This window comes from Dipodomys spectabilis, unplaced genomic scaffold (genome assembly GCF_019054845.1).
Source record: "Dipodomys spectabilis isolate Male_0828 unplaced genomic scaffold, ASM1905484v1 ptg000288l, whole genome shotgun sequence".
NCBI lineage: Eukaryota > Metazoa > Chordata > Mammalia > Rodentia > Heteromyidae > Dipodomys > Dipodomys spectabilis.
In genome coordinates, this window is record NW_024870965.1 from 7,869,735 (window position 1) to 8,007,408 (window position 137,674).

Consider the following 137,674-nt stretch of genomic DNA (forward strand, 5'->3'; position numbering starts at 1 on the left):
AAAGATTAATAGGCACTCTTATACAGTGGAGAAAAGAAAAGCAGGGACAGCAACACATCTTTCCCAGGGGCTTGCCAGCCTTTCCAGGAGGTAGGCCTCTTTGAAGCCCCATTCTCTGAGGTAGACTTCGGTGAAGCCCCATTCTCAGGTCTGAAAGCAGGTTTCCCACGCTAAGCAGACTCCACCGGAGTAGGCGTGGCAGGGGTTGAACTCCAGGCCTGGGCACCGTCCCTTAGCTTTTTGCTCAGTGTTGGTGCTCTACTGCTTAAGCCACACCTCCAGTTCCAGCTTTTTGGTGGTTAATTGGAGATGAACATCTCTCACAGACTTTCCTGCCTGGGCTGGCTTTGAACTGCCATCCTAAGACCTCAGCCTCCTAAGTGGTCAGGATTACAGGCGTGAGCCACCAGCACCCAGCCAGATTTCTAAAGAGAAGAGAGAAGCTGTAGAAAGTGGCTCTGGTTGTCATCCAAACGTGAGCCATCAGGCATGCTGAGAAAAGCAGGGCTGGGAGGGCATAGACTCCTTTGGGGAGTACATTTTCATCATCAATACCTAATGCTCCAAGAGTGGATGTTGTTATGACACACACAAAGTCTGTGAGGCAATGCATGTGGCCAAACAACTTTTATTTAGCCATTCCACCGTCTGTGTGCGTGTACATATGCACATCCACACACCACCACGCTGTGCATCATAAATATGGCAACTTTATCATTTAAGATGTAAAGTACTCCAGTCAGGATGTGAGGTTGCAGTGAGGAAGGAGGCTGTGGAGGGGGGCGGCCTGGGGGACCGCCGCACCCACTGCGCTCACACTGAGCTGGGTCTACGCACCGTCCACAAGGAGGACACGGGCCAGATCAGCCGTGTAGACCTGGAAACGCGGGGACAAGAGGGGGAGGCGGACAGGGCCCAGGGGGAAGAGGATGGCTGGTGACAAGAGGACAGCCACCGTGCAAGGGAACGAGCCACGAGCGCACCTGGACGGGCCGTGGGCGCACCTGGATGGGCCTTGTGTGCACCCGGATGGGCCGCGGGCACAGCGCGCGCAGCTGGACGGGCCGCGGGCGCACCCGGACGGGCCGCGGGCACAGCGTGCGCAGCCCGACGGGCCGCGGGCACACCTGGACAGGCCTTGTGCACAGCCGGACAGGCCACGGGCGCAGCCGGGCGGGCCGCGGGTATACCGTGCGGAGCCGGACAGGCCTTGTGCGCAGCAGCTGGACGGGCCTTGTGCGTAGCTAGACGGGCCGCGGGCGCAGCCGGACGGACACAGCCGGACGGGCCGCGGGCACAGCTGGATGGTCCGCGGGCGCACCTGGACGGGCCGCGGGCACACGCCGACACACCCGGCAGTCTCGGGTCCTCAGAAGCCAGCCAACGCCGGGAAGACGCGCTGCTCCCAGGTGCCGGGTCGCGCGCCGCGGTCCTCGGGCGGGCGCTGGGCCTCGGCGCTCGCGGGGGCCCCCGGAGCGAGGCGGCGGGGGGAAGAACCGCAGGAGGCCGGCCGGGCCCTCCCGCCCTGGCGCCGGGACTTGGCGCGCCGGTTCTGGAACCACACCTGGCAGGGGGAGACCGCGCGTGGGCCGGGGCGCAGGGCTCCAGCTCAGCACCCGACGCCCGCCCCGCCCGCCCCATCCCAGAAAGCGTGGAGCGCGGACCCCGGGCGCCCCCAGACCAGCGGGCGGAGCCTCACCCGGCCCCAGGCCCTGGCGAACGCCGCCGCCGGAGCGGGCGCCGGGCTCCCACGGCCGGGCTCGGCCCGCGGGCCGCGGTTGGTATTTACTGATTCTGGTCGTGGGGTTTGACCCCGGGCCTCGCCTCCACTTCCGGTTCCCCTGCGGTTCATTGGAGGCAAGAACACGCTGACATTCCTGCCGGGACTGGCTTCGAACCACGGTCCTCAGAGCTCAGCCTCCCGCAGAGCGAGGGTACATGCTGAGCCGCCGGCGCGGGGACGCACGGGAGCGCGGGGACGCCACGGGAGCGCGGGGACGCAGGGAGAGCGGGGACGGCACGGGAGCGCGGGGGCGCACGGGAGCGCGGGGACGGATGCCCGCAGGACCGGCGCGGGGGAGCGCGGGGGCGCACGGGAGCGCGGGGACGGCACGGGAGCGCGGGGGCGCACGGGAGCGCGGGGACGGATGCCCGCAGGACCGGCGCGGGGGAGCGCGGGGGCGCACGGGAGCGCGGGGACGCCACGGGAGCGCGGGGGCGCACGGGAGCGCGGGGACGGATGCCCGCAGGACCGGCGCGGGGGAGCGCGGGGGCGCACGGGAGCGCGGGGACGGCACGGGAGCGCGGGGGCGCACGGGAGCGCGGGGACGCAGGGAGCGCGGGGGCGCACGGGAGCGCGGGGGCGGACGGGAGCGCGGGGACGGACGGGAGCGCGGGGACGGACGGGAGCGCGGGGACGCAGGGAGCGCGGGGACGCAGGGAGCGCGGGGACGGCACGGGAGCGCGGGGACGGCACGGGAGCGCGGGGACGGCACGGGAGCGCGGGGACGCACGGGAGCGCGGGGACGCAGGGAGAGCGGGGGCGCACGGGAGCGCGGGGACGCACGGGAGCGCGGGGACGGACGCCCGCAGGACCGGCGCGGGGGAGCGCGGGGGCGCACGGGAGCGCGGGGGCGCACGGGAGCGCGGGGACGGCACGGGAGCGCGGGGGCGCGCGGGGGCGCACGGGAGCGCGGGGGCGCACGGGAGCGCGGGGGCGCACGGGAGCGCGGGGGCGCACGGGAGCGCGGGGGCGCACGGGAGCGCGGGGACGGATGCCCGCAGGACCGGCGCGGGGACGGAATGTGCAAAGCGCAGCGAGGGCAGAGAAGGGAGGAGAGGTGAGGGAGCTAGATGGACGGACGGACAGAGGGACGGACAGTAGGTGACCTGGGGAGCCGGCGCCGCCTCCCAGCTACGGTCCCCACACGGCGCCCACCTCCGGGGCTCAGAGGCGGCTGGGTGCCTCCCGTCCCTCCCCAGCCTCCCGTCCCTCCCCGTGCCTCCCCAGCCTCCCGTCCTCCCCGTCCCTCTCCGTCCCTCCCCAGCCTCCCGTCCTCCCCGTCCCTCCCCGTCCCTCCCCAGCCTCCCGTCCTCCCCGTCCCTCCCCAGCCTCCCGTCCTCCCCGTCCCTCCCCAGCCTCCCGTCCCTCCCCGTCCCTCCCCAGCCTCCCGTCCTCCCCGTCCCTCCCCAGCCTCCCGTCCTCCCCGTCCCTCCCCGTCCCTCCCCAGCCTCCCGTCCTCCCCGTCCCTCCCCAGCCTCCCGTCCTCCCCGTCCCTCCCCAGCCTCCCGTCCTCCCCGTCCCTCCCCAGCCTCCCGTCCTCCCCGTCCCTCCCCAGCCTCCCGTCCCCGCCCGCCCCTCACCTGGACGCGGGCCTCGGGCAGCGCGGTGAGCGCGGCCAGGCGCTCGCGCAGGCGCACGTCGGGGTACCGGGTCTGGCGGAACGCGAGCTCCAGCAGCCGCAGCTGCTCGGGCCGGAACGACGTGCGCTTGCGGCGCCGCGGGGCGGCCGCGCGCGCGGGGGCCGCCGGCGAGCGCGGGAGGCCGGCGCGGGGCGGCGCGGGGGCCCCGCCCGGGAAGCCGGCGGGCGCGGGCCGGGGCGCGGGGGGCCGGGGCGCGGGGACGGCGGCGCTCGGCGCGAGCCCGAGCTGCGGGGACGGGGCCGCGGCCATGGCTCCCGGCCCCCGCCGCGCCCGGCCCGGTTATACCCGGGCGGCGGGGCGGGGCGGGGCGCGGCGCCTCAAAGGCCCGGGTGCGAGCCGCCGGCCGCCGCGGGGGTCGCCGCTTCCGCCGGCCGCGGGGCGGAGGCGCGAACTCGGCCCGCCGCAATCCACATCCCGGCCCGGCCCGGCCCGGCCGGAGGGGACGCGACGCCTCTGTACATCACCGTTATAACGGTGCAGAAATGGAAACTACACTTAGGAACAAGACCAGTGTGCGCGCGCGCGCGTCTAGGAAATGGCCCGGGCCGCGTGCGCCCCGCCGTGCGTCCCGCGGGGGCCTGCGGAGGACCGCCCGCCCCAGGTGCACCGGTCAGGACGCCCCGCACTGGAACACCGGGCGCCTGGCCCGCGTGGCGGGGCTCCCCCTCTTCCCGGGACCGCGGCCCGCAGCTGCTGTCCTCCCAGTGCCCGCACAGCTGGGCCTCTGCGCCCGCGTGGGTGGCCGGTTCCTTCTGTCGCTGCGGGAGGGGACCCCAAAAAGCCGGCGACATTTGATGGTTTTTGTCGGTCGTGGGCCTGAACTCGGGCCTGGGCGCTGACCCTCAGCTCTTCAGCTCGAGGCTGGCGTTCTTACCCTGAGCCACTTCCTGCTGTTTCTGGTGGTTTATTAGAGATCAGGGTCTCATGGATTTTCCTGCCCAGGCTGGCTTTGAACCTTGATCCCCAGATCCACTGCCCAGCCAGCTGGCAGCTTTTTAAAAGTATCACTGTAAGTTAGTCTCCCGGTTTGACCTGTAAAATTTAAGGACTCCATAAAGAACTTTCTTCTATGGAAACATGACAATGGTCACTCTACTCGTTTCTCAGAAAGCTGAAGTTCGAGGTTGGTATGAGACAGCCAGCAAGAGCCCAGGGTCTGCGGGGCCTGGAGCACAGCAGCCATGACTGGTGGTCAGCCTGTCCTTCGTTGAACTGACCAAGAGGACATGGTGTGACGGTGGGGGGTGGGGGGAAGGTAGAGCTGGATGGGCCCTGCCCCTCTGCATCCACATCTCCCATGCAGCTCCTGTCCAACACTCCATGTCACAGAGGCCCGCTTTCCTCCCCAGGTGCTAAGTGCTCCCTTCCCCCCTCTTTGTTGTTGGAGTCAGGCTCTGCCTGGCAGAGGAGGGGGGGGGGGGTGTTTATTAAAGAGGAGCCAGGAAAAGGCAAAGGACATTCCCTTCTGCATCTCCGGGGCCCTTTGATCCTGGCTGGCTTTGATTTCATCTCTGCTACTTTTCTGAAGTTTCTTTCAGAGCTAGTGGTTGCAAGAGATTGAAAGTGAGCGACCTTCCAAAAGTCATCCACAGCGGAAAGAGAACCTGAGAAGCCTTCTGTTTAGGCAGCCCAATACACTCAAGAAGCAGCATAGGACGAGCACTGGTGCTCACGCCTGTAATCCTAGCTACTCAGGAGCCTGAGATTTGAGGATTATGGCTCAAAGCCAGCCCGGGCAGGAATGTCTATTGAGACTCTGATCTCCAATGATCCACTAAAAAGCTGGAAGTAGAGCTATCGCTCAAGTGGTAGAGTGCTAGCCTTGAGCAAAAGAAGCTCAGGGACAACACCCCGGCCCTGAATTCAAGCCCTGGGACTGGCACACACACACACACAAATATATACATACATACGTAGTACACACACATACATACATACATACATAGGCAGACACACATGAACCCAGCCTGTTGAGTTTTTAATAAACTGAGTGAGAGGGGCTGGGAAGGTGGCTCAGTGGTAGAGTGCTTGCCTTGCATGCATGAGGCCCTGGGTTTGATTCCTCAGCACCACATAAGCAAAAAGAAAAAAGCCAGAAGTGGCGCTGTGGCTCAAGTGGTAGAGCGCTAGCCTTGAGCTGAAGAGCTGAGGGACAGCGCCCAGGCCCATGACTGACAAAAAAAAAAAAAATAGACTGAGTGAATGCTTTCTACTTCCATTTATTTGGACCAAACAACTCTGGATAGGAAAAATGATCTTTTTTTCTAAGTCTTTCAGGAATGACTCCAACCAGTAAGGTGGAGAAAACATTTCCTCCTCAGAGGAAGTTCTGCAAGCTGAAGTTTACACATTGAAGATGAGAAATCCAAAGCTCTCAGACTCAGCTGTGTCTGACATCTCTTTCAGAAACATGCCTTCTGAGCACTCTCAGTCTTACTGTTTAAACAAAAACAATTTCTTTGTCCTGGATTTGTCCCTTCATTCTATGCCAGGCTGTCTTGTGTAGATTTGCTAAACAAGCGAGGCTCAGGAGAACACAGAGCCACCACCAATACTTGTCCTGTTCTCAAATAATTTATGAATGTGTCAGATGACAACAGAGCAGCCGAAGATCAGCTCAGATTCCCTCTGCCTGTAGGTATGCAGCGCGTACTTCCCAACACCGTTTGTTTGTAGACTGTCTATTCTTTGTTTGTTTTTGTTTTCTTGGGTCCAGTCATGGGCCTGAACTCTGGCCTGGGCGCTGTCCCTCAGCTCTTCAGCTCAAGGCTAGCTCTACCACTTGAGCCACAGCACCACTTCCGGCTTTTTTCTTTTTGCTTATGTGGTGCTGAGGAATCGAACCCAGGGCCTCAGGCATGCAAGGCAAACGCTCTACCACTGAGCCACCTTCCCAGCCCCTAGACTGTCTATTCTTATAACTGAAAAACAGCCGTGCAGACAAACTACTATCCTGAGTCAATTTATTATAATTTTTATTATTAACATATGTTAAGTGTACAAATGGGCTTCATTATGATATCTCCATATATTCCAAGCACAGATGACTGTGTGTGTGTGTGTATGTGTGTGTGTTTGGTGGGTGCCAATACTGGGGCTTTTTTACTCAATCTGCCATTCTATCACTTGAGCCACAGCTCCACTTATGACTTTTTATTGACTAACTGAAGATAGAGTCTCATGGATTTTCCTGTGGCTTTGAACCACCATCCTCAGATCTCAGCCTCCTGAGGATCTAAGATGACGGTATGAGCCTCCGGCGCCCGGCTTAGTCCTCGCTCATGATACTGTGGTGGGTTTGAAAGGCCGTGGAGATGGCATTGGGCCCGCTTGGGCCTCAGTTCTGCACAGCCTTCCCCGCTCCGGGGCTAGCCCTGCTTGGACCTGGGAGGGAGCAGAGACCTGGGCGTCTGTCTGGCGGGGCAGCTCTGCCTTGACTGCAGGTGTTTGGTGGTAGTTAGAGGCAGAGGCGGAAGCCACAGGTGCGCTGTGATCGCTGGAGAAGGGAGGCCAGAGCCGGGTCGGGTGTGAGCATGGCTTGCGGGCAGGCGAGCCTTGCTCCAGGGCTTCGTGAGGCCTCTGTGGATCCACCGGCTGGGCGGCCGGGCGGCCCGGGCAGGGCTGGGGGACTCATCGCCACACTTGCGGCCTTCCTGCTGCGGGTCACAGCCTCCCCAGCAGCACCACGCCTGCGCCCCGCCCCCGGCCCGCGCCCCGCCCCCGGCCCGCGCCCCGCCCCCGGCCCCCCGGCCCGCGCCCCGCCCCCGGCCCGCGCCCCGCCCCCGGCCCGCGCCCCGCCCCCGGCCCCCCGGCCCGCGCCCCGCCCCCGGCCCGCGCCCCGCCCCCGGCCCCCCCCGGCCCGCGCCCCGCCCCCCGGCCCGCGCCCCGCCCCCGGCCCCCCGGCCCGCGCCCCGCACCCCAGCCCGGCCCGCACCCCGCCCCGGCCCCCGGCCCGCGCCCCGCACCCCAGCCCGGCCCGCACCCCGCCCGGCCCGCGCCCCGCCCCCCCGCCCGCGTCCCGCCCCCAACCCCCCCCCCCGGCCCGCGCCCCGCCCCCCCGCCCGCGTCCCGCCCCCCAGCCCGGCCCGAGCCCCGCCCCCCGGCCCGAGCCCCGCCCCCCGGCCCGAGCCCCGCCCCCCGGCCCGAGCCCCGCCCCCCGGCCTCCGGCCCGCGCCCCGCCCCGGCCCCCGGCCCGCGCCCCGCCCTCCCCTGAGCTCCGTGGACGCCACAAGGTTCTGTGTGGTGTGTGGCTGTGCGTGGTGTGTGGCTGTGCGTGGTGTGTCACCCCTGGAATCCCAGCGGTCAGGACTGAGGCGGGAAGGCCAAGAATCCTGTGCCATCCTGAGTTACACACGGAGTTCCTGTCTTTAAAAAAAATGCAGTTAGGGCTGGGAAGGTGGCTCAGTGGTAGAGCGCTTGCCTTGCATGCCTGAGGCCCTGGGTTCGATTCCTCAGCACCACATAAGCAGAAAAAGCTGGAAGTGGCGCTGTGGCTCAAGTGGTAGAGCGCTAGCCTTGAGCTGAAGAGCTGAGGGACAGCGCCCAGACCCAGAGTTCAGGCCCCACAACTGACCAAAAACAAAAAGAAACAAAACCACAGTTAAGGAGGGAAGCTAAGAAGGAAGGGGCGTGTGAACCCTTGAGGGCAGGTTCCTGTCCCCAAGGCCAGCCGTAGCTCTGCGTGGGCTGCCAGCCGCTGGCGCTCGGCCTTGCAGGGCTGGAGCTGCGGGAGGATCAGGACCTTCACCAGAAGCTGAGAGAAGCCCGCCCCCCACACCCGGCTCCAGTCCAGAGTCCGCCCCCCAATATCGCCTTCAGGAAGAGGGCAGGAAGCCGGCCGGGCCTCCCGTCTCACCTGTGCAGGATCTCCCGCAGCTCCTGAGCCGGGCTCGCTCTGCTCGGAGAGCTCTGCGCGGGGCGGAGCTGGTGCCCGGGGGCTGTGTCAGCGGCGGGGCCCTCCTCAAGCGTGAGCACTACTGATGCACAAGGGGCAGTCCGACATGCTGTAGCGAGCACAGCACGAGCCGCCAGCTGGTGCCCGCGCCTGTAGTCCTAGCTCCTCAGGAGCCCGAGATCTGAGGATCCTGATCTGAAGCCAGCCTGGGCAGGAGAGTCCGTGAGACTGATCTCACTGCCTGCCCGCCTGCCCTCCCTCCCTCCCTCCTTCCTTCCTTTCTTCCCTCCCTCCCTCCCTCCCTCCCTCCCTCCTTCCTTCCTAAAAGCCAAAAGTGGAGCTGTGGTAGAGCACCAGCCTTCAGTAGAAAAAGCTTAACAATTGTACAAGGCCCTGAGTTCAAGCAGTACTAGTGCACCCTCGCACACACGTGCACACATGTGCACACACGCACACAAAACCATGGTAGTCCTTCAGATCTTAGCTCTGGTGCTGATGGGAACTCCCCCCCCACAGACACATTGGCTCACCCACCGCCCCTTGGGCTGCCCCTGCCCCTCTCCTGGCTGGGCCCGGCCTGGCACACCCACACATACTGTCTTTCTGTCTGTCTGGCTGGCTGGCAGGCATGCTTCACGTACTTTTTTGCTCCGTGTTTTCTCGGGGGTGTGGCCTGGGCTGCTGTCAGGTCTGTGTGCCCCGCGGGCACAGAAGCTCCAGTCCTGGGGCTGCACTTGGGGTCCCCAGGCTGGGCTGTCTGAGAGGGGCCTTGGTGTTTCAGGGTGCAGAGCAGGGGCCAGAGCACCCACACAGGGTGCCAGGTCCTCTGTCAGGCCCTCCTCTTTCTAGAAGGCTCGGTGGGGTTCCCCTCAAGCCCTGCAGGTTTCTGTCAAGGGTTTATCATCTGAGCCACCAGCAGCCCCAGCTTTTCCCACCTGCCTTCTGTGGCTCTTTGGTGGTGGAAAGTCTGTGCACTTTAAAAGGCTCAGATGAAAGGCTGAGAGGCAGAGGGGATGAAAGGCTCTGGGCTTGATGGTGGTAGTGGAAGAGGGGGGAAGGAGGAGGAGGAAGGGGGGAGGAGGAAGGGGGGAGGAGGAGGAAAGGGGGAGGAGGAGGAAAGGGGGAGGAGGGGGAGGAGGAGGAGGAAAGGGGGAGGAGGAGGAAAGGGGGAGGAGGAGGAAAAGGGGAGGAAGGGGGGAGGAGGAGGAGGAAAGGGGGAGGAGGAGGAAAGGGGGAGGAGGAGGAAAGGGGGAGGAGGGGGAGGAGGAGGAGGAAGGGGGGAGGAGGAAAGGGGGAGGAGGAGGAAAGGGGGAGGAGGGGGAGGAAGAGGAGGAAAGGGGGAGGAGGAGGAAAGGGGGAGGAGGAGGAAAGGGGGAGGAGGAGGAAAGGGGGAGGAGGAGGAAAAGGGGAGGAAGGGGGGAGGGGGAGGAGGAAAGGGGGGGGAGGAGGAAAGGGGGAGGAGGAGGAAAGGGGGAGGAGGAGGAAAGGGGGAGGAAGGGGGGAGGAGGAAAGGGGGAGGAGGAGGAAAGGGGGAGGAGGAGGAAAGGGGGAGGAGGGGGAGGAGGAGGAGGAAAGGGGGAGGAGGAGGAAAGGGGGAGGAGGAGGAAAAGGGGAGGAAGGGGGGAGGAGGAGGAGGAAAGGGGGAGGAGGAGGAAAGGGGGAGGAGGAGGAAAGGGGGAGGAGGAGGAAAGGGGGAGGAGGAGGAGGGAAGGGGGGAGGAGGAGGAAAGGGGGAGGAGGAGGAGGAGGAAGGGGGGAGGAGGAAGGGGGAGGAGGAGGAGGAGGAGGGGGGAGGAGGAGGAGGAAGGGGGGAGGAGGAGGAGGAGGGGGGAGGAGGAGGAGGAGCAGCCTCCCTGTGTTGTGAAGCAGTCTGGAGGGGGAGGAGTGAGTGGGTGGGAGGGGCTGCTGCCAGAGTGAAATCCTCCGTCACATGCACCCCAAGCCTTTGAGCATGGACTCTGCTACTGGACACTTAATGCCCCTCCGACGGACATTAAGAAAGCCTGATGCACCCCAGGCCTCACCCCACGTGGGTAAGTCTGAGTCTGGGAAGTGGCCGCCCATCCAGATTGAGTCCATGTTGCAGCCCGGGTTGAGGACTGGAAGAGTGGCTTTCTAGAATTCTGCCATTCCATAACCACCCCCATTTCCCACAGTAGGGGTGCTCTGGCCTGGTCATTGGGGAAGGGGGGCTCAAGGCCTCAGAGCCACCTAACCCCTCTCCCGCAGAGCTCCAGCCTGGGCCCAATCATCAGTTAATTCCCAACCCTTGCCCAGTTTTTCACTGAGGCAAAGTTTACTAGAACTTGAATCCACACAGATCATCTTTCCCCTACTTTTTTTTTTTTTTTTTGGCATACAGGGGATTGAACTGAGGGCTTGCTAGGCTGCTGCTCCCCCCCTGGGCTGCACCTCCAGCCCTTTCTTCTCGCCTCCTTGACTAGTTATTCTTTAAAAGTTCGGACTGCGGGTCAAGGTGCAGTGGCTGACATTTGTTCTCCACACTACTTAGGGTGACAACATCAAGAGAATCACATTTGAGACCAGCCCAGGCCAAGTTTGCAGGGCCCCACCTCAACTCAGAAGCCAGACATGATGACACATGACTGTAATCCCAGTTCCCAGGTATGTAGGACACATAGCTGGGAAGATTATGATCCCAATCTGGCCCAGATAAAAAATGAGACCCTATTTTTATTTATTTTTATTTTTTGTCAGTCATGGGGCTTGAACTCAGGGCCTGGGTGCCATCCCTGAGCTTTTTTTGTGTGTAAGGCTAGTTCTGTAACACTGAGTCACAGCTCCATGCCTAGTTTTTAGGTGGTTAATTGGAGCGGAGTCTCACAGTGGCACATGCCTGTGGTCCTAGCTACTCTGAGGCTGTGGCAGGAGGTTTGTTGAGCCCAAAAGTTTAAGGCCAGCCTTCACACCACAGTGAGACTTAGTCTTAAAAATAAAATTAGAGGCTGGGCCTTGGTGGCTCATACCTGTAATCCTAGCTACTCGTTAGGCTGAGATCTGAGATCGTGGTTCAAAGCCAGCCCTGGGTAGAAATGTCCATGAGACTCTTTATTTAACCACCAGAAAACAGAAGTTGCACTGTGGCACAAGTGGTAGAGCACTAGCCTTGAGCTGAAGAGCTGAGGCCCAGAGTTCAAGCCCCATGACCAACAACAAAAAAACAAAAATATTTTAAGCTGGACTTGGCAGTGCATGCCTGTACTCTCAGAACTGCAGATACTGCAGAGGAAGGACACCAGGCCAAGGTGGGCCTGGGCTACCTAGTGAGTCCCTGTTGATAGAACAAAATATAAGATAAAAAATAGGACTTATGGGCTGGGAAGGTGGCTCAGTGGTAGAGCGCTTGCCCTGCATGTATGAGGCAAAAAGAAAAAAGCCGGAAGTGGCGCTGTGGCTCAAGTGATAGAGCACTAGCCTTGAGCTGAAGAGCTGAGGGACAGCGCCCAGGCCCAGAGTTCAGGCCCCACGACTGGACCCCCAAAAAAAAAGGACTTATTTTGTCTATATGTGTTTATATTTGCACACACATAGAAAAGTCTCAGAGAGGGGCTGGGAAGGTGGCTTAGTGGTAGAGTGCTTGCCTTGCATGCCTGAGGCTCTGGGTTCGATTTGTCCCCACCACATAAACAAAAAAAAAAAAAAATTTCAGAGAAGATACATAAAGAGTCATCTTGGAAGCCAACATGAGTAGCTCACCCCACTCATGTTAGAGGAGGCTGAGATCTGAGGATTGTGGATCAGAAGTCAGCCCTGGCAGGAAAATCTATGAGACTGTTTTTTTTTTTTTTGTGGGTTGTGGGTCTTGGACTATGGGCTTGAACGCTGTCCCTCAGGTCTTCAGCTCAAGGTGAGTGTTCTACCACTTGAGCTACAGAGCCACTTCTGGTCTTGTAGTGGTTAATTGGAGATCAGAGTCTCACAGACTTTCCTGCCCGGGCTGGCTTTGAACCGTGATCCTCAGATCTCGGCCTCCTGAGTAGCTGGGATGACAGGCGTGAGCCGCCGGGCCGGCATGGGTGAGGCTCTTATTTTGCTGGCTTGAGCCACAATGCTCAGGAACAGTGCAGGCCATAAATTCAAGTCCCAGGACTGGCACAAAAACAAAACAAAACAAACCTCACCTCTGGAGGCCATGGAGGGCTGCTGTAGTCACTGATCCCCCTTAGACTTTCCTTTGGTGCTATGTGAATGCTGTTTGCCACAGAGAGGAGTTATGTTTAGTTAAAAAATGAAAGTCACACTTTTGCTCATGATTAACATTATTAGTTATTATCTGATCATATTAATTATGCTATTGTAGCTATTAAATGTATTTCTGTTTCTTAAAGTGCATAACATGTTGAAATGTGTTCATTGCAGTTAACACAGGGACTGGCGGCTTAGAAGAATAGTAACCAGCACTGAACAGCGAGCCCGGCTGTGCTGCTGCCCTCTGTGTACGCCCAGACTCTGCCTCCTCAGCACCTACTATACAGAGTCGGTCTTAGCAGCCAAGCGTGGGCCACGGCCTGGAGGGCAAAGGAAGGAGGAGGCTGGAGGCCAGAGCTGCAGCCGGCCTGGCCGTGCAGGGAGGCCCAGTCTCATTAAGAAATGCAAAAATGAATAGGAGCAGCCTGGCCCTGGTCTGCGCCCTGGAGATGGGCATGGTCTGCTCTCCTACCCCTCCCACCCTCGCCTTCCCCCTCCACCCCCTTGCTATCACATCGCTGTCGCCATCTGGTCCTGTAGAATTGAGCCTTTGTTTGATGGGCGCCTTGGTATCACCTCAGCTGGAAGTCTGTTGTCTGACACCTGGGGAAGGCCATCCTTGGCAGCCCAGGGCCTCATTTCCCTGAGCCTGATTCCTGCTGGCTGAAGATACACAGTGAGACTTCCACCCCAGCCTCCTCCGGGGCGGGGCAGGGCAGGGAGAGGCTGGGCAGGGCAGGGAGAGGCTGGGCAGGGCAGGGAGAGTCTGGGCAGGGAGAGGCTGGGCAGGGCAGGGAGAGGCTGGGCAGGGCAGGGAGAGGCTGGGCAGGGCAGGGAGAGTCTGGGCAGGGAGAGGCTGGGCAGGGCAGGGAGAGGCTGGGCAGGGCAGGGAGAGGCTGGGCAGGGCAGGGAGAGTCTGGGCAGGGAGAGGCTGGGCAGGGCAGGGAGAGGCTGGGCTGGGCAGGGAGAGGCAGGGCAGGGAGAGGCAGGGCAGGGAGAGGCAGGGCAGGGCAGGGAGAGGCAGGGCAGGGAGAGGCAGGGAGAGGCTAGGCAGGGCAGGGAGAGGCTGGGCAGGGCAGGGAGAGGCTGGGCTGGGCAGGGAGAGGTTGGGCAGGGCAGGGAGAGGCTGGGCAGGGCAGGGAGAGGCTGGGCAGGGCAGGGAGAGGCTGGGCTGGGCAGGGAGAGGCTGGGCAGGGCAGGGAGAGGCTGGGCAGGGCAGGGAGAGGCTGGGCAGGGCAGGGAGAGGCTGGGCTGGGCAGGGAGAGGCAGGGCAGGGAGAGGCAGGGCAGGGAGAGGCAGGGCAGGGCAGGGAGAGGCTGGGCAGGGAAGGGAGAGGCTGGGCAGGGCAGGGAGAGGCTGGGCTGGGCAGGGAGAGGCTGGGCTGGGCAGGGAGAGGCAGGGCAGGGCAGGGAGAGGCTGGGCAGGGCAGGGAGAGGCTGGGCAGGGCAGGGAGAGGCTAGGCAGGGCAGGGAGAGGCTAGGCAGGGCAGGGCAGGGAGAGGCGAGGCAGGGCAGGGAGAGGCAGGGCAGGGCAGGGAGAGGCTGGGCAGGGCAGGGAGAGGCAGGGAGAGGCTAGGCAGGGCAGGGAGAGGCAGGGCAGGGCAGGGAGAGGCTGGGCTGGGCAGGGAGAGGCAGGGCAGGGAGAGGCAGGGCAGGGAGAGGCAGGGAGAGGCTAGGCAGGGCAGGGAGAGGCAGGGCAGGGCAGGGAGAGGCTAGGCAGGGCAGGGAGAGGCTGGGCAGGGCAGGGAGAGGCAGGGCAGGGAGAGGCTGGGCAGGGCAGGGAGAGGCAGGGCAGGGAGAGGCAGGGCAGGGCAGGGAGAGGCTAGGCAGGGCAGGGAGAGGCTAGGCAGGGCAGGGAGAGGCTAGGCAGGGCAGGGCAGGGCAGGGAGAGGCTAGGCAGGGCAGGGAGAGGCTGGGCAGGGAGAGGCGAGGCAGGGCAGGGAGAGGCGAGGCAGGGAGAGGCTGGGCAGGGGCAGGGGCAGGGCAGGAAGAGGCTGGGCAGGGAGAGGCTGGGCCATGCTTTCTCAGGCCTGGCATTAATAAATGCCCAGTGCTGCACAGGTTGATGGAGCTTCCCTAACCACTGAGTATCAGAGAGACAAAGGTAATGAACGGGTCTTGATCAGAGCCTAGGACTTGTACTTTACAAATAAATATAGCAATCCGCATGTTTTTAATATGCATTAAAATTTCCAGGGAAGTGCCTATTATCTTTTTTTTTTGGGGGGGGGTCAGGTCGTGGGGCCTGAACTCTGGGCCTGGGCGCTGTCCCTCAGCTCTTCAGCTCAAGGCTAGCGCTCTACCACTTGAGCCACAGCACCACTTCCAGCTTTTTTCTTTTTGCTGATGTGGTGCTGAGGAATCGAACCCAGGGCCTCATGCATGCAAGGCAAGCGCTCTACCACTGAGCCACCTTCCCAGCCCGGAAGTGCCTATTATCTAAACTCAATTATTTCCCCAAGGATTGTTCAAAACTTTAAAAATCACCTAGCCGGACTCAAGTGGTAGAGCGCTAGCCTTGAGCTGAAGAGCTGAGGGACAGCACCCAGGCCCAGAGTTCAGGCCCTGTGACCAGACCCGCCCCCCCGCCCCCCAGTAATCACCTAGCCAAGTGAGCACCAGTGGCTCAGGCCTGTCATCCTAGCTACTCAGGGGGCTGAGATCTGAGGATCACGGTTCAAAGCCAGCCCAGGCAGGAAAATCCATGAGACTTTTATCTCCAGTAAACCACTCAGAAAGCCAGGAAGAGTGCTAGCCTTGAGCTGAAGAGCTGAGGGACAGCACCAGCACCCAGGCCCAGAGTTCAAGCAACAACAACAACAAAAATAAAATCGCTGAGGGACAGCACCAGCACCCAGGCCCAGAGTTCAAGCAACAACAACAACAAAAATAAAATCACCTAGCTGGGCCAAGCTCAGATACTCATACTCTTTCTTTTCTCCTGTGTGTCTCCTTCGTATTAGAACTAGGACATTTCCAAATTCACCATGTAGTTTTGTTGTTAGGTCTAGGAATTTCCTTCAGATAGGAAGAAACAGGAGGCTTTGAGGGGCTGAGGTCCCCAGCATGGCACCCGGGCTGGCCGGGCCACCTCCGTTTGCCCTACTGCGAGAGCATGTGTGTGTGCTCAGCCAGCGATGTGTAGAATGAGTGACTTCATGAAGAACAGCTTTGGGGTGAGGTGAACACCAGTCCCCTGCTCGGTGCTGTGGATGTAGGAAGTGACCAAGAATATTTCCTAAAGGCGTATGTGGAAGTAGTTGGCTTGGGCTGTGATGGTTGGGATGACTCTGGCATTTGACCTGCGTGTTGAGAATGGAGGGGCCTGGGAAGGGCAGACGCAGGACACAGTCTTTGAGGGAAGGTGAGGAAAGCCCTGCTCCTCCAAGCCGTGCGCTGCCTCTGTTCATCCAGACAAAGTTACTCAGCGTTCCACACACACATACATGGTAAGAACTACAGGACCCCACAGAGACTCTGTCCTGTACTGAGGGTCAGAACTACAGGACCCCACGGAGACTTTGTCCTGTGCTGAGGGTCACTTGACACTTGTCGGGTTTTGCGCCTCTGTCTGGGCACGCTTTGGGGAGTCGTTTGCACTCCTTGCTAAGAAGGATCTGTTCCCTGGCCTCACAGACCTTTCTGCCCAGGCTGCCTTTGAACTGTGATCCTCGGATCTCAGCCTCCTGAGTAGCTAGGATTTCAGGCATGAGCCACCTATGCCCTGCTTTTTTTTTTTTCTTTATTCCATGTTGGAAAAAAATTCACAAGTGTGTTCAGCAGGGATTTCAAAGAAATCTGAAATCTGCAACACAGGCTGGAAGGAGCCTTTTCCTTCTGGCACTGGGTCATCCGTGGCCTAACCTACCACAGCACAGGTATGGGGCAGGAGCAAGGCTTTCCGGCTGTTTTGGTGATTGGCTGACGGGATCTGGCTACTTTGTTGACCCAGGACTCCACAAAAGCAGTAATAATCAAGTAGTGACATCTAGGGAGTGTGTTCCATGTGCCGCCTAGCTAATCCCTGTCACAACACTCTGCTTAGGGCTGTTGCAGTTGTTATGTCCTGTGATATAGAGACACAGGCCTGGAGGCTCTTGTGTCCTGTTCAAGATCTAGCTGGGACGGTAATAGGACAGTCTGTTTCCAAAGCTGTACAAATAGCTGTGCAAGGTGGCACACTTCTATGAAGTAAAGCTCAGTCATCAAAGGTCTCCCTGACCCCCGGGATTCTCCTCCAAAGAACGACACGACACCTCCTTAGGAGATTTTTGAGAGGTGAGTGAGATCTCGTGTGTGTGAAGCACATAAATCAGTGGACCGCTGCTGAGATGCTGTCCACATGTGTTACCTGGTCCTGAGAGGATGCACCTTCTTCAAAGCTCTTGCTCAGCCTACAGCAGAGGGGGAAAGGCGGACATGTGGCTCACGCTCTACAGAAGCCATGCACAGAGCACAGAGATGCCACACCATGCACCCGCTGCCTCCATCACTGGCCAGGTCCTGCTGGGCCCAGGAGAACCACTGCCGATCCTACCCAGAAACACTGGGCTGCCAACTGAGTCCTGCTCAGGATGTAAAGCACTTCCTTCTCTGGCCAGCAGATGGAGCTGAGTCACAAGAAAGTTTAATAACCAGCCTTGGAGAAACATCCCTGGAATGAATCGCTTTCCCAAACATTCGAGCCTTTTTGGTGCTCTGTAATCAGAAAATACTATTTAATAGTGATACCCGCTATAGGATTTTATGAATATTTTAAGACAAATGGAAAAATGTTTCTGAGCTGTTAATATTAGATCTCAGGAAGGAGATTATAGGAAACTTTTAAGTGGTTTTTTATTAGTATACATTAGTTATACATTGTATCCTCTTGTGTATATAATTTATTGACTTGCATTTCTTTCTTCTATGGCTTCCCATTTCCCCTGCTCCTTCTTAAGACAATGTCACTTGTTTTTTCTTTTGTCAGTCCTGGGGCTTGAATTCAGGGCCTGAGCTTTTTTGTTCAAGGCTAGCACTCTACCATTTTCAGCCACAGCTCCACTTCCAGTTTTCAGGTCATTAGTTGGATATGAGTCTCATGGACTTTCCTGCTTGAGCTGGTTTGAATCTTGATTCTCAGATCTCAGGAGTGGGCCATCAGTGCCCAAACAGTTTTATTTCTTACCATGAAAAATACATACAATTTCATAATGGACTGTGAGCCTTAAGAATGGTTTAAGGGCTGGGAAGGTGGCTCAGTGGTAGAGCACTTGCCTTGCATGCATGAAGCCCTTGGGTTTGATTCCTCTGTACCACATACACAGAAAAAGCTGGAAGGGGCACTGTCCTTGAGCAAAAAGCAGCTCCGGGACAGCGCCCAGGCATAGCTGTGTGCACCTGTGGCTTGGCCACTTGGGCTGAGGTGGAAGGACACTTGAGGTTAGAGGTTCAAAGCCAGCCTGAGGGACGGCGAGCCCGCTCACAGAGAAAAGAGAATCGCATCTCATCTACGCAGCATGGAAGCCCTAAAGGTGTAGAGGGCCAAGAGGCCCCAGGAGCTGGGCGGCTTCCCTCCCTCCCTCCATGTCTCTGCGGGCCTTGCGGTCTGTGACACTTGGCCAACCATCTCTTCCTGTCGTCTCCCCTTCCTGTTTCTCCCCTAGGACTGCATGGTCTTCTCCTGGTCAGTGACCGCAGCCTTCCTTCTGAGGTCACAACTGCCAGCCTGACCACAGCAGCACTTCCTGACACAGCCCTGGAAGGAGCCTCTGCTTCCCCTCCCCAGGCTTCTCTGGCCCTCCCGCTAGGCCCTGCACCCTCTGTCCTGCCCGCCTCCCCAGCTCCCCTGCCTGGCCAGCCTCACTGAGCTCCCAGGGCTCTGTCAGCCTGGGAGTGACACAGACACCTTCTGCCCAGGGTGTTGCTTCCTCATCCTTCCAATGCCCAAGTGCACATTGGTGATCAGAGACAGGTGTTCCCTCTGAAGCATTTCCCAAACCTGCCTGAAGGTGAGGGGAGCTCTTTCTTCTAGGTAAATGCCTGTAGTGCTGAATGTTTAGGTACTCCTACGTTCATGTGCTGAACCCTGCCCGGCCAATGTGAGAGCGTCGGGAGCTGGGCTTGGGAACGTGGGCTGAACCCACGAGTCATCTTTATAAAAGTACCACAGAGCAGACATGCAGCCATGGCCGATGCCTGCAATCTTAGCTACTCAGGAGGCTGAGATCTGCCAGTTTTTGTTTGAAGTCAGCCAGAGCAAGAAAGTCTGTGAGATTCTTATCTCAAATTAACCAACAAAGCACCAGAAGCAGAGCTGTTGCTCAGAGAGTAGAGTGCCATCCTTGAGCAGACACACATAGGGAGAGTGCCCAGGCCCGGAGTTTAAGCCCCAGTATGTGTTGCTGCTGCTGCTGGTGGTGGTGGTGATGGTGTATACCTTTTTTTTCCCCCCTGCTTTTCAGGGAGGGCAAAGGGGTCGAGGACAGAATGGGAGGGAGGAAGGGTAAACAAATGTAATCAAGGTATCCACAGTATTCAGTATACACTGTGTAGAAAATGAACTAGGCAGGGACAGGAAGGGGAAACTGGAGGCAAACACAGGAAGGGTGACATTGTCCAAGAGAGAAATGTATACATTACCTGAATTGTGAAATGGTAATCCCTATATACAGCATCTTTGTTTTTATATATAATTTATTTTTATTTCTATTTAAAAGAAGGAAGAAAGGAAGGATAGAGGGAGGAAGTCAGGGAGGAAGGAAGGAAGGAAAGAAGGAAAGGAGAGAGGGAGGGAAAGAAGTGCACAGAATTTCCTGAAGTCTTCGTGGGTGCTCTAATGTTGGGCTAGGTACTCTTCTTGGATCCTCTGCAGACTCCGGGCAGTGGAACAGCTTTGGGAATATCTTTTTGTTGTTGTTGGTCATGAGGCTTAAACTCTGGGCCTGGGCACTGTCCTGTCCCTCAGCTCTTCAGCTCAAGGCTGGTGCTCTATCACTTGAACCACAGCACCACTTCTGGCTTTTTCTGTTTATGTGGTGCTGAGGAATTGAACCCAGGGCCTCAGGCATGCAAGGCAAACACTTTGCCACTGAGCTATCTTCCCAGCCCCATATACAACACCTTTTTTTTGGGGTCCGGTTGTGGGGCCTGAACTCTGGGCCTGGGCGCTGTCCCTCAGCTTTCAACTCAAGACTAGCGCTCTACCACTGAGCCACCTTCCCAGCCCCGTATACAGCATCTTAATGATAATAAAAGTATATTAAAAATACAAAACCCAAATCTTCCAAGGCCTCCCTTTTCCTCCCTCCTGGTAGACTGCAGCGAGATGCCCAGCCTTCAGAACTGTGAGAAATACATTGTGCTGCTACCCCTAAGCCACCCAGTCTAAGGTACCCCAGTGCAGCACAGAAACACAAGAAGAGGGCTGGGAAGGTGGCTCAGTGGTAGAGCGCTTGCCTTGCATGCATGAGGCCCTGGGTTCGATTCCTCAGCACCACATAAGCAAAAAGAAAAAAGCCGGAAGTGGCGCTGTGGCTCAAGTGGTAGAGCGCTAGCCTTGAGCTGAAGAGCTGAGGGACAGCGCCCAGGCCCAGAATTCAGGCCCACAACCGGACCCCAAAAAATAAAAGGAAACACAATAAGAGCAGCAGCCTGATGGATCTAACATAAATTGGCAGAGTGCAGATCTACCATCTGGTTACCATGCATGTTCGTGATCCAGGCCTCTCAACAGACTAAGATGTAGATACTGCTGTTATTCCACCCATCTCGTAGAGGTCACCTGCTCAAGGTCACTGAGTTGGCAATAGCTTCCAGCACTGGCAGCCTGGCCATCCTAGACATAATCTAAACTGTGCATGGTCTCACCTGCTAGACCATGATGCCTTGGGGTTGGACAACACATACCGCTCACCTCTGCATTTCCTACCATCCCAGATATACAAGCCCCCTGACCCCCATACTATATGTTCATTCAAATGATGTAAGACTATCTTCATTCATTCAAAAAACCATTCCTGTTGGGTGCTGGTAGCTCATGCCTGTAATCCTAGCTTCTCAGGAGGCTGATAGCACCCAAGCCTGAGTTCAAGCCCCAGGATAGGCACGCGCGCACACACACAAAACCAAAGCAAAACCAAAAGTGAAACCTTGATGCTGGGAGCTGGTTAACCTGCTCAGGAGCCTGGGATATGAGAACCGCGGGTCAAAAAGCAGAACTGTGCGACGCTCATCTATCACTAGTTACAAAAATAGGCAGAAGGGGTGCTGTGGCTCAAGTGGTAGGCTAGCCTGGAGCAGGCCCTGAGTTCGAGTCCTAGGCCCCCCACTGTGCGCGTGTGTGTGGCAGGCCCTGAGTTCGAGTCCTAGGCCCCCCACTGTGCGCGTGTGTGTGTGGCAGGCCCTGAGTTCGAGTCCTAGGCCCCCCACTGTGCGTGCGCGTGTGTGTGGCAGGCCCTGAGTTCGAGTCCTAGGCCCCCCACTGTGCGTGCGCGTGTGTGTGGCAGGCCCTGAGTTCGAGTCCTAGGCTCACCGTGCGCTCTTGTGAGGTGTTTTCCAACCCTGCGGCGCCGGGGCTGGCTGCCGTGCCTACCATCCATCCCCGGGAGGCGCGGGACCCGCCAGCCTCGGCCTCTGCTCAGGAGTAGGCCCGGGCGGGAGCCGGCTCCGCGGTGGGCGCCTGCCTGGCGGGCGGCGGAAGTGCGCGGTGGCTCACGGTAGAGCGCGGCCGGAGCGGAGGGGCCGAGGGCCGGGCCGGGCCGAGCGGCGCCGACCACCGACGGGGACGCGGCAGCCCGGGAGCAGCGCCGCAGTCCCAGCCATAGACGCTTCTGGAAACCTGGCCTTGGCCCCGGCGCCCGGGCCGGGGAGGCGGGGCGCGGCCGCGCCCTCCCGCGGCGACCCCGCGGCGACCCCGCGGCGCGGACGCAGAGGGCGCCCCGGACGCCGGAAGCTGGGGGCGGGGCGGAGCCGCGTGGGCGTGGCCCGGGGCTCGGGGGCGGAGCTCCAGGCTGGCGTCGCTCTCCGGCGGCGGAAGTTCCGGCGTTGGCAAATGTAGGTCAGAGGTCAGCAGGAAGTCGATACGTGGCCGCCGCCTGTCCCCGCGAAGGAGGCGCAGCAGCCGGAGATGGCGGCGGTGCTGAGCGCGGAGCGGCTCGAGGTGTCGGTAGACGGCCTCACGCTGAGCCCCGACCCCGAGGAGCGGCCCGGCGCGGAGGGCGCCCCGCTGCCGCCGCCCCCGCGGCCGCCGCCCTCGCCGCCCGGAGCCGGCCGGGGCCCGGGCGCCGCGGGGCCGCAGCCCGAGCCGGGGGAGGCGGCGGCCGGGGGCGCGGCGGCCGAGGCGCGGCGGCTGGAGCAACGCTGGGGCTTCGGCCTAGAGGAGCTGTACGGCCTGGCGCTGCGCTTCTTCAAAGGTGAGCCGCCGCCCCGCTCCGCCCGGCCCCGCTCCGCCCGGCCCCGACCCGCTCCGCCCGGCCCCGACCCGCTCCGCCCGGCCCCGCTCCGCCCGGCCCCGCTCCGCCCGGCCCCGACCCGCTCCGCCCGGCCCCGACCCGCTCCGCCCGGCCCCGCTCCGCCCGGCCCCGCTCCGCCCGGCCCCGCTCCGCCCGGCCCCGCTCCGCCCGGCCCCGGCCCCGCTCCGCCCGGCCCCGCTCCGGCCCCGGCCCCGCTCCGCCCGGCCCCGGCCCCGCTCCGCCCGGCCCCGCTCCGCCCGGCCCCGCTCCGCCCGGCCCCGCTCCGCCCGGCCCCGGCCCCGCTCCGCCCGGCCCCGCTCCGCCCGGCCCCGCTCCGCCCGGCCCCGCTCCGCCCGGCCCCGGCCCCGCTCCGGCCCCGCTCCGGCCCCGCTCCGCCCGGCCCCGGCCCCGCTCCGGCCCCGCTCCGGCCCTGCTCTCCCCCCCCCCCCCCCCCCCCGCTCCGCCCGCAGCCCGCGCTAGGCCGCGGCGGCCCGGCTGCCCCGGCCCCCGGTCCCCGCGCCCGCCCGCGCCCGCCGGCCTCTGGGCCACACCCCCTCGGGCCGCAGCGGCGCCCGGCCGCCTCCCTCGCCCGGCTCCTCCGAGTCCCCGAGCGGCCCCGGGGCCCGGCCCTCCACCGCCCGCTCTCCTCTCCACTCCCTTCCGGTTCTCCCGGCTGGCCTACGGCACACACCCCGCCGGGGTTTGCCCTTCCCTTTCCGTGGGTCCCACCCTTACCGGGGAGGGGAGCTGATCACCTGGCTGTGCAGGTGCGATGGGGAGGAAGGAAAGGTTCCAGCCATCCCCTCCCGCGTGTCAAACGGTTCTAGTAACTTCTAGATGGTTATAGAATTTTTCTTTGCCAGCAAAGTGCAAGAACAGGCCTCAGAGTAAGGCCTTCCATGTACCCCACTGTCCTGCGCGCACAGTTAATTCTAAGATGTCTGAGAACAAGATTGTGGTGTACTGTGCATCTAAAAAAACATTTCACTTGGACAAATGGAGGCAGTGCCAATCATGATTTTTTGTCAGTAGCAAAGATGGATGATTATTGCATTCCTAACTATGTTTAGGTCCTGAGCCGAAGAGCAAGGAGGTTGGCAAATGAAACTTTGAAAGTGGTTGCTAGGTTTCCCATGCATTCCAGAACAACATTTTATGACAACTTTGCTGAGACAGTACCTGACTGTCAGTACCGCCGAAATTGAGTATCAAGGTGTTGTAATACATGTTAAAATAGTTCTCTCAAAATAGTTAATTGTGCAAACTAGTGAGAGGCTCTTCATGTTTCCTAAAACACTTGGTCATTTCACTTTAGTTGCACTTTGTTTCTATTTAAGAAGTTTATCCTTGAAACCAGGCGCCAATGGCTCACGGCTGTAATCCTAGCTGTTCAGGAGGCTGAGATCTTAGCATGAGGGTTCAGAGCCAGCCCAAGCAGAAAAGTACCTCAGAGTCTCCCATAAACTCAGAAAAAAGCTGGAAGTGGTGCTGTGGCTCAAGTGGCAGAGTGCTAACCTTGAGCACAGAGGCTCAGACAGCACCCAGTCCCTGAGTTCAAGTTCAGGACTGGAAAAAAAAAAAAAGTTTACCCTTGAAATACTCCTTGTCACTGCACAGTGACTTCAGCCTTGCTGTATGCTGATACCTTTACTTGGGAAATTAGTAATGGTTAATGGCTTGCTTAGCCTTTAGGTCACTAGCTTGAATTTAGAGTTTGCTATAGTGATATGTTACCATTTATACACAGGTTTGCTTGTGTCTGTACAGTTCATATAATCATATTCTTTAAAAGTTTATTCTCAACTTTCCAATAATTAAATTGCACTAGAGATAGTAAAAAATAGACCAACCTCACCGGGCGCCGGTGGCTCACGCCTGTAATCCTAGCTACGCAGGAGGCTGAGATCTGAGGATCACGGTTCAAAGCCAGCCTGGGCAGAAAAGTCCATGAGACTCTTATCTCCAATAAACCACTAAAAAACCGGAAGTAGTGCTGTGGCTCAAGCAGTAGAGCTCTCACCTTGAGCTTTAGAGCTGAGGGACAGCACCCAGGCCCAGAGTTCAAGCCCCAAGACCGACCTCAAAAAATAAAAAGAATAGACCAACTTCTTTTGCCACAAACTAGCAAAGTAAATGAGCAAATGAGTAATTTTATCCACTGAAACGATAAAAATATTGTATAATGTGCAGTAAGTTTAGCTTTGCTCTGCAAGTTGGGACCCTCTGGATTCTAGCTGCCATGTAAATTCCCAGACACCCTCTTGACTCAGTTTCTGTAGACAAAGGAAGCTATAAGGTATTTGTTGTCTCTGATTTAAAATTAAGTGTTACAAATTTAACAGATACTTTTAAATACTTTTTTGAATGCAAGAATCCTAAGGGAACCCCATCATTTGAGGGGGTGGGGGAGGGTGGCTAGTTATCAGAACTTGAGAGAAAACAATTTTCCATTGGTAGTTAAGGTTCCTTCAGTTCCTAAATTAATCTCTGAAAACACCCAGCTACATAATAGAAGAAATAGTTGTTCAGCAACTGGAAGTTACCTTTCTGCACAGACCATTGCAGTGGTGAAGAGACACTGACTGGAAGGGAGGGGAGGTTGGAAGAGTTATGGGAAGCGAGATGAGCCAAGTGCGTTTTTTAATGTACAAATTTTTCTAGTGGATCCTTAGATTTTTATCAGTATTACAAGGACTAACAGTAGTAGTAGATCACTGTTGTGGGGTTGTGCACTGGTGTGTCACAGGAATTAAAGATAGCCGGGCACCAGTGGCTCACACCTGTCATCCTGGCTACTCAGGAGGCTGGGATCTAAGGATCGCAGTTCAAAGCCAGCCTAGGCAGGAAAGGCCATGAGACTTATCTCCAGTTAGCCACCAGAAAACCGGAAATGGCACTGTGGCTCAAAGTGGTAGAGCATTAGCCTTAAGCAAAAGAGCTCAGGAATAGCACAAGTTCAAGCTCCATAACTGACAGGAAAAAAAAATTAAAAGAGTTAATAACACATTTTTATCTAAGTATGAATCTTGAAATGATTTATATCTAAATATGAATCTTGAAAACATGAATTTTTTTCCATCACAAAATAGCTTGGACTGGGAAAATCTGTTTTTTGTTTGTTTTTGTTTGTTTTTTGTTTTTTGCCAGTTCTGGGGCTTGAACTCAGGGCCTGAGTGCTCTTCCTGAGCTCTTTTGCTAAAGGCTAGCACTCTGCCACTTTGAGCAACAGTACCACTTCTGGTTTTCTGGTGGTTAATTGGAGATAAGAGTTGGATGAGCCGGGCGCTGGTGGCTCACACCTGTAATCCTAGCTACTCAGGAGGCTGAGATCTGAGGATCGGGGTTCAAAGCCAGCCCGGGCAGGAAAGACCTTGAGACTCCTATCTCCAATAAAACCACCGGAAAACCGGAAGTGGCGCTGTAGCTCAAGTGGTAGAGCGCTCGCCTTGAGCTGAAGAGCTGAGGGACAGCACCCCAGGCCCAGAGTTCAAGCCCCACTACCGACCAAAAAAAAAAAAAGAGTTGGATGGACTTTTCTGCCAGGATTGACATTGAACCATGATCCTCAGATCTCAGCCTCCTGAGTAGCTAGGATTGCAGGCATGAGCCACTGGCTCCCGGCTTGATTTTATTATTTATTTATTTTTGCTGTGCTGTGGATTGAACCAAGGGCCTTGGCCAGTGCTGTACCCCATTAAGTGGGGCGTGAACTCAGGGCTTGGGCTCTATCCCTCAGCTCTTCAGCTCAAGGCTAGTATACTACCGCTTGAGCCATAGCGCTACTTCTGGTTTTCTAGTGCTTTTTTGGAGATAAAAGTCTCACAGAGTTTCCTGCCTGGGCTGGTTTTGCACCGTGATCCTCAGATCTTAGCCTCCTGAGTAGCTAGGATTACAGGGGTGAGCCACCAGCGCGCTGTTGTTTTTTTGAGATAGTGTCTCACTATGAAGTTCAGGCTGGCCTTGAGTTCTGAGAGTCCTTTCTTAGTAAGTGGAACGTTGTGATTCCAAGTTGGCATCACCACCCTGGCTGTATTGTTTATGTTAATTATTTTAACAGCTTCCTGACACCTCCCTTTATCACTCAGACAGAAAAGTACATAAATCCTTAGTGTACTGCTTGATGAGCTTTCACTGCTTCCGTAGCCAACACCTAGGAGATGTTTACTAGCAGAAGAGCCCCAGTGACAGTATTTAGAAGGTGAGCTCTGGTGTCAATACTATATGGTGTTTTTCCTTCCTTTTAAACATTTAGACTATGCATTCCTTTTTCTTGTGAGAATTATATTGATTTAAACTCTTGGCAGAGTAGTACTTGATAGCTGTCTCTTTCTTTCTTCCTTTTCTTTCTTCCTTTCTTTCTTCCTTTCTTTCTTTCTTCCTTTCTTTCTTTCTTTCTTTCTTTCTTTTTTTCTTTCTTTCTTTCTTTGTCAAGCAGTTTAAATTTTATTGGACCCCCCCACCCCAGTGTTTTTAAAAAAAGTTAATTTAAGGCTATACGTCCAAGTTTGATGTACTATAGACAGATCATGCAGAGTATGAGTATGAAGAGATACAAATTAGTCCCATGCCCAAAAATGTTTATTAGGGTACAGAATCATCTTTATAAGTATGTATATAAACTCTTACGAAGAATAGAGGGACTGTCCAAGTTTTCCAAGACACTTCCCAGAGTGATTCAAGGCACAAATGTATGTCATGGTGAATACACACATTCTAGACTTCGTTCCTCTGATACAGCCCATCAGAGATGTGACTTCTAAAACTAAATGTACTCAGTGAGATTATGTTTGAAAACCACAGACCTGTAAACATCATGGAGGGAACTGTTCCAAAATATGAAGTATACAGTTGCAGCACTTTTAAAAAGCACACACAAAAGAATGATAAATCCAAAAGTGGTTAAATACTTCCATTTAGGGTAATTAAGAACCTATACAGCCAGGTGCTGGTGACTAACACCTGTAATACTAGTTACTGAGGAGGCTGAGATCTGAGGATCATGGTTTAAAGCCAGCTGCAGCAGGAAAGTCCGTGAGACTCTTATGTCTAATTAATCACTGGAAAATTGGAAGTGGTGCTGTGGCTCCAGCAGTGGAGTGTTCAACTTGAGCTGAAGAGCACAGGGACAGTGGCCAAGCCCAGAGTTCAAGCCCCATGACTGGCTTAAAAAAAAAAAAAGATGTATACAGGTCTGTTTCCTGAAGCTAATTGATAGCTGGTAAAGAATTGGTTATGGACATGTTGAATTCACGGGGAACCTCCTGAACTTTATTATGTACTTAGTACATGGCAGTGACTTCCAAAGTGTGCTGTATTCATTGACTTAGGGATTTTATTCCTTCTCATTAATAATAAAAGAATTTGTTTCTTTTTCTTTTCTGTTCTTTTTTTTTTTTTTGGCCAGTCATGGGGCCAGAACTCTGGGCCTGAGCGTGGCCCTGAGCTCTTCAGCTCCAGGCTAGTCAGCGCTCTACCCCCTTGAGCCACAGCACCACTTCCGGTTTTTTTCTGTTAATGTGGTGCTGAGGAATCGAACCCAGGGCTTCTTGCATGCAAGGCAAGCACTTTGCCACTGAGCCACCTTCCCAGCCCCAAGAATTTCTTTTTTTTTTTTTTTGGTCCGGTCGTGGGGCCTGAACTCTGGGCCTGGGCGCTGTCCCTCAGTTCTTCAGCTCAAGGTGAGTGCTCTACCACTTGAGCTACAGTGCCACTTCCGGTTTTCTGGTGGTTTATTGGAGATAGGGGTCTCACGGTCTCTCCTGCGCAGGCTGGCTTTGAACCGCGATCCTCAGATCTCAGCCTCCTGAGTAGCTAGGATTACAGGCGTGAGCCACCAGTGCCCAGCTTCAAGCCTACAGTTTTTAATTGACTGAGTTTTTTTTTTTTTGTAAAGGGGGGGGCGGTCATGGGGTTTGAACGCTGGGCCTGGGCACTGTCCCTCAGCTCTTCAGCTCAAGGCTAGCACTCTACCACTTGAGCCACAGTGCCATTTTCAGTTCTCTGGTGATTTATTGGAAAGAAGAGTCTTATGGACTTTCCTGCCTAGGCTGGATTTGAATTGTGATCCTCAGATCTCAGCCTCCTTGGTAGCTAGGATGACAAATGTGGACCACTGGTGCTTGGATAAATATATTTTATAAATGTCCTTTTTGTTCTTAGTTTTCTACTCTTTAACTCTGTTGCCCACCTGTCATCCTGAAAATTACCTTTATATGTTTCTGCCGTTGAATTATTAAATCGTCTTCCTTTGCTGTTTATTCCTTTATGTTACAAATGCTTGACCCAAAGGTTATTTCATTGAAGTTAGAGCTAAAATATAAACATATCTGAACATATCTGAAAACGTACAGGAAGGGTCATATGCATGTAACTAATGTATACCCATGTATACACAGGGGTCAGTTTCCATGGAATAATTTTTTATTTTTTGGTTGTGGAGTTTGAACTCATGGCTTGGGCGCTATCCCTGGGCACTTTCACTCAAGGCTACAACTTAACCACTTTGAGCCAAAGCACTACTTCCAGTTTTCTGGTGGTTAATTGTGGAGTCTCATGGAAAAGCCAAAAAAAAAAAAAAAGTCTCATAGACTTTACTGCCCCCAGCTGGTTTCAAACCACAATCCTCAGATCTCAGCCTCCCGAGTAGCTAGGATTACAGGTGTGAGCCACCAGCACCTGGCTATGAGTATATATATATATTTTTGGTCCAGTCCTGGGGCCTGAACTCTGGGCCTGGGCGATGTCCCTCAGCTCTTCAGCTCAAGGCTAGCGCTCTACCACCTGAGCCACAGCACCACTTCCGGCTTTTTTCTTTCTGCTTATGTGGTGCTGAGGAATGGAACCCAGGGCCTCACGCATGCAAGGTGAGCGCTCTACCCCTGAGCCACCTTCCCAGTCCCCTATTTCTTTTTTTTCTTCACTCACTCTCAGTTTCTCGCTCCCCTCCTTACCAAGAAGCTGTATAGTTCATTTTCAACATGGTATCTAGTGAGTACCACTGCTGCATTTGTTTGCCCTTTGTCGCTCCATTTCTGTGTCCCTCTTACCTTCTCAAAGACGTAAACAAGACAAAAAGACAAAGCTCTTTTTCTCTTTTTCCAGGAATTCATGTCAATAAATACTGGTTTAAATGGTCAGAGGCACATAGGCCTTGCCCCTTGTGCTCCTCCTCTAGAGTGTCCCCCTCTGGCCTCACTGTGTGAGTGCCCAGAGTCCTGTATCATTGATCATGTCTTGGTATATTTTAAATCTAGTGGCTACATATGAGAGAAAACATGCACCATTTGTCCCTCTGAGCTAGGTTTACCTCACTTAACACGATGTGTTCTAGGTCTATCCGTTTTCCCTTCACATGATTTTTGTTGTTGTTGTTGTTGTTTGAGGCTTGAACTCCTCAGATATCAGCCTCCTGAGTAGCTAAGATTACTGGCCACTAGTGCCCAACTGATGTCATTCTTTCTAATGGATGAGTAAAATTCCATTGTGTATAGGTTCCACATTTTTTTGGATCCCTTCACCTAATGTGGGGCATCTGGGCTGTTTCTATAACTTGGCTATTGTGAATAGAGCAGTAATGAACATGGGTGTGCAATTATCTTTATGGTATCCTGGCTTGTGATATTCTGCAGAGATGCCCAGGAGGGTAGTATGGCTGAATCATATAGAAGATGTATGCTTATGGAGCTCCAGTGGTGCAATCGGTTAGCATGCAGTACTTATAAGAAGATGTATGCTTAATTTTTTTTTATTTTTATTTTATTTTATTTTATTTTTGGGTCTGGTCTTGGGGCCTGAACTCTGGGCCTGGGCGCTGTCCCTCAGCTCTTCAGCTCAAGGCTAGCGCTCTACCACTTGAGCCACAGCGCCACTTCCGGCTTTTTTCTTTTTGCTTATGTGGTGCTGAGGAATCGAACCCAGAGCCTCAGGCATGCAAGGCAAGTGCTCTACCACTGAGCCACCTTCCCAGCCCTGTATGTTTAATTTTGAGGAACTTCCAGACTGCTGTTACATTCCCGCCCGCAGCACAGTTGGGTTCCTTTTCCCCCACATCCCCCCACATGAATATGGTGGATCTCAAGGGGAGTGGGGCAGACAGATGGAGAGAGGAATGGTAGGCAAATAGTCAAAATACTTGGTGTTTGTGTGTGAAAATGGAACTAGATACCTTGAGGGTGGATGGAGTTGGGAGAGGCAGAGGAGAGTGATGGGGGGGGGGGGGGGTGACACTGCTCAAGAGGCATCACACATATAAATTGGCATGGTGAATGAAACACCTTTATGTAGCTATACGAGATAATAAAGCCGGGCACCAGTGACTCACTTGTGCAATCGTAGCTACTCAGAAGGCCGAGAAGGCAGAGATTTGAGGATTATGGCTAAAACCAGCCAGGGAAGAAAACGTCTGTAAGGCTCTATCTCCAATTAACCACCAGAAAACTGAAAGTGGTGTGGTGGCTCAAAGTAGTAGAGTGCTGGTCTTGAGGGAAAGAGCTCAGGGACCGTGCCCAGGCCCTGAGTTCAAACCCCACTACCAAAAAAAAGTCGGACTGGTCGTGTGGCTTAGTGGTAGAGCGCTTGCCTAGCATGCACAAAGCCCTGGGTTTGACTCCTCAGTACCACATACACAGAAAAAGCCAGACGTGGTGCTGTGGCTCAAGTGGTAAGAGTGCTAGCCTTGAGCAGGCACAGTGCTCAAGCCCCAGGACTGGTCAAAAAAAAAGTCAGTAAATATGTTAAGCCTAGATAACCATATATGGTAGATGTTGTGTGTGGATTTTCAGTTTTGCTTTTTGTTGTACAACTATTTTACGGAGATATAAATCATACTTAGCCCACAGCCCTATGAAAAACAGCTGTGGGGATGGAGGCTGTATTTCAGGGCAGAGTACTTGCCTAGCTGTGTGGACTACCGCGTTCCATCCTGGGATAGGAGGGGCAAGCCAGGGTACGCCTGCTTCATCTCCGGTGTTTAACCTGCCTCTAAGCGAACTTCTTTGCGGTCACCGTTGGATACATGTCTGCGTGTGATCTCTTTGAGCTCAGTGCAGAAGGGTGGGCTTTATTGCTGTACCCTGACAGGAATGAGGATGTGCTTTTATACTTGCATTTGAAGAACAGTGTGCAGCCTCTTTTTGCAAACATGGTTTGTGTTTGGTTTGGTTGCCATTCCAAACTTGATGGAGTTAGATAGCTATGATAGAGAAGCCTCAGATGAAGCCCCGTGGTCCTTGCTGCAGGGCTGAAGTAGGACTTTCATCTGGGAGCATGGTCCTAGTAAAGTGCTTGAGTGCCAGCAGCTTTCTCTGCCCATTTAACAGTAGTTGCTACTTCTTTACTGCTTTGCTTTTTTTTTGTCCATTGTGGAGCTTGAACTTATGGCCTGGGCACTGTGCTGGAGAGCTTTTTCCTCAAGGCTAGCACTGTACCACTTTGAGCCACAGTGTCACTTTCCATTTTCTGGTGGTTAATTGGAGATAAGAGATTTCATGGATTTTCCTGCTGGCTTTGAACTGCGATCCTCAGATTGCAGCCTCCTGAGTATCTAGGATTATAGGCTTGAGCCTCTGGTACCCGACTGTTTTTTATTTATTTTTGGTCAGTTGTGGGCATGAACTCTGGGCCTGGGCACTGTCTCTCAGCTCTTCAGATCAAGACTAGTGCCCTACCACTTGAACTACAGTGCCACTTCTGGCTTTTTCTGCTTATGTGGTGCTAAGGAATCAAACCCAGGGCCTCACGCATGCAAGGCAAGCACTCTTCCACTGAGCCATCTTCCCAGGCCCTGTATTTTTATTTTTGTACTAAGGATCAAATCTAGGATGTTACGCTTGCTGGGCAAGCACTTTGCTACTTGAGCTATATCGTAGCCCTACTAACTAAGTTTAATACCCATGGAACCAAAATAATTTAGAGATTATTCTTATGTAATTAAAAAACCAAATGAACAAAACCTCTTTCTAATACTACAGTCTGCCTGGCAGTTTAGACTGTGAAAGGTTGTCTGAAGGAATGGACTATGCTCGCGAAAGGTGACTGGGGTTAGCACATTGTGTGCACAAGTGTATATGCTCCTCAGGGGAATAATTGCTCTGTCAACTTTTCCCAGAGGCTGCACATAAGTTGCTTTGATGTTTAGGGTTTGTTTTTGTTACTGTTGTTGTTTTTATTTTCTTTTTGGGTTCTGGGATGAGACTCAGGGTCTTGTATATGCTAAGTAGATGTTCTACCACTGAAATATACCTAACCATGCTTTGAGCTTTTTTTTTTTTTTTTGGTGGTCCTGGGATTAGAAGTGTTGCTTTAAAAAAAAGTATATACTTATTGAAGAAAATTTTGGAAAAGGAAAAATAAGATTACTCTGATCCAGTCTTTCTAATACAATCAGTATTATGATCATTAATATTTAAGGTTATGTTTTATTGATAATTGTTTTTTGTTTGTTTTTTGTGCCAGTCCTGGGGCTTGAATTCAGAGCCTGGGTGCTGTCCCTGAGCTTCTTTCGCTCAAGGCCAGTACTCTACCACTTGAGCCACGCACCATTTCCAGCTTAATTATTTATTTATTTATTTGATGGTTAATTGGAGATGAGAGAGAGTCTTATGGACTAGGACTATGGTGTCTGGGCTAACTTCGACCCTCAGATCTCACTAGGATTACAGCCTTCCACATGCTGTGATTATAGGGGTACATCACCGTGTCGTCCCGTTGCGCCCCCTCCCTTCCCCCCTTCCACCACTCTCTGGGTTGAATGCTCTGCCGTGAGCTCACTCACAGCTGCTGGTGCTCTGCCTCTGACTCACTTCCATCTTTTTCCTGGGCGTGTGTCTTTCCAATGAGCTGTCTTTATCCTTGTCCAGCGAGCCCTTGGCCGCCCACCTGAGCCTGTGCTGTGCTCCTTGGCGAGGGCCCCCTTCCGTACCCTGGGTGCCTGCCACCTGTGCATAGCGGAGGGTGGCACCGTCAACACAGCAGCGCCCGGGGGCATGTCTCCTCTGTGAGTTTCCTCCCGCTGGGAACTGGCTGGAGCATGGTCTTAGCAGCCTGGCAGCGGGTTTGCATCAGCTCTGGGCACTTCCCAGCAGTCCCAGCTGTGTGTGGACAGATGACCCTGATCAGGACCTTTGTGGAGGTGCTCAGCTCTGTGGTCTGACATGTCAGAGCAGCCGTTCCGAGCCTGCCGGCCCTCTTCATTTCAGAGTGAACAGGCAGCTGCTCCTCCACAGTCAGCCTTCTAAATGCTTGGTGGCCTGGCACCTCCAGCGGGTCCCTGGAATCCTGTGCAGTGGGTAGCTAAGCCCTTTCATTTCCTGTCCTGGTCTCTGGCCTCCCACCCATTACCGTAGCGTGTGGACACCTGCGTATAAAGATGAATTAGAGGGCTGGGAATAGGTGGCTCAGTGGTAGGGTGGTAGGCATGCGTGAAGCCCCAGGTTCAATTCTTCAATACCACATACGCAGAAAAGGCCGGAAGTGGTGTTGGGGCTCTCACGTGCTGGCCTTAAACAAAAGCAGCTCAGGGATAGCGCCCAAGCCCCAAGGACTGGCAAAAAAAAACCATCACTGGATGTTTATAAAAGATTTGACCTGTTCACAAGTCTGTGGACCATCCCTATAGTAACTTTGGTCAGCTATGTAGTAACTCGGTGGAGTGTTTCATTGTAAGTTCTCCTTCCTGAGGATGCTGGGGTGAAGCCCTTCTCCTTTTGGTTGGGGGCACAGTGCTAGTCACCTGGCATTGGTACCAAATTGTGTCTGATAAAATTCTTGGGTATTGGGGCTAGGAAGGTGGCTCAGTGGTAGAGTGCTTGCCTCACATGTATGAGGCCCTTGGTTTGATTCCTAGCACCACATCAAACAGAAAAAGCCAGAAGTGGCGCTGTGACTCAAGTGGTGAAGTACTCGCCTTGATCTGAAGCGCTGAGGGACAGCGCCCAGGCCCAGAGTTCAAGCCCCACGACCCACCAAAAAAAATAAAATTCTTGGTTATGAACAAAATGGCTATTGGATGTTGCTTTTTGTGTGTCAAAAGTGTTAGTGTTTGTGCTTGACAGCAGCTTGATAGATGGGTTTTTCTCTTGTAGCTTCAACTTAAATAATGGTAGTTTGTGTAATTAAAAAAAGTAAATAGGTCATGGTGGTGCAAGCCTAGACTTTTAGCATTCTGGAGACTGAAGGAGGAGGATAGTAAATTAGAGACCAGCTTGAGTGACATAGTGAGACCTCTTCACATGAACCCAAAAGGAAGCAGAATGGAATTCAGCACAATGGATGTCTGTTTCAGTCTCTTGACTATTAACATTAAACCTTGCTATGATGACGTCTGCAGTTACTTCTGCAGGTTGTGGCACAGTGTGCTGCACACTGTGTTTTGCCAATACTGATTTTGTTATTTCTTTTCTTACAGAGAAAGATGGCAAAGCCTTTCATCCGACTTACGAAGAAAAGCTGAAGCTTGTGGCACTGCATAAGCAGGTTCTTTTGGGTCCATACAATCCAGACACTTGTCCCGAGGTTGGATTCTTTGATGTGTTGGGAAATGACAGGAGGTAACTGTTCTGTGGCTTACTGAAAGTAATAAAATAATGTTGAGAAAGGGTGCAGTGTGGTTTTGTTGTGATATAAATGGCTTGCTCCTTGACTTAGGATAAGAACTGAAACAATTTTGCTTCCAGCTTCTGGAGTCTTCAGATGTTTGTTTTTGTCTTGGAGATGTTTATAGTTAAATATTGAAGGACTGTCTATTTAATTTGACTGAAACAGGACAATATATTTGTCTTATTCTATTTGACTCTTCCTAAGTGATGTTAAAAATGACTAAGCTATATGATATTTGATTCCTTTATTTAGACAGCTAGAGAATTGTACCAGAAAAGAATACATTGAATATGTTTTTCAGTTTAAGACTAAAATACAATGTAAGGAAATTAACATGTAGTTATTTTTTGCCACACACACATTATCAATAATATACTTGAGATTTTGAATTGTGTATAGCATAACTCAATCTAGTAAGTCAATATATACTTGTTGAAACTTGACTTTTGAGCTCTATCTTTCTGGTTCGTTTTAGTTATAATCAAGAGTTCTGTGTGTGGATTTAAATCAAGTTATCATTCTATAAAGAAGGGGAGGTCACTTTTCTTATTGTTCTTTACAGGAGAGAATGGGCAGCTCTGGGAAGCTTGTCCAAAGAGGATGCCATGGTAGAGTTTGTCAAGCTCTTAAATATGTGTTGCCATCTGTTTTCAACATATGTTACATCCCACAAAATAGAGAAGGAAGAGCAAGAAAAAAAAAGGTGACGTTTGAGGGTGTGGAGTGTTTTATCCCTGCACAACCAGCGTGCTGATGCTTTTGCTTTACTGTAGGTATTTTCTTTCCCCTCAGCTCCTCATTTCTTAGGGCAGTTTTCAAACTCCTGATTAGAACAGGTATTTATAGAATGAGTTTGGGGAGGGGAAGGGAGGAGACTACTTCCTTATGGCTTGTAAGGCACTTGTAGAAGAAACTACCTATCCATCTCAGTAGCATGACTTTTAGTAAACTAAGTTTCTGAACACAGTCCACCATTAACGCAACCATTGCTCCTCCCTGTCTATGTTTTGACACTGCTGCTGTCTGCCTTGAGCTTCCTGTATAGTCATTCTCCATTTCATAGTTTTCATGTTCTGCATGGTAGGTGCTGTATAGACAAACATTGGGTTTGGCTTCCAGGAGGCTTGTAACTAATTTTCAATGTTGGGGGAGGATCTGCTGAGTATGATGTTTATGTTAATGAGATTCCACTGTTGTTGTGAATAGGATTACCATGAACACATCTAGAAGTTACATTTGAAAGAACTTTGGCCATCTAAATTTTCTAGATACACAATAAGGCCAGTTTTTACAAATTACATTATATACTTTAAAAGCAGTTAGTTCTCTGTCTTTCTGCATTAAACTGGATGAAGAGTAACAGAAGAGAAACTGGAGGGAGATAATTTGTTAGTGCCAAGGAGGTGGGGTGGCTGGTCACGTTGGCATTCAAGGGTTCTTCCTGGCTGGCTCCTCCATATTGAAGGTTTCTTATGAGATCACACTGGCCTTGGACCCTCAGTTGCTATAGTCTGTTCCTACAAGTGCACTGCTTACACCAATCTTGAGGTGTGTGACAGAAAGCCTGGCAATGGGGGCTCTCACTTGTAGCCCTAGCACTCAGAAGGCTGAGATCTGAGGATTGTGGTTCATGAATTGTTATTTTATTTTTTGTCAGTTGTGGGGCTTGAACTCTGGGCTTGGGTGCTGTCCCTGAGCTCTTCAGCTCAAGGCTAGCACTCTGCCACTTGAGTCATAGCGCCATTTGGTTTTCTTTTTTTTTTTTTTGGTCGGTCATGGGGCTTGAACTCTGGGCCTGGGCTCTGTCCCTCAGCTCTTCAGCTCAAGGCGAGCGCTCTACCACTTGAGCTACAGCACCACTTCCGGTTTTCTGGTGGTTTATTGGAGATAGGAGTCTCACGGTCTCTCCTGCCCGGGCTGGCTTTGAACCGCGATCCTCAGATCTCAGCCTCCTGAGTAGCTAGGATTACAGGCATGAGCCACCAGCGCCCGGCCGCCATTTGGTTTTCTGTTGTTTAATTGGAGATAAGAATCTCACTGACTTTCCTGACTGGACTGGCTTTGAACCGTCATCCTCAGATCTCAGCCTCCTGAGTAGCTAGAATTACAGGAGTGAGCCACCAGTACCCAGCTACTTTTTAATTTCTTAAAAAATTTCAATTTATTATAAAAGTGATGAACATTCTTCTTTCTTCTTTCTTTCTTTCTTTTTTTTGTTGGTCATGGGGCCTGAACTCTGGGCCTGGATGAGCCCAAGGAGAATGTAGTGATGTGAGAACCGCAGACTTACTTCTTTACAGAGCATATACCATGTAGGAAGGGAGATGTAGGGTGTGTGTGTGTTTACATGTGCTAGGGATGGAACCTGGGGCCTTGTGTGTGCTAGGCAAGTGCTCTACCACTCAGCTACATCCCAAGTGCTGTGGAGCTTTTTCTCTAATGGGTAAGGCAGTTGGATTGCTAAATTTGTACATACATCTAACTATAACTGCAACAGGTATTATGAAGGCAAAGCTTTTTTTTTTGGCCAGTCCTGGGGCTTGAACTCAGGGCCTGGGCACTGTCCCTGAGCTTCTTTTGCTCAAGGCTAGTACTCTACTACTTGAGCCACAGCGCCACTTCTGACTCTTTCTGTGTATGTGGTAATAAGGAATCAAACCCAGGGCTTCATGCATGCTAGGCCAGCACTGCCACTGAGCCACATTCCAAGCTCAAGGCAAAGCTTCAATGCTGTCAATATTTATCTGTGAAGGTATAGGTATATCATAGTGATTTAAGGTAGTATCTTATTCATTGATACTTTTTTCTATTGCTATATAACAATAACTATTCTTCCTCATATAATCTTACGAGATTGACTCTGGTAAGCTTGTACTAATGGAGAGTATGTCTTTTACATTTTGATGGAGATCGCCATATTATTCTCTAGAGATTTTCACTAGGAAATGAAATTTAGGTTATTGAAAAAATAAGACTGACTGTGGAAGGGTCATTCGCTGTTCTTTACCACGTAGGAAGGAAGAGGAAGAGCGGAGGCGCCGTGAGGAGGAAGAAAAAGAGCGTCTTCAAAAGGAGGAAGAGCGACGGAGGCGGGAAGAAGAGGAGAGGCTGAGGCGGGAGGAAGAAGAGAGGCGGCGAACAGAAGAGGAGCGGCTTCGGTTGGAGCAGCAAAAGTAAGCTTGTGTGGCTGTAGAAGAAGAGGTAGGCAGGCCCAGTAGCCTGTGCTGGCCGTTCTAGCTCAGGAGATGGAGAACTGGAGGGGTGAGGGTTACATTCAGCCCAGGAAAACTCCATCTCCAAAATGACCAGCAAAACAAAAAGTCAGGCTCACCAGTAGAGTGCTTGCCTAGCATGAAGTCCTGGGTTCGATTCCTCAGTACCTCATACACAGAAAAAGCTGGATGTGGCACTGTGGCTCAAGTGGTAGAGTGCTAGCCTTGAGCACAGAGAGGCTCAGGGACAGAGACCAGGCCCTGCGTTCTAGCCCCAGGACTGGTCCAAAAAAAAGAAAGGTGGGGTTTGTGATTCAAGTACTAAGTGCCAGGGAAGCAGGCATGAGGCCCTGAGCCTTTTCCTTGTGTGTCTTAGAATTACTCTCTGATATCTCGTGTTAACCACGTTTCATCTTTACCAGCGACTTGATTGTCAAAGAGGAACACACTAGCAGGGTCTGCACTGGCTTGCAGAACCCAAGGACTAGAAGCAGAAACCCATGTTGCTCGGTTGCTGTGTCTGTCTCTGAGTCCATATGTCTGTATCTGGCTCCTCAGCCTATTTCTCTCCTTTATTCTTCCTGATATCTGCAGTGTCTCTGCTGTCACACACAACATAACTGGGAGTTTTATCATCTACTTTTCCACGTCTGACTGACAACACTTGTGTGGCCCAGATCAAGGCAGAGAACCTTGATGACTCAGTGTACATCAAGTGCTCATTCCTAGTCCCTGGTGAAGGACCCATAGGGGCTGGGAGAAGAGGAAACTAGCTGCCAGGATACACTGGTTAGCACCGTTCAATACTTTGAGAAGGATCCAGAAACTTAGGATCCATTGATTTCCTCTCATTGTTTCTGGTTAGTTTCTCAGGAGATGCTTCATTGCTAACTGCCTGAACTAGATCCAGGGCCTCATTCTGTTTTGAAGAAAGACCATGAATGCCTCTCTTTAAGTATGGTAAAATGCCCTATGTAGGTCTACTCTCATGCTCTGATGGGGGGTTTGTGAGATTTTATTCTTTTTTTTTTTTTTTTTGGTTCCAGTCATGGGGCCTGAACTCTGGGCCTGGGCGCTATCTTTCAGCTCTTCAGCTCAAGGCTAATGCTCTACCACTTGAGCCACAGTGCCACTTCTGGCTTTTTTCTTTTTGCTTATGTGGTGCTGAGGAATTGAACCCAGGGCCTCATGCATACAAGGCAAGCGCTCTACCACTGAGCCACCTTCTAAGGCCCCCCCCCCCCTTTTTTTTTTTTGGTCGCTTGTAGGGCTTGAACTCTGGGCCTGGGTGCTGTCCCTGAGCTCTTCAGCTCAAGACGAGCACTCTATCGCTTGAGCCACAGCGCCACTTCCGGTTTTCTAGTGGTTTATTGGAGATAAGAGTCTCATGGACTTTACTGCCCAGGCTGGCTTTGAACCGCGATCCTCAGATCTCAGCCTCCTGAGTAGCTAGGATTACAGGCGTGAGCCTCTGGTGCCCAGCTTCTCAGCCCCTTTTTTCTTTTCTTTTCTGTTTTTTTTTGTTTGTTTTTTTGGGTGCAGTGGTGGGGCCTGAACTCTGGGCCTGGGCGCTGTCCCTCAGTTCTTCAGCTCAAGGCTAGTGCTCTACCACTTGAGCCACAGCACCACTTCTGGCTTTTTTTCTTTTTGCTTATGTGGTGCTGAGGAATCGAACCCAGGACCTCAGGCATGCAAGGCAAGTGCTCTACCACTGAGCCACCTTCCCAGCCCTTTTCTTTTCTTTTTTTTTTTTGTCAGTTGTGGGGCTTGAACTCTGGGCTTGGGCACTGTTCCTGCGTTCTTCAGCTCAAGGCTAGCGTTCTATCGCTTGAGCCACAGTGACACTTCCGGTTTTCTAGTGGTTTATTGGAGATAAGAGTCTCTCGGACTTTCTTGCCCAGACTGGCTTTGAACCTCGATCCTCAGATCTCAGCCCTCTGAGTAGCTAGAATTACAGGCGTGAGCCACTGGTGCCCGGCTTCTTTTTTTTTTTTGGTTGATCATAGGGCTTGAACTTGGGGACTGGGCGCTGTCCCTTAACTCTTCAGCTCAAGGCTAGGGCTCTACCACTTGAGCCACATCACCACTTCTGGTTTTCTGTTGGTTTATTGGAGCTAAGAGTTTCACTGCCTTTCCTGCCTGGGCTGACTTTGAACCGTCATCCTCAGGTCTCAGCCTCCTGAGTAGCTAGGATTACAGGCGTGAGCCATCAACGACTGGCTCAGCTATTTATTTCTTAATAGATGGATTTGAGGTCTTCGTTAAAGGTCTCATAAATAAACAATCAAATATTGTTTCTCTGTGAAGGAACATAAAAGAATTGTAAGCAAAAAAAAAAAAAAAAGAATTGTAAGCAGTAGTATTCACTAGACACTATGTTAAAAGTTAAACTATACAACTTGTGGCTGGGGATGGGAAGGAAAAACCCGGAGAAAGCAAGAGAAGGGGTGACACTGTCAAAAAATAAATGTAGTCATTATCTGATACATGTAGCTGTAACCACTTTGTACATCACCTTTATAATAATAACAACATACCATTTATGATAACAGAATTAATAGTTTTCTAGAAGTTGTTCTCTGTAAGCCAGATGTGGTAGCATATGCTTATGCTTCTAGCCCTTGGGTGGCTAGGATATAGGATCACTAAAGCTCAAGAGTTGAGACCAGATGGGTACCAGTGGCTCACGCCAGACTGTCTACTACTGTAGTAGGTGCTTAGTTGTTACTAAGCAGCCTTGTGACTGGTTCTGAAAAGCTGTAGTATGGCCTGTAGTGAAGCACAGTGAATATTAGTAATTATAGTGGTATGCTTATTGTTTTCCATCCCAAATTCATGTTGAAAAACCTACATAAAAATAATCCACATTTTTTTCTTTCAGGAACACATACTGATTGGTACAGAGTACTAGCTAAGTCATTTTTATGAGTTTTAAATTGTAGGAGCAAATAAGGGCATCTTGCTGTGTTGTAAGAAGGCGCTTGCACTCAAACACCCCTGGAGTATGCGTTTGTTCCTGGTTTTAGGCAGCAGATAATGGCAGCCCTGAACTCGCAGACTGCCGTGCAGTTCCAGCAGTATGCAGCCCAGCAGTACCCAGGGAACTACGAACAGCAGCAAATTCTCATCCGCCAGCTTCAGGAGCAGCACTACCAGCAGTACATGCAGCAGCTGTACCAAGTCCAGCTTGCACAGCAGCAGGTACGACAGACAGCCCCGAAGTCCAGCCCCAGAGAAGGTGCTCAGTTCACTGGAACCCGAGTTCTTTTCTCACGGTTGCCAGTGAATTTTGCATTAGGGTGCCTCCACGGTGTAAACTTTTAGGTGAGGCACTAGGTAAATCTGTGCGTCTGGCAGTTGCAAGGAAAAACACTGTCAAAGCAACAGAAGATGTGTCTTAAAGGTGTGTGGGAGTTGTGTGGGCCAAATGTCATTACAGTGAGTCTGTTGTAGGCCCTGGTGGTCATCTTGGAACCCTGAGGACCTTTAGTTCAGGGACAGCCCTCAGGCAGGGCTTTGTCAGGCCCCACCGACTTTCCAGGGAGGCCCTTTCCCTAGCACCATTACCTAGCAATGACGCATTGCTGCATCATACCACACAGTGTTCCTGTTCTTCAGCTCCCGTGCATAAAATTTTGCTTCAATGTAGGAGAAACTGGTTTAGGTGGAAGAACATTGCAACTTTTAACTTAACTTTCCACTTACTGTTTGTCAAAACACCTGCATGGAGAAAAGTGTTACATTATCGATACTCCGCTAAGAGGACATGTTTTTGTCAAGCTCTTTGAATTCCTTGGAGATAGATACTTTCGTTTAAAAGACCTGTCCACTGGATGTGGTATGCTAGCCTGTAATACCTGCTAGTTAGAAGCTAATGCAGGAGTATCAAGAATTCAAGCTCAAGCTGGATTCTGGCAACACCCTGTCTCACAAGTCAGGTACTGGCAGACCACGCCTATAATCCTAGCTATTGAGAAGCAGGGTTCAGATCTGAGGATCACTGTTGAAAACCATCCTGGACAAATAGCAAAAAAAGCTAGAAGTAGAGCTTTAAAAAATAATTCTTTTCTCTCCAAATCTTTGGTGTCAATGAGAAGGGTTTTGTTTTTTTTTTTTTAAACAAAAAACCCTAGAGTTTACATAATCCACAAAAGGACCAAAAAAAGGGAAGCTAAACCGTAGTTCATTCAAAAAGTAATCAGAAGCCAGGCGTCAGTAGCACACGCTTGCATCCTGCCTCCTGAGGAGGCTGAGGTCTGAGGATCGTGGTTCAAAGCCAGCGGGGGCAGGAGAGTCTGTGAGACTCTTATCTCCTCAAATAAACGATCAGAAAACTGGAAGTGGCGCTGTGGCTCAAGCGGTAGAACGCTAGCCTTGAGCTGAAGAGCTGAGGGACAGCGCCCAGGCCCAGAGTTCAGGCCCCAGGACCTACAAAAAAAAGAGTAAGAGTATTTTTGAGGGATTCTTCTGTCTTCTTAACCTGAGATAACTTTTCATAGGATAGCTCATATACTTTATCTTGTTCTTGCATTGCTTTCACTTCATGAGGAGAAAACCAGTCTAGCACAACAAAGCCAGAATCTTTGAAATGAAGTTACTACATCACAGTTGAGGTTAGAATGGTGCAATTCGGTCTATCAGATTATCTAGTTGCCTCTGGAAATAGGTAAAATAGACAACTGAGGATTCAGCTTTAGAGAAGTGTTTAGTTGTATTCCAACCAAAGTTCTTTTTTTGACAGTTGACAGTGAATTTTACATGAAGAGAAATAACAAAGGGAACCTGTTGAATGATACCCAGACATTAAAAAAAATACAATGAATTTACTTACACACACACACACACACACACACACACACACCAAAAAAAAAACTGGAAGTGGAGCTGTGGCTCAAGGTAAAACACTAGCCTTGACCACAAAAGTTCAAGGATAGTGCCCAGGCCCTGACTTCAAGCCCCAGTACCAACACACACACACACACATACACATGCACATGTGTACAAAAACAGCCAGGCGTGATGGTACCGATCTGTAAGCTCAGCATCTGGGAGGCTTGGTTAGGGAGGTCTTGAGTTCAAGGCCAGTTGAGCTGCACAGTGAAACTCTGCCTTGAAAAAACAAGAGAAAGGTATTAGAAACAAGTCAGAAAACTTGTTACCAGGAATAGAGGTCCCAGGGCAATTACAGGTTGTAGGTTATTTCTTGATCTGCGAGGTAGTTACAGGGTTGTACTTGATTTGTAAAATTGATCAAGCTGTATAATTCACGTTTTGTATACTTTTTTTTTTTTTTTTTGTACTGGGGATTGAACCTAGGACACTGCACTTGCTAGGCAAGTGCTTTGCCACTGAGCTACATCTTAGCCTTGTGTTCATCATGACATTTATGTATGTATGTATGTATGTATGTATGTATGTATGTATGTATGTATGTATGTATATAGTCAGTCCTGGGGCTTGAACTCAGAGCCTGGACTCTGTCCTGAGCCTCTTTGTGCTCAAGGCTAGTGCTGTACCACTTGAGCCACAGTGCCACTTCCAGCTTTTTGTGTTTATATGGTACTGAGGAATTAAACCTAGGGCTTCATGCATGCTAGGCAAGCACTGTACCACTAAGCCACATTCCCAGCCCTGTTCATTATTTTTTTGAAGTTCCCAGAAGTTTTTTAAGTAGTAGGTATTTGAAGTAGCATTGATGCTGAGTGAAGGTACATACGCCTGTAATCCTAACTACTGAGGAAGGTAAGATTTGAGGATTGGGTTCCAGAACAGCCTGAGCAGAAAAGTCAGTGAGACTCTTACATCCAATTAACCAGCAAAATGACAGAAGTGGAGGTTTGGATCGAATGGTAGGGCACTAGCCTTGAGTAAAAAAGCCAAATGAGCATGTACAAGCCCCAATATCAGCCTTCTCCCCCCAGCTCCCCACCCCCCACACAAATCCAAAGGACTGGGAAGGTGGCTAGCATGCATGAAGCCCCAGGTTCAATTCCTTAGTACCACGTACACAGAAAAAGCCAGAAGTGGTGCTGTGGCTCAAGTGGTAGAGTGCTAGCCTTGAGCAAAAGCAGCTCAAGACAGGCCCCAGGTTTAAGCCCTAGGATTGGCAAAAAATAAAAACAAAACACATGTTATTGTGCTCAATTTTTCCTTTAATAGTTTTAATTGAGATTATTTTACTTTTAGCTGTCAGTTGAAATTTTACTAGTAATATTCATTATGGATAGGATAAAAACATTAAATGCTTTGTTAGTAATTTATTGGAGGAGAATGCTTTGGTGGGGCAGAAACATATGACTAATGTCCAAACGTTAGCCCTCCAGGTCAGTGTGTCTCACTTTCTCTTGATTTGTAGGCCGCATTACAGAAACAACAGGAAGTAGTAGTGGCTGGGTCCTCTTTACCTACATCCTCAAAAGTGAATGCAGCTGTAGCAAGTGATATGCTGTCAGTTAATGGACAGGCCAAAACCCACACTGACAACTCTGAGAAAGAACTTGAGCCAGAAACTGCAGAAGAAGCCCTGGAGAATGGACCAAAAGGTATGGTTTGGCCTACATCTTCCTATCTAGATGCCAGAGTGCTGACTGCACGAAAAGCCAGTCTGAAAAGGGGGAACTCGCCGTGAGAGCGTGAGATTCTGAGACCCTTAGACTTGTGTGGAAGACCAAGTCAGAGGTCTTGGGGGAACTCTGAAGATGTAAGATAGCCTTCTGTCTTTGCATAGGTAAACTTTCTAAAGCTGTGTTACACATTATACTCAAATTTAGAATCTTAAAACCACAACAAACATTTCATATTGCATAGTTTCTTAGGTCAGGAATTCAGGAGCAGTTCAGCCCAGTGGTTCTGGCTGAAGGTTTGTCCATGAGTTTTCAGTCAAGGTGTCGGCCAAGACTGTGGTTGTGAAAAGCATGCTGGACTGGAGGGTCTGTTCCCATGGTAGCTGTACTGGCTGTGCCGCTCAGCAGGAGCCTCCTAGGGTGGCTGGAGCCCAGAAGCACTCTACCATGGGTTTGCCACGGGGCACCGTCTCTGAAGGGGATGAGGCAGAATGGCAGTGCCACGTCTTTTGTTTTTGTTGGTCGTTATGTAGCCCAGGCTGGCCTGAGCATCTGTGTAGTCCAGGTTGACCTTGAACTCAGGATCTACCTACCTAAGCCTCCCAAGTGCTGGGATTACAGGTTTGTGCCTGCGTACCCAGCTTGGTAGTGTTTTGTTTTGTTTAGCTTTCATGCCCTGACTTTAGAAGTAGCACATCAGCATTTCAATCATACTCTACTGGTCATAAGCCACTGGAGGGAAGGCTCACTGACCATCTTAGAGGTGGGCTGGGAGGTATTAGGATATGTTTCTGAGGCTGAAGAACTCAACATTTTCCAAAGCTGCAGTGCTTTCTGTGGACAACTTGTTCATCCATCAACCTCTTCGTCAGTTCACTAGACATTTTCTGGGTGTGTTTATACAGCGATGACTAACTCTCGTTAAGTGTACATTGTGGCTCTGGTGGGAAAGGGATGCATTCTGTATGGGAATATGCAATGTGTGAGGGCGACCTCCCTGACACGGCCGAGAGGGCTGGACTAGAACAGGAGTTGAATAGAGAGGGTCGGGCTCAGTGGGGAGCGGGTTTCACAAATCTTCCTGGCCAGAAAAAGACCTGGCTCAAGGGATGCAGTACCTGCCTAGCAAGTGCAAGGCCCTCATCCAGACCCTGGCACAGCTCCACCCTCCACCCAAGACCCCATCCAGACCCCCAGCACCACCTCCACCCAAGACCTCATCCAGACCCCCAGCTCCACCTCTACCCAAGACCCCATCCAGACCCCCAGCACCACCTCCACCCAAGACCCCATCCAGACTCCCAGCTCCACCTCTACCCAAGACCCCATCCAGACCCCCAGCTCCACCTCCACCCAAGACCCCATCCAGACCCCCAGCTCCACCTCCACCCAAGACCTCATCCAGACCCCCAGCTCCACCTCCACCCAAGACCTCATCCAGACCCCCAGCTCCACCTCCACCCAAGACCCCATCCAGACCCCCAGCACCACCTCCACCCAAGACCCCATCCAGACTCCCAGCTCCACCTCCACCCAAGACCCCATCCAGACCCCCAGCTCCACCTCCACCCAAGACCTCATCCAGACCCCCAGCTCCACCTCCACCCAAGACCCCATCCAGACCCCCAGCACCACCTCCACCCAAGACCCCATCCAGACCCCCAGCACCACCTCCACCCAAGACCTCATCCAGACCCCCAGCTCCACCTCCACCCAAGACCCCATCCAGACCCTGGCACAGCTCCACCTCCACCCAAGACCCCATCCAGACCCCCAGCACCACCTCCACCCAAGACCTCATCCAGACCCCCAGCTCCACCTCCACCCAAGACCCCATCCAGACCCCCAGCTCCACCTCCACCCAAGACCCCATCCAAGACCCCCAGCACCACCTCCACCCAAGACCTCATCCAGACCCCCAGCTCCACCTCCACCCAAGACCCCATCCAGACCCTGGCACAGCTCCACCTCCACCCAAGACCCCATCCAGACCCCCAGCACCACCTCCACCCAAGACCTCATCCAGACCCCCAGCTCCACCTCCACCCAAGACCTCATCCAGACCCCCAGCTCCACCTCCACCCAAGACCTCATCCAGACCCTGGTACAGCTCCACCCTCCACCCAAGACCCCATCCAGACCCCCAGCTCCACCTCTACCCAAGACCCCATCCAGACCCCCAGCTCCACCTCTACCCAAGACCCCATCCAGACCCCCAGCTCCACCTCCACCCAAGACCTCATCCAGACCCCCAGCTCCACCTCCATCCAAGACCCCATCCAGACCCTGGCACAGCTCCACCTCCACCCAAGACCCCATCCAGACCCCCAGCACCACCTCCACCCAAGACCTCATCCAGACCCCCAGCTCCACCTCCACCCAAGACCTCATCCAGACCCCCAGCTCCACCTCCACCCAAGACCTCATCCAGACCCTGGCACAGCTCCACCCTCCACCCAAGACCCCATCCAGACCCCCAGCTCCACCTCTACCCAAGACCCCATCCAGACCACCCCCAGCTCCACCTCCACCCAAGACCTCATCCAGACCCCCAGCTCCACCTCCACCCAAGACCCCATCCAAGACCCCCAGCTCCACCTCCACCCAAGACCTCATCCAGACCCCCAGCTCCACCTCCACCCAAGACCCCATCCAAGACCCCCAGCACCACCTCCACCCAAGACCTCATCCAGACCCTGGCACAGCTCCACCCTCCACCCAAGACCCCATCCAGACCCCCAGCACCACCTCTACCCAAGACCCCATCCAAGACCCCCAGCTCCACCTCCACCCAAGACCCCATCCAGACCCCCAGCTCCACTCTCTGCCCTCCACCCTCCACCCACGGAAGGGTTTGTAGCAGTGAGCGGAGCACTCTGGAGGCCTGCCGCATGCCTCATTGCACACAGATGCTCTTGTAGAGAGACTGTACCCCTTTTCTAGTGTGAGTGCTTCTCACTTGTCTGGGTTTTTCTTTTTTAGCTCCTTCAGAAAAGCCCCTGAAACGTGGGGACCTTTAACCATGGTTCAAATCATGGTCAAGGCCTTTTTTTTTTTTCTTGGGTCCGGTCGTGGGGCCTGAACTCTGGGCCTGGGCGCTGTCCCTCAGCTCTTCAGCTCAAGGCTAGTGCTCTACCACTTGAGCCACAGTGCCACTTCCGGCTTTTTTCTTTTTGTTTATGTGGTGCTGAGGAATCGAACCCAGGGCCTCAGGCATGCAAGGCAAGCACTCTACCACTGAGCTCCCTTCCCAGCCCCTGGTCAAGGCTTTTTTGTTGGTTGTGGGGCTTGAATTCTGGGCCATGGTGCTGTCTCTCAGCTCTTCAGCTCAAGGTGAGCACTCTACCACTGGAGCCACAGCGCCACTTCCGGTTTTCTGGTGCTTTATTGGAGATAAGAGTCTCACGGATTTTCCTGCTGGGGCTGGCTTTGAACTGTGATTCTCAGATCTCAGCCTCCTGAATAGCTAGGATTATAGGTGTGAGCCACCAGCACCCAGCTGACTTTTTTTTTTTTTTCAAACAGTAATATATTCTCAGGTGGGGGCTGGGAAGGTGGCTCAGTGGTAGAGCGCTTGCCTTGCATGCCTGAGGCCCTGGGTTCAATTCCTCAGCACCACATAAGCAAAAAGAAAAAAGCCGGAAGTGGCGCTGTGGCTCAAGTGGTAGAGCGCTAGCCTTGAGCTGAAGAGCTGAGGAACAGCGCCCAGCCCAGAGTTCAGGCCCCGCGACCAGACCAAAAAAAAAAAAAAAAAAAATCTCAGGTGCAGGTCTCTTCCTTGCTAGGATGTTTTCCCTGCTTCCATTTAGGAGTTTCTAAGGTCCTTCTTAAATTGCCATGTGAATTAGACGGTTTAAAAAAAAAAAAAAGGGCTGGGAATGTGGCTTAGCGGTAGAGTGCTTGCCTAGCCTGCACACAGCCCTGGGTTCAGTTCCTCAGCACATAAACAGAAAATGTCAGAAGTGGCGCTGTGGCTGAAGTGGGAGAGTGCTAGCCTTGAGCAAAAAGAAGCATTATGGACAGTGCTCAGGCCCTGAGTTCAAGCCCCAGGACTGTCTCCCCCCCCCACCCCCACGCCGCACTGGAAAAAAAAAGCCCAAACCACTTGAAAGGTTAGGGATTCCACCTGTAGCCTGCTCAGTGCAGGAAGCTGGGGGGATTTCGGGAAGCTTTCTGTTGCCTTGACTGTGGAGTGCACGAGTTAGGGCCCCTGCGCCAGGGTGCTGCCTGCAGGACAAAGGATTTTCTTTTCAACTCTAATTCTTGTTGTCTTTAGAATCTTTTCCAGTGATTGCAGCCCCATCCATGTGGACACGACCACAAATCAAAGACTTTAAAGAGAAGATTCGGCAGGATGCGGACTCTGTGATCACCGTGGGCCGAGGGGAAGTGGTCACTGTCCGGGTCCCCACCCATGAGGAAGGATCCTATCTCTTCTGGGAATTTGCTACAGACAGTTATGACATTGGGTTTGGGGTGTATTTTGAATGGACAGACTCTCCAAACACTGCGGTCAGCGTGCACGTCAGTGAGTCCAGTGATGATGAGGAAGAGGAGGAAGGTAGGGCATGGTGGGCGGGTGATACCAGGCAGTGTGTTGGCAAGATGACACTTTACACACAAGGAGGAACTCGGCTGTAAAGGCTGTGGACAGGCTCAGGCCTGAGCATGATTGCTTCTGCGTGCAGGGAAGTACGTTTAGCAATTTGCTATGCTGCTTGCTGAATGCTGTTCAGTGTCCAGCCTTGTATATTCAAAAACCAAATGCAAGAGATCTGTATATTCAAAAACCAAATGCAAGAGATCTCTTTGAACAATGTTTTTATTTTGTGTAGATTTTTTTTTTTTAATGTCTCAGTCCTGGAGCTTGAACTCGGGGCCCTGGCGCCATCCGGAGCTTTTTTTTTTTTTTTTGTAGGTCGTGGGGCTTGAACTCTGGGCTTGAGTACTGTACTTGAGCTCTTCAGCTCAAGGCGAGTGCTCTACAGTTTGAGCCAGAGCGCCACTTCCGGTTTTCTAGTGGTTTATTGGAGATAAGAGTCTCACTGACTTTCCTTGCCTGGGCTGGCTTTGAACCGAGATCCTCAGATCTCAGCCTCCTGAGTAGCTAGGATGACAGGCGTGAGCCACCGGCGCCTGGCTCTCCCTAAGCTTGTTTGCCCAAGGCTAGCACTCTACTATTTGAACCACGGCTTCACTTCCAGCCTTTTTGATGGTTAGTTGGAGATTAGAGTCTCCCAAGTAGCTGGGACAACAACAACACCAGCGGCCCTTTCACTTTGAGAAGCTTTGTGGGGTTTTTGTTTCTGTTTTTGTTTTTGCTCATCCTAGGGCTTGAACTCTGAGCCTGGGCTCTGTCCCTTTGCTCAAAACTAGCACTCTGACCACTTGAGCGTCTTACCACTTGAGCCACAGTTCCACTTCTGGCTTTTTTTTTTTCTTTTTTTTTTTTTTGTAGTTTAATGTAGATAAGAGTCTCAAGAACTTTTCTGCCCAGGCTGGTTTCGATCTGCAGTTCTCAGATCTTAGCCTCTTGAGTAGCTAGGATTCTAGGTGTGAACACCAGCACCCAGCTTCACTTTGAAACTTTCAAAGGAGCAATAAGAACTTCTGTCAGCCCTTAAATGTATTTAAATTATGTTAGGAGAATAGCTTCATGGATTATTATTCTAAAATTTTTAATGTCAGGAAATTTACCAGGCCATCCCAGTGAAATGAATTTCATTTGTTCTCACTTTGGAAACCACTGTCTTGCTGGAGGAGGGGCTCTGTCTTCTGTGCTGCGTAGAGAAGGCAGGTGTGAGCTGCTCATCCAGGAAGTGTGCTGTGAGACACACTGCTCCTCGACACGATGTGCTTCCTCCTGTTGCCACTCTGCTCCCTGCCTGCTGAGCAAGCACTCGCTGCTGGCCGGCCGGGGTGACGGTGGTGTGGAAGCACCTCTCATTGGCTCAGCTCCTTGGGGTGTACTTGTATGCCAGGTGCCTCAGAAACAGTGCCCAGCTTCAGGCACGGAAGGGCGGTGTGTTTGCCAACCATGGTGTCAGAATAACGATTCACAGAGCTACTCTGGGAAGTCTCATCAGCTCTATGGGTGGTAGATAGATGTTCCCTTCTATTGGAAGCTCTCAGGCCCTCAGGTGTGTATGGGGACATATCCACAAGGTATGCCTTAAGCAGTTCTTGAAATTTAAGTCTTTTGTCCATCCTGGGTTTGAACTCTGGGCCTGGGCGCTGTCCCTCAGCTCTTCAGCTCAAGTCAAATGCTCTACCACTTGAGCCACAGCGCCACTTGGGTTTTCTAGTGGTTTATTGGAGATGAGAGTCTCACGGACTTTCCGAGATCCTCAGATCTCAGCCTCCTGAGTAGCTAGGATTATAGGCGTGAGCCACTGGTGCTTGGCTCATTAGTGTTTATATTTTATTGTTGTTAAGTCAGGTTGTAAGTACTATGCTTTTTGGTCATTGTCTCCCTTCCCATCTTTCTCCCGTTTGCCTCCTCCCATCCCTGCCCTGAAGTTACATAGACAATGTTCGTTGAGTATAATGACTGCATTTGCTCACCCTCCCTTCGTTCCTGCACAGCCCCCCTCATCCCCAAAACACGTTTCTTTTTTCTGGTATTCATTTTGTGAAACAGTTCGTCAGTTGTTCGGAGGAGTTACACTATTGGACTCTTCCCCTAAGTACACCGTCCTGCGGTCAGCTTGTGTGAATTAGATAAAGTTCCATGCATAAGAAAAAACACGCACTATATGTCTTTCTGAGCCTGGTCTGTCCATTTCCCTGCAAATGACATATAGATGAGTGAAGTTCCATTGTGTATATCTGCCACATTTTCTTGATCCGCTCGCTCATCCATTGTAGGGTACCTGGGCTGTGTCCATAACTAGGCTCTTGTGACTAGTGCAGCAAGGCACATGGGTGTGCAGGTGTCGCTGCTGTGTGCTGGCTTGTGATGCCATAGGTAGGCCACAAGGGTAATGGAGCTGGATCACAGGTTGGCCAGTGTGCCACCTGTCCTGCTTCCTTAAGAGCAATCTTCCCGCTTCCCCTTCTGTGGGTCGTGGGCCTGAACTCGGGCCTGGGCGCTGTCCCTCAGCTCTTCAGCTCAAGGCGAGCCCTCTACCACTTGAGCCACAGCACCACAGCGCCACTTCGGTTTTGTGGTGGTTAACTGGATAAGAGTCTCACAGACTTTTTGGCCCGGGCTGGCTTTGAACTCAGCCTCCTGAGTAGCTAGGATGATAGGCATGAGCCACTGGCGTCCAGCTCTCTTCTGAAATTTCTGCTGCTAACGATTTGGGGTTATTGATACTGGGAAGAATGCTGGTAAAAGTAGCAGGGACCATTTCTGTGTAGGTAGCAGGGACCATTTCTGTGTAGGTGAGTGTCCTTGACCTTAGCTCTAGTATATCTTGCTCAAAGATGGCAGAGTCTACTCTGTACCTGTACCACTCCTAATTATAAAATGATTTCCACTTAAGCCAAGCCTTTTTTTTAAAACATTTGTTTCTGTCTTTAGTTTTTTATTTTAATGAGCTTTTAATTGTATAAACATTATGTAACCAAAGATAACAAAAACTTTTAGGATACTTTTTTTTTCCTTTTTCTTTTTGTTGTTCATGGGGCTTGAACTTTGGGCCTGGGCACTGTCCCCGAGCTCTTCAGCTCAAGGCTAGCCCTCTACCACTTGAGCCACAGCGCCACTTCCACAAAAACTTTTAATATGTAGCATATGAGTAAGAACGAAAATACTTAGCTATGTTAAAAAACAACAGTGATGTTGGGAAGATGGCTCAGTGGTAGAGCACTTGACTTGCATGCCTGAGGCCCTGGGTTCGATTCCTCAGCACCACATAAGCAAAAAGAAAAAAGCCAGAACTGGCGCTGTGGCTCAAGTGGTAGAGCGCTAGCCTTGAGCTGAAGAGCTGAGGGACAGCGCCCAGGCCCAGAGTTCAGGCCCCACGACCAGACCAAAAAAAAAAACACCAAAAAAAACCCCAACAGTGTTTCAAATGCTTTCCATTTTCTTCCAGTATCACCATTATTTATGTCTAAGCAAAAATTGCTTATTACTAATGAAATTAAGTCCCAATAGTAGACAGAGTGGCAGAAAGAGCCCTTCCAAGATTCTTTTTTTTTTTTTTTTTTTTTGTCGGTCGTGGGGCTTGAACTCTGGGCCTGGGCACTGTCCCTCAGCTCTTCAGCTCAAGGCGAGCGCTCTACCACTTGAGCTACAGCGCCACTTCCGGTTTTCTGGTGGTTTATTGGAGATAGGAGTCTCACGGTCTTTCTTGCCCGGGCTGGCTTTGAACCGCGATCCTCAGATCTCAGCCTCCTGAGTAGCTAGGATTACAGGCGTGAGCCACCAGCGCCCCGGCCCTTCCAAGATTCTAAACCTATTCTTGAGTAGGGTATGGAGTTGCTCTGGACTGAGTGAGGGCTTCCTACTTGTTCACATTCCTCAGTGGCATTGACAAGACTCACCCGGAAGACATGTCACCAGAATTTACTCTGCCATGGTGGAGACCTGAAAACTTTTCATCTTCTCTGTTGAGATCCCTTTACCTGTTTTCCGTGAGACTGCTGAGTTAATATCTTAAACTGGGATTTTTTCCCCTGACACTAGAGTTTGAACTCGGGGCCTAGAGCTTGCTTGCATCACTTGCTCAGCTGGTGCTCTGCCAGCTGAGCTGTGCCTCCAGCTCAGTTTCTTGCTGTTGATGAAAGTGAGGATCTTTCTGCCTGGTCCTCCAGATCTCAAGCTTCGGAATAGTTACTGTTCCAAGTGTGAGCTGTTGGTGCCCAGTTACACAGACTTTGAAGCTGTGTGGTTTTCTCATTCCTGCCGGCTTCTAGAGATGTTTCTTTTCTGACTTCCTGTCATCTGTGCCCAGAAATTACTCCCTGGGAGAGTCTGTGTTAAGCTTACTCAGGATCTCCACTTAGGACACCACTGGATTAAACAAGCATGATGGAGATCACTGTACTATAGTACCTCTGAAGGCCTACCTCTCTACAGCAGTTTCCATTTGTTTACTTTGTTTTTATTTATTTGTTTGTTTTTGCAGTGCTGAGGGCTGTCTTGTACTTGCCAGGCAAGCACTTTTCCACCCAACGAAGTCCCTAACTCTTTATATTTAAGACATTCAGAAAATGGTAGCCCTGGGGCTGGGAAGGTGGCTCAGTGGTAGAGCACTTGCCTTGCATGCCTGAGGCCCTGGGTTTGATTCCTCAGCACCACATAAGCAAAAAGAAAAAAGCCAGAAGTGGCGCTGTGGCTCAAGTGGTAGAGCGCTAGCCTTGAGCTGAAGAGCTGAGGGACAGCACCCAGGCCCAGAGTTCAGGCCCCATGACCGGACACAAAAACAGAAAATGGTAGTCCTTACAAGCTATGGTCTGCTTCCTGAGACTGATAGCCACTCTTCTTGTCCTTACTCTGAAGTAGCCAGGCACTGGTGGCTTGAGCCTTTAAAGCCTAGCTAAGCTACCCAGAATACTGAGTGAGATCTGAGAATCACAGTTTGAAGCCAGCAAGAGCAGGGAAGTCTGTGAGATTCTTATCTCCAATTAACTACCCCCAAAAATGTGTCAGAAGTGGAGCTGTGGCTCAAGTGTTAGATGAGTAAAAAAAAGCCAGGCACTGGTGGCTCACTCCTGTAATCCTAGCTACTCAGGAGGCTGAGATCTGAGGATCGCAGTTCAAAGCCAGCCCGGGCAAGAAAGACCGTGAGACTCTTATCTCCAATAAACCACTCAGAAAACCAGAAGTGGTGCTGTGACTCAAGTGGTAGAGCACTTGCCTTGAGCTGAAGAGCTGAGGGACAGCGCCCAGCCCAGAAACCCCACGACTGACAAAACAAACTCAGGGACAGTGCCCAGACCGAGTTCAAGCCCCAGGACTAGCTCAAAAAAAGAAGTTGGTCTCAAAAATAGGACAAGAACAGGCGAGGCAGACCACCTTCACTGCCAACTGCCCACCCCTGGGCTCCCGGCCCCGCCAAGCACTGGCTCACGGCAGGCCCAGGGGCTCTGAGCCATACCTTGGCGGTGGTTTTTGTTTTTTGCCAGTCCTGGGGCTTGAACTCAGGGCCTGTAGCTTCCTTTGGCTCAAGGCTAGCACTCTAACACTTGAGCCAGAGCACCACGTATGGCTTTTTCTGCTCATGTGGTACTGAGGAACCCAGGGCCTCATCCATGCTAGGCAAGCACTTTGCCACTGAGTTACCTTCCCAGCCTCCTGGGGTGTGCGTGCGTGCGTGTCCACGTGTACATAAAATGGGGAATGGACTTAGAGAATTCGGAAAGGAAGGAGTTCAGTTGCTTGATGACAAAGGTGGTTTTCCTCTGTTGTTTGACTTGCATCTGCTTTTCCTCACAGAAAACATCACCTGTGAAGAGAAAGCCAAAAAGCATGGCAGCAAGCCCGTGTTGGACGAGATCGTGCCTGTGTACCGACGGGACTGTCACGAGGAGGTCTACGCTGGCAGCCACCAGTACCCAGGGAGAGGCGTCTACCTCCTCAAGTTTGACAACTCCTACTCCTTGTGGAGGTCCAAATCCGTCTACTACAGAGTCTATTATACTAGATAAAGATGGTGTTACAGAGTGGAGTCTAGGCTTGGGCGAAGATGGCATTTACTTTCTTTTGGCTTTGGTGGAACACTGGAGTTGTGTTTCTCCTATTCTTTTTGGTCTGATGGTATGAACTCTTGTTGAGAGTCAGGATTTTCTTGAGACTCTTTAAGCAGTAATGCTCAGGGGCTAGAGGGTCCCTCTGACTCATTAGTCCCTGGGTGCTGACCAGCATATGCACTAGTGGATGCTTAAGTTACAGGAGCCCCGTGTGAGATACTCAGTCACCAGAATACACTTGGCCAGCGCTGGCTGACTGGCTGGCGGTTTACGCGCTGCCTGCCCGTGTGTCCCCCAGGGCCCATAGCTGCAGCGCTGTCTAGGTTGACATGCTTGTTGGTAGTCAACACCCTGTGCAGGGGCGGGGATCAAACTCAAGACCTCACACAGTGTACTGGAGAGACAGACAGTGCCTCAGTCTTGTTCTGAACCACCCAGGTTATTTTTGCTTTGAGGCAGCTGTCGAGTTACATACATTACAGAGAATTACTTTCAGAGATTGTCTTAAACTTAGAATACCCAAACCCAGTAGATAATGGGAGTTTGTGGACACATAGAACACCTCAGACCTCTTCCTTGCAAGTCTCCACCAGCTCAGGCCTTTTCATTCATATCACACTGCAGTCAAAGCAAAACACGACAGCTCAGATGGAAAGTTTTCCTCACCAAGTGTACAGTTAGGGTTTTGTACACACAAAGTAGCACCTACTAAATTAAAAGCTGTAAAATCATTTCCGTGTGATTTGTCTTTGGGGAGTGCCAGAGCGGTGGCAGCGACCACATTGCCCTTGCTCCCGAGGTGGAGCTCCCCACCAGCCCAGCAGGAAGCATTAGCAATGGAAAAGCGTACACCTGTGCTCAGACTGTAGAGCTTTAATCTGTAGCATGTCTTCACTGACGGGAAGAGGTGCATCTTTTGTGTTTATATTTTTACTGAAAACAAACATGGATTAATTGCTTCAAATTTGTGTAAGTGGTAAGTTTAGAAAAGGAGGGTGATGTGGATGGAAAATGACAGACGGCTGTGTGCACTTAGCATTGTTATTTTGTGTTACTGAAAGACTTAAGAGTTTTACATTTTCAAATTGGAAGTAACTTCTTTAGGAACAAATTGACCGGCTACTTGTACACAGCTCACCACGTACTGGCTGTTTGACTTTTGTATGCTGCATTTATGTTTGTTTTTTTTTCTAATAACCTGGGTTTTTGTACGTATCTGTTTTCTTTGTTCAGAAACTGAATTATTTTCTCCCAAGTAGTGCTTAATTTGTGTTTTTGATTCTGATTTAGTCCTGGTCCTGGTGTCCACCCTGTTACATCTAACACCTTCGTTGAGCCGCCCACAGCTCTCTGCATACAGTGTAACAGAGTTAGGTACTTCCTGACTTCTCTTTTAAAAGAGAAAAACACTGTATTTAAAATGTAAAATAAACTTTTGAAAAGCAGGCACTAATACATATTTCTTGCAGCCTTTGATCATACTTTTCCTTGCGTGTGTGGGGAGCATCGCCTGTCACGTGTTCATGTCTGAACACGTTTGATTTTAAATTTCTCATTGCCTTTGGCTGTTGATTAGTACAGTACAAGTGCTATTTCGAAAAGATCTTGAAAGTAATATATTTAACCAATTAAAGTGTTCCTCTGTGACTTGTTGGTGTGTCATTGATGCCGACCCCTGCAGCGCTGTCGGGGTCTCCACGTGGAGAGGCGGCAGCAGGTGGAAGGTGAGCTGCTGCTTCTCGGTTGAACACAGGATGGCTTTTGTGGCTGGCAGAGCGCTGTTACTGATAGTCACGTTGCTGTTGATTTTGTGATGTAGCACATGGTACCCCAGTCCTGTGTGCCTGCCGACCACATGTGTAAGTCAGCTGGTCAGTCAGGATAGATACTACTGTGTGCCCTCTAACATGGCCACACTCAATCTCCATACCACCAGTGGAGTCTGAGAGTGCTGCTTTTTCCTGTTAGTACTCAAATTACCAAGACTTCTCTGAAGGTCAGCCTGATAGCTGAAAAATGAAATGAAATTGTACTTTCATGTGGTATGGTGTTTTTTTGGTGTGTGTGCGCCAGTACTGGTGCTGGGCACTGTCCCTCAGCTGCTCTTGCTCAAGGCTAGCACTCTACCACTTGAGCCACAGCGCCACTTCGGGCTCTTTCTGCGTATGTACTACTGAGGAATCAAACCCAGGGCTTCATGCATGCTAGACCAGCACTCTACCACTGAGCCACCTTCCCAGCCCAGATTGGGTATATTTTTGTGTGTGTGTGCCAGTCCTTGGGCTTGAACTTAGGACCTGGGCACTTTCCCTAAGCTTTTGTGCTCCAAGCTAGTGAGTACTCTACCACTTGAACCATGGCTCCACTTACGACTTTTTTTAAGCCGCTAATTGGAGTTATGAGTCTGATAGACATTCCTGCCCTGGCTGACTTTAATGCACACCTCAGACCTCAGCCTCCTAAGTAGCTAGGATTACAGCAGTGGCTGAGACACTGGCACCAGGCTTTTTTGGTTGATTTTTACTTCATATGATTTGAGTTATTAGGTGAATTCACTCTCGTGGTTGAAGAGTTACATGTTACCTATTCATCCCTAAGGTATACCCTACCTAGTTCTGATGTTCACGTCCTTTGGCATTAGTATGGCCACCATCGCTCCTGGGTTTTCCTTGCTTTGAGTCAAGTTTTCCCTGTGCACCCCATATTCGTCTAAAATACAGTCCTGTGCCTCTGCTACCCAAGTCCTGGGGCTGCAGGGCTATGTCGCCAGCCCCACTGAAGTTTACATGAATATCTGTAGGTGCTTTTTCTGCTAACCTATTATGCCTGTGTGTGCATGTGTTTGTGTGTGTGTGTGTGCGTGCGCGCGTGCTCGTGTGTGCACGTGTTCTAAGGATCAAATCAAAGGCTTTGCGCATCAGGCAAGCACTACTGATGAGCTACAGCTCCTACCCAGTTCTATTTAAATATTCACATGGATCTCATACTGGGTGTTTTCCTTTTATCTAGTCCTACCATTCCTTTCTCTTCATTACAATAACTGTAGTATCGGTTCCAGTGTGTGGCCAAGACGAGTTCTGTGGTTGCTCATTTTTCCTCGTTCCCTTGTTTTTTGGATTCCTGTCATCCTTCGCTGCCTTATTTGAGGTGAGTGTTCTGATTCCATTTACCTCTCCTGTTGACTTATTCTTTGGTTTTCAGGAGTTAGTACTTGTTTAGTGCTTCTGCTAGGATTCATGAACATAGCACAGAATTCTTTCAAATATTGATAATGCTGTATGTACTGTATAGAACATTACAAGAGTGTATTTTTTTTTTATTGTAAAGCTACAAGAGTGTATTTTTGTCTCACTGGTTTATAGATTTTTCTGGTGTTTAGAGACAAGTTTATGTTCTATCTCCACTCCACTCCCCCCCAAAAAAAGTTTGATGTTAAAATGCGTTGTGGGTAAGGGGTCTGCGCTGGCGCAAGGATTCCTGTCTGTGTTGGGGTGCAGGGCACTCCCCTAGCAAGCAGATGGCCAAGTGGTGTCCAAATCCGAGCTGCTGGACCCCCGACCCCATGTGCAACCCCGACCGCTGTCCCCGCACTGCTCTGCTCCTGTGCAGGTTGGCGGGGCGAGCCGGGGGGAACCGGCCTGGCTTTGTGAGACAGAGGGCTAGTAGGGACCCAAGCCTGCCCGCCCCAAAGAGAAGGTGAGGCCTAGTTCCTACTTCCTTGCTGCAGGCAAGTGCCTGACTCGCCGGGCCTCCGTGTGGTGCTGACCCAGAGCCAGGTCCTGAGAGGCCTGTGCCACACAGGCTGCCCTGCCCTGCCCTGCCCTGTCCTCTGTGAGGAGGACTCGGCCCTGAGAGGCTGGCTGGAAGCAGCTGCCACAGCCTGACAAGAGCCAGGGCTGGTAGGGCACCACGGAGACATGGGTCATAGCTGCAGAATTTCCCCAGATCACAATGGACGTGGAGGTGGATATCGTCAGAGCATGTGAGTGTATAATGTGTACAGTATTCAGAAGACAGAGTTGGGCGAGGCGTTCCCTGCCCGCCACCTGTGCCGGGGCTGCTGCGCTGGCATGTGTGGGGCACTTGGCGAGGCGCAGAAGCCCAGACGCAGGGGCGGGGAAGGGGCTCAGCGGTAGAGCGCTCGCCTAGCACTCGTGAGGCCCTGGGAATCAACCCCGTACCACATACACAGAAAAGGCTGGGTGTGGCACTGTGGCTCAAGTGGTAGAGTACTAGCCTTGAGCCCTGAATTCAAGCCCCAGGACTGGCCAAAACCAACAAAAACAGCCGCCCAGACATGGTGAGCTCCTGCCGGCGTGGGTGCTGCCTTGGCGGTGAGCCATGCCTGCTGTGGAAGAGCAGCGGCGGCTGCAGCTCAGCCCCCTCTGTGCCCAGGGCAGCCCCGACTGCCATCCTCTCAGGTTACACACGGGTTCCCTGGGAGCCCGGCCCTCTGCACCTCCTCCCGGTGGCCTCTTGGGGTTGGTCAGCATGTGGCTGTGTGCACTTGGGTCTTGTTGGGAACTAGCACCCCCTGTGAGGTAGTGACATGACAGTACTTTGCCAGGGACTGGGGTGGGGGGAAGGTCTCCACCTAGCCAGTGGCTCACATCTGTACTAGCTACTCAGGAGGCGGAGACCTGAGGACTGAAGCTCAAAACCAACCCCGGGCAGGAAGATCTGTGAGACTCTTATTAACCAGAAATAGCACTATGGCTGAAGTGGTAGAGCACTCGCCTTGAGCTGAAGAGCTCAAAGACAGCACCCCGGCCCAAAGTTCAAGCCCCAGGACTGGCAAAAAAAAAAGTTTTCGTGGAGGCAGATGGGGCACAGCTGGGTGTGGGCGCTGCGCCGTCCCTGCTCCGTCACAGGTCAGTCAGCTTGTTCACCTTGGCTGGACCTAGCACCCAGACAATCCTGCTGTGCAGCCTTACACCGAGGGCGAGACACGCCAAGACCTGGCTCCTGGGCCACTCAGCATGGGGGCTGGGGAGGGGTGCATGGGGGCTGGCGTCCATCTTGAGATGAGTGGTTTCCTTTGTAAACACCTTCGTGCCCAGAGGAGTCCTTTTCTCCAGTGTTTCCCACAAGAGAAGCGTCTTTCTTCAAGATACCCTTGTTCAGTTCCCACAGCACATTAGGTATGCAGGCAGGCCCCCAGAATGAGCTATCAAGCCACTCTCTTTCTCCCCCCCTTTTTGCTAAAAGTCACTGTTGGGGTGGGAGTATGGGGCTGCGTGCTTCGGGTCATTGGGCTCTGGGATCCTGGCTGTGGGTTCCCTCATGGTCTGATCTCTCAGGTGGAGTTCAGTGCCAGGGAAGCCTGGAGCCCCACAGGCTGGGGTCCCGCCGGGGCCTGAAGCTGAGCTCAGGTCCTGCACATAACAGAGGTCAGGCCTGGGCCCCCGCATACCCCTCAGAGCTCCGGGCTGCTGTCTCCTGACCACCCGCAGAGGGAGGGTAGAGCTTTCAAGCTAGAGGTGGCCTCAGTGAATGCCTGCCTCCCTTCCTGCCCTCCCCCATTCTCCCTTACAATCCTGAGGGCTGCCACCTTGCATGTGGTTCCTCTAAGCTAGAGCTGAGGCTCTAGGGGCTGGGACTGGTTAGCAGAGCCTGTGCCCTGCACACAGGGCAGCGGCAAGCAGCTACTCCCTGGACCGCCATCCTGTGCCAGCCCCAGCCGGGGGCTGGTAGACAGCCTCATGTCCCTCCTGGAGTGTATGTGTCACAATTGAAATTGCTGTAGCCCAAGTGGCCTGGACCTTGAGTTCCTCCCAACCCCAGCCCCCCAGCACTGGGATTATAGGTGAGCACCACTATGCCTGTGGTTGGAACCAAGGTCTCAACTGCCCTGACCTTGCTTGGCTTTCTCCACTGGGTAGTACTCTACCGCTTCAGCCTTGCCTCCAGCCTGGCTTTGTGCCAGCTATTTTGCACATGGAGTCTTAGGGGGTTTTCTAGCTGGGCAGACTTCCCCCCTCCATCCTCTGTCTCCTGAGTATGAGCAATTGGCGTCTTGCTGCCTTTAAGTTTTTGAGGCCCAGATACTCCCACGGGGCTCACTCAGCAGGCACATCCATCTGCCCTGCGCCTGGTCAACTACCTTCACCTTGCACCCATGGGCCCAGCCCTGTACTCCATGTGTGCAAGGTGGTTTGGTTGTGATGGAGTAGAGGGCGCGTGTGGGGGGGGGGGGGGGGCTGAGCACACATGGGGAGCTGTGTCTGGTGGGAAGGAGGTTCTTGGGGCTTGAACTCCAGGCCTGGGCGCTGTCCCTCAGCTCTTCAGCTCAAGGCAAGTGCTCTACCACTTGAGCCACAGCGTCACTTCCAGCTTTCTGGTGGTTTATTGGAGCTGAATCTCATGGACTCTCCTGTCCAGGCTGGCTTTGAACCGCGATCTTCAGATCTCAGCTTCCGGAGTAGTTAGGATTACAGGCGTGAGCCACCAGTGCCCCGCTTACATTTTTTTTTGTTTGGCCAATCCTGGAGCTTTAACTCACATCTTGTGCACTGTCCCTGAGCTTCTTGCTACTTGAGCCACAGCGCCGCTTCCGGCTTTTTCTGTGTATATGATTTTGAGGAATCGAACCCAGGGCTTCATGTATGCAAGGCAAGCGCTCTACCACTGAGCCAGCCCTTTCCTACATCTTTTATGTCTCAGGTATAAGGTGACAAATCAAAGCACTTATTAAATCCAGGGGCTGGTGGCTCATGCTTGTAATCCTAGCTACTCAGGAGGCTGAGATCTGAGGATCAGGGTTCAAAGCCAGTCCAGGCTGGAAAGTCCACGAGACTCTTATCTCCAATAAAAAACACCAGAAAACTGGAAGTGGTGCTGTGGGCTCAAGTGACTGAGACCAGCCGTGAGTTCAGGCCTGGAGGCTGGCCAAAAAAGAAAAAAATACCCCCACAGGGAAGCAGGCATGGTAAAGGTGATTATAATAAAGATCAAAGACAGGTACAGTTTAATGTATTTTAATAGCAAACTTACAGGAACAGCACAGAAGACAGACAACATTAAAAACATGAACTTGCATGTAGGACAACTCAGTTAGAAAAGTGGAGTGAACGGATGGAATCTACCAGTAGGATAAAAATGCTACAAACACCATTTAGTTGCCATCAATAAGAAATTTACTTATTTTTAAAAAAATCCAAATGCTGGCATTGTCCAGAAAAATTTAACAGATTTATAATTGTTATAAAGTTGAACTGCTGAAACATTTTGACTTGCATTAATGCTTTATATCCCCACAGTTATATTAAAAATTCACACACAAATGAAAATGGAAAAACTGCCAATACCTGATTTCTGTCCCCTATTTTTCCACTGGCAATCATATACTTAGGTACCTTTTGACCCCATGGGAAAAAAAATCTAACATTCAGAACTACTGATAACAAGAAAAGGGGGGGGGGGGGGATTGAGAATGAAATGCCTCCCATTTTAGTGGACTCTTAAGCACGTTCTCCACGTATGCGGCGTGCTAGCTGGATATCTTTTGGCATAATTGTCACACGTTTGGCATGGATAGCACACAGATTGGTATCTTCAAAAAGGCCAACGAGATAGGCCTCACTTGCCTCCTGCAACAAGAATAAAATTATTAATGATATTTTCAACAGTTAAGACTTTCTAAGTATGAGTTAAAATGGGACTTTGAACTCTGAGTTCAGCTGAGTACCAACACACATGCATTTAGACAAGTATGTGGGCACACAGCTAACGAGGATGCAGGTTGGAGGCCTTGAGCCAAAGGAATTCATAAGACCTTGTTTCAAACACCACCCCTCCCACAAACCACAAACAACCTGTCAAAACTTGTCTATAAATTTTTAAGGCAAACCGAATTTTATTAACCAAGGCACTTCCATTTCCCCAGTATACATAATATACGTAAATATAGATGTTTATGTAAAATACACACACGTATGCACAAGTATACGGAAACAAGCTAGGTGGTGGCAGCTCATGCCTATAATCCTAGCTACTTACGAGACTGAGATCTGAGGATCTTGGTTCAAAGCCAGCCTGGACAGGAAACCCCATTAAACTTCTATCTCCAGTAAACTACTCAGAAAAAGCAGGAAGTGGGCCACCATGGTTCAAGGAGTAGAGTGCTAGCCTTGATTACAGAGGCTCAGGGACAGCACCCGGGCCCTGAGGTCAAGCCCCAGGATTGGCAAAAAATAAAGACTAGAAATGTCCCAAAATTCAGTGAACAGTGCCATCCTGGGTTAAACCCCAGCCATATCCCGTATCTCCATAATCTTGCAGAGTTATAGCTAATCCCCTATTTTACCCAGCCCAGCTTTATTCAGAAGGCCATTCATTCTTATTCAATCTACATATTTACCACAGCAGTACTGGGGATCGAACCTATGACTTGAGCACATGCTCGCACATACTAAGAGCTCTAAACCACTGAGCTACACCTGCAGCCCTATCTTTTTTTTTTGTTTTTGGTCCTGGGGCCTGAACTCTGGGCCTGGGTGCTGTCCCTCAGCTCTTCAGCTCAAGGAGAACAACGCCCTGCCACTTGAGCCACAGCGCCACTTCCAGCTTTTTCTGCTTATGTGGTGCTGAGGAATCAAAATCAGGGCCTCAGATAGGAACTCTACCACTGAGCCAACTTCACAGCCCTATCATCTTTTACACCAGTTTTATCACACACATGCTTGTAAATCCTCACATTTACAAGCTGTGACACAAGGCTAAGAGATGTGCCCCTGCTACCCTCTAACAGAGATGGGCTTTCGGTCCTGCCCTAGACATCTAGCCACGCCCACTCCCGGCTGAACTGCTGAACCACCTGCACGTGACAGTTGGCAAATAATGCAGAACTCAAACCTATGTTAAAACACCTGCTTGCTCAAGTGGAAGCCATTTTCTGTAAGTTTAACCTGACCTGGAACAGTTAAGTGGGAAATCTGACCTTCCTAAGTTCTGTTTAAAACCTCTTTAGAGCCGGGCGCAGGTGGTTCACGCCTGTAATCCTAGCTACTCAGGAGGCTGAGATCTGAGGATTGCAGTTCAAAGCCAGCCCGGGCAGGAGAGACCGTGAGACTCCTATCTCCAATAAACCACCAGAAAACCGGAAGTGGCGCTGTAGCTCAAGTGGTAGAGCGCTAGCCTTGAGCTGAAAAGCTGAGGGACAGCGCCCAGGCCCAGAGTTCAAGCCCCACGACCGACAAAAAATAAATAATAAAACCTCTTTAGAGTAAGAGCTAGGATATGGCTTAGTGGTGGTATGCTTAGGGGTGCCTGAGTCTGTAGGGTTGAATCTCCTACATATCCCACCTTCATGATTTTGCAGTAAACTATTCCAATTCTTGGAAATATCAACGGGAACACAAAGGCGCAATGCTTGTGTCCTCAACAAAGTGAACTCCAGAAAATGTAAAAAGGTGGTTTTGTTTTCTGTTCTTTTATGTCTTCGGGAGGGCAGGGCCAAGGGCACAGCAATGGAGGGACAAAGTGTGAGTGAATGCAGCAATGGTGCTCCCTGGACACTGAAACCGCGAGTCAATGCACCGTGAGGGTGGAGACCAGAGGAAAAAACCGCGAGAGCCAAGCAACGGAAGGTCTGGGCATCCATAAAGGAATGTACTCACTACCTGATTTATGTAACTGTAAGCCCTCTGTCCATCGCCCTTATAATAATAAAAATAAACCTGGGTGCTGGTGGCTCATGCCTGTAATCCTATCTTCTCAGAAGGCTAAGTTCTGAAGATAGAGGTTCACAGCCTACCCAGGCAGAAAAGTCAGTGAGACACTTATCTCCACTAGAAAAAAAAATGAAGTGAAGCTGTGGCTCAAATGGGTAGAGCCCTAGCCTTGAGTGAAAAACTCAGGGACAGAGCCCAGGCCACAGTTCAAGCCCCAGAACCAGGAGGAAAACAACAAACACAAAAACAAGAAAAACGCACTCACACAAAAGGCTTACAGTGTTTGATGGGGAAGGGGCTTCAGGGCTGGGAACTGAACCCGAAACCAGGCCTTGGGCCTGAGAGGCCAAGCACTCTGCCACCAAGCAGGATCTGCGCCCCATCACTCAGCATTTCTCTCAGGTTAACTATTGGTCAAAAGGAAATTAATCTCTTCTCTACCATACCACTCCAATAAACTACATTTATATTCATTCCTCTCCATCCCACAGACCTTTGTTAATCATCATTCCATTTCCGTTCACCTATGGTCTGAAAATATTAAATGGCAAGTTCCAGAAATAAAACCTTTTTAATCCTAGCTGTTCAGAAGACTGAGTTCTAGGATCATGGTTCAAAGCTAGCCCAGGTAGTAAAGGCCATGTAGGAAAGGCCATGGGACTCTTATCTCCAAAAACCCACAGGAAACCAGAAGTGGCACTGTGGCTCAAGTGGTAGAGTGCTAGCCTTGAGCTGAAGAGCTGAGGGACAGCGCCCAGGCCCCAAGTTCAAGTCCCCATGACCAACTAAAAAACAACAAAAAACACATACAGAAAAACTTGTAAGTAGGGCTGTGAAGATGGCTCAGTGGTAGAGTGCTTGCCTCACCTGTATGAAGCCCTGGGTTCGATTCCTCAGCACCACATACATAGAAAAAGCCGGAAGTGGTGCTGTGGCTCAAGTGATAGAGCGCTAGCCTTGAGCTGAAGAGCTGAGGGACAACGCCCAGGCCCAGAGTTCAAGCCCCACAACCCAAAAAACACACACAAAAACAACAACAACAAAAAAAAACACCTGTAAGTTTAGTGCTGTTTTAAGCATATTCCTGCTAACATAGTATCCAAGAAAAAAAATTAGCAACTTTTTACCAATCCTGGAAATCTTGGTAATACTTGATTAAGCAATAAATGATTTAGGAATGGAAGATAATGAGTTATTAAAAAAAAAAAGCTTTAAGTAACAGCAAAGGAAGATTTTTGGTTGTTGAATTTTCAGTAATTTCAACCCACTGAAAATTTAATGGATGCCTGTTTTTGGAATTCACCAATCAAGAGAGTTTAAACTCGCCATAGAAACAGCTCGACCAATTAGACTTCATGATAGAATCCACCTATCAGCTCTTTCTCACATATAAAGCAAACGCCAAGCACAGCAACAGCAGCCCGGAAAACCCTCCAATGGAGTTTATGTGGATTCTGAGTTATGTCTGCATTGGTGCCAGCAATCTGCACTTTCATCTTGCTTCTGATGGAGGTGGTGGCTTTACCTCATTTTGAGATATAGAGGGTCCGAAGCATGCTAACCACAATTTAAAATAGATTAGGCAATTGGTATTAATCACCTTCTATGCCCTGCCAAATATTTTTTTTTATTTTTATTCATTTTTTATTGTGACACCTGCCAAATACCTTGTATTAGTTTCAAGTCTTTTTTTTTTTTTTTTTGGTCGGTTGTGGGGCTTGAACTCTGGGCCTGGGCGCTGTCCCCTCAGCTCTTCAGCTCAAGGCAAGCGCTCTACCACTTGAGCCACAGCGCCACTTCCAGTTTTCTGGTGGTTTATTGGAGATAAGAGTCTCACAGATTTTCCTGCCCAGGCTGGCTTTGAACTGCGATCCTCAGTTCTCAGCCTCCTGAGTAGCTAGGATTACGGGCATGAGCTACCAGCACCAGCTTTCATTTCAAATTTTAATCTTGGTATGTCATAAACACATCAAGTACACATAAAGATCTCTAGAACAGAATTTTCCCAATGTTGTAACTCTGGAGCCTAAGAGTCTCTGAAATCTGTTAGCAAACACCCTTCAGACACCTTTTCTCCATACATTAGAGACCCAATCACTTGTACCAGACTTCATATACACATATTTTGGCCAGTCCTGGGGCTTGAACTCAGGCCTGGACTCTGTTGTCCCTGAAGCTTCTTTTGCTCAAGGTGAGTACTCTACCATTTGAGCCACAGCACCACTTCCTGCTTTTTCTATGTAGTACTGAGGAATTGAACCCAGGGCTTCGTGCATGATAGGCAAGCACTCTACCACTAAGCTACATTCCCAGCCCAAGAATTCATGATGTTTTAATGCTGCTGTTCTGCATCTGTGTCTTTAGGTCTTGCACTCTCCAACACTGCTCTTAGCCTCACAACTGTTTCAAGTGTGACTCAAATACACATCTTAATGTCCACAAAGCATGGTTTTTAACACAGTGTTAAAAGAAACTTTTAAAGGTGCAGTGGGCATCGTTTTGGAATCAAATTATGATTTTGCCATATAACTGCAATGCTGGGAGTAACCTAATCTTTCCCACACCTCAACAGGAAGGTCAACTACCATCCCAGGCTTATGACTGCATCAAAATAGGCAAAAGTTTACAAGTTAACAGAAACTTCCCCCACACCAGGTTTGTTTGTTGACATGGGGTCCTGACCTTTCTTGGGAGAAGCAGTGAAGGAGACATGCAGACCACGGTCCTTATTAGCTAGGATCACACGGGCAGGCACCACCAGGGCCTGCCGTGGAAGCTCCTAAGGGGCTTCCCTACATGCCCACCACTGTACCTGCAAAGCACCAATAGCTGCGCTCTGGAAGCGCAGATCTGTTTTGAAGTCCTGAGCAATTTCTCGCACCAGACGCTGGAAAGGGAGCTTGCGAATCAGAAGTTCTGTGGACTTCTGGTAGCGTCTAATTTCACGGAGCGCCACAGTACCAGGCCTTAAAACATTAACATTAAAGGAATGGTTACCACATGTAAGAAAAAGTGGGCAGTTTAAAAAGAGAAATACATCAGTTCTCCAAAATGTCAAGCCACTCACTACTCTTCAACCTCAATTTTCACCCATTTAGGACCTGAATACTCAAGTCCAGACAAACGCCACCGTTAAATTCCAGCACATCTCTACTTTCACCTTTAAACATGTCCACACACATGACAGCCCACTGTGCGGATCATCACAGCCTGGGTTGTTACTCGTCAGGCAGATCGTTAAAACTCAGACTCTGGCAATAAAATACACAAACAGGTAGACTCTTCTCAGGTTTGGCTTTGTCTGTCTGTCGGTGGGGCCCGAACTCGGGGCCTGGCGCTGTGCTCCACCGCGTCAGGCCCTTTCTGTGAATGGGTGCTGGGGCATCGAACCCAGGGCCCCGTGCATGCGGGCAGGCGCGCCTTCCCAGCCCGGCGAGCTGCGGTCACAGCTCTGGACCACGGACTCGTCCAGGCCGCCTCCTCCGGAGGAGCCGCGTCCCCCGCAACCCCACTACTTCCGCCCTCCAGGGCCGGCGTCCCGACAGGGCCTGAAGCCGGGAGGGGACGGCGCTCTCCAGGGCCGGCCCCACGACCCTCCCCGCCGGCCGGCCGGGCCCGGGAAACGCGGCGCCGCTCGCTCGCGCGTGTGGCGGGGTGTGCGTGCGTGCGTGCGTGCGCGCGCGTGCGTGCGCGGGCGCGGGCGGCCGCGTACCTGTAGCGGTGCGGCTTCTTCACCCCTCCGGTGGAGGGCGCGCTCTTGCGCGCGGCCTTGGTCGCCAGCTGCTTCCTGGGCGCCTTGCCCCCGGTGGACTTGCGGGCGGTCTGCTTGGTGCGAGCCATGGCGGAGCGGCCTCAACCCTGCGGCGTCGACCAGAGTCACCACGTGCGCCCGCGCGGCCTCTCCCGCCACCTCCGGGCCGCCGGGGTTCCGGAGCCGTCCGCGCCCCGCCCTCGGGCCGAACGCCGGCCCGGGACCCCGGCGGCGGCGGCCTCCCCCCGGTTCCCCTCAGGCCGAGCCGGGGCGCCAGGGCCGCACGCGGGCCGCAGAAACCCCGGGCCGCCCGGGGCCGGAACGCATCCCGGCCCGTGCCCTCGCCGCACCCGAGCCGGAGGCGCCGGGGGAAACGAGCCGCGAGCGCCCACAAAGCCGCCCTCGCGGGCCCGCGCCCGCCCCGGTGGGCGCCCGGCCCAACCGCACCGCCCAAACTTTCGGTTCCGCCTCGGGACCGCCCGCCACCGCCGGCCCCGATCCCCGGCCCGGCCCGGTCCGCCCCAGCGGCGCGCGGGCCCCGACGCGGATGCAGAACCCAGCAAAATGCAAACCATCGCCGGCGCAGCCGCCCCGGCCCCCGAATCCCCGGGCCCGGCCCCCGATCCCCTATCCTCGGCCCGATCCCGATCCCCTCCCCGGCCCCATCCCGATCCCCGGCCCCGATCCCCTCCCCGGCCCGATCCCGATCCCCGGTCCGGCCCCCCGATCCCCTCCCCGGCCTGATCCCGGCCCGATCCCCGGCCCCCGATCCCCTCCCTGGTCCGATCCCGTTCCCCTTCCCGGCCCCATCCCAATCCCCGGCCCGGCCCCCGATCCCTTTCTCGGCCCCGGCCCGATCCCCTCCCCGGCCCCGGCCCGATCTCGATCCCCGGCCCGGCCCCCGCCTCGCCGCTCCCGACGCAGAAGTTTCTGCATTTCCAGCGCGTCAAGTTTCCGTCCCTCGGAAGGGAGCGCGGCCCCCAGAGGACGGCCCCCCCGGCGGCGAGGCGACGCGGGCAAACATGGTCGGTCCCGGCGCGCAGACAAGATGGTGAAGCTCGCAGCCGCGGCGGGCGGCGGGCGGCGGCGGGCGCCTCTCCCGGGCGAGCGGCGGCCGTTCCGCCGCGTTCCCGCCCGAAAGCCGGGGCCCGGGGCGGGGCGGCGGCCGAGGCCCGCGCGGGCGGCGGCGGGGGCCGGGGCCGGGGCCGCTCAACCGAAGAAAGGGCGAGGGAGCGGGCGGGAGCGCGGCGCGGGGCGCGGGGGGCGCGGGCCGCCGCCGCCGCCGCCGCCGCCGGGGAGGCGGCCAACTCACTCCCGCCCCCATCTCCGGGCCAGAAAGTTTTCGGGGCCGCCCCGGAGTGTCGCCCCCGGCTCGACGCAGGGCCCAGGGCGAGCGGGCCCGGCCCGGGGAGGCCGGGAGCCGGCCGACGCGGAAACTCACCCCCCTTCTCCTTCGGCTGGAGCTCGGCGAACGAGAGGCGGCGCTGGCGTCGGAGAGCGGCGCTGGCGCGGCGGCGGCGGCGAACACAATTGAAAGATGGCTGACACCGAGGCTGTCCCCCTCTAGCGGCGCCCCGCCCCCCGCGCGCGCCAGCCAATCACACACAATGGAGGGAAGGCTCGGCCCCGCCCCCGGCCCGCGCGCCCCGCCCCGGCCCGCCCCCCGCGCGCCCGTTCGCCGGCGCGCGCTCGCCCCTCCCCCGCGCGCCGCCCTGCGCAGTGTGTGTACAAACACAAAGACACGCTGAGGGCCGGGGGCGGCCGCCGCCGCGCGCGCGCCGCCCGCCCCGCCGCCCGCCCCCGCCCCGCCCCCGCCGCCGCCCGCGGGGCGGCGTGTGTACAAACACAAAGACACGCTGAGGGCCGCCCGGGGCCCCGCCGCCGAGTTCGGGCCGCTGAGGGAGGGTTCGGGGAGGGGAGGGCGCAGCGGGCGTGGGGGCGGGGCGCGCGCCCCCGCGGGGCCCCGGAGCGCGGCGGGGCGTGGGGGGGCGCCGGCGGGCGCGCGGACGCGGGGCGCGCGGACGCGGGGCTGGGGCCTCCCGCGCCCTCCCGGCGGAGCGGGGCCCGCGGGCCGCCCGGCCCGGGCGCGGGGTCGAGGTCCCGGCCGCAAGATGGCTGCGCGTCAGCCTCGCAGGCCGGGCGCCGGCTCACGGCGGGCCGGGCGGACGCGGGGCCCGGGGCGGCCTCGCGGGAGCGCCCGCGTCCAGCCCGCCCGGAGGCCGGCTCGGGCCGTCCGCGGGAAGAGGAGCGGGGGCGGGAGCGGGTCCGCGGCGGGAGGGGCGGCCGGGAGGGGCGGCCGGGAGGGGCGGGCGAGGCCGGCGGAGCGTCCGCGGCGGGCCGGGCGGGAGGGGCGGGCGAGGCCGGCGGAGCGTCCGCGGCGGGCCGGGCGGGAGGGGCGGGCGAGGCCGGCGGAGCGTCCGCGGCGGGAGGGCCGGGAGGGGCGGGCGAGGCCGGCGGAGCGTCCGCGGCGGGAGGGCCGGGAGGGGCGGGCGAGGCCGGCGGAGCGTCCGCGGCGGGCCGGGCGGGAGGGGCGGGCGAGGCCGGCGGAGCGTCCGCGGCGGGCCGGGCGGGCCGGGCCGGGCCGGGCGGGAGGGGCGGGCGAGGCCGGCGGAGCGTCCGCGGCGGGCCGGGCGGGCCGGGCCGGGCGGGAGGGGCGGGCGAGGCCGGCGGAGCGTCCGCGGCGGGCCGGGCGGGAGGGGCGGGCGAGGCCCGCGGAGCGCCCGCGCCCCCCGGGCACTGCCCGGCCCCGCCGCGCCGCGTCCCCGTCCCGGGCCCGGCGCCCCCCCTGCGCGCGCTCGGCTCCGGTCCAGGACGCACGCGCGGCGGGCCGGGGCCCCGGGGTCGAGCGCGCCGCGCGGGCTCTGGGTTCCAGGCCGGGCTGAACCGAGCCTTGCTCCGGCCGCAGGGGCCGCCCGACCAGCGAGCCGAGCCCGCCGCAGCCAACGACTGTGTGACGGAAAGAGCGCAGAGCTCCCATCCCGGACGGCCTCGGCCGGACCCCATCTCTGCGTGGAAACAACGCTGACCGGGGCTAAGAGACGGTTCTGGAAGGACGGCCTGAGGGCCCGAGGAGGTAACGCTGATCGCTCTCCTTTCTCATTGATAAAATGTGCAGCGCCCGTGGCTCACGCCTGTCATCCCGGCTCCTCCGGAGTCTGAGACCTGAGGTTCACGGTCCCAAGCCAGCCCGGGCAGGAAAGTCCGTGAGACTCTTATCTCCAATAAACCACCAGAAAACCAGAAGTGGGGCTGATGCTCAAACGGTAGAACTGGAGAGCCCAGGGACAGCTCCCAGGCCCAGAGTTCAAGCCCCAGGACCGAGGAAACAACCACAACAAAAAAAGGGTAAGGGAGGCTTTACAGCCAGACACTTGTGGCCCACACCTATAATCTTAGCTCCTCAGGAGGCTGCTGTCTATGGATCAAAGATTGAATAAACTACTCAGAAAAAGCCAGAAGTGGCACTGTGGCTCAAGTGGTAGAGTGCTAGCCTTAAGCACAAAGAGACTCAGGGACAGTGCCCAGGTCCTGAGTTCAAGCCCTACCACCACCACCACCAACAGCAACAACAGAAAGTTCAGAGATAGTACCCAGGCCTTGAGTTCAAGCCCCAGACTGAAACAAAAACAAAAATTAGAGACTCTCATTGTCTTTTTTTTTTTTTTTTTTGTCATGGGGTTTGACGTCGGCCTGGGCGCTGTCCCTCAGCTCTTCAGCTCAAGGCTAGTGTACTACAACTTGAGCCACAGTGCCACTTCCAGATTTCTGGTGGTTAATTGGATATAAGAGTCTCACAGACGCTCTTGTTCAGGCTGGCTTTGAATCTCGATCCTAAGATCTCAGCCTCCTAAGTAGCTAGCATTACAGATGTGAGCTACTGATACCCAATAGGGTGCTGCTTTTTAAAATTTTTATTGTTATTATTTTGTCAGTCGTGGGGTTTGAACTCAGTGCCTGGACACGTTCCTGAGCTCTTCTGCTCAAGCCTAGTGCTCTACCACTAGGACCCACAGCTCCACTTCCAGTTTTTGAGTGGTTAATTGGAGATAAGAGTATCCCAAGGACAATTCTGCTGGTGCTGACTTTGACCTCAGATTATCCTCAGATCTCAGTCTCCTGAGTAGTTAGGATTATAGGCCTGAGCCATAGGTGCCTGGTTTTTGTTGTTGTTGTTATAAAGGTGGTGTACAGAGGGGGTTATAGTTATGTCAGGTAATGAGTATGTTTCTTTTTGAACGGTGTCACCCCTTCCATCTCTCCCAGTTTTTCCCTCCCAGCCTCACCCACAAGTTGTTTAGTTCATTTTTAATGTAGTGTCTAGTGAATACTGCTGCTGCATTTGTTCCTGGATGCTGCTTTTTCTCAAGGCTAGTCTAGTGATCACACACTTAAGCACACCTCCTCTTCCAGCTTTTTTTTTTTTTTTTTTTTTTTTGTAATTTTTATTTTTTCCTTTATTAGCAACTTTTGATACTTTTTTAGAGTTTGGTTCCCAGAGGGCATTTTTTTTTTAATAAATCTTGAAGCTGCATGTCTGTCAAGCGTGGCAGACTCTTTCTTGACTGCTACGCCTTGACGGTTCATGTATACCCGGATTCTTTCATCTCACTGATTCTTGTTTTACTAGCTATTCTTTAGGATAACTCCTAAGATTGCCAGGTAAGCCCAAAAAATTGAATTCAATGTGTATGCAGGAACTAAATCCACTTCTGCTTATTGTAATGGTTCCAACTTCTGAAAGAATTCATTTCTAGGTACAGAAATCATGGTCTTCAGCATCTCATCCACAGCACCAGTGGAGTTTTCAAATGTTGATAAATCCCCGTGAATTTCTACTGGTTACTTCATTAATTTTTTCACCTGCCATTATGTTCATCTCAGTGCCTTGGACCCCTGTCTCCTAGAAAGCGGGCAAAGCTCTTCCAGCTTTTTGCTGGTTCCTTGGAGATAATAAGTTGGCTTTGAACCACAATCCTTAAATCTCAGTCTCCTGAGTAAGTAGGATTATAGGCATGAGCTACCAGTGCCAGGCCCCTTGGCTGGTTTATGGTTTAGACTGTGAACTTGGTGCTAATAGGGCTGTGTGTGATGTTTCATACATCAGTTTACATCATACCCACCAGACAATAAATACCTGATGGATGAGTAAGCAAAAAGTGGCACTACTTTATCAAGTCATCACTCCAAGATGCACTTTGCAGGGTATCCAGATCTGGAAAAAATGTACCTCCTGGAGTGGATGAGCTACTGGGTGTCTCTTATCACCAACTGGGAAAAAGGCAGGGGTTCATTTGACTAGAACTATCATACCATTAGTGTTTATTAATTTGGAGTAGCTATTAGTGATGGACGATTCTGATCTTGTCTTTTTTCCTTTTACAAGCAACTTTGGCATTGCACTTGGGCTGTTTCTGTAAGTCAGAGATGCTCCTGGGAGATGCAGGAGTCCTCCAGCCCAGTGCACTGGGAGGTGTGGCTCTGTCCTGAGGAGAGAGTACAGAAAGCCTAAGTGCTTTTCCAACTGTGAGAGGCAGAGCAACACAAGGAGCCAGTGAGCTGTGCACGCCAAAGGGACCGTGCAACTTCTTGGTGTGAGTTTCAGACAGAATCCCAGACACTCCCCAGCCCCTCTGCAAACTCTTAGTATAATCATACTGACGCTTCTCTCTTCTTTTTTTCTTTTCTTTTTTTGACACAGTGTCTGTCAGCCTGGAACTTGCTAAATTGTTCAGACTGGCCTCAAATTCCTGATCCTTCTGTTTTAGTCTCTGGATTGCTGGGATTACTTGTTTTGTGTCATTGCCAGTTATTTCTGGAGATAAAACTCAGGATCTCAGGGGCTCGGAAGGTGGCTCAGTGGCAGAGTGCTTGCCTTGCATGCTTGAGGCTCTGGGTTCGATTCCTCAGGACCACATAAGCAGAAAAAAAAATAGCGGAAGTGGCACTGTGGCTCAAGTGGTAGAGTGCTAGCCTTGAGCTGAAGAGCTGAGGGACAGCGCCCAGGCCCAGAGTTTAGGCCCCATGACCAGACCAAAAAAAAAAAAAAAAAACACCTCAGGATCTCAACACATGCCAGGCAAAAATCTCTACTACTAGCTGAATGCTGGTGACTGTAATCCAGTTACTTAGGAGGCGAGGATTGGAGGATTAAGGTTCAAAGCCAGCCCACGCAGAAAAGTCTGTGAGACTCTTATCTACACTTAACTACCCAAAAAGCTGGAAGCCGAGCTGGTGACTCAAATGATAGATGGATAACCTTGAACACAAAAGATCAGAGACAGGGCTGGGAAGGTAGCTCAGTGGTGGAGCGCTTGCCTTGCATCATGAAGCCTTGGATTTGATTCCTCAGCACCATATAAACAGAAAAGGCCAGAAGTGGCGCTGTGGCTCAAGTGGTAGAGCGCTAGCCTTAAGCTGAAAAGCTGAGGCACAGCACCCAGGCCCAGAGTTCAAGCCCCAGGACAGGGGAAAAAAAAAATCAGAAAGAACCCAGGTCCTGATTTAGCCCTAGGCACCACAGAGCAAATCTCTACTACTGAAATTGGTGCTTTTTAAAGGATATGGGGCAAAACTGGAGTTTGCACTCAGGGTTCAATGCTTGCTAGGCTGGTGTTCTACCATACCTGTAGACCTGTTTTTGGTTTTGTTTTTTGCTTTGTTTATTTTGATACAGAATCTGAATTTTCTGTCAGAGCTGACCTAGACTGTGATCTTTCCACTCTCAGCTTCCTGAGCAGTTAGGATTGTGGGTGTGAACCATTGGCACTGGGCAGTGCTTCTTAAGTATGAAGAGATGGGTAGAATTCAGAAAAAAAGGCCAGACACCACTGGCTCATTCATGTAATCCTAGATACTGAGAGGCTGAGAACTGGAAGATTGTAGTTCAGTACCAACTCAGGCAGAAAAAATGTGTAAGATTCCCTTCTCTATCTAGCAAATAGCTGAGCTAGAAGTATATAACTCAAGTGGTAGAGCACAAGACATAAGCAAAACAAAAGCAAAACCCACAAGTGAGAGTATAAGGCCCTGAGTTCAAGCCTTGGTATGGAAGGAGAGAGAAAAAATTTTTTTAAAGGTTATCTCTATTTGTTTTATTTTTGCAGGTCCTGGGGCTTGAACTCACTGCCTAGGTGCTGTCCCCGAACTTCTTTTGCTCAAGCAAATCTCTTGGACTTGAGCCACAGTGCCACTTCCAGCTTTTTCTGAGTCATTTTTGGAGATAAGAATCTCATGGACTTTTCTCCCAGAGCTGGCTTCAAAGCATAATCCTCAGTTCTCAGCCTCCTGAGTGGCTAGGATTACAGGTGTGAGCCATTGGTGCCTGGCAGGTCCTCTCTTTTTAAAAATGTGCGTGCTCTTACCCAAGAGCCAAATTAACTGCCCAAGTTCAAGGAAAACAGAGTTTTGCTAGGATTATGGTTCAGAGGTATAGAGAGCCCTTGCCTAGCATGTGCCAGACCCTGCGTTTTATTCCTGACAATACACAAAGCAAGGTTCAATAAGTATTAACTCAAAATGCCAGAAATCTGAAACATGGAGTGGGAAGGGGGGGCAACAAGGAGGACACAAATGGAGGGAGGAGGGTGAGTAAATGCAGCTATTGTGTGCAGTGCATCTTAGGTAAGGACTAAACTAACGAGGATGGGGAAATGGGGGAAGAATGATGGACTTGATCACAACCTGACTTCTGGAATTGAAACTCCTTGGTAGGAATACTAATTTAAAACAAAAAAAAACAGCCTTGGGGCTGGGAAGGTGGCTCAGTGGTAGAGTGCTTGCCTTGCATGCCTGAGGCCCTGGGTTCCATTCCTCAGCACCACATAAGCAAAAAGAAAAAAGCCGGAAGTGGCGCTGAGGCTCAAGTGATAGAGCGCTAGCCTTGAGCTGAAGAGCTGAGGGACAGCACCCAGGTCCAGAGGTCAGACCCCATGACCGGACCCCCCCCCCAAAAAAAAAAGGCTTAAGTTTTCTCCTAGGAAAAGGAGGAATTCTGTTTACGTGCTTGGTGGAGTTTAGAACGATGCTACTCCACAGAGGTCATCTGTCTAAGGGAGAATTTGAATTACCTGGGCCCAAACCACCCAGGAAGACTTTGGAGGTCCTCCTGCTGCGGGCTCTTAAGTAATGGGACGTGCTGTGGGAGTTTTACAGTTTTAAATGATGTGAATCAGTTTCTACCAAGATGAATAAAACTCTGTAGCCAGGGGTACTGGTGCACACCTACAATCCCTAGCTATACACATGGAGGACCAAGTCACAAATAATAACAACAACAATAATAATAATAATAATGGTACTATTGGCTCATGCCTGCAATCTTAGTGACTCAGGAGGCTGAGAACTGAGGATCATGGCTCAAAGCCAGCCCAGGCAGAAAATCCATGAGACTCATCTCCAATTAACCACCAGAAAACCAGAAGTGGAGCTGTATCTCAAAGTGGTAGAATGTTAGCCTTAAGCAAAAAGAGCCCAGAGACTTCACCCAGGCCCTGAATACAGGTCCCATGACCGACAAAAACATAGTAATACTGAAAAAAGGGCTGGAAATGTTGCTTTGTGCTGAGTCAGCGGGGAGAGGGTGAGGATGGCAGAGTCGCACTTTTCACAGGAATAAGCTACAGCAAACAAGGGACATGGTCCACCTGGGCTTGCACATCAGAGAGGAGGCCTGGACGTGGATGAGGGGAAGGCACTGTGGGCGGGCGGAAGTGTAATTGGGTTTTCGCCTGTGAACATGATATCAGAGCAGGGTGAATATTGCATATGAGAAGAGGTACAACAGAAGGCAAAAATAATCTCACAGGAAGATCATAGGAACACACAGTCTTTACACATAAATACTCCTTGTCCAGGGCTGGGGTGTAGCTTACTTGCTAGCATGCTTGAGACTCTGGGCCCCCCCAAGCCCCCCTTCCCTCCCCACCATAGCACTAAGAACCAAACAGAATTGTTGTTATTTTGCCTCCCTAATTAATCCAGTTACTTGAGCTGATTATTTGGCAAAGAGGGTCTAATGAATCTGTTTTTTCAAATTCCAGACCCTCGGCTTTTGGTACTTAGCAATAATAAACATTGGTAATGTTTACTAAACATATGTGGAGTGCCAGGCACTGTGCAGAATGTATCAGAAATATTTCCTTTTTTTTTTTTTTTTTTTTGGTCGGTCATGGGGCTTGAACTCTGGGCCTGGGCGCTGTCCCTGGGCTCTTCAGCTCAAGGTGAGCACTCTACCGCTTGAGCTACAGTGTCACTTCTGGTTTTCTAGTGCTTTATTCTAGTGGTTTATTGGAGATAAGAGTCTCACGGACTTTCCTGCCTGGGCTGGCTTTGAACCTTGATGCTCAGATCTCAGCCTCCTGAGTAGCTAGGATTACAAGTGTGAGCCACCAGCACCCGGCAGAAATATTTCCTAAGTGCTAACAGTGTCTATTCCTTTGACAGATGAGGAAACAGACTTAAGACAGGCCAGGAGCTGAGCCAGGCCTGCAGCAGCCTGCTCACTAGCCCCCACATGCTGCCCAGTGGTCCCAGCCCAGGCTGGACAAAGATTTGCCCTGGATTGTTAGTAGAAATTTATCTCTAAGTCAGGCGCTGGTGGCTCACTCCTGTAATCCTAACCACTCAGGAGGCTGAGATCTGAGAATTGCAATTAGAAATCAGCCTGGTCAGGAAAGTCTTTGAGACTTATCTCCAATTAATCTCAGAAAAAGTGAAAGTGGTTCTGTGGCTCAAGAGGCAGAGTGCTAACCTTGGCAAAAGGAGCTCAGGGACAGCGCCCAGGGCCAGAGTTCAAGCCCTAGGACTGGAAAAAAATCTTTAAAATGACCACATATAATAACATATTTACCTGTTGAGAACTTGTAGAACCGGATGCTGGTGTCTCACACCTATAATCCACTCACTCAGGAGACCCAGATGTGAGGATCAAGGGTCAGCGGGAAGCCAACCCAGGCACACAAATCTTTGGACTCATCTCTAATTAAAAAGCACAAAGGGGACTGGGAAGGTGGCTCAGTGGTAGAGCGCTTGCCTTGCATGCCTGAGGCCCTGGGTTCCATTCCTCAGCACCACATAAGCAAAAAGAAAAAAGCTGGAAGTGGTGCTGTGGCTCAAGTGGTAGAGCGCTAGCCTTGAGCTGTAGAGCTGAGGGACAGCGCCCAGGCCCAGAGTTCAGGCCCCATGACCGGACCCAAAAAAAGAAAAGAAATGTGTTCATGTGTTAGAGATTAGACAGACGCATCCCCTGCACATACGTTTTGTTTGACTGATACTAGTTTTCCTTTTATTTGTGGTCAGCATTTTATGGTTTTTGTTTTGTGGGGGTTTTTTTCCTGGTCTGGGGCTTGAACTCAGGGCCTAGGCACTGACCCTGAGCTGATTTTGCTCAAGACTAGCACTCTACCACTTGAGCCACAGCTCCTCTTCTGCCTTTTTCTGCTTATGTGGTGCTAAGAAATCGAACCGAGGGCTTCAGGCATGCTAGGCCAGCACTCTACCACTGAGCCACCTTCCCAGCCCCCGTTGCCAGCATTTTACAGTATTTCACTGGTCCTGGGGCTTGAGTTCTAGGATAGCACTCTACCACTAGATACATAGCTCCACTTTGGCTTTTTGGTGGTTAACTGGAGATAAAAGTCTCAAAGACTTGCTTGCCTGGGCTGGTGACGAAACACAATCCTCAGATCTCAGCCTCCTGAGTAGCTAGGATTCCAGGCGCGAGCCGCCAGCGCCCGGCCCCGTATGTCACATAGTAGAAGAATATATGTATATGTATGTATATGTATATGCTACAGAAAGGGTCTTAAATTGTGTGTTTATTTTTGGAATCTGCTAGGGAGTTCACACATCTGTGTGCTTACACACCTGTGTACACCCATGCACCATGTTAGTGGTAACTTTTATTTTCCAAAAAAGTTTACAGTTACATTTTTGTAATAGAAATATATTTTTTTTGGTCGGTTGTGGGGCTTGAACTCTGGGCTTGGGTGCTGTCCTTGTGCTCTTCAGCTCAAGGCGAGCGCTCTGCTGCTTGAGCCACAGCACCACTTCTGTTTTTCTAGCAGTTTATTGGAGATAAGAGTCTCATGAACTTTCCTGCCCGGGCTGGCTTTGATCAACAATCCTCAGATCTCAGCCTCCTCAGTAGCTAGGATTACAGGCGTGAGCCACCGGTGCCCAGCTTAGAAATATTTTAAACTAACCAAACAATAACAAGCTCTCATTGTTGTAGTAATAATCATAGGTTATTATAAGAGCCCTCAAAGCCAAAGAAAGCCAGGGAGAAAGGGAAAAAAGGAAGAAACAAAACCCCAAATGAAACAAAAAGACTGAGAGACTGACAGCATGGACAGATGAAAGGTTTGAAATAGGCAGTGATTCCTAAGTCCAGAACACACACACACACACACACACACACACACACACACACACGAGAGTGGTACCAAAAGACAGTTGTTGCCAAAGTGACCAAAATAACCCAGGTGACTGGCTGTATTGAAGGAAGTACCCAGCACACCAGAACCACCCCCTACAGAGCAAGTCATGCCTGAGGTACTAAGTGCTGCTGGCACAGAAGCCTCACAGGTCTCGTCCTGGAATCAGAAATGCTCCTCAGAGGGTGGGTGGCCACATCTTCCCCCTTTCCTCCCCTCTCCAGGATCTCCTGGAGCATTTTCTTTACCGCTTCCCCCTCATTGCCCCCCCCCCCCCCCCGCCTGGTCCTGCATGCAGCCCTGCACCCAGGATCACACTCAGCATAAACCCGACGCTTGCTTGTTGGCTGGCTTCCCTCCCTCTCCCTGAATCTTTCTGTCTTCTGTTGCATAACTCTAGATGAAGTCTTAATTAAAAGGTATTCTGGGTGCCAGTGGCTCATGTCTCTAATACTGACTCTCAGGAGGCTGAGATCTGAGGATTAAGCTTTGAAGCCAGCCAGGGCTGGCTTCAACAAAAATTAACCAACAAAAAGCCAGAAGTGGATCAGTGGCCTACCTGGTAGAATGCTAGCCTAGAGCCAAGAAGTTCAGGGATAGGCGCTGAGTTGAAGCCCCAGGACTGGCACATATGCACGCGCACACATTGGGCAGTGCTGCTGTTACCACAGCCACCTGCCAACGAGGCTTCCCAGGAATTCAGGAGCCAGTGTGTTTGATGTCTGGGGTTTCCCGTCTGCCACGAATCAGTCTGAGCAGATTCCTAAATGTTGAATTTGAAAACAAAATGCTCAGGATTGGCAAAGCACTTCTAATTGCCTCTTTAGCAGGCTGGTGGGGAACAGGTGGGTCTTCCCCCGTGGAGCGCGGGCCAGCGGGCCCGTGGGGCCTGCCTGCCTGCTCTTGTTGGAGTTCCCGGGATCTCCTCGGGCCCGGAGCTGGGAGGCAGACATCAGCTCTGGCTTCTGCATCAGTGTGAATTCAATTCACCCCTCACCCTCTGGGCTCTCCTTTCTCTCATTTCCCTGCACTTCTTTCCTCCTCCCCCTTGTTCTGGGCAAGTGGTTTATGGAGGATGGGGATGGTCAGGGTATGGAGATCTATTCTGATTTTCCTTTTTCTAGTGCACCCCTGGCATCTCTGCACCAGTGCGTGGAAATGGTACCCACGGTCACTCACTTTCAAAAGCCAGCCCAGTCTGAGGTATTCAGCCAACTAAAATGTTCACTCCTGGGGTTTGGTCTCCAGACACCTGCTGTTGGTGGCACCTGCTGTGTCACTGGGTGGGGCAGAGGCTCTGGTGCCTTTGTCTCTGCCTTGCACACAACAGACAATGGAGAAGGCCCCGGGACCAGCAACGAGGGGAGAGGACTGTGAGGAGACTTTCTTACTCTGCAAGGAGGAGGAGGAGGACAGAGCAGAACTGTGGCAGCACTGGATGCTGAATCTAGGTATAAGAACAACTGTCAATTTCCTATTCTTAGAACTTTTCTGTACATCAAAAGTTTTGTTAAAGTATTGGGAATGGGGAAAAAAGGCAAACCAAACCCAGGGCAGAAACACAGATTGAAGAAGGGACTCAAAAGGATGAAATAATTTTAAGAGAGTTGAGACAAGGCTCTGAAAAGGGGGAAGTGAAGATGTTGCATTTGATGCTGAGAGAGAGAGAGAGGAGAAAGAAAGGAGTGAAGTTTTGGGGTTCAGGCCTGGATCCCCTCTTCAGTTCCTCTCTGGCCAAAGGCGGTTCTGAAGCAGCAAAACCCCAAACAAACAAACCACCTCAGTGAAGTCACCCGGTTTCTGGTGTTGCTTTCACCCTGGGACACAAAAGGGGAAATGCTTTATTTTATGGGAAGTTGAACTCTGGAGTTTGCCAGCGCTAGACCTGCCCACTGCGGGCCAGGGCGGGGCCGCCCCAGGAGGCCCGGCCATCGGGCATTCTGACTTGCCACTTTCCCTTGAACACGCCCAACTCCTGCTGTAGACAGACAGCTGGCACTGAAGAGAGAATTCCGCAGAGCTAGGCGGTAGTCTGGTGGTACGGCATGTGCTAGGCACCGAGTTCTACCCCAGCAACCCAAAAATGAAAGAAAACGGAGAGAAGAGCCTGGTCAGGAGAGAGCAGAGCAGAGAGAAGCTGGCGGTCGCCAACAGCAGAAGGCAGAGGCCCCTCCCTTCCGGTCCCACCCAGTCCCCTGAGGCCCGTCTGACCTTCCTTTCTGCCCAGTTTCCCTTCTTGGCATCTAATAACCCGACGTGGCCAGCTGTGTCTGTAAGGCCCGGGCCTGCTGGTCCTCTGGGACCAGAGCTGCCGCCTCTGGCACCTGTTCTGTGATGGGTGTGTCTTGCACCGAGGGTGCCCTCACCCAGCGGATGAAACAGCCGGCGTCTCAGAAAGTTCAGAGACAGCCTTGGAAGCCTGAGCAGTGTGCGGCCTGCCCTCGTCTCCTCTCCCCCGGCGCTCGTCACCTGCCCCCTGCCCCTCTCCTAGTAGTAAGTCGGGTGCCCCTGTAGGCCGGGCCCTGTTCCTTTATCCTCCCCGTATCTGGGAGGCAGACCCTGTTATCACCCCACTGTGCGGACAGGAAAGCTGAGGCCTGGCACTGAGTTCCTTGTCCAAAGTCAGCGAGAAGAGATAATGAGGAGCCGAGCAGGTAGGCTGGCTCCAGAGCTGCCATCCTGATCCCCTTTTTATTATTATTATTGTTGTTATTGTTATTATTTTGCCAGCCCTGAGGTTTGAACTCAGAGCCTGAGTTTCTGTGTCCCTGAACTGCTTTTGCTCAAGGCTAGCGCTACTTTTGGCTTTTTCTGTGTATGTGGTACTGAAGAGTTGAACCCAGGGCTTCATGCGTGCTAGGCAAGCACTCTACCACTGAGCCACCTTCCCAGCTCCCTTTATTATTTTATGATAATAAAACTCATCAGTCTCAGTGCAGAGAAAAGTCTACGCCTCAGGAAGCAACTAGACTGTGTTTCTGGATGCATGTGTAGATGGGTGTCAGTCCCCAGCTATGCTTCACGCAGATCAAATCACTACCACCCGCCCCACCAAGGGCACAGAAGTCAGGCAGTCAGGCATGAGTTGTGCCAGCCCTTCCTCACCCCAGCACATCTGCAAGGGGCCAGCCCCGTGTCCCCGTCTCCGGGAGCTGGTGTCCCTTGTATTGAGAAAGGAAAGAACCAGTCAGCTGGTGGGTGTGGAGGCCCAGGGCTTCTGCTGGGCTCTGGGCTGACTCTGTCTGCCACCGAAGCCCCTGGAGAGCAGGAAGGACCGTGCGGGGCGAAGCAGGTTCCAGGACGAGGCTTACTCCTGTTTAAATTTAATTTTATTTACTTACTCATTCTATGGGGCTGGGTCAAGCCCAGGGCCTTGTGCATGCTAGGCAGCCCTCTACCTCTGCTCTGAGCTGTGCCTTCAGCCTAATCCTTCTGCCTCTGCCTCGAAAGTGATGGGATTCCAGCTGCACCACACACTCACCTAGTCCTCCTTCTTACTACTTGTGAGGTCCTGAAGGATTAACTCTTTTTTTTTGGGGGGGGGGGGTCCTGTCGTGGGGCCTGAACTCTGGCCTGGGCGCTGTCCCTCAGCTCTTCAGCTCAAGGCTAGCGCTCTACCACTTGAGCCACAGCACCACTTCCGGCTTTTTTCTTTTTGCTTATGTGGTGTTGAGGAATCGAACCCAGGGCCTCAGGCGTGCAAGGCAAGCGCTCTACCACTGAGCCACCTTCCCAGCCCCTGAAGGATTAACTCTTACACAGACCAGGAATCCTTAGGCAGGTGCTGAGAGTGTGGCCCAGTGGTAGGTCCCTCTGAGCATGTGTGAGGCCTTTGGACCCATTGTCAGTACACACACACACACACACACACCGTGTTTGTTTAACTTTTTCAAAATATATCAGACTACATTAAAAGCTTTGGAGCTGGACACTAGCTCACACCTGTAATCCTAGCTACTCAGGAGGCTGAGTTTCAGTTCAAAGCCAGCTTTAAGCTCCAGTATTGGCACAAAAAAAGAATGGGAGGGAGGAAAGGAGGTAAAGAAGGAAGGAAGAAGAGAGGGAAGGAAGGAAGGAAATCAGAAATCATACATGAAAGCAGGGAGGATGAGGCCAGACTGCGCTCCCGAGGTTGCCTGTCTGCTAAGCCCCACCTCCCCCACCTGACCCCCTCCCCAGCTCCCCAGAGTCTCTTCAGATTTTGAGTCTGTCAGTAGATTAGTCCATTTCCAAAGGCAGGGCTTTTATGATCCATCATTTCCAAAGAGAACGAACCATTTTTATGAGGGACCAAGCTTTTGGGGGGATACTTCATATCTAAACCATAATAACTCTCCATTTCCTCTGTCTCCAACCCCTGCCTCCATTGATCTACTTTGTTTATGCATTTAACTATTCTAGATACTTTATAAGTGAAATCACAGTGTATGACTTTTTGTGTCTGAATTCAAAACCTTAGCATCGGGCTTTCAAGGGTGTAGTTTTTTACATGGGAGCACGGGTCAGGACTGGGATTTTGGTTGTCCGTATACACTTGCACATTTAGTTCATCTGCTGATATTCTTTAGGTTGTTTCTACTTCATTATGAATGATGCTGCTCTGAGCCTTGGTAGCCATGTGTCTGTGTGAGCATGTTGGTCCTCCGGGCATGATCTCGGCAGGGATGCCTCATGAGCCGGCCGCCGTGCCCTGCGGCTGGCACACTCACATTAACCAAGCTCTCCATCACGAGTCTGCACCACCAGCTTGTATCAAGGTCCTCAACAATGTGGGCATTCTTTTTCATGGCATGATTCTGGTGGGTATGAAATGCTATTTCATTAGGATTCTGTAATTTATCTCTCACAACTGCATGTAAATCTATAATTCTGTAAAACTAAAAAATTAAGACAGGGTTGGGAAGGTGGCTCAGTGGTAGAGCACTTGCCTCACATGCATGAGGCCCTGGGTTCGATTCCTCAGTACCACGTAAACAGAAAAAAGCCAGAAGTGGTGCTATGGCTCAAGCAGTAGAGCGCTAGCCTTGAGCTGAAGAGCTGAGGGACAGTGCCCAGGCCCAGAGTTCAGCCCCCACGAACAACCAAAAAATAAATAAATCAGACATACACTATTAAAGACCATGTGCATATTACTATAACTTTTTTTTTTCACGGACTTTCCTGCCTGGCCTGGCTTTGAACCTCAATCCTCAGATCTCAGCCTCCTGAATAGCTAGGATTACAGGTGTGAGCCACTGGGCTCCCAGATGACCAGTGTTTAATTCGAGATAAGATTCTCAGAGACTTTCCTGTCCAGACTGGCTTCCAACCCCAGTCCTCAGATCTCAGCCTTCTAAGTAGCTAGGATTACAGGCGTGAGCCACAGGGTGCCAAGCTGAAGAGTGTTTAATTCAAGATAGAGTCTCAAAGACTTTCCTGTCCAGACTGGCTTCAAACCCCAGTCTTCAGATCTCAGCCTCCAGAGTAGCTAGGATTTTATAGGCGTGAGCCTATAATGCAGTAATACCCCACCACATAGATTTAGTAATAGAGTAGTGTAGTTGAACATTTTCCTACAACTAAGTATTTGGATTTCTCCTGCTGTAGAATGATCTTAACTTCCTGCCCTCTTCATTTTGGATTTCTCTTTCTGTAGAAGATCTTAACTTCCTGCCCTCTTCATTTTGGATTTCTCCTTCTGTAGAAGATCTTAACTTTCTGCTCTCTTCATTGTGTATTTACCCCATGTGTATCCTCTGAGAGACGTTTCTGCCTTTCCACCTTCATTGCTGCCCGAGTCCTGGTCTTGAACCGTCCTTCCTCTCTTTTGGCCCCTGGGGAGGTGGGCATGCATTAGCATTTGGCCTGTGCTCTCACGAGGCTCTCTAGGTAGGTGCAAGCCCTTTGACCAGCATGGTGGGGCCACAGCACACAGCAGGGGCTTGGAGGAGTTAAATGAAGCGTTAGCACCTGGAGGACACCCAGGGCCTCCCATCAGGGCACAGGTGCAGCGGGAAGATGAGGCAGGCGGGCTGAAGATGAGCAGGAGGGAAACAGGGAAGACATCCTTGGGGGATCTGGAGCCAGGGAGAATCCTTTTTTGCTGGTGCCCTGGGCTGAAGAAGGGAGGGAGTGAAAAGGTGCAGAGGATCCAGAGCACTCAGTCTGTCTCTGCCGGGCCTCCTGAAAGCTAACTGTGGAAGTCTTATTTACTCAAAAGACGTTCGAGATCAGGTTCCTGGAGTGCCGGGCACCATTGCCTCCGGAGGTAGGAAGAGAATCGCTCTGAGCAGAGGTTAGCTAGTGGTGTCCCTGTGTCCACAGGTTCTATGTGTAATTTCAGTACACCTCCTTGGAGAAGTTCCAGTACAATCCACAGAAGTACAGGCCTTCTAATTATGGCTTGTGCTTTCGGTAGAAGTTTTTTGTTTGTTGGTCATGGAGCTTGAACTCTGGGCTTGGGCGCTGTCCCTGCGCTCTTCAGTCAAGGCCAGTGCTCTACCGCTTGAGCCACAGCGCCACTTCCAGTGTTCTGGCGGTTTATTGGAGATAAGAGTCTCACAGACTTTCCTGCCCAGGCTGACTTTGAACCATGAACTTCAGAGCTCAGCCTTCTGAGTAGTTAGGATGACAGGCGTGAGCCACCGGTGCCTGGCTACACTCTGTCTTTAAGCTCTGCAATTTGTTCTTTTTCACCTCCTCTGTCAAAGCACTTCTACCCAGCCGGGCACCAGTGGCTCACACCTGTAATCCTAGCTACTCAGGAGACTAATATCTGAGGATCACGGTTCAAAGCCAGCCCAGGCAGGAAAAGTCTGTGAGACTCTAATCTCCATAAGCCACTCAGAAAAGTGGAAGAGGTAGAGCACAAGCTTTGAGCTGAAGAGCTAAGGGACATTGCCCAGGCCCAGAGTTCAGGCCCCACAACTGACAAAAAAGAAAAAAGGAAAAGAAACAAGAGAAAAATTGCATGAGGATCATTAGTTTCTTTTGCTCAGATGTCATAGAGATTTTAGAATGACTGTCTCACTTATCTAAGAAGAAAGAGCAGCACATCTGTTTCAACTACACATTTCATAAGCATAAGGCAGATGAGGAGAGGTCGTTGTGGCTCGGAATGGAGCTCTGTGGGACAAGAGAGGAAGTGTATTTGTTTAGTATGCTGCCTAACAAATCTCTACAAACAACACCCACTTAGTGCCAGGGACCCGTGGGTGGACACACGAGGCTGGTCATGGCTTGCGTAGGACTTGGTGCCATTGCGGCCCTGACTAGTGAGAGATCCGCTTCCACACTCACTCAGGTTAGTGGCAGCAGCTAGTTCCTTGCTGCTGGTGGACCTAAGTCAGCTTTTCGCTGACTGTTGTCTGGTACTGCTTTCGGCTCTAAAAGGCTGTTCACAGTTCCTCTGTGTGTGATTTCTCTGTAAACCCTCTTAGGAATGGCACTCTTCAAAGCTGGTAAGGGAGGAAGAGCCAGCAAGATAACATCTTATACAGCAGAACCCAATTACAGGCTGCAATCCATCACAGTTCCCATGCTCTCTTGGCTCAAGGAAGCACAGGGCCCACCTACTGCAAGGAGGAGGGGTTGTACAAGCAAGTGGGAATTGGAGGCTGGAGACCACATCACAGGATACTTCAGAATAGATAAAGAGCTCAGATTCTCTTTTTCTTGTGTCAATCCTGAGGCTTGAACTAAGGGCCTGGGTACTGTCCCTTAGCTTTTTTGCTCAAGACTAGCATTCTATCACTTGAGCCACAGCTCTACTCAGCCTTTTGGTGGTTAATTGGAGATGAGAGTCTCCTGGTAGAGCTGGGCGCTGGTGACTCACACCAGTAATCCTAGCTACTCAGGAGGCTGAGATCTGAGGATCACAGTTCAAAGCCAGCCCGAGCACAAAAATCCGTGAGAGGCTTATCTCCAATAGACCACTCAGAAAACCAGAAATGGCCAGAGTTCAAGCCCTACGACCACCAACAACAAAAAAGAGTCTCCTGGACTTTCCTGCTGGGGCTGGCTTTGAACTGAGATCCTTAGATTTCAGCTCCCTGAGTAGTTAGGATTACAGGCATGAGCCACCAGTGCTCAGCTTAGTTTTTCATTTTGAGTTACCTAATTCAACTTGTTTCTCAATTATACCTTGATTTTCTTTGAGTATCTCAAAGATAACAAAATCTGTAAGTCTAAAATCAAATTCATGATCCTGCTTGCCAATTTGGAAGGTCATTCAATATTCATTATTTCATAGCTTGAGTTGACACCATTATTCCCCCCCTTTTTTTTCCAGTCCTGGCGCTTGAACTCAGGGCTTAGGTACTGTTCCTGAGTTTCTTTTGCTGAAGGCTAGCACTCTACCACTTGAGCCACAGCACCACTTCTGGCTTTTTCTGTGTATGTGGTGCTGAGGAATGGAGCTCAGGGCTTCATACATGCTAGGCCAGCGCTCTACCATGAAGCCACCTTCCCAGCCCCCCCCCCATTTCTACATGCTGAATAGGAGGTCTCAGCCCCATTTCCTTCTCTTCCCTCATCCTATATACCACCATTGACCCTGAGATGTCTTCTCCTTCCTTTTGAGTCCATCCATTTCAACACTACAGTAATCCTAGTCCAAATCTCTGCCATCCCTGGACTTCCAAAGTCATCTGCTAACCGTGTGACTGCTAATGGGTTAGTCTCTCTATGGATTTAAGTGTCCAACCTGAGTAGATTAAGGGAGACCCAGATAGGTCCTCAGCCATTATTCCTGGGTGTGCCAGTGGAGGTGTTTGAGGGAGAGATCACTATCTGAATCAGTGGAGTAAAGAAACCCCACCCTTAGCATGGGTGAGTGTCATCCAGTTCTTGAGGGCCTAGACAGGAGAGAAAAGCAGAGAAAAAGGTGAAATTACTCTCCCTTTGGGAGTTAGGACAGCCATCTTTTCCTGCTCTTAGACACAAAAACTTTAGGTTCGCTGGTCTTTGTACTTCAAGCCTTGGAGCCACAAGCATTCAGTGTGTCTGCCTTTGCACTCAGCAGCATTAGAACACTGACGTTCTGTTCTCAGGCCTCAGACTTGGGAGAGCCACACAACCAGATTCTCCACTTCAGCTAGCCGGCAGCTTGCCATAAGACAGCTCAGCCTGCCGGGTGCTGGTGGCTCACGCCTGTAATCCTAGCTACTCAGGAGGCTGAGATCTGAGGATGGAGGTTCAAAGCCAGCCCGGGCAGGAGAGACCGTGAGAGTCCTATCTCCAATAAACCACCAGAAAACCGGAAGTGGCGCTGTAGCTCAAGTGGTAGAGCGCTCGCCTTGAGCTGAAAAGCTGAGGGACAGCACCCAGGCCCAGAGTTCAAGCTCCAGGACCGACAAAAAAAAAAAAAAGACAGCTCAGCCTCCCACGTCCCAGGACCATTCCCCAATAGAGCCCCTCTCTCCATCAGTTCTGATTCTGGAGAACCCTGACTAATACACCAGGCTGTGGAGCATACTCCCTGATGCTCTGCAGGCCCAGTTCCATCCTTCAGAAGTATCCCTGTTCAAATTCCACCCTCCCACTTCTACATAGGCCCACAGGACCCCCACCCTCCGATTCCTACACAGGCCCACAACCTTTAAAAAAATTATATACATATAGGGGCTGGGAAGGTGGCTCAGTGGTAAAGCACTTGCCTTGCATGCCTGAGGCCCTGGGTTCGATTCCTCAGCACCACATAAGAAAAAAGCCGGAAGTGGCGCTGTGGCTCAAGTGGTAGAGCGCTAGCCTTGAGCTGAAGAGCTGAGGGACAGCACCCAGAGTTCAGGCCCCACGACCAGACCAAAAAAAAAAAAAATTATATATATATATATATATATATATATATACACACACACATAGAGAGAATCACAATTGTAATATAAAATACTTGTGAATGTATTTTATTATGATAAAGTTAAAGAGATATAGAGCCAAGCACTGGTGGCTCACGCCTGTAATCCCACTACTCAGGAGGCTGAGATCTGAGAATCGAGGTTCAAAGCCAGCCCTATCAGAAAAGTCCATGAGACTCTAAGTCTCCAATAAACCACCAGAAAATGAAGTGGCAATGTGGCTCAGGCGATAGAGCACTCACCTTGAGCTGAAGAGCTAAGGGACAAAGCCCAGGCCCAGAGTTCAAGACCCACGACTGACAAAAAAAAAAAAAAGATATAGAGAACAAATATGCACCTATGTAGTCATATCCTAGAGTGAATGACATTAAAAATGGTAACTTGTTTATTGCAAATATTTCCCCTCTTCTCGGTGGTAGTGAGGTGATTTGAATCCAGGATGCTGGCCACTGGTAGCTGCCTTTTGTTTTTTTGAAGAGAAGTCAACCTTACATCACATGCAATTAAATCCATTTGAATGCTGCTCCCTGCCCCAGTTCAGAGGATCTAGTACCAAGGCTAAATTGTTGTGCTTTTTTTTTTTTTTTGGAAAAGTTCTTACTCTGTAGCTGGGGGGACCTTAAATTGGTGGACTTCCCACTTCAACCCTTAAACTCTAGGGTTACAGGTGTACACCACTACAGCCAGCGATTATGGTTTTCATTATTATAACTTTATCTGTTGTTTTTGTTGGTTGTGAGGCTTGAACTCTGGGCCTGGGCACTGTCCTTCAGCTCTTCAGCTCAAGGCAAGCGCTCTACCACTTGAGCCACAGCGCCACTTCTGGTTTTTTCTAGTGGCTTATTGGAGATAAGAGTCTCATAGACTTTACTGCCTGGGCTGGCTTTGAACCTTGATCCTCAGATCTCAACCTCCTAAGTAGTTAGGATGACAGGCATGAGCCACCAGCACCTGGCTCATTTTTCTTTTTGTCAGTCATGAGGCTTGAACTCAGGGCCTGAGCACTGTCCTTGAACTCTTTTGCTCAAGCCTTGTGTTGTATCACTTTGAGCCACAGCTCCACTTCCTTATATTTTTAAAAAGAAATATTTGTACCAGGAGCCTGAGGCTCACATCTATAATCCTAGCTATTCAGAAGGATGAGATCTGAGGATCATAGCTCAAAGCCAGCCTGGGCAGGAAAGCCTATGAGACTCTTACTTCCAATGAACCACCAAAAAAGTCAGAATTGGAACTGTGCCTCACAGGGTGGAGTGCCAGCCTTGAGTGAAAAAGCTAAAGGACAGTGTCCAGGCCCCGAGTTCAAGCCCAGTATCAACACACACACCAGCATTTGTGCTCTTGCTGATTTTTCCAAGGAGACTCCATGTACTCTTGTCTTTAACTGCACACTCCCTTGTGTGTGATTATCTGCACAGTGTTTTTCCTTCTTGATTACGATCACAACAGTCACTCATGCCTGTCCTGATGCCCATGGGTGGGGTGGTGGGCAGGACTCACTCCTCGGTTCAATGAGTAAGAGCTGCCTTGCTACTCATCTCGTGAGGTCTGCCCAGGAGAACAGGCCCCTCCCACTTCCTCTCTGTGAAAGAGAAACCAGTAGTCACCTGACTGTGAGTCGGCAGAGGACCCCGGGCTCTGAGGAGGCTCTGAGGTCACTTCCTGACCAGGGCCTCCTTCCCCAGGCTGAGATCCCGTCCGCATCTGTGTGGTCCCGCCTCCTGCCTTCCCCTATATAATCCCATGGACCACCCTCCTCTTCTCTTCTCCCTCTGCACACCTCCATCTTTTCTGCATGAACCACGAGGTGGTCTCACTAGTTTGTATTTAAACTACTCTGATATCTTTCCTTAGACATTGGGTTCCTGGGGGGAACTGAAGGGAGTTTCATTCTGTTTCGTTGAGGAGAAAACAGCAAGAATAGCCAGCGAGTTTCTTCTCCCACCCTCCTTTCAAGTATCAGAAAGCAGGGGACCGCAAGAGGCACCAGGGAATAGCAATGCAGAAGCACAAAATGCACCAGAAACATCTTTTCCAACACTTAGAAGGCAGAAACAAAAAGTTGGTGAACAGGTGGTCTCAAGTTCCAGGGCGCCCATCGTCCCGGAGAGGCAGGGCTACTTCCGGGTCTGAAGGTCCACTCTTCCTGAGCTCCTCCGCCTGCCCAGGGGGCCTGAGGGAAACTTTTGTCAGGAGATGGCCCTGAGTTGTGGCAGGAGTTAGTCACCTGTGCCAATGGCCAAGGCTCCTCTGGGCCACTTCCCTTCACTAAAGAAACCTCAGATCAGTAGCTCCAGAAGCACAAGTGGGTGTAGCTGGTACGCAATCTCCTTTCCAGTGGTCATGGCCCCCAGCGGACCTTGTCAGCGCTGCATCTTGGCCAGGAGTTCCTGTTAACTCTGCAGAGGTGTGGGGCCCAGCAAGCTCCTTGCAGTGACACTCTGCGCCTGCTGATCCCGAGGTGAGGATGGACAGACAGCAGGATCGTGATTTGGACACAGCAGCAAGCACAGAGCTGGCTTCCTCTCCTGCATCCGGCCTGCTGGGGTTACCGAAGCTTTCTGAGTACAGTGACCTGATCAGAAAACACTTCGGAGTAGAATTCAGAGAAAGCACGGTGTGCTTCTTCCTCTGGATTCAGAAGCCGTGAAAGTTCTGACCCTAGGTTGTGCCTGAGAGAGGGACTGTGCCGTAAAGAACAGTTCTGCACAGCCGTAGGGACAGCAGAGCCGCCCTGCTGCAGGGAGTACCCAGCAGCGTACCCAGCAGGGAGCCAGTATCCAGCAGAGTACCCAGCAGGGAGCCAGTATCCAGCAGAGTACCCAGCAGGGAGCCAGTACCCAGCAGAGTACCCAGTAGGGAGCCAGTACCCAGCAGAGTACCCAGCAGGGAGAGAGTACCCAGCAGAGTACCCAGCAGGGAGCCAGTACCCAGCAGGGAGAGAGTACCCAGCAGCATACCCAGCAGGGAGCCAGTATCCAGCAGAGTACCCAGCAGGGAGCCAGTACCCAGCAGAGTACCCAGCAGGGAGCCAGTACCCAGCAGAGTACCCAGCAGGGAGCCAGTACCCAGCAGGGAGAGAGTACCCAGCAGCGTACCCAGCAGGGAGCCAGTACCCCAGCAGGGAGCAAGTACCCCAGCAGGGAGTGAGTACCCCAGCAGAGTACCCAGCAGGGAGCCAGTACCCCAGCAGAGTACCCAGCAGGGAGCGAGTACCCAGCAGGGAGAGAGTACCCAGCAGCATACCCAGCAGGGAGCGAATACCCAGCAGGGAGCGAGTACCCAGCAGGGAGAGAGTACCCAGCAGGGAGCGAGTACCCAGCAAGGAGCGAGTACCCAGCAGAGTACCCTGCAGGACAGCCACTTGTCACTCACTGCACCCCCTGGCTCAGGCGGTTCTGAGCTTACAGTTCTACAGTGTTACTTATTTTGGAAGGAGAGCAGTTCTCACTTGAGAAGGTGGAAGCCATGGAAGCTGCTGCTGCTGCTGCTCCTCTGCTGGCACTGGGCTTCACTGAGCGCCTCTGACTCCCGCTGGGCTTTTGTTGCCCATCCATGACTGTTAGTCCTCCTTGTGTGTGCGCCATACGCTCTTTTTATCAGTTAATAGGAGATGGGGACGTTTCTCCTGGACTAGCTTTGAACTTCAGTCCTCACATCTCAGCCTCCTGAGCAGCTCGGATGACAGGCCTGAGTACAATGCCACCATTACCTGGCTCCAGAGCGTCTAATGTAACTGGCTGTGCCATCCCCAGTTCCTGCTGTCAGGGGTGTGTGTGTGTGTGTGTGTGTGTGTCCCTATTAGCTAGACTTGAAAAGCATAATAGCATAATCCCCTCTTCTCTCTGGAAGGAGCCATTCTGTCCAGCTGCTTCCTGAGCTTGTGAGTGGTCTACCACTTCCCTTTGTCTTGGGAGACTGAGCAGAACAGCGACCTCCAATGTCACTTCTGGCTTCTCTTTCACCTGTGTGTAACTCTAAGCTGGGTAAGCACCACCAAAGGACACGTGCGTGATTCATGACTGAGTGCCCAGCCTCCCACCCACGGCATGTTCCAGGGCGGCCCTGAGGAGCAGGGCCGAAGCAGGGTTGCACCTTGCTTCATACAATAGGAAGCGAATGCAATGATGCCCAGATGCCACTTCTCCAGACTTCCACCCAAGGAAACAAGTCACTGTGGTGGTTGGGGTTCGAGCTGGGAATCTGCCCTCTAACCAGTCCCCTTGCAGTCTGCTCTCCCCAGGTTTCAGAGGCCCAGCACGGGTGGCACGTTGTCTCCCGCCTCTTCCGGTGCCTGGATGCCACGGGGGCGGCCAAGATGGAGACCCAGGGCTTCTTGGAGACTCAGTGGCACTTCATGTGTGCTGGCTTTGTAGCTCACGTCCTCACAGGCGGTTGGGAATCGTACTGTGTGTCATTTGCCCCCTTGTGGGTGTGACGCTTCCATGCTGGCTACTGCAAGAGTCTTACAGAGTCCTCATCTTGTACCCTGGGCCCATTCGCAGATTTGAGCTTAAGATGCTAAACACACAGGTGCCAATTAGGAAACTGAAATCCAATCATTACTCAGAGATTAAATATTTCAACACACTGTCTCTCAAGCTATAATTAAAGGCGGCAGCTTCGTTACTGGGAGAACAAAAACAGAGGCAGACAACTATTTTTGGAATTGTTCTATGTAGTCTGCTCTCTACATTTTGTCAACTTGTTCCCAGTGTTTTCAACCTTCCACATCAATCTAAATAGATGATAGAAATGGGGAGCTGGGATGGGGTCTCTGGAAAGCAGGGAGGAAGCCGGCTGAGAGCTGAGGAGAGGAGACTGGTCCTTCACACAAAAAGGTTTTCAAAAAAAGAAGTGATTGAAACCGTGCTGTCTGCATCGCGAATGGCGGGTGGGGGGCGGGTGGGGGCTCACCAGTTACTCTCACAGCTCTCCTGGGGCTCAGACTCGGGTCTCGGACGCAGAGCCTTGGGCTCTTGCTTGGTTTCTCTTGCTCACAAAGTCCTTGAATCTTTTTTTCTTTTGTGTCCTGGGGTTTGAACTCAAAACCCTGGCATTGTCCCTGGGCATTTCTGCTCAAAGCTGGTGGCTCTATGATTTGAGCCACACCTCCACTTCCAGCTTTTTGGTGTTAATTGGAGATGAGGCTCATGGACGTTCCTGCCCGGGCTGGCTTTGAACCGTGATTCTCAGATCTCAGTCTCCTGAGTAGCTGGGATGACAGGCGTGAGCCACCGGCACCCAGCTTCCTTACATCCATTTTAAAGAGGTAGTACAGCCAGGCTTTGTGTCACGCATATACCCACCTCTACCTTCGCCCTTACTATCCTTTCTTCCTCGGATGCATTTGCATATGCGTGTACACTTGCACAAAATGAATAACCAACGTCCATTCCAACCATCGCCCCTCCATAAAGTTCCTCTTCTTGGATACCAGCACCTTGCTGAGTTTACATTCATCACGCCTGGTCACACGCAATGTTCACATCACTGTTTGTTTATTCATGCTTATCTCTGTAATAGATTGAAAACTCCTGAAGGGTTAGGACTATACTGTATACATAACTTTTTCATAGAATTAGATTTTAACCCAGAATTGAACACTTGGAATTTCATTTTCTACAGATTGGGGAGATCCCAGTCCTGGGGCTTGAACTCAGCTTGGATGGATGCAGTCTCTGATCTGAGCTCCTTCTTGCTCAAAGCTAGCATTCTACCACTTGAGCCACAGCGGCCACTTCTGGCTTCTGTGATTAATTGGAGATTAAGAGTCTCCTGGACTTTCCTGCCTGGGCTGGCTTCAGACCACAATCCTTAGAGCTCAGCCTCCTGAGTAGCTAGGACTGCAGGTGTGAGTCTGTAGTCTTCTTATGTATCTAGACCACTGTGAGGTGTGTGTGACACCCCTAGCTTGTTTATTGTTTCGGAGTAATCTTGTAAACTTTTATTTGGCTCAGGCTGGCCTGGAACAGAGTCCCACCACTGCTTCCTACTGCTGGAGTAGTTGGGATTACTGGTGGGAACCACTTTGCCCCTATTGAAAATCTGTTGTGATTCTAAGCTAGAGAAAATACATTTTTGTTGTTGTTGTTGTTTTGGGTCCGGTCATGAATTCTGGACTTGGGTGTTGTCCCTCAGCTCCTCAGCTCAAGGCTAGCGCTCTACCACTTGAGCCACAGCGCCACTTCTGGCTTTTTTTCTGCTTATGTGGTGCTGAGGAATCGAACCCAGGGCCTCAAGCATGCGAGGCAAGCGCTCTACCACTGAGCCACCTTCCCAGCCCCACATTCTTGTTTTGCTTTTCCAGTCTTGGGCTTGAACTCTGGGCCTGGGTGCTGATCCTGGACTCATTTTGCTTAAGGCTAGCACTTTACTACTAGAGCCACATCACTGCTTTTTCTGTGATTAATTGAAGAGTCTCATGGATTTCTTTTTTTTGGGGGGGTCCGGTTGTGGGGCTTGAACTCTGGGCCTGGGCGCTGTCCCTCAGCTCTTCAGCTCAAGGCTAGTGCTCTACTACTTGAGCCACAGCACCACTTCTGGCTTTTTTCTTATATGGTGCTGAGGAATCGAACCCAGGGCCTCAGGCATGCAAGGCAAGCACTCTACCACTGAGCCACCTTCCCAGCCCTCTCATGGATTTCTTACCTTGGCTGGCTTCAAGCCATGATCCACAGATCTCAGCCTCCTGAATAGCTAAGCTTACAGGTGTAAGCCACTGACACCCGGCTTACTTCAACATTTAATCTTAGGTTTTCTCCAACATTCTTTTTCTCTGTGCTTTTTTTCCTCTACATTCCTGTTTTGGCTGTTTCAGATTAGTACAATGTTAGAAATAACTCACCCACAATAAATAATGTCTTCTCTGTATCTGAAGCTGAGTCTAGGTTGCATGGAAGCAAAGAATCCCACTGTCTTCGCAGGCCCAGGCAGTGTGGATATAGTTATAATTAAGCAGTAAATCACAAGACGCTGTCAGAGCAAGCCTCTGAAGGCTTGGCACATGTCAACATCCTCACCTGCAGATGGAAAGAGAGGCAAGCCAAACCTGAAGGGTGGGAAGGCCACTCCTGGCGTGCGTTTCTGGGAGTGAAGGCCCACAGACTAGGAGGGGGATGCACTACAGTGTTGGGGCTCCTCACCGGCCAGCGACCACGCCAGACCATTGCCTGGGTGGTTGAGGGTCCTGACCCCCATCACCAGGGAGGGGCACGCTGGGGCTTGTCACCTCAGACAGCTGCTGCCCTGCACCCTGCACAGGTTCTGCTAGAGGTCACGCAGTCTGACCCTGTTTTCCAACGCCTTTCTTCAGAATGCTGCAGTGAAGGGACTGGGGGGGAGACGTGGGGGTGTCCTCAGGGCTCTGTTTCTCATCAACTGCATTCTCCAAGCCCCCGAAAATCCAGTAGCAATAGCGTCCCCTGGGAACTTGCTGGGAATGCAGATTCTCAGGCCTTGCCTCCGATCCACAGACTCTGACAGGGCTCCTGCTGGGGCCCATCAATCCATTTTAACAACTTTTGCAGGTCACACAAGTTTGGAACCCTTGGTCCATCAAAAAACTAGATGGATAGAGTTGGCAGGGGTCATTTTGCAACCCAGTTTGTGCATATGAAAAGCAGAAACTATGCATCCCTCTGCCTTCTTCCTGGCATGCCACAGACCGCACAGAGAGCAACAGCTGTCCTGGGATGATGCTCCTCCTGGGAAAGGCCGCCAGTCGGCCGCCCGCCCGCCCACCCACCCACACCGGCCTCCCCTCCGCCAGCACCGGCCTCCGCAGGGGTCGCACGCAGGCAGGAGCTTCCTGCACAGAGAGGCAGCCTGGGCAGGACCACTTCCAGCTCTTAAAGCCCGGCCCCTGGTGACCGGTGCCAGCTGGCTCCGGGGCTGAGGGAGCCTGGCCACTCGGGAAACACCTGGCAGGCCACTCGCAGTCAGAAGAGTTGAGCTGCAGGCCTTGCAGGGCAAAGACAAACATCCTCAATGGGCTGTTTCCAGAACAATTGGTGAAGGTGGGTGTGGCCAGGGCCCTGAGCCTTCCCGGGAAAGGCCGGCTGGCTGCTGCTGGAGCTGGGCCAGTGACCCTGTGGAGTTCAGTGGTAGGAGCTTTCAGAGGGGAGAGGGCTCCATCCTCAGGAGCAGATTAACCCTTTCAAGCTATCAGAGGTTAATGGATGATTCTGGAAGTGGGTCTCTAAAACAGCCATGTCTCTAGTGCCTGAGGCCAGGCCTCAGGATGCTGCGCCTCGGTCCCCTTGGACCAGGTACGTCTCTTTTCTTCATATAAAGCCAGTGTCAGGAGCCCGGCACTGGTGGCTCACGCCTATCGTCCCAGCTACTCAGGAGGCTGAGATTTGAGGATCGTGGTTCAAAGCCAGCCTGGGCAGGAAAGTCTGTGAGGCTCCTATCTCTTAACCACCAGAAAACCAGAAGTGGCGCTGTGGTTCAAAGTGGACCACTAGCCTTGAGTGAAAAAGCTCAGGGACAGGGCCCAGGCCCTGAGTTCAAGCCCCTCAACTGACAGAAGAGACCGAAAGCGTAAACAATTGGACTCGGTGTATCTTGGTGGTAGAAGACACGTTTAGCATCAAAAATATATTTTTAAAAAGCCAAAGGCACTGGGCACCTATAACCTTAGCTACTCAGGAGGCTGAGGACCTCGGTTTCGCCCCACCTGCCTGTTTCTTCCTCTGTGCCTTTGCTGCCAAAGCTGAGCTATGGAACACAAAGGGCCTGGGCGCTGTCCCTCAGCTCTTCAGCTCAAGGCCAGTGCTCTACCACTTGAGCCACAGCGCCTTCCCAAGCTGGCTTTGAACCATGATCCTCCAATCTAGCCTCCTGAGTAGGATTACAGACGTGAGCCACCTGTGTCTGCCTTTGGGTTTGCCTTTAAACATGCATCTGACCGAGTCTCTTAATTGTTTTTTTTTTAATTTAATTTAATTTTATTTGTGAACATACTGTACAGAGGAGTTACAGTTACATGGGCAGGATAATGCATACATTTCTTACCAAGCATTGCAGCCTCCTCCTTTGTTTACCCTTCCCATCCCTTCCCAGCCTCCCCCCTCCCACCCTAATCCCAATCCTTCTCCTTCCCCCCCTTCCCCCCCCCCCCCCCCCCCCCCCCGCACCAACGTTGTAAAGCTCGTTTTGGACATGACAACTTGTACTTCTCATTGTTGCAACAGGTCCACCTGTATCCTTAAACAACTGGTTTTTCCCCATCTCCTCCACAAGTTATACTGACATCAAATATAGTGAAAGCAGGGGTTATACTGTGGGGGAGGGACATACAAAGCAACAAAGAGATAATCTTATAAATGTGTTAGAAACACATGCATGAAAGAAAAAAACATTAAAATACACATCTAAGGGTTCATTTTCCTGACATCACATTATCTGACCTTTTCCGCTTGACTCATACATATACTAGATATTACAAATAAGGGAAACCATGGGACCTACGTTTCTTTGGGCCTGGCTTACTTCACTTAATATAATTTTTTCCAAGTTTTTCCATTTCCTAACAAATGGGGCAATGTCATTCTTTCTGGTGGAGGCATAGAATTCCATTGTGTATATATACCACATTTTTTTGATCCATTCATCTACTGAGGGGCATCTGGGTTGGTTCCATATCTTAGCTATGGTAAATAATGCTGCAATAAACATAGTTGTGCTGGTAGCGAGTCTCTTAATTGTTGAGAACGTTTCCCGATCTCTCTCCTGTCTCAGTGTGGCACTGAAAGTCCCACCCAACTCAGCACGTCGTAGTATCTCCTGTGGTGGCCACCCATGCCCTGCTGCACATGCCTCTTGGAGACACTAAGATTCCTGTGCTCTCCTCCTCTAGCGAGCGTGAGCAATGTGCTGCCCTCCCTCCTCAGCCTGTGCAGTCTAAGCACCTGCAGCCAGCTCTGCGGTGCCGCTGCCCGGGCCGGGCCTGCATCTGTTACAGTTAGTGTCTGAGGCTCCAAAATGCTCCAGGAAGGGTTGTGTATTATGCGTTCAAACTACCAGTGAGTAGACCCTTACCTGTTTTACCTTGGTGTCTTCTTTTGCAGCCCCCTTCCTCTTACCCATTTTCCTGTGCTTAGGAGGAAAGAGGTGAATGGCTGTTAAACTGAATCAGATAACTCACTGGTCCTGCAGCTCACTAAAGCTTCAAGCTGAGACCGATGATGCAGACTTTCATCTTTCACAGGGAATTCCTTTGCGGTTACTGACCCTGCACATGAGCACCCAGAGGACAATGATGTAGTTGTGTTCCATTATTACCTTCTTTTCCCAGTGACAGGAAGAAGGAACACTGGCTCCCCAGCACCGTCCTAACGGGTGCACACCAGTGTGCGGTGATGTGCGAGCGTGGGGGGGAGCAGGGTGGTGTGTGTGTGTCTGCCCCACACTCTGTTACTATTTTAAAGCACTGGAGATAATCAGCTCACAAGAGACAAGGCTTATGTTGGCTGATGTTTTAGAGGCCCAGTCTGGGATGGGGCGGGCACCTATGTTTCGGTCTCCAGACAATACAAGTTGAGGAATTAGAGCAAAAAGAAGAGGCAAAGGAAGGCACTGGGGGCCCCCAAAGACCTAACTTCTTTCCACAGACTCCGCCCTTTAAAGATTCCTCTACTTCCTAATAGTGCTTCTCTGGGGAGCAGAACTCCAGAGACATTCTTGATCCAAATCAGTACAATGATTTTATGGATTGGAGGAACTATATACGCTACTGGGGTCACTGTCCATATATATAAATGTATATATATTAGAAACTCTCTAGTTAACCTACAGTTCAATACTTTAGCTAAAGTTCCCCCCCCCCCCCCCCCAGTGGTGGGGCTTGAACTCTGGGCCTGGGCGCTGTCCCTCAGCTCTTCAGCTCAAGGCTATCTATCACTCTACCACTTGAGCCACTGCACCACTTCTGGTTTTCTGGTGGTTTATTGGAGATCAGAGTCTCATGGACTTTCCTGCCCAGGCTGGCTTCCCAGCCTCCTGGGCTGGGAAGGTGGCTCAGTGGTAGAGTGCTTGCCTTGCACGCATGAGGCCCTGGGTTCCATTTCTCAGTACCACATAAGCAGAAAAAGCTGGAAGTGGCGCTGTGGCTCAAGTGGTAGAGCGCTAGCCTTGAGCTGAAGAGCTGAGGGACAGCACCCAGGCCCAGAGTTCAGGCCCTAGGACAGGAAAAAAAAAAGGGGGGCTGGGAAGGTGGCTCAGTGGTAGAGCGTTTGCCTTGCATGCTCGAGGCCCTGGGTTCGATTCCTCAGCACCACATAAGCAAAAAGAAAAAAGCTGGAAGGGGCGCTGTGGCTTAAAGTGGTAGAGCACTAGCCTTGAGCTGAAGAGCTGAGGGACAGTGCCAGGCCCAGAGTTCAGGACCCAAAAAAAAAAAGATCTCAGCCTCCTGAGTAGCTAGGATTACAGGAGTGAGCCACTGGCACCGGCAGCCTTAAACTTTTTTCTGAATACTGCACTAATCCTCAGGCATGCTGTCAGGTGTAACTTAAAAACAGACTCCACAGTCAAATAAGTTTGTGAGGAATCTCAGTGCACTTTGTCTGACACTTGTGAGGAAACAGATTTGTAACAGATTTAATCCAATGATTAAACACTGATAGCCTCTATCATGTTCATAAAATTGGTGGCTCCCTAAAAAGAGGCCTGTGTCATTGTGGAGTTGGCACAGAGATTTACCCGGGGAACAGCCCCCTGCCCGTGGGATGGCCTCAGGAGGTGGGGGCTTTGGCAGCCCTCCGCTGGGATTAGTATCCTCCTGGGAAGAGGAGAGACTGGACTGGAGACTGGCCTCTCCAAGTCTCTGACTCCTCCCGCCCCCCCCCCCCCAAAAAAAAAAGTATTGTCAAGCCAGGAACAAGGCCCCTACCAAGAACAGAATCTTTTTTTTTTGGGGGGGGGGGGGTCCGGTCATGGGGCCTAAACTCTGGGCCTGGGCGCTGTCCCTCAGCTCTTCAGCTGAAGGCAAGTGCTCTACCACTTGAGTTACACCACCACTTCCAAAAGTGCAATTCTACCCATCCATCCATCCATCCACTCGCCCATCCATCCACCCACCCATCCACCCATCCATCCATCCACCCACCCACCCATCCATCCACCCATCCATCCACTCACCCATCCATCCATCCACCCACCCACCCATCCATGCTCTTTGTTCTGATATACTAACATCAATAATTTAAGAGGGAGGGAAGGGATAGTGGGAGAATAACAAAGGAGGGGCTAAAAATGCTCAACAAGAAATGTCCTCATCGCCTTACTCAGGTAACCGTAACTCCTCTTTACAGCATCTTTACAATAAAATTAAACTTAAAAAAAAACTTCCCTACAGATCTACAATTTCTCCACCAAGAAATCTCTTCTTCCCATGTTTGTTTGTTTTTGTCAGTCGTGGGGCCTGAACTCTGGGCCTGGGCGCTGTCCCTCAGCTCTTCAGCTCAAGGCTATCTCTCTCTCTACCACTTGAGCCACTGCACCACTTCTGGTTTTCTGAGTGGTTTACTGGAGATTGGAGTCTCAGGAACTGTTGTGCCCAGGCTGGCTTTGAACTGTGATCCTCAGATCTCAGCCTGCTGAGTAGCTAGGATAACAGGCGTGAGCCACCAGCACCCGACTGTTTTTGTTTTTTTGAGGCAGGGTCTCCCTGCATAATCCAGACTGGCCTTGAACTCTTGATTCTCCTATTTTTATCTCTATGGTGATGGGATTACAAGTATGAGGATCGTGGATTTTTATTGACTAGTGAGAAATCGAACTCAATACTTTTAAAAATCCATCCTGAGATACTAAAACTTTCCAGAAAAGAGGAATGACATTAATTTGGTTTTATAGCATGAGTACAGTAAATATTGAGAAAAATATTTTTTTCAGTGTTTCAGACCAGACTAGACCCACACTCTCAGCTTTAAAAAATATTTTTGTGCCAGTCCTGAGCTTGAATTCAGAGCCTGGACACTGTCCCTGAGCTTTATTGTTCAAGGATGGGGCTCTACCACTTGAGCCACAGCCGCACTTCTGGGTTTTTTCTTGTCTTGTTTGTAGTCACTCAGAGATAAGAGTCTCACCAAGCACCAGTGGCTCACGCCTGTAATCCTAGCTACTCAGGAGGCTGAGATCTGAGGATCATGGTTCAAAGCCAACACTGGCAGGAAAGCCCATGAAACTCTTATCTGCAATAAACCAAACTCTTGGGGGGGGGGGTGGCGGGGGAGGCTGGGAAGGGATGTGAAGGGTAAACAAAGGAGGAGGCTGCAATGCTTGATAAGAAATGTACTCATTATCTTGCCCATGTAATTGTAACCCCTGTACAGTATGTTCACAAAAAATAAAAATTAAAATATAAAAAATAAAAAAGGTCAAAAACTATGTACATATGACCATATAAGTTGATGCTAAGTTGAATGAACCCCAAGATAGGGACACAAGAGGTTTTATCTTTCCGTGCTGTTGTTTTTAATGTATTTATAATGTGCTAGGTGATTTTTTTTTGTTTCGTTTGTTTGTTCTTCCCCCATGTATAATCCTGTTTTCACTGTATTTCATTCTGGTGCCCTGCATCTTGTATATACCTTTTTCTAATTTGTGGAGGGGAAGGGAAATAACAAATGTTGAAATAAGGATACAGGTTGACCCACTGTAACAATGAGATGTACAAAATATGGACTTTACAACTTCAGGGTGGGGGGGAGGGGGGGCACGGAGGAGTTGGGAGAGGTGAGAAGGGAAGGGATGGTAGGGGAAAAACAAAGGAGGTGGTAAAAATGCTCAATAAGAAATGTACTCATAAAAAATAAATAAAACAAACTCTTATCTCCAATAAGCAACCAGAAAACTGGAGTGGCGCTGTAGCTCAAGTGGTAGCTTGCTCGCCTTGAGTTGAAGAGCTGAGGGTCAGCACCCAGGCCCAGAGTTCAAGCCCCATGAGAGAAGATGGATTTTCTTGCCGGGCTTGTTTTGAAACAGGATCCTCAGACCTCATCCTCTTGAGTAGCCATGATTATAGGAGTGAGCCACCAGTACCCAGATTGGAATTTGGGGGGAGGGGGGATGGGGCCTGAACTCTGGGCCTGGGCGCTGTCCCTCAGCTCTTCAGCTCAAGGATAGCACTCTACCACTTGAGCCACAGCGCCACTTCCAGCTTTTTCTGCTTATGTGGTGCTGAGGAATTGAACCCAGGGCCTCATGCATGCAAGGCAAGCGCTCTACCAGGGAGCCACCTCACAGCCCACGGATTGGAATTATTTGATGGAATAGGTCATTTGATGGTGACGAACCTTGTGAATGAAGGCTATAATGATAATGCAAGCCAGCTGACATCTTGAGCGGAGGAGCCATAGATTTACACGTGAAGCACCCTCCCAGAAGCTTCCTTTGTCTTGGTGGAAGTTCAGAGAGGTGGCTCATCTTGGTTCTGCTCCCTCATTTTGTTCTAAAGCTTCAGTGCTTAGACACAGCCGTGTCTTCCTCTCCTTCCACCTCCCCTTGATGAACCTGTTTTCTTTTCTTTTTTTTTTTTTTTTTAATTTTTGGGTCCAGTTGTGGGGCCTGAACTGTGGGCCTGGGCGCTGTCCCTCAGCTCTTCAGCTCAAGGCTAGCGCTCTACCACTTGAGACACAGCACCACTTCCGGCTTTTTTCTTTTTGCTTATGTGGTGCTGAGGAATCAAACCCAGGGCCTTATGCATGCAAGGCAAGCACTCTACCACTGAGCCACCTTCCCAGCCGAGCCTGTTTTCTTCTATCCAATAAAGGATTGATGGTGGATCTTTGCCCCATCCTGGTAGCCAACTATTCCTGAGCTTGCTCTATGCTCTACCTCTGATATGTCCACCTTCCAGCCTGGACTGTACGCTCTTACCAGAAGCTGTTTCTTGTCCCAGGAGATGACCTCCTTGTTGCTGGGGCTGGAGTTATCTGTAAGGCACCTCTTGTGAACTTGGGAGTTGATGGTAGTGAGTGTTGGTGGCATTGAAGGAGTCTTCTGTCCTGGGACGGTATTAATGACCACAACAGGGCTAGACCCACAGGCATGTGACTGGCCGGTGGTGCCTGGACCGGACACTAGCTGTTGTTTGTGGGAAGCCAGCACACGGCTCCGCTTCCTGCTGAAGACCAGTGTGACACCTGGCTCACCAGGCCCACCCCGTGTCCACACGCACTTGCCTGTCAAGACTGCCATTTCCTGGCAGAGAACAATTCTTCGGCGAGCCTTGGGTGCTCGGCAGTCCCTCTGTGTTCTGGAAGAGCACATACATGGCTGGGCTGCGCTTCTGGGGAGCCCAGCAGGACAGGGCCGGGGCTTCCTAGAAACACCGCCCAACGCGGGCCGGGCCCACCACAAGGAACCGGTCCCACCGCCCACCGCGCCTGCCTTCCAGCACCTTCCCCGGGGGCCAGGAGTGGGGAGGCAGCAGCAGCCTTTTCTCTGGAATCCTTGACCAGCTGCCAACTGAAAGAGCCATCTTCCGAGGAGGGCGATGGCGTCGGCGGCAGGAAGCCAGCCCGGCGGGAAAGTCCAGACTCTGAACTCCCAAGAACCACCCCAGGGCTGGAGCAAAAAGCTCAGGGACAGCGCCCAGGCCCTGAGGTCAAGCCCCAGGACCCACACGCAGGCCCTGAGGTCAAGCCCCAGGACCCGCACCCAGGCCCTGAGGTCAAGCCCCAGGACCCGCACCCAGGCCCTGAGGTCAAGCCCCAGGACCGGTCCCCCCCCACGGACACACAAATGGACACACACGGACACACACATGTACACACAGACACACATGGAAACACACGGACATACACGTACACACACGTTCACACAGACACATGGAAACACACGGACATACACACATGGAAATACACACACGGACACACACACATGGAAATACACGGACAAACGGACATACACACATGGAAATACACACACGGACACACACACACATGGAAATACACGGACACACGGACACACACACACATGGAAATACACGGACACACACAGACACACATGGAAATACACACACGGACACACACACATGGAAATACACGGACATACACGGACACCACTCGGACTCGCACGCACACGCACGTGAATTTGGCGCGCCGCTGGCGTGGGAGGCCCGGCTGTGGCCCCCGCGGGTTCACCGCGCTGCGTGGACGGATCCACGGGGACCGGGCGCCGCCCCCCACCCCCGGGACCGGGCGCCGCCCCCCACCCCCGGGACCGGGCGCCTCCCCCCACCCCCGGGACCGGGCGCCTCCCCCCACCCCCGGGACCGGGCGCCTCCCCCCACCCCCGGGCGCCTCCCCCCACCCCCGGGACCGGGCGCCTCCCCCCACCCCCGGGACCGGGCGCCTCCCCCCACCCCCGGGACCGGGCGCCTCCCCCCACCCCCGGGCGCCGCCCCCCACCCCCGGGACCGGGCGCCTCCCCCCACCCCCGGGCGCCGCCCCCCACCCCCGGGACCGGGCGCCGACCCCCACCCCCGGGACCGGGCGCCTCCCCCCACCCCCGGGCGCCTCCCCCCACCCCCGGGCGCCGCCCCCCACCCCCGGGCGCCTCCCCCCACCCCCGGGCGCCGCCCCCCACCCCCGGGACCGGGCGCCTCCCCCCACCCCCGGGCGCCGCCCCCCACCCCCGGGACCGGGCGCCGACCCCCACCCCCGGGACCGGGCGCCTCCCCCCACCCCCGGGCGCCTCCCCCCACCCCCGGGCGCCGCCCCCCACCCCCGGGCGCCTCCCCCCACCCCCGGGCGCCTCCCCCCACCCCCGGGCGCCGCCCCCCACCCCCGGGCGCCGCCCCCCACCCCCGGGACCGGGCGCCTCCCCCCACCCCCGGGCGCCGCCCCCCACCCCCGGGACCGGGCGCCTCCCCCCACCCCCGGGCGCCTCCCCCCACCCCCGGGCGCCGCCCCCCACCCCCGGGCGCCTCCCCCCACCCCCGGGCGCCTCCCCCCACCCCCGGGACCGGGCGCCGCCCCCCACCCCCGGGACCGGGCGCCGCCCCCCACCCCCGGGCGCCTCCCCCCACCCCCGGGACCGGGCGCCTCCCCCCACCCCCGGGACCGGGCCTCGCCCCACCCCCGGGACTGGGCCTCGCCCCCCCTCCGACCCCGCCTTGCTCGACGCCCATAGCGGTGAAAGGAGTTTCGAAAGCGGCCACCGCGGGGGGCCGCCGAGAGGAAACCGGGGCGGGGAAGGGGGACGGGAGGGAGCGGGCGGGGGGCGGGGGGGGCGGGGGCCGGCGGGGCGCGGCGGAGGCGGGGCGCGGCGGGGGGGGGGGCGGGCGGGCGGGAGGCGGCGGGCGGGCGGGAGGCGGCGGGGGGGCGGGAGGCGGCGGGGGGGCGGGGAGAGGAAGCGGCGGCGGGGGGGGGGGGGCGGGGAGAGGAAGCGGCGGCGGGGGGGGGGCGGGGAGAGGAAGCGGCGGCGGGGGGGGCGGGGGCGGCGGCGGGGGGGGCGGGGAGAGGAAGCGGCGGCGGGGGGGGCGGGGGCGGCGGCGGGGGGGGCGGGGAGAGGAAGCGGCGGCGGGGGGGGCGGGGGCGGCGGCGGGGGGGGCGGGGAGAGGAAGCGGCGGCGGGGGGGGGGGGGGGCGGGGGCGGCGGGCGTCCCCGGCGCGGCGGGAGGGAGGGGCAGGGCCCGCCGGGGCCGCAGGACGCGGACTATCTCGCCCGGCCAGACCCGCGGCCCGCGCCGCGCCCGCCGTTGGTCTCCAGTCCCGGCCGCCCTGGCAACGGCCCTAGCAACGCCTCGTCCCGCCCCCTCCCTTCCCCCACCTCGGGTCAGAGGCCCCGGGGGTCATCCTGCCCCGCCCCCGCCGTGGCCCCGCCCCGCCGTGGCCCCGCCCCGCCGTGGCCCCGCCCCGCCGTGGCCCCGCCCCGCCGTGGCCCCGCCCCCGCGGGCTCCGGACACGAGACTTCCGGGGCGGGGCCGGAAGGCGCGGCTGCGTCACCAAGACGCGCTGTGGTTCGCGGCGGGCGCCATGGCGGAGGCTCCGGTTCAGGCCTGGGTTCACGGCCCCGGCTTCGGGCGCAGGGCGTCGCGGTGGGCCTCGGCTCGCTGCTGCGTGCTCGACCTCATCCACAGGCACTGCCGGGAGCAGGTGAGGCGGTGGGCACGGGGTCGGGGCGGGGGTCGGCGGTGGGCCCGGAGTCGGGCCCGGGGTCGGGGTCGGGCTGGGGGCCGGGGGTCGGCGGTGGGCCCGGGGTCGGGGCGGGGGTCGGCGGTGGGCCCGGAGTCGGGGCCGGGCGCGGGGGCGGGGGCGGGCCGGGGGTCGGGGGCGGGCCCGGGGTCGGGCCGGGGGTCGGGGGCGGGCGGTGGGCACGGGGGTCGGGGCGGGGGTCGGCGGTGGGCACGGGGTCGGGGCAGGGGTCGGCGGTGGGCCCAGGGTCGGGGCCGGGGTGGGGTCGGCGCGGGGTCGGGCCGGGGGTCGGGGGCGGGCCCGGGGTCGGGCCGGGGGTCGGGGGCGGGCGGTGGGCACGGGGTCGGGGCGGGGGTCGGCGGTGGGCCCAGGGTCGGGGCCGGGGTGGGGTCGGCGCGGGGTCGGGCCGGGGGTCGGGGGCGGGCCCGGGGTCGGGCCAGGGGTCGGGGGCGGGCGGTGGGCCCGGAGTCGGGGCCGGGCGCGGGGGCGGGGGCGGGCCGGGGGTCGGGGGAGGGCCCGGGGTCGGGCCGGGGGTCGGGGGGCGGGCGGTGGGCGCGGGGGTCGGGAGCGGGCGATGGGCCGGGGGTCGGGCTGGGGGTCGGGGTCGGGCTGGGGGTCGGGGTCGGGCCGGGGGTCGGGGTGGGGGCGGGGGTGGGGGCGGGGGCGGGCGGTGGGCGATGGGTCGGGGGCGGGGTCGGGGGCGGGCGGTGGGCCCGGGGGCGGGGTGAGGGCGGCGGGCCCGGGCCCGCGCGCGGCCTCACGCAGACCCCTGCTGTGGATGCCGTCGCGCCGCCCCACCTCGGGAAAACCAGTTCGCGTCCGGCCGCTCGCGCTCCTTCCGCGTCCGCGGACGCGCTGTGGGGTCCCGCTCCGGACCCGCGGGCGGCCCGGCTCCCGGCGCCCGCCTCGCTGGCCGCCGAGGCCCGGGCTCCGCTGTGCGGCGCTGTCCCCGCCTTGCCTCCTTGGAAATGATGCTCAGGGAACCGCACTGCGGCTGCTCCACCCGCGCCCCCTCCGCGAGGCGCTGGCCGGGGTCGCGACCTAAGCACTCACGCGTCTGCCCAACTCTGACGCGGGCACCTGGTCCACCACGGCTTCTTTTCCTAACACATGTTCCCCCCCCCCTCCCGCTTGTTATTTGTGAGCCTAACACATTTAAATCTGAAACTTTTTTTTTTTTTGTCGGTCAGGGGGCCTGACCTCTGGGCCTGGGCGCTGTCCCTCAGCTCTTCAGTTCAAAGCCAGCACTCTACCACTTGAGCCACAGCGCCACTTCTGGTTTTCTGAGTGGTTTATTGGACATGAGAGTCTCACAGATGTTCCTGCCCTGGCTGGCTTTGAACCACGATCCTCAGATCTCAGCCTCCTGAGTAGCCAGGATGACAGTTGTGAGCCATCGGCGCTGGGCTCTAAAATATTTTTAAAAAGGAAATAGTAAAACCAAAAATCAGCGGAAATGAGACCTTCAGAGCTGGTGGATTTGAGCATTGAATAGTCAGTCTCATAGCATGGCCCAGGTGATATAGTAGAGACAAGGAAAAGAACCATTTTTATTTTCACTAATAAGGGCAAAAAGTTATACAGTATCATGACTAGGTGAGATTAGACTGAATTGTACCTAGTGTATCATATGATATAACTTCCTAGTTTCCATTTTCAGCTCAACATGTGTTGAATGGAACATTAGTCTGTTTAGAACTGGCATAATAATGGAGCTGGGAATGTGGTAGAGCGTTTGCCTTGCATGCATGAGGCCCTGGGTTTGATTCCTCAGCACCACATAAGCAGAAAAAGCCGGAAGTGGCGCTGTGGCTCAAGTGGTAGAGCGCTAGCCTTGAGCTGACGAGCTGAGGGACAGCGCTCAGGCCCAAAGTTCAGGCCCCACAACCGACAAAAACAAAAAACAAAAAAAATGGCATAATGATTAGATAAAAGCCAGATCTCTTCCTGTGGGAAACTTGTATTATGTGGCAAACATACACCTTTGTCCCCAGGGTGTTCCTGAGGACTGCTTCTTTGTGAGATGCAATGGAGCCCTTGTTGGGACTGGAGACACAGTGCAGCATGGAGCTGTGTACACGCTGGAGCCCAGACTTTGTGGGGGAAAAGGAGGTAAGCAAAGGATGACTGCTTCGTCAGCACGTCTCTAGTCTTTAGCAGGATGTGTCTGTCTTTCTTTTGGATGTGTTGTGTGGAACTAGAGTTTGAACTCCAGGCTTTCCATTTACTAGGCATGTGCTCTACCTAGACTCTGAATCACACTTCCAGTCTTTCACACTGATTTTTTTGCTTTCTGGACTGTGATCCTTCTGTTTATGCTTCCCACCATAATCCCACCATAACTGGGATTACAGATCTACCGTCTTGCTCAGTGATTTTTGTTGTTGTTTTTTGTTTTTTGGTCATGGGGCCTGAACGCTGGGCCTGGGCGCTGTCCCTCAGCTCTTCAGCTCAAGGCGAGCGCTCTACCACTTGAGTCACAGCTTCACTTCCAGCTTTTTCTGCTCACGTGGTGCTGAGGAATCGAACCCTGGGCCTCATGCATGCAAGGCAAGCACTCTACCACTGAGCCACCTTCCCAGCCCTCACCCTGATTCTTGAAGAGTCTTAGGCTCTTTGGCATTGGCCACGTTCTTCAGTGCCCCAGTTGTACTGAACAGCGTTCAGAGCTAGGAAGTGAAGGATAGAGAAGTGAAGTTCAGTTAGGTTACCAACTTCTTGCCTGCTGCCTAGGTTAGCACCTTGATGTCCATCTGTGTGAAAAATTTGAAAACTATGTAGGGACCCTGTCAGTCTTAGCTTCACAGATTTGGCTAATGTGCAACTCGGAACACATTTTAACCTGTTTTTCCTACTTGCTTTGCCTTAGGTTTTGGGTCTATGCTACGTGCTCTTGGTGCTCAGATCGAGAAGACAACCAATCGAGAAGCTTGCCGGGATCTCAGTGGGAGGAGACTACGAGATGTCAATCATGAGAAAGCGTAAGACCACGTTAAGTAATCATACAAAGAGGATACAGTCCCACCAGTCAGGTTATGAGTACAATACTCGGTCAGTGTCACTCCTTCCATATTTCCTCTTCCAATCCCTACCTTCAGGTTTAGTAGTTCATTTTTTACGTATTGCATGTTGAATATAATAACTGCGTTTGCTGGCCCTCCATTCCTGTGGCCCTTCCTTGCCGGATATGTTTCCCCAGACAGGTTTCTGCTTCCTGGCATTCATTTTGTTAAACAGTTCATTAGTTGTTCAGAGGAGTTACACTTTAGAACTGCTCTCCTTAGAACACCATCATTCATAGCCAGTTGGTGTTTATATATGTAAAACTTTGTGTTTTTTTGGGGGGGGGAGGTCGGTCATGGGGCTTGAACTCTGGGCTTGGGCGCTGTCCCTCAGCTCTTCAGCTGAAGGCGAGCACTCTGTCGCTTGAGCCACAGCACCACTTCTGGTTTTCGAGTGGTTTATTGGAGATAAGAGTCTCATGGGGGGGCTGGGAAGGTGGCTCAGTGGTAGAGCGCTTGCCTTGCATGCCTGAGGCCCTGGGTTCGATTCCTCAGCACCACATAAGCAAAAAGAAAAAAGCCAGAAGTGGCACTGTGGGTCAAGTGGCAGAGCACTAGCCTTGAGCTGAAGAGCTGAGGGACAGTGCCCAGGCCCAGAGTTCAGGTCCCATGACTAGCAGAAAGAAAAAAAAAAAAGTCTCACAGACTTTCCTGCCTGGGCTGGCTTTGAACCGTGATCCTCAGATCTCAGCCTCCTGAGGAGCTAGGATGACAGGCGTGAGCCACCGGTGTCTCGCTTTCACTTGGATTTTTGTTCAAGGCTAGCATTCCACCGTTGAACCACTCCTCCACTTCTGGCTTTTTTGCTGGTTAGTAGGAGATAAGTGTCTTTGTTTGCCTGGGCTGGTTTCAGATCTTAGCCTCCTTGAATTTCCAGGATCACAGGAGTGAGCCACAGCTCCAGACTCCAAACTTGGAGTACAGTCCAAAATAACAATAGAGTAGGGGCTGGGAAGGTGGCTCAGTGGTAGAGCGCTTGCCTTGCATGCCTGAGGCCCTGGGTTCGATTCCTCAGCACCACATAAGAAAAAAGAAAAAAGCTGGAAGTGGTGCTGTGGCTCAAGTGGTAGAGCGCTAGCCTTGAGCTGAAGAGCTGAGGGACAGCGCCCAGGCCCAGAGTTCAGGCCCCATGACTGGACCCAAAAAAAACCAAACAAAATAACAACAGAGTAACTGGCGGTGTGGCTCAGTAGTAGAGCTCTTCCTAGCCTGCCCGAGGCTCTTGACGTGCTCTCATCTCTGCAGAAGTTACAGCACGTACGCGAACGAGTCATAGTCACGTATGATCGGTGCTGTGCAGAGTATGTAATTGTGTGGCCCGCAGCCAGCCCAAGAGGTTTGTTTGCACTGTCAGCCAACAGGCAAACATGCCTTGTGCTTCGATGTCGGCAGTCGGGAGTTTTCAGCTCCATCACTGCCAGGGTCCTGTTGTACGTGCAGTGTCGTTGATTGAGAGGCTGTGTGATCCATAACTGTGAGTGTGCAACTTACACATGCACCGGGTTATTTCTCCTTCCCAGCATGGCTGAGTGGGTGAAACAGCAGGCGGAGCGGGAGGCTGAGAAGGAGCAGCGGCGCCTGGAGCGGCTGCAGCGGCGGCTGGCAGAGCCCACGCCCTGCCTCGCCAGCCCGGACTACCAGCGGCAGTGCCACGAGATGGCTGAGCGTCTGGAGGACTCGGTCCTCAAGGGTGAGGGTGTCCCCTCCTCAGCCGTTCCCTGGATAACCTGAGGCAAGCCTCAGAAGCTCCCTAGGAGTCCCGGTGCTGGTGCCGGTGGCTCACGCCTGTGTCCTTGCTACCCAGGAGGCTGAGATCTGAAACCAGCCCCATCGGGGAAGTCTATGAGACTCGTATCTCCAATTAAGTCACAAAGTTGGAAGTGGTGCTATGGCTCACATGGTAGAGTACTAGCAGTGGGCGCACACAAAAGCCCTGAGTTCAAGCCCCAGGACCAGCACAGAAAAAAGTTTGAAGGGTTGGGAAGGTGGCTCAGTGGTAGAGTGCTTGCATGCACGAAGCCTTGGGTTTGATTCCTCAGCACCACATAAGCAAAAAAGCCAGAAGTGGAGCCACAGCTCAAGTGGTAGAGTGCTAGCCTTGAGCAAAAGAAGCTCAGGGACAGTGCCCAGACCCTGAGTTCAAGTCCAAAGAGTGGCAGAAAAGAAAAAGTTTGAAGACAGACTTCTGATTGCAGCACTTTTTAGTGCCTGGATATTTAATTTCTGTAAACTCAGCCCTAACAGGAGAAACCCTGGTTGAATTTCTGACTAGGTATGCAGGCCGCCTCCAGCAAATTGGTATCTGCTGAGATTGGTGAGCCCAGGATACGGCCCCGAAGATCAGACACAGACCCTGGACCCCATGCAAGGAAAAGGAAGTGCTTGTGGTGGGTGCCTTCCGTTTTTACCCCGGCCACCTTCAAAGCCTGCACGGTGCAGCTCCCTCCACGCTGTCTGCACAGGCTCTTTTGGGGATGGAATGATCGTCACATGGGAAAACTCTTATTATGGTTTCTCCTCTGATGTCATTAGCAGTTGAAGGGCACTTTTTCTTGTAGTAGAACATCACAAAAATGGCATCACATTTCATTACATGTGGTGTTAACTCTTCAGGAATTCCTGGAGAAAGTCTAGCTGTGTGTCCCAGGTGCTTGTGTTTTCTCTGGGTTGGCATCCTCAGCCCTGAAGTTTTTGGTCACTTGGTTAGACTTCACCCCAGCTTCTGCCCTGTGGATGAGAACAGGGTCAGCCCCCCTCTCTCTCTCTCTCTCTCTCTCTCTCTCTCTCTCTCTCTCTCTCTCTCTCTCTCCTCTCTCTCTCTCCTCTCTCTCTCTCTCCTCTCTCTCTCCTCTCTCCTCTCTCTCTCTCTCTCTCTCTCTCTCTCTCTCTCTCTCTCTCTCGTCATGAGGCTGAACTCTGGGCCTGGATGCTGTCCCTGCGCTCTACCACTTGAGCCACAGCACCACCTCCGGCTTTTTTCTGCTTATGTGGTGCTGAGGAATTGAACCCAGGGCCTCATGCATGGGAAGTAAGCACTTTACCACTGAGCCGCCTTCCCAGCCCTGACACATAACTCCCTGCTGGTAGCTCTGGGCCCTCTCTAGGCCATCTCTCCTCCCTTGGGCTACCTTTTAGAAAAGGTGCATGCTGATGCATCTTATTTCCTTGTTGTCCTCCCCTCTGGGGATGCCAGGTAATGGCTGTAGGTCCTGTAACTTCAGTTCTTAAGTCCAGTGGAGACCTATGTACTTCTAAAGGCAAATTAAATTTTCCTGAGAGAAAGGTACTGGCATTGCCTGTACTTACCCAGGTGTCATTTGTGTACAGTAAAATGTGTTGTTTTTGATTGATTACCCCCAGTCTAGATTCACAGCATCTTCATGGGGCAGTAGTTCCTGGTGTTGGCTGGGAACTTTCTTTCCCGCACTCCAGACTGGCAGCTGCTGGCCACCAGTGAGATACTCACTCCTGTGGCTTAGTCTTTCCCTCTTGAATTTCGCTCAGCATTTGTTACCATAGGAGATGCATCGTGATTGCATGGGATCACCACAGTGGGTGGAGGAAGGTGGGTGGGTGAGTGGTGGGTGGGTGAGTGGTGGGTGGGTGAGTGGTGGGTGGGTGAGTGGTGGGTGGGTGAGTGGTGGGTGGGTGAGTGGTGGGTGGGTGAGTGGTGGGTGGGTGAGTGGTGGTGAGTGGTGGGTGGGTGAGTGGTGGGTGAGTGGTGGGTGGGTGAGTGGTGGTGGGTGAGTGGTGGGTGGGTGAGTGGAGGGTGAGTGGTGGGTGGGTGGGTGGTGGGTGGGTGGAGGAAGGTGGGTGGGTGAGTGGTGGGTGGGTGAGTGGAGGGTGAGTGGTGGGTGGGTGGGTGGTGGGTGGGTGGAGGAAGGTGGGTGGGTGGTGGGTGGGTGAGTGGTGGGTGAGTGGTGGGTGAGTGGTGGTGGGTGAGTGGTGGGTGGGTGAGTGGTGGGTGAGTGGTGGGTGAGTGGTGGGTGGGTGAGTGGTGGTGGGTGAGTGGTGGGTGAGTGGAGGGTGGGTGAGTGGTGGGTGGGTGAGTGGTGGTGGGTGAGTGGTGGGTGGGTGGGTGAGTGGTGGGTGAGTGGTGGTGAGTGGTGGTGGGTGAGTGGTGGTGGGTGAGTGGTGGGTGGGTGAGTGGTGGTGGGTGAGTGGTGGGTGGGTGAGTGGTGGGTGGGTGAGTGGTGGGTGGGTGAGTGGTGGGTGAGTGGTGGGTGAGTGGTGGGTGGGTGAGTGGTGGGTGGGTGAGTGGTGGTGGGTGAGTGGTGGTGGGTGAGTGGTGGGTGGGTGAGTGGTGGGTGGGTGGGTGGTGGTGGGTGAGTGGTGGTGAGTGGTGGTGGGTGAGTGGTGGTGGGTGAGTGGTGGGTGAGTGGTGGTGGGTGAGTGGTGGTGGGTGAGTGGTGGGTAGATGCGTCCTGTGGGATCTTGGGAAGGCTCGGCCCCCACCCATTAAGGCTGTGGCTCTTGGTGCCTCTGCAGTTCACCTGCTCTCTGCGTCATAGCCTGAGCCTGTGAGTCCATTTCCTGGACAAGCAGGTGCCCTGTTGTGAGTCGAGGTAAACAATCTGTGTGGTGCTTTTCTGTTGCTTCTGGCAGGTTGGGCATGGAGAACCTGGAGACTGAGGAAGTGTCCTCAGATGAGGACAGTGAGACAGTGCCGGCTGCTACAGGACTGAGCTGCTCTGCTCCAGAAAGCGGTCGTGGCAGTGCTGTGATGACAGCCGAGTCCCCCTGCTGCTCTCAGAGTGTGGGGGCAGCCAGTGCAGGCGCTGCGGCCCCAGCAAAACCCGAAGGCCAGCTGACTGACCCCGGGGCGGGCGTTGCCGAAGCCGGGGAGGCTCCCGCTGAAGAGGGCCGCGGGGAGGAGGCGGGAGGAGAAGCAGAGAGGATCCAGGGGAGAAAGGAGACAGAGAGTCAAGAGCCTGCTGAAGACACAGCCGCCGCCAGGCTGACGGAGGGCCAGGAGGCAGCAGGAGTCACCGGTAGAGGCAGGGCTGCCCTGGTTGAGCCTGGAGAAGACACCCCCGGTGCCAAACCGGAGCGGCGCCCGTCAGGTCACGCAGTGAGTACTGTGTCAACTCCACAATAAGTCATTAAATTGCAGATGTGCTGGTAGTCACTGGTGGCTTATTTGAAGCCAGCCTGGGCTGAAAAACCTTTTGAGACTCCCATCTCCAAAATCAGTAAAAAGCTGGGCAAGAGGCATGGCTCAGATGGTAGAGCACCAGCTAACGGAACAGGTCAAGCAAGTGTGAAGCCCTGAGTTCAAATCTGGTGTCACCAAAATTGGAGAGGGAGAATGTGTTTTTCCCCACCAGTTGCTAGTTCCCACTTGAGTTTATAGTGTTCTGCCACTAGGGGGTGTCCTTGTTGCCACATTGCATGGATTTTGAGCTTATATCTCTGCAGGGGGCTGGGGTGAGGATTGAGACAGGCTTACTACATAACCTGGAGTTGAGGAGCTTCCAGTCTCAGCCTCCTGATGGCTGGATTTACAGGCGTATGCCACCAGACCCTGGAATTGAGGAGTTTCCAGTCTCAGCCTCCTGACGACTGGAATTACAGGTGTATGCCACCAGACCCTGCCCGTTTTTTCACATTTTTTGCATCTAAAATCAAGGATACATTGCAATGCTTTTATTCTTTTTTTTTTTTTGGTCGGTCATGGGGCTTGAACTCTGGGCCTGGGCGCTGTCCCTCAGCTCTTCAGCTCAAGACAAGCGCTCTACTGCTTGAGCCACAGCGCCACTTCCGGTTTTCTAGTGGTTTATTGGAGATAAGAGTCTCACGGACTTTCCTTGCCCAGCTGGCTTTGAACCGAGATCCTCAGATCTCAGCCTCCTGAGTAGCTAGGATTACAGGCGTAAGCCACCTGTGCCCAGCTGCAATGCTTTTATTTAGTACATACAGTAGTAAGGCTATATTATGGTGTGGCAGGTGACACTAAAACGAATGAGATGTGCTCACATTCCTCGTCACATTGATAATCGCATTTTCCTAATTCAGTTTTGAAGGCTGTGAGCTGGTGGCTCGTACCTGTAATCCTAGCTACTCAGGAGACTGAGATCTGAGAATCATGGTTCAACGTGAGCAGGAAACTCCAATTAAGGTTGAAGGTGGGAGAGCTAAGCTTGAATGAAAAGCCCAGGGACAGTTCCCAGGCTCTGACTTCAAACCCCAGGACTGGCACAAACACACACACACACATGTAATTATGAGTTGGATTTGAAGATCTTTCCTGTAGGAAAGAAGGGCCCATTTCTTTTTCATTTCAAGTCTTACATTCTCTCTTTAAAAATAATTATTCTTGCTGGGTGCTAGCGGCTCACACCTGTCATCCTTGCTACTCAGGAGGCTGAGATCTAAGGCTCCCGGCTCAAAACCAGCTGGGGCAAGAAAGTCTGTGAGACTTTTTTTTTTTTTTTTTTTTGCTGGTCATGGGGCCTGAAATCTGGGCCTGGACGCTGTCCCTCAGCTCTTCAGCTCAAGGATAGCACTCTACCATTTGAGCCACAGCACCACTTCCAGCTTTTTCTGCTTATGTGGTGCTGAGGAATTGAACCCAGGGCCTCATGCATGCAAGGCAAGCGTTCTACCACTGAGCCACCTTCCCAGCCTCTCCTCTGTGAGACTCTTTTTTTTTTTTTTTTGGGTCCGGTTGTGGGGCCTGAACTCTGGGCCTGGGCGCTGTCCCTCAGCTCTTCAGCTCAAGGCTAGCGCTCTACCATATGAGCCACAGCGCCACTTCCGGCTTTTTTCTTTTTGCTTATGTGGTGCTGAGGAATTGAACCCAGGGCCTCATGCATGCAAGGCAAGCACTCTACCACTGAGCCACCTTCCCAGCCCCTCTGTGAGACTCTTATCTCCAGTTAACCACCAGAAAACCAGAAGTGGCGCTGTGGCTCAAGTGGTAGAGTGCTGGCCTTGAGCTGAAGAGCTGAGGGGCAGCGCCCAGGCCCAGAGTTCAAGCCCTACCAATATAAAAAATATATTATTTTCATTGTACAAGCGCTTAGAACTAGATGATTATTTACTGTCTTCTATGTTATGACTTCAAAATCTGCTTACCATGTGAGCTGATGATTGCTTTTTAGAAACCCGAGCTCCTTGGTTTGTTTTAATGGACACAAAGTCTGTTATTAGTTTAATAGGACCCCTCTGATATCCCCAATAGATAATGAAAAGCGCATATATAGCCCACATTTATCATCTTAGACATGATTTTTTTTTCCCCCTGGGCTTGGGGCTTGAACTCAGAGTCTGGGTGCTGTCCCTGAGCTTTTTTGGTCCAGGTTAGTGCTCTATCTCTTGGGCCACAGGCTCCACTTTTGGCTTTTTGGTGGTTAATTGGAGTTTCCTGCCTGGTCTGGCTTTGAACCTTGATCCTTAGATCTCAGCCTCCTGAGTAGCTAGGATTAAAGGTGTGAGCCACTGGTGCCCAACTAGACAAGTGATTTTTTTTTTTTTTTTTTTGGTTGGTTATGAGGCTTGAACTCGGGGCTTGGGCGCTGTCCCTGCACTCTTCAGCTCAAGGCGAGCGCTCTACTGCTTGAGCCACAGTGCCACTTCCGGTTTTCTAGTGCTTTATTGGAGATAAGAGTCTCATGGAGTTGCCTGCCTGGGCTGGCTTTGAACCCTGATCCTCAGATCTCACTCAGCCTCCTGAGTAGCTAGGATTACAGGCGTGAGCCACCAGTGCTCGGGTGTGATTTTTATGTTGCTTGTTACAGTAGGTACCTATTCTGACTGAAGTTTTGAGAAAAGGAATAAAGACAGTAAAATAAAAGCTGGTTTTATTTTCATTGTTAGCTTTGGAAATTTGTTCTTGGTATTGTAATGGCTATTTATAACAGCCAAATATAAATCTCCAAAGACAGAAGAGTATTGTTTTAGAATCTGGCCATACCTATAACCCAAAATTGACTCCTGTCTTGATAGCTTAACAGAATAAAATGAAGAAAAGAAAAAGGATCAGCTGAAAGGTAACTCTTTAATATTGCAGCAACAGTTGCTGTGAGAGGAGGCTGTAACCCCCTGCTGTGTGCCCTCTCCTCCCAGCTGCAGGCAGAACGAGTATTTCAGTTTATCTGAAAGCCTGTAAAGCTATTTGCCTTTGGTAGAATCTGCTCAAGAATTCCCAGGCTCTACCACTGTTGCAAGTGTTTTGTTTCTAAATGCTTAGATAAAAGTTTAGCTTTTGCCTGGCACCAGTGGCTCAGGCCTGTAATCCTAGCTACTCAGGAGACTGATATCTATGGATCAAGGTTCAAGGCCAGCCCAGGCTGAAAAGTTGTAAGACTCTTTTTTTTTTTTTTTGCCAGTCATGGGGCCTGAACTCTAGGCCTGGGCACTGTCCCTCAGCTCTTCAGCTCAAGGCTAGTGCTCTACCACTTGAGCCACAGCACCACTTCCAGCTTTTTCTGCTTATGTGGTGCTGAGGAATTGAACCCAGGGCCTCATGAATGCAAGGCAAGCGCTCTACCACTGAGCCACCTTCCCAGCCCCAGTTGTAAGACTCTTAGCTACAACTAATAGCCAGAAAGTGAAGTGACGCTGAGGCTCGAAGTGGAAGAGTGCTAGCTTTGAGCAAAACAGCTCAGGGACAGTGCCCAGGCCCGGAGTTTAAGCCTTACAACTAACAGGAAGAAAATAGTTTAGATTTTTATCAACTGTGAGTGAGTGTGTGGACAGTTCCGGAGGTGTGGCTGACGCCCTGGCCGCTCCTTGAAAGGACAGCGCCTGTGCTGACTTGTTTCCCTCTCGCCCCTAGGTTCCTGGGCAAGGAGCGCTGGACTTGTTGGCTTTTGGCAGTTCGTCGGAGCTGGAGCAGCTGGGGTTGGAAAGGCTCAAGTGGGAGCTGACCTTGCGGGGGCTGAAGTGTGGGGGTGCCCTGCAGGAGCGGGCAGCCAGGCTCTTCTCCGTCAGGGGGCTGGCTCCGGAGCAGATTGACCCCGCCTTATTTGCCAAGCCTGGCAGGGGAAAGAGGAAATGAGAAGGGGTGGGGGGCAGCCGTATGCAGTATGCAGTCGGTCTCAGGGTTGGGCTTCTTGTGGCCAGAGGTCCCCAGGATACTGAAAGCAGCTTCTCCCCTTCGTTACTGCATACGTGGAATCAGTGTGTGAAACCCTCTTGGGGCCTGGTGTTTTCCTTATAGGAGGTTTTGTACATACATTTTAGTGTCTTAAATGTTGCACTGTTGTGATTTTGTCTGTGGTTATCACATTTAGGAACTTACCCTGTGCCCAATCTATCAGGTTTACTCATAATCCCTTTGCCTTTCTTTCTTTCTCCCTTTTTCTGTTTCTAGGGCTTCAGGCGTTAACTCAGGGCCTGGGTGCTGTCCCTGAGCCTTTTTTTATTCAAGACTCTTGCTCTACCACTTGAACCACAGCTACACTTTGCATTTTTTTTTTCACTTCTGAATTTTTTTGTTGGTTCTGGGGCTTTAACTCTGGGCCTGGGCACTGTCCCTGAGCTCTTCAGCTCAACGAGAGTGGTCATTGGAGAAGAGTCTCGCAGAGTTTCCTACCCGGGCTGTCTTTGAACCCCAGTCCTCAGATCTCAGCCTCCTTGAGTTGGATTACATGCTTGAGCCATGGGCGGGCACCTGGCTCTGAGACATTTCTCTTCCAGTTAACTGCCAATTCAACAAAACAATCAAGTGGAGCTATGGCTCATGTGATGGATCAACCTTGAACAAAAAAGTTCCCAGACAGCCTCCAGGCCCTGAGTTCAAGCCCCAGGACCAGCACAAACAGAACAAAACAAACTTATTAGTTCTTCAGTGCCAAATTGTGTTTCAGTTTGGACATTTCCAGTGCTCTTTGGTCCCTGGGACTGGTGTGAGGTTCATCCCAGCCCTTGAGAGAGCCGCAGCTGGGGTGTTCTGCCGGCCTTGGAGCCGCAACTCCCAGTGCCGAGGCCCGAGCTGATGGCAGTGCTCACCCGGGCTTTGATGGGCTCACTGCACGAGCTTCCCCGGGCACTGATTGTGTCCCGAGCCTCTGCCGCGGCCCCGCGCCCTCGCTCGCTCCCGTGCGCTCCCGGTGCCGGGGTGCGTGGTCAGCCTTCGCTCCGGCGCACGGTGGCCCCAATTCGGTTGGTTTCATCCACTCTGCCCGGTCCTGGAAGCGCACAGGGTCCCCTGGGAAGGATCCGCGCTGCAGGGTCAGATCCGGGCCCACCTCCAGGTCCCCCGGACTCCCGCAGGACACCCGCCAACCCTGCCCTGGTCACTGATCCCCGGTTCAGGCGCAGCTGCTGCAGGGGCTCAGCAATCCCAGCTCTGCTCGTCCCTGACCGACTCAGGCCGCCTTTCCTAACCCGTGTGGATGATGGACACAGCGTACACAGTTGGAAGCACTGCCTCTTCTAGGCTCCTCAGCTTAGTTGTAGAGCACTTGCCTGGCAGGTACCAGCCTCGGCTTCTTCCCCAGCACCACAAACAATTAGACTGACTTAACTGATCTGGTAGGAGGATTGCAGGTCAGGACCTGCCCTGGGCAAGGGTGCCATCTCCTATCTGAAATACAACAGCAACAACCAGGTAATAGGAGCCTGACACCAGATGCGCACCCCTGTCGCTGCAGCTGATCAGGAGCTGGAGATCTGAGGCTTGAGGCTTGAAGCCAGCCTGGCCAGGAAAGTCTGAAATTTCACCTCTTGTTCACCAGCAAAGCTAGAAGTGGATCTGTGGCATAGGTGATAGAGTGCTAGCTTTCCATGGGAAAAAGCTAAAGGGAGTGTGTTCAGGCCCTGAGTTCAAGCCCTAGTACTGGCTCAAAATACAATTTAAAAACGGTTAGGGGTGGGGCTTAAGTGGTAGAGCATCTGCCCAGCATCAAGGCTGAGTTCAGCAGTATCAGTAAAAAAAAAAGTACGCCATATAAAGAAGAGTGATCCTCTCCCTCTCCCTGTAGAAACCAAGGCAGTGAGGTTGGACCCCAGCCCGCTGGCCTTAGCAGCTCACTCAGTGGCACAGCCGGCTGCAGCCAAGGGGTGGGAAGACACCAAGTCTGGAGGAGGTACACCAGTAAGCCCTGTGTGAGGCCTTTAGTCCTGCCCTGTCCAGCCAGCATTGAAAAGCTCTGGGCTGGAATTGGCTCCCTGGGGAGCTAATGGAGATCCACACATCAGTGGTCCCGTTATCTCAGCCACACTTATCACCCACATTCTGTTTATCGGCACAGTTTGCTAAACGCTAAGCCCCTGACGGGTGGGCCTGGCTTCTCTTCCCCAGCTCCCAGGTGGCGGGGGATGGATGGGAGCTGGGGAAGTGCTGATTGAACTGTGGGTGGTATTAGCTTGTCTAGAAGCAGTCTGTCTGCTGGACTGGGAGATTGCCGACCAGTGAGTGGATGCTCGGCACCACCGCAGGCCATGTGACCTTGCATGGAATGAGTGTGTTAGGGCCTGCCTCGGTTGCCCGTCTGGGGACAGGAACGGGGCTGTGGTGGCATAGGCTGAGTTGGACTGGGATTGGGCGGCAGCTTAGAGCCTTTGCCTACTCTCAGCTTTGATCCGTTTGAGGAGGGTGGAGATGGTGCCATTTGGAGCCCCAGGATTAACCGTAGCTCTATCCCTCCTAGAGGGGCACTGTGTTTTTGATAGGGCTGTAGCCTCCAGGAGACAGGAAGCAGAGGCTCAGGGCCACTGGTGAGTGCCTGGGATCCCCACGGGCCTAGGAGCTCCCCGCCCCACTTTGGCGAGGGAAGGACAGCAGGTTTGATGCAGTAAGTTCTGCAGGCCGTCCCCACGCTTGTCCGAGCTGGCCCTGTCCCCAGCCTGCCGTCCGAAGCCCTCCTCACCGTTCCTGCCTCCGAGGAGCCCAGAGGGCCCGCCGCTACCAGGGCTGGACCGGGAAATCCAGCATCCTCTCGGATGCACTTTCTTGATTTTGAGTCCAGAGCTCTGTGTAGCCAGGCTGGCAGGAAGAGCAGGTCCTGTCACCCGAAGCTGCTGTGTGCTGGGTACAGGCCGTCAGCCCTGCGCTTGCTCGGCTACACTAGAAACGTGTAGTCAAGATCATTCTTTAACATTTTTTTGTGTTAAGAAAGTTTGTGAGGGCTGGGATGTAGCTCAGTGGCAAAGCGCTTGCCTAGCAAGTGCAACGTCCTGGGTTCAATCCCCAGTTACCAAAAAAGAAAAGACAAAAATACAGTTAAAAAGAAAGTTTGTGAAAGCTGGGCACTGGTGGCTCACGCCTGTAATCCTAGCTACTCAGAGGCTGAGATCTGAGGATCATGGTTCAAAGCCACAGGCAGAAAAGACCGTGAGATTCTTATCTCCAATAAACCACCAGAAAACCAGAAGTGGCGCTGTGACTCAAGCAGTAGAGCGCTCTCCTTGAGCTGAAGAGCTGAGGAACAGTGCCCAGGCCCAGAGTTCAAGCCCCATGACCGACAAAAAAAAAAAAGTTTGTGAGATTCTTAGTCTCCAGTAAACTACCCGCAACAAGCCAGAAGTAGCACTGTCTCAAGGGGTAGGTAGCATTAGTCTTGAGCCAAAGAAGCTCAGGGACAATGCCCAGGCCCTGAGTTCAAGCCCCAGGACCGGCAAACAAAAAAAACAAATTAGGAAAAGACAGAGCACGATAGAAAAAGGCAGAAGAGATCTAAAGGGCCGTAGACATTGAGATTGTGAGTCTAGCTGGTGGCCTGTGGTCCTGGTTGCATTGGCAGTATGTCAGCCTCTTGTACGTAGTGGGTTAGCAACAACTCCAGAAACACAGCAAGTACTGTTCTGAGCCAGTTCATCAACTGTCTGATGACTACGCTTGCTTGAAATTGCAATGTATCTGTAAATGTGTATATCTATTGTATGCACATTTTTTTAAAACTTTTAAGTATTTTCTCTGGACCAAACTGCTTCGATCTTGTGTGTGTGTGTGTGTGTGTGTGTGTGTGTGTGTGTGTGTGTGTGTGTGTGTGTTTTCTGACAGTATTTCCTCAAGCGAAGCGTCACATGACACAAACTGACCATTTAGCAAGTTGGGAGTGAAAATGGTAAGAAATACAAACGGTAGCCGGGCGCTGGTGGCTCACGCCTGTAATCCTAGCTACTCAGGAGGCTGAGATCTGAGGATCGCGGTTCAAAGCCAGCCCGGGCAGGAGAGACTGTGAGACTCCTATCTCCAATAAACCACCAGAAAACCGGAAGTGGCGCTGTGGCTCAAGTGGTAGAGCGCTCGCCTTGAGCTGAAGAGCTGAGGGACAGCGCCCAGGCCCAGAGTTCAAGCCCCACGACCGACCAAAAAAAAAAAAAAAAAAATACAAACGGTGAAGCACAGTGGTACTGTAGGAGTCCCAATTTCACAAACCCAGTCAAAGTCTAGAACTTACCATGTTTTTTGTTTTTCTTTGTCGGTCGTGGGGCTTGAACTCTGGGCCTGGGCGCTGTCCCTCAGCTCTTCAGCTCAAGGCGAGCGCTCTACCACTTGAGCTACAGCACCACTTCCGGTTTTCTGGTGGTTTATTGAAGATAGGAGTCTCACGGTCTCTCCTGCCCGGGCTGGCTTTGAACCGCGATTCTCAGATCTCAGCCTCCTGAGTAGCTAGGATTACAGGCGTGAGCCACCAGCGCCCGGCTAAACTTACCATGTTTTATTTGAAGTCATTCTTTTAAGTTTTTTGTTCCAAACAACTAGAAAACATTGAATACAATAAAAACAACCCAGTCTGAGAGCCGTGCTATGTCCTTGGGTTTGGGGGGCACCGGAGCCGTTGATCACCCCCCTATCCCAGGCTCCCAACGGAGCTTCCCAGAGCTCCTAGAGGTGGCCAGAGCCGAGGTGTGGGCCGCACCTTCCCTGGGAGCCGGCAGGAGAGGAGCCGCTGCGGCTTCTCCCCAGTATGCTGGGCTGGCTCCTTTCCCAACAGCTGCCGTCGCTGTGGGATGAGTGCGGATAAAGAGCCGGGTCTCTGGCAGGAACATCTTTCCCAGCAGGACCCACACCCAGCCATATTCATGGTGACAGCTGGCTCACCTTCCAGGGCCCGCCGGAGGTGGACATCCTGTCTGCCTGTCGTCCTCACCCTCTGGAGATTAGGGAACAGCAGGCTGGCCCCCAGCCTCCACCCCTCCTCCCCTCCATCCCAGCCAAGCTAAGAATTTTCCCTTTCCAGAGCTCACAACTGTAATCCTAGCTACTCAGGAGGCTGAGATCCGAGGGTCACAGTTCCAAAGCCACCCCAGACAGGAAAGCCTGGGAGACTATCTCCAATTACCAGCAAAAACCTGGATCTGGATCTGTGGCTCAAGTGGTAAAGTGCTAGCCTTGAGCAAAAAAGCTCAGGGACAAAGCCCAGGCTTTGAGTCAAGCCCCAATAGCAGCATCCATGAGTATGCACACACATGTGCATGCACACACATTTCTATCTGTAGATAGGACAAGGTGGTAAACCCAAGTTCCAGACCCAATGACCCGCCTCCCTCCCCCCACTCCCCCTGTGTGCATACGTGTTTAGAAGACAGGACTGTGGATACCCTTTTTTCTTTTTCTTTTGGCCAGTCCTGGGGCTTCAACTCAGGGCCTGAGCACTGTTCCTGAGCTGCTTTTGCTCAAGGCTAGCTCCACCTTAAGCTTTTTCTGTGTATGTGGTGCTGAGGAATCGAACCCAGGGCTTCATACATGCTAGGCCAGCACTCTACCACTGAGCCAGCTTCCAAGAGATTCTTATCTCCAATTAGCCACCAAAAAAAACTGGAAGTGGAGCTGTGGCTCAAGTGGAAGAGCACCAGCCTTGAGAAAAATGCTCAGGAACAGCACCCAGGCCCAGAGTTCAAGACCCATGACTGACCAGAAAAAAAAAAAAAAAGCTCAGATATCTCCCTGTCCATCTCTTCTTCCTCTCTCCCCTCCCTCTCTCCCCCCTCCCCCCTGCCTCCCCCCTCTTCCCCCCTCCTGAGATGATTTGCCAGGCACTGGGCTCACCACAATCGCAGGCTTCTATTCACAGCCTGGCATATCTCTCCATGCTGTCAGGAGAGCAAAGAGGTGGTCAGACCATGAGCCAAAGGAAGATTCGGGTATGGGCTCGGGGGCAGTCCTAGCAGACTCAAAGCTCTGGGCCCATCCCCATGGGACAGAACAGACCAGACAGTCCCATCACAGCTGTCAGCATTCTTTATTCCGGTCATTTCCTTCCTCCTTACCCCAGAAAGTCAGGAAGCTGAAAAATCATGGGGAAGGCTTTGTGGGTAGTGTGTGTGTGTGCGTGTGCGTGTGCGTGTGTGTGCGTGTGTGCGTGTGCGTGTGTGTGTGCGTGTGTGTGTGCGCGCGCGCGTGTGCGCGCGTGTGCGCGCGCGTGTGTGTGTGTGCGTGTGTGTGTGCGCGTGTGCGTGTGTGTGTGTGCGCGCGTGTGTGACTGGGGCCTCCATACTTTCTTCCCCTTTTTTTGGTAGTATGGGGCTTGAACTCAGGGCCTGGGCGCTGTCCCTGAGCTCTTTCACTCAAGACTAGCGCTCCACCACTTTGAGCCACAGCACCACTTCTGGCTTTTCCTGTTTATGTGGTGCTGAGGAATCCAATCCAGGTCTTCATGCATGCTAGATGAGCACTCGACCACGGAGCCACCTTCCCAGCCCCAAGGGCCTTATACTCTTTCTTGGCTTTTATTTACTTTGCTCAGATCTAGTACTCTACCGCTCGCCACATCTCACTTGCAGTATTTTGGTGGTTAAGCCTCACTGGCTTTCCTGCCCAGGCTGTCTCTGAAGCTCACTTCTCAGATCTCAGCCTTTGGAGTACCTAGGAATACCGTCTGGCAGGCTTTGCTTCTGTAAGCACGACTTGAGCAGTTGGGTGACCCTTTGCCTCAGGGCCTGACTGGCAGTCATTTCCTGTGGCAGGAGTCTGCCCTGGGGTCTGGGAACTTGTAGGCCCCATGTCCCCAGGTGACTCCTGGCTGTGGCGGCCCCATAAAACACAGCTTGCCGGTGGGCAGGAACAGTTGTGGGGCTGAAGGGAGGGAGGGTGGGCCGGCCCCCAGCCCAGGGCAGCCTGTGGTAGCTCGGCAGTGCAGACCAGGCTCCCGGGCTTGGATGGAGCAGGCTGAGAAGTGGCCACCGCAGGATGGAGGGGACTTGGGGAGGAGAGTTGGTCCCATGGGTAACGAGTTAGACTGGAGAAGCACTGGCCACCTTACAGATGCAGCTGTAACACTTCTGTATATTACCATGACGATGAAATTAAAAAGAAAAAAGACTCAGTCCTAGTGAAGTGCAGACAAGAGGCAGAGCAGGTGCATGTCTGTGAAACACCTCAAGTTCCTCTTAGGACACCCACAGCCCTGGGGCACCCCCAACCCAACAGCTCTGATTCATAACATCTGTTATTAGTGACCTTGGAGAGAGAGAGGCCTGGCTTAGCTCTCCAAGAAGCGCTTTCTGTCTTCAAACATCATCTTTCCTCCACCAGGACCGGAAGCCGCTCCTCAAGCCTGCCCTGACCCTGGTCCCAGCCTGGACCCTGGGCCGGCCAAGCCTGGCCCTCCGTCTGCATGACAAAGGTGCGCGGCCCAATCCACATCATGCCTCTGGTGGCTGGTGGCTAATTGCCCAATTACTTTATTTTCCAGCAGAGCCCTTGGCTGCTGGAATCCACATTCGGGAACAGGGACGGGAGGCAGGGGTCTGAGATCTGTCTACTGTCTGGTCTCCTGCCTCCTTGCCCCTGTGTGACCTGACCCTGGCCTAGCGTGCCCGGGTGATGGATAAGCCAGTTGGCTTCAGGGAGCCAGACAAGACAGTGACGATAAGTAGTCTGACGTTGAGGAAGCCACCGTGAAAACCCCGGGGCAGGGGAATGGCCTGGGTGGGTGACCTGCGGAGGGAGCGAGGGGAAGAGGCCATCTCCAGCAGCGAGCCCCTGTGAGTGCCGTTCCCATGCCCCTCTCCTAGGAGGAAAGGGTCTCCCTGTTTCCCACTGTGGATTACCTGCAGGGCTCCCAGTGATGCCCCCCATCAAGACCCCCACACAGCACCAGGCCCCACAGAGTCCTATGCCAGGACCTTGGAGAGGCTGGATGCTGACTGGTGTTCTGGTTGGTTGGACGGGGCTGGTCCTGACCCAGAAGCACAGCAGGCTATCTAGGAGAGCTGGACATCTGCAAGCCAGGAGGCAGCAGCCCTGGACAGCGGGTAACAGTGCCTGGGTGTCAGTTCCACCCAGGCTGGGATAGCCACAGGGGTCAAGGGTGGGGGAAAATGGCGTGTTTATGGAACACAACCAGGCCAGAGAGCTTCCCGGCCCCAGGGTCCCAGGTCCTGGGTTGCCTGTGAATTGAGGCCTCTGCACCTTTTGGCCTGATTGAAGGCCCAAATGTTTGCATCAAGTAAATCCTTTCCTGCTAATCACTTGCAAAGGAAGCTGCACTTCCTTTGAATAAGGCCATATTTTTCACCAAGAGGACAGTGTGGGCAGGATGCAGGGTGGGGGTTACATCTCCGGGGGTCTTCAAGCTAAGATGTGAGCTTCAGGATGGGATCTGTTTCTCTTGTCTGCGTGGCAGTGTTGGAGATGAACCAGGGCCCTCACACATGCCAGGCAGTACTGAGCTGAGCTCCGGCCCCCAGGAAGAGATGGAACTGTTCCCTGTAGATTGCAGCTTCCTAGGAAACAGGTGGGAAGGAAAGGAGGGCAGAGAAGCAGCTGGCTCAGGTCTGATCCCTGATTCCCCGTCTCTGCCTGTGAACGCACATAGCCAGTCCCGTGTCCTTTCAACAACCCGAACTCTGGCACCAGCCAGCTGTTGGAGCTCGGGCAAGTCGCGTAACAGTTTTATGTCTGGGTTTGTTTGTAAAATGGACACAGGGACACCCTCCTCTCCAGGCTACTGTGAGAAAGTGAGCAATGCCAAGGGAGTGTGGTCCCAGCCCAGAAGGATAACCCAGCACTCAGAAGGCTGAGGCAGGGGCGAGGAGAGTCAAGGCCCCCGGGGCTCACCAGACACGAGACGCAGGTCCCTGACTCAACAAGCAACCCGCAACATAAACGACTTTAATGCACAGGTGAGTCTATTTGTGTGCACGTGTCTTGCACGTACTTATGTGTATCAATATGCATACATATGTGCGCACAGGTGCATATACAGTTGTGCCTGCGGGGCTTGAACTCTAGGACTGGGCGTTGTCCCTGAGCTCTACCACTTTGTGCCACAGCCCACTTCATTTTCTGGTGGTTAATTGGCAATAAGACTCTTGCAGAGCCGTGCACTGGTGACTCACGCCTGTAATCTAGCTACTCAGGAGGCTATCTGAGGATCATGGTTCAAAGCCAGCTCAGGCAGATAAAGTCCGTGAGACTCTTATCTCCAGATAACCAATAGAAAACTGGAAGTGGCGCTGTGGCTCAAGTGGTAGAGCACCTGCCTTGAGCTGAAGAGCGCAGGGACAGCGCCCAGGCCCAGGGTTCAAGCCCCACGACCGACAAAAACAAAACAAAACAAAAAAAGACTCTGGAAAACTTGCCTGCCCAGCCTCCTAAGTACTAGGATTGTAGGTGTGAGCCACCAGTACCTGGCTCAGGATTATTTTTCCTCTTCTTTTTTTTTTTCCATCATGAGGCCTGAACTCTAGGCCTGGATGCTGTCCCTCAGCTCTTCAGCTCAAGGCCAGAGCTCTACCACTGAGCCACCTTCCCAGCCCCTCCTCCTCTAATTTTAAACCTACCCCCACTTACTACCAAACCCTTCTGTATACATGCATATCCAATTTCCATGTGCAAATGACTGTACATAAATGAGCGTATATGAGTATGTATGTGGTAGAAGTTTAACTCTCATCCAGGGGGAATTCTGCCCTTGAGCACCAGAAGGTTCTCTTCTGTATAGGACCATTAGGAAGGCAGCGGCTACTGCCGCGAGGCCAGAGTGCGCCCTGGGGCAGGGGGCCAGAACCCCTGACTTCCCTCACCCTGCTGGCCTCGCCATCATTGTGGGAACACAACCAAGCTTGCCGTCGGGCCGGGCCTCCTCCCGCACAGGGCAGATCCCTGGGCCTGGGACCTCGGACCGACGGCTCCATGGCGGCCATTCCAGCCCTGAAGGGCTGTGGGGTCCCTGTTCCCAGCTCGGAACGGCATGGCAGGGAGACTTGGTTGCTCTTCTTGTTCATGTCAGTTTTAGAAAAGCCCCAGCCCTGAGAATGCAGAGTGAAGCCGATGACAATGCTGGCAAGTCCTAGAACTTACTGAGCCTGGATCATGCTCATTCAGTCTTCGCACCAAGACCTCCAACTAGACCCGGTCCTTGCCGCCCTCCTTCCCATGCCCAAGGAGCCCGCGGGGCTGGGGAGTGGTTAGCAGGTCCAGCAGGACCGTGGTCGGTTTGGACTGGGATGCTCTGGGGTCCCCCTTGACTGCACGCGCCTCTGGGCAGCGCTGGCCTCAGCTCTCCACATCCTGCCCCTTGTTCTGTGTCTGAGCAGGACCAGTCCCGGCCAGCTCCCAGGGCACACCCCTCAGGAAGAACGGCTGCCTGGAGCCGGCCCTGCCTGGCCGTGTGGTCTCCTGGGACCGGGCTGCCAGATTTCTCTACTGACCTGTCTGGCTTCTTCTGCAGGGGCAACCTGAGGGGGAGCAGGGGACTGGCCAGCGTGGGGATGGACAGAGGCCCCGGCCACTAAGGAGACAGACACCTGTGAAGTGGCCCGGGCCCGCAGGAGGAGGAGTCCCCTGGAGATGGAGAGGGGGGAGGGGGGACACAGACACGGGGAAGCGCAAGAGGCAGGGCAGTGCAGCCTGCGGCTGCTGGCCAGCAGACAGCCCTTTGTGCCCTTTGTGCACTTCTAGACACCCCCCCACCCCAACACACACAGGCCCGTCTGGTCCCAGAGCTCCCAGGGTGCGGTCTCCCCTCCCCCACCCCAGGCCTGCTATAAAGCTGGCCAGCTCCTGCCGGTGGCACACCTGGCCAGGCCTGGACCCTTCCCGCGGCCCCCTTTCCTCCTGGGTGGTGCCATGTGGCTCCTCTGGGCGCTCTGGGCGCTGTCCCTAGCCGGCCCCAGCACGGGCCTGACCGGGGAGCAGGTCCTGCACAGCCTGCTGGAGCAGCTGCAGCTGAGCCAGGCCCCGGTCCTGCCCGGGGCGGGCGCCCAGGGCGCGGCCATCCCCGCCCCCATGAGGGCCCAGTACGTGGCTTTGCTCCACCGCAGCCACGGGGGGCGCTCCCGGGAGAAGAGGTTCAGCCAGAGTTTCCGAGGTGGGCCTCCCCGAGGGACCCGGGCCCTGCCAGCCTGTGGGGCCACCAGGCTGGGCGGGGAGTGTGCCTGCTGGACGGGGAGTGTGCCTGCTGGACGGGGTGTGTGCCTGCTGGATGGTGTTCTGGGTTGGATGAGTAGGGGTGGGGGCTGGATGAGTAGGGATTCCAGGCTGGGTGAGTAGGGGTGGGGGCTGGGTGAGTAGGGATTCCAGGCTGGGTGAGTAGGGGTGGGGGCTGGGTGAGTAGGGGTGGGGGCTGGGTGAGTAGGGGGTGGGGGCTGGGTGAGTAGGGGGTGGGGGCTGGATGAGTAGGAGTGGGGGGCTGGATGAGTAGGCGTGCGGGCTGGATGAGTAGGAGTGGGGGCTGGGTGAGTAGGGGTGGGGGCTGGATGAGTAGGGGTGGGGCTGGGTGAGTAGGGGTGGGGGCTGGGTGAGTAGGGGTGGGGCTGGGTGAGTAGGGGTGGGGGCTGGATGAGTAGGGGTGGGGGCTGGATGAGTAGGAGTGGGGGCTGGGTGAGTAGGGGTGGGGGCTGGGTGAGTAGGGGGTGGGGGCTGGATGAGTAGGGGTGGGGCTGGATGAGTAGGGGTGGGGGCTGGATGAGTAGGAGTGGGGGCTGGGTGAGTAGGGGTGGGGGCTGGATGAGTAGGGGTGGGGGCTGGATGAGTAGGGGTGGGGGCTGGGTGAGTAGGGGTGGGGGGCTGGATGAGTAGGGGTGGGGGCTGGGTGAGTAGGGGTGGGGGCTGGATGAGTAGGGGTGGGGGCTGGGTGAGTAGGGGTGGGGGCTGGGTGAGTAGGGGTGGGGGCTGGATGAGTAGGGGTGGGACTGGGTGAGTAGGGGTGGGGGCTGGATGAGTAGGGGTGGGGGCTGGATGAGTAGGAGTGGGGGCTGGGTGAGTAGGAGTGGGGGGCTGGATGAGTAGGGGTGGGGGCTGGGTGAGTAGGGGTGGGGGCTGGATGAGTAGGGGTGGGGGCTGGATGAGTAGGGGTGGGGGCTGGGTGAGTAGGGGTGGGGCTGGGTGAGTAGGGGTGGGGGCTGGATGAGTAGGGGTGGGGGCTGGGTGAGTAGGGGTGGGGCTGGGTGAGTAGGGGTGGGGGCTGGATGAGTAGGGGTGGGGGCTGGGTGAGTAGGGGTGGGGGCTGGATGAGTAGGGGTGGGGGCTGGATGAGTAGGGGTGGGGGCTGGGTGAGTAGGGGTGGGGGCTGGGTGAGTAGGGGTGGGGGCTGGATGAGTAGGGGTGGGCCTGGGTGAGTAGGGGTGGGGGCTGGGTGAGTAGGGGTGGGGCTGGGTGAGTAGGGGTGGGGCTGGGTGAGTAGGGGTGGGGGCTGGATGAGTAGGAGTGGGGGCTGGGTGAGTAGGGGTGGGGGCTGGGTGAGTAGGGGTGGGGCTGGGTGAGTAGGGGTGGGGCTGGGTGAGTAGGGGTGGGGGCTGGATGAGTAGGAGTGGGGGCTGGGTGAGTAGGGGTGGGGGCTGGGTGAGTAGGGGGTGGGGGCTGGATGAGTAGGGGTGGGGCTGGATGAGTAGGGGTGGGGGCTGGATGAGTAGGAGTGGGGGCTGGGTGAGTAGGAGTGGGGGGCTGGATGAGTAGGGGTGGGGGCTGGGTGAGTAGGGGTGGGGGCTGGATGAGTAGGGGTGGGGGCTGGATGAGTAGGGGTGGGCCTGGGTGAGTAGGGGTGGGGGCTGGGTGAGTAGGGGTGGGGCTGGGTGAGTAGGGGTGGGGGCTGGATGAGTAGGGGTGGGGCTGGATGAGTAGGGGTGGGCCTGGGTGAGTAGGGGTGGGGGCTGGGTGAGTAGGGGTGGGGGCTGGATGAGTAGGGGTGGGGCTGGATGAGTAGGGGTGGGGGCTGGAAGAGTAGGGGTGGGGCTGGATGAGTAGGAGTGGGGGGCTGGACGGGACACAGCGCAACCCCAGAAAGGGGGAGGGAGCGGGGCGGGCGAAGCCGGGGCTGGGCAGCCCGGCCAGGACCAGCTGGGGGGAAGGGGGGGGAGGCCGGCTCGCGGCTCCGCTGGGGTCCTGGGCCCTTCCTTCTGGGCGGGGCTGTCGGGTCGGGTCGGATGTGATCGGGTCGGGTCGAATCGGGTCGGGTCGGGTCGGATCTGATCGGGTGGGGTCGGGTCGGATCTGATCGGGTCGGGTGGGGTCGGGTCGGGTCGGGTCAGGTGGGGTCGCATCGGGTGGGGTCGGGTCGGGTCAGGTGGGGTCGGGTCGGATCTGGTCGGGTCCGGTGGGGTCGCGTCGGGTGGGGTCGGGTCGGATCTGGTCGGGTCCGGTGGGGTCGCGTCGGGTGGGGTCGGGTCGGATCTGGTCGGGTCCGGTGGGGTCGCGTCGGGTCGGGTCGGGTCGGGTGGGATCTGGTCGGGTCCGGTGGGGTGGGGTCGGATCTGGTCGGGTTGGGTGGGGTCGCGTCGGGTGGGGTCGGGTCGGATCTGGTCGGGTTGGGTGGGGTTGGGTCGGATCTGGTCGGGTCCGGTGGGGTGGGGTCGGGTCGGGTGGGGTCGGGTGGGGTCGGGTCGGGTGGGGTCGGATCTGGTCGGGTCGGGTCGGGTCGGGTCGGGTGGGGTCGGGTGGGGTCGGGTCGGGTGGGGTCGGATCGGGTCTGATCGGGTCGGGTGGGGTCGGGTCGGGTCGGGTCGGGTGGGGTCGGATCTGGTCGGGTCGGGTGGGGTCGGGTCGGGTCGGGTCGGGTGGGGTCGGGTCGGGTGGGGTCGGATCGGGTCGGGTCGGGTCGGGTGGGGTCGGATCTGGTCGGGTCGGGTGGGGTCGGGTCGGGTCGGGTGGGGTCGATCTGGTCGGGTCGGGTGGGGTCGGATCTGGTCGGGTGGGGTCGGGTCGGGTCGGGTCGGGTGGGGTCGGGTCGGGTGGGGTCGGATCGGGTCGGATCGGGTCGGGTCGGGTGGGGTCGGGTGGGGTCTGGTCGGGTCCGGTCGGGTGGGGTCGGGTCGGGTGGGGTCGGGTGGGGGTCGGGTCGGGTCCGGTCGGGTGGGGTCGGGTCGGGTGGGGTCGGGTCGGATCTGATCGGGTCGGGTGGGGTCGGGTCGGGTCGGGTGGGGTCGGGTCGGATCTGGTCGGGTCCGGTGGGGTCGCGTCGGGTGGGGTCGGGTGGGGTGGGGTCGGATCTGATCGGGTCGGGTGGGGTCGGATCTGGTCGGGTGGGGTCGGGTGGGGTGGGGTCGGATCTGATCGGGTCGGGTGGGGTCGGATCTGGTCGGGTGGGGTGGGGTCGGATCTGATCGGGTCGGGTGGGGTCGGATCTGGTCGGGTGGGGTCGGGTCGGATCTGATCGGGTCGGGTGGGGTGGGGTCGGATCTGATCGGGTCGGGTGGGGGTCGGGTCGGATCTGATCGGGTCGGGTGGGGTGGGGTCGGATCTGGTCGGGTTGGGTGGGGTCGGGTCGGATCTGGTCGGGTTGGGTGGGGTCGGGTCGGTGGGGTCGGATCTGGTCGGGTGGGGTCGGGTCGGGTCGGCCCGGGCCCGGCTGAGCGCGCTGTGTCCGCAGAGGTGGCCGGCCGGCTGCTGGCGTCCGAGGCGTCCGAGGCGTCCGCGCTGGTGCTGGCCTTCGGCCTGGAGCGGCGGCTGCCGGCCGGCAGCGAGCTGGTGCGGGCGGCGCTGCGGCTCTTCCAGCGGCCGCCGTCCCCCTGCGGCTCCGCGCCGGCCCGAGCGCAGCGCCCGCGCGCAGGTCACCGTGGAGTGGCTGCGCGTCCTGCCCGACGGCTCCCGCCGCGCCTGGCTGGTGGACTCCAGGTGGGCCGGGGGGGGGGGGGGGGGCGAGGGGGAGGGGCGGAGGGGCGGGCGGAGGGGCGGGGCGGAGGGAAGGGGGAGGGGCGGGGCGGAGGGAAGGGGGAGGGGCGGGGCGGAGGGAAGGGGGAGGGGCGGGGCGGGGCGGGGCGGAGGGAAGGGGGCGGGGCGGAGGGGCGGGGCGGAGGGAAGGGGGACGGGGCCCGCCCCTCACCCCCTCTCCTCACCCCCCCCTCACCCCCTCGCCTCACCCCCCCCTCACCCCCCCCCCCCCGCAGGCTGGTGAACGTCCATGACAGCGGCTGGAAGGCCTTCGACGTGACCGACGCCGTGACCTTCTGGCGGCAGCTGAGCCCGCCGCGGCCGCCGCTGCTGCTGCGCGTGTCGGTGCGCCGGGAGCCGCTGGGCCCCGGGGCCGCGGGCGCGCACCGGCTGGTCCGCTTCGGGGCGCAGGGCCCGGAGGGCGCGGAGGCCGCCCCGCGGCTGGAGCTGCACACGCTGGACCTGGAGGCCTACGGGTAGGGGGGGCGGGGGGAGGGCGGGGGAGGGCGGGGGGAAGGCGGGGGGGAGGGCGGGGACGGGGGCGGGGGGGCGAGGGCGAGGGGCGGGGGCGGGGGCGAGGGGGAGGGCGGGGGGAGGGCGGGGGACGAGGGCGGGGGGGGCGGGGACGGGGGGTGGGGCGGGGGCGGGGCGGGGGCGGGGGAGGCGGGGGGGGAGCGGGGCTCCCAAGGCGGCACTTGACCCAAGACCCCGACTCCGCCGCCCCGTCCCCTCGCCCGCCCCGTCCCCGCCGCCCCGACCCCTCGCCCGCCCCGTCCCCGCCGCCCCGTCCCCGGCGCCCCCGACCCCTCGCCCGCCCCGTCCCCGCCGCCCCGACCCCTCGCCCGCCCCGACCCCGCCGCCCCGACCCCTCGCCCGCCCCGTCCCCGCCGCCCCGTCCCCCTCGCCCGCCCCGTCCCCGCCACCCCGACCCCTCGCCCGCCCCGTCCCCGGCGCCCCGACCCCTCGCCCGCCCCGTCCCCGCCGCCCCGTCCCCGCCGCCCCGTCCCCCGCCGCCCCGACCCCTCGCCCGCCCCGACCCCTCGCCCGCCCCGTCCCCCGCCGCCCCCGACCCCTCGCCCGCCCCGTCCCCTCGCCCGCCCCGACCCCTCGCCCGCCCCGTCCCCTCGCCCGCCCCGACCCCTCGCCCGCCCCGTCCCCGCCGCCCCGACCCCTCGCCCGCCCCGTCCCCTCGCCCGCCCCGACCCCTCGCCCGCCCCGTCCCCGCCGCCCCGACCCCTCGCCCCGCCCCGTCCCCTCGCCCGCCCCGACCCCTCGCCCGCCCCGTCCCCGCCGCCCCGACCCCTCGCCCGCCCCGTCCCCTCGCCCGCCCCGACCCCGCCGTCCGGTCTCCGCAGGGCTCAAGGCGACTGCCGCCCCGAGGCCCCGGCGGAGGGCGCCCGCTGCTGCCGCCGCGAGAGCTACCTGGACCTGCAGGGGCTGCGCTGGGCCGCGCACTGGGTGCTGGAGCCGCCCGGCCTCCTGCTGCACGAGTGCGCCGGCGCCTGCCGCCAGCCCCCCGCGCCGCGCGCCCCGCCCGCGCCCTTCCTGGGCCCGCGGCGCTGCGTGGCCGCCGAGACCGGCCCGGTGCCCGTGATCGTGCGCGCCGCCGCCGAGGGCGGCGAGGCCCGGCCGCGCCTGCTGAGCCTGCCCGACCTGCGCGTGCGCCGCTGCGGGGTGCGCCGCCGACGGGGCGCCGCTGCCGCGCCCCGCTGCGCCCCTAGCGCGGAGGCCGGCCGCCCCGTGCCCCCCAGCCCGCCCCCTCCTCCCCCCAGCCCGCCCCCTCCCCCCTCCTCCCCCCAGCCCGCCCCCTCCTCCCCCCTCCTCCCCCCAGCCCACCCCCTCCTCCCCCCTCCTCCCCCCAGCCCACCCCCTCCTCCCTCCAGCCCGCCCCCTCCTCCCCCCTCCCCCCAGCCCGCCCCCTCCTTCCCTCCTCCCCCCAGCCCGCCCCCTCCTCCCCCCTCCTCCCCACAGCCCGCCCCCTCCTCCCCCCTCCTCCCCACAGCCCGCCCCCTCCTCCCCCTCCTCCCCCCAGCCCGCCCCCTCCTCCCCCCTCCTCCCCCCAGCCCGCCCCCTCCTCCCCCCTCCTCCCCCCAGCCCGCCCCCTCCTCCCCCCTCCTCCCCCCAGCCCGCCCCCTCCTCTCCTCTCCTCCTCCCCCCAGCCCGCCCCCTCCTCCCCCTCCCCCCGAGCCCGCCCCCCTCCTCCCCCCTCCTCCCCCCAGCCCGCCCCCTCCTCCCCCCTCCTCCCCCCAGCTCGCCCCCTCCTCCCCCCTCCTCCCCCCAGCCCGCTCCCTCCTCCCCCCTCCTCCCCCCAGCCCGCCCCCTCCTCCCCCCTCCTCCCCCCAGCCCGCCCCCTCTTCCCCCCTCCTCCCCCCAGCCCGCCCCCTCCTCCCCCCTCCTCCCCCAGCCCCCCCCTCCTCTCCCCTCCTCCCCCCAGCCCGCCCCCTCCTCCCCCTCCCCCTCCCTCCTCCTCTTCATCCTCCTGCTCCTCCTCCTCTTCTTTTCCTGCTGCTCTTTCTCCACCTTCTCCCCCTCCTCCCCCTGATCCTCCTCCTTGTTCTCTCCTGCCCCCTCCGCCCTCTCCTCCCCTCCACCTCTCCCGCTTTTTCCTCCCCCTCGTCCTTCCCCTGGTCCTCTCTTGCCCCCTCTCCCCCTTCGTCCCCCCTCGTTCCCCCCTGCTCTCCTGCCCTCCTCCTTTCGCTTCTCCTAAGCACTTACACAGGCGTTGGGAGTCCGGCTGCGAGGGCAGGGTGGGCGGCTGCAGGGGCCAGAGCCTCTGCCTTGAGCCCTCGAGAAGAGAAGCGGGGACAGCCGATGACCCATTACACCGCGAGCGGC

At 54.1% G+C, this 137,674-nt stretch overlaps 4 protein-coding genes across 5 annotated transcripts; 3 read left to right on the forward strand and 1 right to left on the reverse strand.

Moving 5' to 3' along the window:
- Positions 1-21,575: 21,575 nt before the first annotated feature.
- On the forward strand, positions 21,576-56,609 carry Acbd3 (acyl-CoA binding domain containing 3). The gene is made up of 8 exons (XM_042701278.1): positions 21,576-21,916; positions 34,359-34,500; positions 35,112-35,252; positions 37,564-37,722; positions 40,788-40,962; positions 44,117-44,303; positions 48,601-48,885; positions 54,709-56,609. The coding sequence occupies exons 1-8, from the start codon at positions 21,631-21,633 to the stop codon at positions 54,918-54,920; spliced, it is 1,587 nt and encodes a 528-aa protein (XP_042557212.1). The 5' UTR covers positions 21,576-21,630; the 3' UTR covers positions 54,921-56,609.
- A 5,466-nt stretch (positions 56,610-62,075) lies between these two features.
- Positions 62,076-69,925, reverse strand: LOC122126781 (histone H3.3A). Of its 2 annotated transcripts, none has more exons than XM_042701280.1 (4): positions 69,826-69,925; positions 68,346-68,491; positions 67,446-67,599; positions 62,076-62,551 (listed from the first exon to the last, which is right to left on the reverse strand). In XM_042701280.1, the coding sequence occupies exons 2-4, from the start codon at positions 68,471-68,473 to the stop codon at positions 62,423-62,425; spliced, it is 411 nt and encodes a 136-aa protein (XP_042557214.1). In that variant the 5' UTR covers positions 68,474-68,491; positions 69,826-69,925; the 3' UTR covers positions 62,076-62,422. The 2 variants fall into 2 exon arrangements, with proteins under 2 accessions (XP_042557214.1, XP_042557215.1); XM_042701281.1 differs by having other exon boundaries at positions 68,346-68,488; positions 69,821-69,925.
- A 37,671-nt stretch (positions 69,926-107,596) lies between these two features.
- Sde2 (SDE2 telomere maintenance homolog) lies at positions 107,597-120,056 on the forward strand. Its single transcript, XM_042701277.1, has 7 exons — positions 107,597-107,755; positions 109,789-109,906; positions 110,664-110,775; positions 112,377-112,546; positions 113,129-113,243; positions 115,462-115,927; positions 119,636-120,056. Exons 1-7 carry the CDS (start codon positions 107,636-107,638, stop codon positions 119,855-119,857), a joined length of 1,323 nt encoding a protein of 440 aa, XP_042557211.1. The 5' UTR covers positions 107,597-107,635; the 3' UTR covers positions 119,858-120,056.
- A 10,766-nt stretch (positions 120,057-130,822) lies between these two features.
- On the forward strand, positions 130,823-136,567 carry LOC122126732 (left-right determination factor 2-like; the record flags this gene model as incomplete). Its single annotated transcript, XM_042701194.1, is given in 6 exon segments — positions 130,823-131,063; positions 134,559-134,692; positions 134,694-134,803; positions 135,076-135,315; positions 136,195-136,510; positions 136,512-136,567. Coding segments are annotated over 6 exon segments (1,097 nt in total), but the record flags the coding sequence as incomplete, so codon positions are not given.
- Positions 136,568-137,674: the final 1,107 nt, after the last annotated feature.

Coding starts and splice junctions, on each gene's coding strand:
- Acbd3 (XM_042701278.1), top strand. CDS start 21,631: ATGGCGGCGGTGCTGAGCGCGGAGCGGCTCGAGGTGTCGGTAGACGGC. Junction 21,917..34,358: donor GGCGCTGCGCTTCTTCAAAG/GTGAGCCGCCGC, acceptor CTTTTCTTACAG/AGAAAGATGGCAAAGCCTTT. Junction 34,501..35,111: donor GTGTTGGGAAATGACAGGAG/GTAACTGTTCTG, acceptor TGTTCTTTACAG/GAGAGAATGGGCAGCTCTGG.
- LOC122126781 (XM_042701280.1), bottom strand. CDS start 68,473: ATGGCTCGCACCAAGCAGACCGCCCGCAAGTCCACCGGGGGCAAGGCG. Junction 67,600..68,345: donor AAGAAGCCGCACCGCTACAG/GTACGCGGCCGC, acceptor TAATGTTTTAAG/GCCTGGTACTGTGGCGCTCC. Junction 62,552..67,445: donor CAGCTATTGGTGCTTTGCAG/GTACAGTGGTGG, acceptor TTCTTGTTGCAG/GAGGCAAGTGAGGCCTATCT.
- Sde2 (XM_042701277.1), top strand. CDS start 107,636: ATGGCGGAGGCTCCGGTTCAGGCCTGGGTTCACGGCCCCGGCTTCGGG. Junction 109,907..110,663: donor ACTTTGTGGGGGAAAAGGAG/GTAAGCAAAGGA, acceptor GCTTTGCCTTAG/GTTTTGGGTCTATGCTACGT. Junction 113,244..115,461: donor AGGAAAAGGAAGTGCTTGTG/GTGGGTGCCTTC, acceptor TGCTTCTGGCAG/GTTGGGCATGGAGAACCTGG.